Source organism: Lepus europaeus, chromosome 2 (genome assembly GCF_033115175.1).
Source record: "Lepus europaeus isolate LE1 chromosome 2, mLepTim1.pri, whole genome shotgun sequence".
NCBI lineage: Eukaryota > Metazoa > Chordata > Mammalia > Lagomorpha > Leporidae > Lepus > Lepus europaeus.
The window spans coordinates 88,140,551-88,284,729 of record NC_084828.1 but is presented as its reverse complement, the minus strand read 5'-3'; the positions used below and the strand labels follow the sequence as shown (position 1 = coordinate 88,284,729).

General features: G+C 38.6%; 2 protein-coding genes across 2 annotated transcripts in view; one reads left to right on the top strand and one right to left on the bottom strand.

Annotated features, from left to right (window-relative positions):
- UTS2B (urotensin 2B) overlaps positions 1-11,583 on the bottom strand; it is a 24,278-nt gene extending 12,695 nt beyond the window's left edge. Inside the window, exons 1-3 of the mRNA XM_062177420.1 lie at positions 11,481-11,583; positions 5,352-5,450; positions 4,121-4,158 (exon numbers count right to left, since the gene is read on the bottom strand). Of these exons, the coding sequence (XP_062033404.1) occupies positions 4,121-4,158; positions 5,352-5,450; positions 11,481-11,583 (240 nt within the window). The remainder of the gene's footprint in view (positions 1-4,120; positions 4,159-5,351; positions 5,451-11,480) is intronic.
- Positions 11,584-57,998: 46,415 nt separating this feature from the next.
- CCDC50 (coiled-coil domain containing 50) lies at positions 57,999-136,792 on the top strand. Its single transcript, XM_062210136.1, has 11 exons — positions 57,999-58,159; positions 87,160-87,222; positions 87,988-88,114; positions 93,481-93,571; positions 106,821-106,938; positions 117,203-117,318; positions 118,380-118,424; positions 118,542-118,646; positions 120,497-120,576; positions 128,584-128,690; positions 130,558-136,792. The coding sequence occupies exons 1-11, from the start codon at positions 58,111-58,113 to the stop codon at positions 130,575-130,577; spliced, it is 921 nt and encodes a 306-aa protein (XP_062066120.1). The 5' UTR covers positions 57,999-58,110; the 3' UTR covers positions 130,578-136,792.
- The last annotated feature ends 7,387 nt before the right edge of the window (positions 136,793-144,179 follow it).

Below are 144,179 nucleotides of genomic sequence, written 5' to 3'. Positions count from 1 at the left end.
GCGCGCTGCGGCCGGCGCACCGCGCTGTTCCGATGGCAGGAGCCAGGTGCTTCTCCTGGTCTCCCATGGGGTGCAGGACCCAAGGACTTGGGCCATCCTCCACTGCACTCCCTAGCCACAGCAGAGAGCTGGCCTGGAAGAGGGGCAACCGGGACAGGATCGGTGCCCCGACCGGGACTAGAACCCGGTGTGCCGGCGCCGCAAGGCGGAGGATTAGCCTAGTGAGCCGCGGCGCTGGCGAAATGGAAATTTTGAGGTTTGATAATTGTTACACCCTTTGTCTCTTTTGTTGAGGAACAGTGCTTTTTATTTTTCTTCATACTATTTGTTAAACTCCTTTACTAAGGGTAGGGTTCCCTGTATACTCACTAAGTAAATTGAAAGTAGATCTTTGTAGAAATTAAGAGTGGGAATGGGAGAGGGAGGAGGAAGAAGGGTTGGAGCATGGGCAGAAGGGAGGGTCTCGTGGGAAGTATCATTATGTTCCTAAATCTGATATATGAAATACATTAAAACTGTATAGCTCAAATAAAAATTTTTAAAAATAAAAAAAGTAAATTATAAAACATTGAGGAAATAAATAGAGGCCGGCACCATGGTATACTAGGTTAATCCTCTGCCTGTGACACCGGCATCCCATATGGGTGATATGGGTGCTAGTTCTAGTCCCGGTTGCTCCTCTTCCAGTCTAGCAATCTGCTGTGGCCTAGGAAAGCAGGAGAAGATGGCCCAAGTGCTTGGGCCCCTGCTTCCACATGAGAGACCTGTAAGAAGCTCCTGGCTCGTGGCTTCAGATAGGTGTAGCTCCGGCTGTTGTGGTCATTTGGGGAGTGAACCAGCAGATGGAAGACCTTTCTCTCTCTCTCCCTCACTGTCTGTAACTCTACTTGTCAAATAAATAAACAAAATCTTTTTTAAAAAGAAAGAAAAAAAAGACACAAAAAATAGAAAATTATTCCATGTTTATGGATTAAAAGAATTACTATCATCAAATATTCTTACTACCAAAAGAAAATTCCAGATTCAACGAGATCCCAATCAAAATACAAACAACATTCTACTCAGATCTAGAAAAACCATGCTAAAATTCATATGGAAACACAAGACACCCTGAATAGCAATCAAAAACAAAGCCAGAGTCATCACAATACCGTATTTCAAGATATACTCAAATGCAGTTATAATCAAAAAAGCCTGGTACTGGCACAGAAACAGGAGCAGAATAGAAACTGCAGATATCAAGCCACACATCTATAACCACATAATCTTTGACAAAGCAGCTGAAAGCAATCACTTGAGAAAGGACAGTCTCTTCAACAAATGGTGCTGGGTAAATTGGATCTCCACATGTGGACATATGGAACAAGATGCCTATCTTGTACCTTATACAAAAATCCACTCTAAATGGATCAAAGATCTAAATCTACACCTGCTGCCATCAAATTACTAGGGAAGAATATGTAGGGAACTGAAAGACATTAGCATAGGGAAAGACTTTTTGGAAAAGATCCCAGAAGCATAGATAATCAAAGCCAAAATGGACAAATGGGATTATATCAAGGTGAGAAGCTTCTGCACTACAAAGGAAACACTCAGCAAAGTTAAGAGGCAACCAACAGAAGGGGAGAAAATATTTTCAAACTATGCAACTGATAAAGTACTAATATCCAGAATCTATAAAGAACTCAAAAACTCAACAATGACAAAACAAACAATACAGGCAAGAAATGGGCAAAGGGGGACAGTGCTGTAGTGTAGAGGGTAAAGCTGCTACCTAGAGTGCTGGCATCCCATATGGGCGCTAATTCAAGATCTAGCTGCTCTACTTCCAATCTAGCTCCCTGCTACGGCCTGAAAAAGCAGTGGATGATGGCCCAAGTGCTTTGGACCCTGCATCCACATGGGAGACCTGGAAGAATCTCCAGGCTCCCGGTTTCTGGTCAGCTTGGCTGCTACAAGCATTTGGGAAGTGAACTAACAGATGGATGCTCTCTCTCTCTCTCTGTCTCTGTGTGTGTGTGTGTGTGTGCCTGTCTCTTTCTATCTCTCTGCCTCTGCCTCTTTGTAAATCTGCCTTTCAAATAAATAAATAAATCTAATAAAGCTTTTTTTTTGACAGGCAGAGTTAGACAGTGAGAGAGAGAGAGAGAGAGACAGAGAAAGAGTTATAGACAGTGAAAGAGAGACAGAGAGAAAGGTCTTCCTTCTGTTGGTTCACTCCCCTAATGGCTGCTATGGCTGGCGCTGTGCCAATCTGAAGCCAGGAGCCAGGTGGTTCCTCCCAGTCTCCCATGTGGGTGCAGGGACCCAAGTACTTGAGCTGGACTGAAAGAGAAGCAACCAGGACTAGTACCCAGCACTCCAACCAGGACTAGAACCCAGGTGCCAGTGCTGCACATGGAGGATTAGCCAATTGAGCCATGGAACCAGCCTAGTAAATATTTTTTTAAAAAAATATATGGGCAAAGGACTTGAAATGGCATTTTTAAAGAGAGGAAATTCAGATGGCCAACAGACACATGAAAAAAATGCTCAGAATCATTAGCCATCAGAGAAATGCAAATGAAAGCCACAATTAGGATCTACCACACCCCCGTAAGAATGGTTCTCATACAGAAATCAAAAAACAATTAATGTTGTCAAGGATGTGGGAAAAAAGGTACCCTAATTCACTGTTTGTGGGAATGTAAACTTGAATAGCCATTGTGGAAGACAGTATAGAGATATCTTTTACAAAACTGAATATAGACCTATCATATGATCCAGCCATCCCACTCTTGGGAATTTACCTAAACCAAAAGAAATCAGTTATCTATGCCTCCATGCTTATTGCAACTTGATTCACAATGGATAAGAGATGTTATCAACTCAGATGTCCATCAACTGATGACTGGAGAAAGAAATTATATGTTCATATAAATATACATACATACATACATGTAGAGAGAGAGAGTATGGAATGCTTCTCAGTCATTAAAAAATGAAATCCTGTTTTTTGCAACAAAAGGGATGCAATTAGAAACCACTGGACTTTGTGAAATGAACCAATCCACAAAAGCCAATACCATATGTTTTTCCTAATCGGTGGTAACTAATAGAATACCAAAAAGATTATCTATAGGAATGAAATTAACACTTTGAGATGTGATGATTGCTTATAGCCCTTTTCTCTACTGTTGAGGAACAGTGTTTTTTTTTCCTTCTTACTATTTGTTGAACTCTTTGTTTAGTGTACTGTTAATCTTATGAGTATAAAGTAAACAAAGTGGATCGTTGTAAAAGTTAAGAAGGAGAATAAGATATGAAAGAAGAGGCAGGTTAGAAGCACAGACAGGAGTGAGGGTAGGGTGGGAACTATCACTATGTTCCTAAGCCTACATATATGAAATACATGGGCCGGCGCCACGGATCAATAGGCTAATCCTCCGCCTGTGGTGCCAGCACACCAGATTCTAGTCCTAATCGGAGCACCGGATTCTGTCCCGGTTGCTCCTCTTCCAGTCCAGCTTTCTGCTGTGGCCCAGGAGTGCAGTGGAGGATGGGCCAAGTCCTTGGGCCCTGCACCCGCATGGGAGACCAGGATAAGCACCTGGCTCCTGGCTTCGGATTGGTGCAGTGCACTGGCCATGGCAGCCATTGAGGGGGGTGAACCAATGGAAGGAAGACCTTTCTCTCTGTCTCTCTCTCTCACTGTCCATTCTGCCTGTCAAAAAAAAAAATACATGCAATTTGTTTATTTCTAATCCAAAAAAACTTAAGGGAGAAAATGTAAACAATAACTCCAGGAAGCACCAATCTATTTCCACTGTCCCATGCTACACATGAGGAGATTTAGGTCCAGAGAATTTTAGATTTTCTGAGGTCTCATGGTTAGGTAATTGGAGATATTAGACTGGAATTTGGACTTCTAGACAATTCTGTACTAAAACTACTTCAGCTATAGTTTTGCGGCTTTATTATTTAGTATAATTTGATTATGTCTTTCCTACTTAATTACTTTGCACTTTCTCTAGCAGGAATAAGTTTTACACTAGTATTTATATTTTTAAAAATTATATCAGAAAGACATTACCTTATAATTTTTATTATAATTCAGCATTTAAATGCTTAATAGTCTTACCTGGTTAAGTTCTTCCAATTTGTTAGCCAATTCTATATCTGCAAGACATATTTGTCATGTGAAACATATACATTATAAGTGATATTTTATTAAATTCAAACCCAATTTTGAAATTTCATATGGAAAAGTGGCTTGCAAACAATTTGATAACCTATCCATTTCTAATCTAAAGCCTCTGAGATTATATATATATATATATGTATATATATACATACACATATATATCAATGTCTATGTATTGAAATGCAGCTAAGTCATCAGAGAGAACATAATTTCCAACAAGCATAAATTTTTGTAAAGTAAACTATATTTCTTACACAAAGCATTATTCAGAAACAAATTACTATATATTTTACTGACATGGGAGAATTCTCATGAAGTGCTATAAAATGAAAATAAAACTAAGACACAAATTCTATATATATATATTAATCAAGAAGAATTTTTCCCAAACTATTTTCATTATTCTCTTCAGGTTTTATAATTTGAGTCATTTTCTCCAGTGAAAATATCTTCTAACTATAAAACCTTGCATTTAAAAAAATTATTAAGGTATCCATTTAATCAATTTTTAAAATATAAATATTAAGAATGTTTGAGATATTGAATTAGAGGATACCACATTGTCATATTGTCATATTTGCTCTTCATCTGGACTTGCTAGCTTTCTGACAATAGCCTAGTAATTTCTTGGAAAGCTGCCAAAAATATATTTGTAAATCAGACTCGCTTGTTCTTCAAATGAAAATAGCTTAAATTCAAATGAAAACAGCTTAAATTCCACAATCATGATTGCTTTCAAAATGAAACCATTTGATTAAAAAAGTGCCTACTTAGCCACCAGAAAGTTCTGTTCATTTGTGAAATTTATAGTGGAAATTTAAAAATACAATACTCCTGAGACAGTTAGTAAAAGAAAATATTAATTGTACCACTAAAGAATTGCATAGATAAGAGTGAAATATGGGTAAATATAGTTATCTTTTAACTGGATGATTACCAACCTTATCAACTCCCTCTTATTGAACAAAATAGGCTTTCAATATTTTTTGTATTTCCATGGCTGTTAGCACAAATGTGAAACAAATAAAACAGATAAATAGTCAGTGCCGCATATGAGAAAGAAGTTATTTTATTTTATTTAAATTAACACTTAGAAAAACCAGATCAGAAGACAGGACGGATTCCATCATTAGTTAATAAATAAATCTTGACTTCATTATAAACTCACCAATGTTGGAAGCTCTTTGGAAATCAAAATGTTTATTCAGCAGAGCCAACAAGAGTTCTTCATTGTTTGTATCTTCTTTATCTGGAAACAAGTCCTTTCCTATAATGATCACAAATACCCATTTCCAATTTGACTGGCTGAAAATGTTTCTAATAAATAGGATTTAAAAGCAACTAACAATATGTATATTCAACAAAGAAACAGGAATAAAGAGATGTGTATAATCCAAAGAGATGGACTGCTTTAAAAATTATTGAATGTATATGAACATGCAGAGACAGACAGAATGTACTTGGAAGATTATACACTTCTGGGTAGTGGAACTGGAAGTGAATATTACTTTTTCTTTTGAATCTGTATTTTTGAATCTCTACTTATTGCCTTTAACAGAAAGATATGCTTTAAAGTTGTATTTAAAAGAAAAATAACTTTGATTTCTAAAAAATTTTGTTATGTAGGTTTAAATATGAGTTTATTTGCATTCTGAGATTAACTTTAACCCACTAAAAAAACCTCATGGAAGTTCTGGAATGCTGTCTACCTTTTCCATATTGACATCTTCCCATCATGTCAGTTTACCTCACAGCCACTCCTTTCTCACATATCAAATTGCTTCAGCATTATAAATGTCTTTTTTTCTGGAATGGAAATTAGGGATGACAAACTTCATTCAAGATATAAGGCATAAATATTGTTAATGATATATATTGATAAACAATGCAATTGAAATATTTACTAGTATTTTACAATGAACTTCTGTGAAGTGGCCTGAAAAATCAAGTTTATTAAATAATTTCTATAGGAAACATTTTTCCTCCCCCTGTCTCCTCATCTTAACTATTATACTGTAGGTAGAAGCTAAATCAATATGGTAGAAGTTTTGGAATAAAATTACTGTGGGTTCAGCAATAAAAATGATTCATAATTATTAGATTCTTTAAATCATCTGCTGTATCTACAAAATACCATTGATCAACTCAAGCAATTAATGGTTAATTACAGGAAGAAAATGATGATTTGAAACAGGTGATAGCACCAAAGTTTTCCATATTAACTAATTAATTATTGCCCATTTCTAAGTTTTATTTGTTTCAAAGACATATAAATTGTGAGACTCTGATTTCTACTGAGTATTAAAACATTAATATATCAGTGTAACTTTTGTTCAACATCAATTATACACAGGAACTCAAGATAAAATTTAAGAAAAAAAATTCTGCAAAATTTGTTCTCATCATTTATTACATTGTGTTTAAAATGTTTTTATTTTAAAAATAAGACATTTAGAATCAGATAATAATGACTATTTGTTTCAGGAAGAGAATTTTTAAAAGAGAAACTGACTCATCTCCTTTCTTAGAAAATATGTAAGACCAATAGAAAAGTAACTGAAAAATTATAAACCAAAAGCCGTTATTTGATGAATTACAGCCCATTTCTCTGTATATTTAAGTGGAACATTATTTGTAAAAACAAACATAATATTCCTGCCTGGCATTACTACATTCTAGTTTTGTTTCCAGTGATTGAACATTGAAAATTATTTGTCCTTGAAAATTCCTGTCAGCAACGATTTAAGACAACCATCTTTTTTTTAGAACTATACAGCTTTATAGTTACAAACAGCATATGCTTCATAATTACAACTTTAGGAACATGGGATTCTTCCCATCCTGCCCAACATCACACCATATTCCCAATCTCTCTTTGTGAATCTCTGAAGAAAACGTGTTTCAGAAACTTTTTTAAAGATTTATTTATATATTTGAAAGTCACAGTTACTCAGAGAGAGAAGGAGAGGCAGAGAGAGAAAGAGGTTTTCCATCTGCTAGTTCACTCCCCAATTGGTTGCAATGGCCAGAGCTGTGCAGATCCAAAGCCAGGAGCCAAAGGATGGACTTGGGCCATCCTCTACTGCTTTCCCAGGCCATAGCAGAGAGCTGGATCAGAAGTGGAGCAGCTGGGACTCAAACCTGTGCCCTTATGGGATGTTGGCACTTCAGGCAGCAGCTTTACCTGCCGTGCCACAGCGCCAGCCCCAGAAATTTTTTAAAGTTTGATTTTTTTTTTTTACAGGCAGAGTGGACAGTGAGAGAGAGAGAGAGAGAGAGACAGGGTGAAAGGTCTTCCTTTTTCTGTTGGTTCACCCACTAATGGCTGCTGCGGCCACGCACCGCATTGATCTGAAGCCAGGAGCCAGATGCTTCTCCTGGTCTCCCATGTGAGTGCAGGGCCGAAGCACTTGGGCCATCCTCCGCTGCACTCCCGGGTCACAGTAGAGAGCTCACTGGAAGAGGAGTAACCGGGACAGAATCCGGCGCTCCGACTGGGACTAGACCCTGGTGTGCTGGCACCGCAGGTGGAGGATTAGCCTATTGAGCCTTTGGCACTGGCCAAAGGTTGATTTCTAGTTAAATATGATGTTGGTTTAAAATCTGGAAATAACTTTTTTTGTTTCTTGTTTTCATTTTTAGTTTTAAAACAGAGACAAAAAAAAAAAAAAAGTGGGGCCAGCACTGTGGCATAGAGGGTTAAAGCCCTGGCCTGAAGCACCGGCATCCCATATGAGCGCTGGTTCGAGACCCGGCTGCTCCACTTCCATTCCAGTTCTCTGCTATGGCCTGGGAAACCAGTAGAAGATGGCCCAAATCCTTGGGCCTCTGCACCCATTTGGGAGACCCGGAAGAAGCTCCTGGCTCCTGGTTTCAGATCTGCACAACTCTAGCCATTGCAGCCAATTGGGGAGTGAACCATCAGATGGAAGACCTCTCTCTCTCTCTCGGCCTCTCCTCTCTCTGTATAACTCAGACTTTCAAATAAATAAATAAATCTTTAAAAAATAAAATAAAAAGTGTACTTTTAATATGTTCCTAATTCAAGGAATTAATATTAATAAACAAATGAATATAAAGTATCTGAGTATAGATGCACCTTGACACAATGCTTGCCAAAATTACTCTAATAGGAGATAGTGAATGGTTTTGCAAATACACCAGAAATTCTGATTCTTTACAATTTGAGATACTGAATCTCAAAAACTTGGTTGTTGGGGCCAGAGCTGTGGTGCAGTGGGTTAAAGCCCGGGCCTGAAGCACCGGCATCCCATATGGGTGCCGGTTCGAGACCCGGCTGCTCCTCTTCTGATCCAGCTCTCTGCTGTGGCCTGGGAAAGCAGTATAAGATGGTCCAAGCCCTTAGGCCCCTGTACCCATGTGGGAAACCCAGAGAAGGCTCCTGGATCCTGACTTCAGATCAGCACAGCTCCGGCCATTGCAGCCATCTGGGGATGGAAGATCTCTCTCTATCTCTACCTCTCTCTGTAACTCTGTCTTTCAAATAAATAAAATAAATCTTTAAAAACAAACAAACAAACAAACTTGGTTGTCTTCATGCTTTCCATTCATATGTGAAGCTTTTTATTGGATGCAGACAAAACATTTTAACAGGAAGATACCTGTAAATCCCCAAAATGATAAAAAAAAAAATATTTTATTTATTTATTTGACAGAGTTACAGACAGTGAGAAGGAAAGACCGAGAGAAAGGTCTTCCTTCTGTCGGTTCACTCCCCACATGGCTTCAATGGCCAGAGATACACCGATCTGAAGCCAGCAGCCAGGTGCCTCCTCCCACTCTCCCATATGGGTGCAGAGGCCCAAGGACTTGGGCCATCTTCCACTGCTTTGCCAGCTCACAGCAAAGAGCTGGATTGGAAGAGGAGCAGCTGGGACTAGAACCAGCACCCATATGGGATGCCGGCGCCACAGGCGGAGGATTAACCTACTGTGCCACGGCACTGGCCCCATGATAAAATATTTTTTAAAAAATTTCTGGAGCTGATGCTGTGGCATAGTGGGTAACAGCACCAGCATCCCAACAGGGCACCAGTTCAAGTCCTGGCTTCTCCATTTCCAATCCAGCTCCCTGCTAATCCACCTGGGAAAACAGCAGAGAACGGCCCGTTCATGGACCCCTGAACCCATGTGGGAGACCCAGAAGAAGCTCCTGGGTCCTGGCTTCAGATTGGCCCAGCTCTGGCTATTGTGGCCATTTGGGGAGTGAACCAGCAGATGGAAGACTTTTCTTGCTGTCTCTCCCCTCTCTGTAATTCTGCCTTTCAAACAAATAAATAAATATTTTAAAATAATAATAATTAATTTCCATAGTCTTCTGGGGAATAATATTTATTCCTCCAACACCTGTGATAGGAAATTTTATCTACTTCAGACATAGCCACTGCAGCATCTTTTACATGGCCTCCAAAACATGAAAGCTGGCCGGATTGTGCTATTTGTCTTAGATGTCATCTAACATAGAGAAAAGTCTGGCAACCATAATTCTGTAGCCTTTGTCGGCAGATAAATTTTTATCTTAAAAATATATTAAAAGACTAAAAAAAGTGATTATTTTTTGATTAAAAATGTATATATGAAGTTTATTCCAGTCTTGAACAATTCATATCAGAAAATGACCTTAATAATAATTTAATCATCCTCATTAATGTATTGTGGAACTGAGGCCAAGGAGGTTCAAAGAGAAATATTGATTCCGTCTTGTCAATGAAAAATGCCTATCACTGTGTGACTTTCTGAAGTCAGAGATATTACCAAATTGTACCCTAGCAACTGTTTCAGAGTTGGTTTTCCTATATTTCACATGCATATGTATATATATATATATGGGATATATATATATCTGTGGCGCCAGCATCCTATATGGGCACAAGTTCTAGTCCTGGCCACTCCTCTTCCTGGCTACTCCTACTTCCTCTTATACACACACACACACACACATACACATATATACACTACCTAACACTACCTTCCTATATATATATATATATATACTACCTTCCAATATATATATATATGCATACTACCTAACAAATTTTTCAAATTTTTCAAATTCCTCAGCAAAAGGTCACATTTTTCTTTAAACTGTGTCTGTATTATGTAAAGAAATACTGGAAATCTCACCATTTCATAGAAAGATCAATGGAGGCCTACCAAGTGCCATGATTTTGAGTGTCCAGGCAACTAAAAAATGTGAGTACCAAGAGCAAAATTCAGAAATTTTGATTCCAAAGTTTGCAGTTAGGTTGCTGGGATTATTTGTTTTTCAGTGAAAAATCTTTATAAATGAGTCACTGAGTTTATGCAATTTTTATTTCAACTCTGAAAGGAACTTTAAACTTTTATTGACTTTTAAACCACCCTTGAGGCAACAGTGTCTAGTAAAGTTGAATTACATCCAAAAGTGGGAAACTTGACCCCTTTTCTCAACTCAATGACACATAAACAATATTTATTACATTCTGTCTTGGTTCCCCCTGTGTAAGATAAGTATAAAATGATGTCTTCCTTCTACTGACACAGAGAGTTAGAGAAAAGAAAATCTAAGTGTCAAGCTGGAAGGGATATCAGAGAGGAGTATTCTAAGTCGATATTTATTTAAAACAAAGAAGCAGAAAATAGTTTCAATGAGGTTGTTGCCTAATAAGTCAGCACTAAATTAATTTTATTGATTCTTACATTAACAACTGTTTCTACTGTAGAATGCAGTTAATATTTTAAAGATGTATATGTTATAATATTATAAGAGCAGAAACTTGTTTTTGCCAATTTTATAATGGTCTGTATTTGTAGATGCCATAAATTAAAATGTTGCTGTCCCCATGCACTGTTACCCTCAAATCTCACAAAATTTTATCTCAATGTACTCTACTTTCCTGGATAGCTGACTGGCAATCTCTTAGGACAAAAATATCCTTTTTCTTACTCCAAGGTATACTTTTGAAATATGCATAAATTATGTGACTGACTGTGTTACTATTAATACATTCCCAATCTTTGGTAATGGAGTACAAGTGAGAAAAAAATGCTCCATTATTACAACAAAGTGTAGTTGAAGTTAATGTAGAAGAATATTGGATAAAGTTAATTTGGTCCAACCTAGTTAGGACAGATTACACAGATTAGATTTAATTCACAACACTGACTACTCAAGGGAAGTTTGGTGATAAATTACATCATCATTGTAAAATCTTCTTCAGTAATGGCAGGAAAATAAAAGTGAAACAAGATACGAATTATTTACCCACCTGTAGGATTTTAGAGTCACGGTCACATACCTTGGATTAGATATGGTCTTCCATGCACCAATTCTAAAAGGATCATTACAGATACGAAAGAAAGGAATCCAAAGCAAATTGGGCTTGAAAAGATCTTGTTCATGTTAAAAATCCTCTGCGCTATCCCAGTCAGGTCAGATATTTCAATGGCCGTTGAATGCAGCAGAGCTCACTTTTAAAAGGCAAGTGTGCTTCAATTACAAATGTTCAGGATGAAGAAAAAAGCTTATAAAATATACTGCATCCTGTCAACATGATTCACCACTTGGAGAAATGACAGATTTGTTACACAGCCAGTGTCAGGAAGAACCCAATCAATAACTTTCATACCTTCCCATTTCACTAAAAGCAGCCATTCCTATGCATGCTCACGCACTCAAGCACACGAGCAAGCAGAAAGCAAAAACCTGGAATGCAGAACCTTTCAGATATTTCATAATTTATTGTTTAGTTTCCTGATCCCAGGATTAATTAACATCAAATCCTATTAATACAAAGGCTGAAAGCATGGAAGGCAGGTGCAAATGGGAACAATGCCTTTCATTTCACTAATTTAGAGTCAGGAGGTGCCCTACTGATAGCAACATTATTTGCAACCATCACTTTCTTCTTAACCAACCAAATACATTACAGTTGGTAAGAACCCAAATTTCAAATGAATCATAATGAGATAACATTACTGTCACACTTTATTGAAGAAGGATCATTTCATTTTGCTACAACCAGCACTTTTAAAAATTAAGACTGAATTTCGTTAATTCAAAGCTGGCAAATGTCCCATCAATTACTCTCTTTAAAACTTGCTTTAATTATGATGGCTTTCTTTTTAAGTCTTTCAGGATATTTCCAATTCCAGTTTTATGGCTCCAGAGATGCTATAATGACCTCTAATCTTGGCATTTGCTTCTCCCAAGGTACTTAAAGTGCATGAGCTCTAATACTGACTCAGTTCCAAGTGCATTTACTACAGCACATGACAATGTTAAGTTTGGGCAGTGGCCAAATATTTCACTAACTCAATAGCTTTAAAAAATTTGCCTAAATAAGTTGTAAGCTATTAAGTTTGATATCCAGGCTTATACCCTTTTGAGTACATATCTTTGTGCATCAGCAACATTTGGACTCCTAATTCCTGAACAAATTTTGCACTTTCTTCACTTTAGTGCTCTACTGACTTATTTCTATCAACCCGGAACACTTTATCACACAACATGCTTGTGACTGAAGCTTCTGATCAGATGCCACCAGCTCTGTTTGACCTACTTCTCTCTCTCCCTATTCCAACCCTTTATTTCAGTCACAACATTGTTTCCTACTTTCTATTGCCATAATATTTTGCTTATGTGCATATTCTGACTACAGCTCAAAATTCACTCCTCTTTTCATTATAGTTCGGTAATTGTACTATTGTTCGGAAATGGTTTGAGTGTGTGCAATTTAATCCCCAGTGTAATATACTAAGAGGTGGAAACTTGATTGCACTATATGTTAATATGTAGGGCCTTTAGGAGGTGATTAGGATTAGATAAAGAAGTCAGGGTGGAACTCCTGTAACTGAATACCAGTGCTTTATAAGCAGAGGAAGAGAGACCCAAAAAGACATATATGTTGCTCCTTGTCACTCACCAAATGATGCTCAGTATAGCCCCGGGACTCTGCCAACAAGGAAAGTCATGCAAAGATGTGTACAGTCACAGTTGGACCAGGATTATTAGTCAAAATAAACCTCTTTTATTTATAAGATAGCCTGCCTCAGGTATTTTGTTACAGTAATCAAAAACAGACTAATATAGTTTGTGAGTCTGTCTCTATTTTCAAATTGTACCTTTTCTGAGAGAAATTACTGTCATAGCCATGTCTGTCCTGATTTACAAGTATTAATGTGATTGGAAGAAATATAAGTGAGACTAGTTTTATATGTGATAAATAATTTGGTATTAAAAGACAGAATTGGAATAATGACTTCAAATTTTACATTTTTACAAAGTTAAATAAATTGAAAGAATAATTGTAGGCTTTTAAGTATCATTTTTTAAATTTTTTTTAACTTTTATTTAATGAATATAAATTTCCAATGTACAGCTTATGGATTACAATGGCTTCCCCCTCCCATAACTTCCCTCCCACCCACAACCCTCCCCTCTCCCGCACCCTCTCCCCTTCCATTCACATCAAGATTCATTTTCAATTCTCTTTATATATGGAAGATCAATTTAGTATACATTAAGTAAAGATTTCAACAGTTTGCACCCACATAGAAACACAAAGTGAAACATACTGTTTGGGTACTAGTTATAGCATTCAATCAAAATGTACAGCACATTAAGGACAGGGATCCCACATGAGGAGCAAGTGCACAGTGACTCCTGTTGTTGACCCAACAAATTGACACTCTAGTTTATGGCGCCAGTAACCACCCTAAGCTGTCATCATGAGTTGCCAAGGCTATGGAAGCCTTCCAAGTTTGCCGACTCTGATCATATTTAGACAAGGTCATAAAAGACAGGGTGAGGATAGTAACCAATGATCCTAAGAGTGGCATTAACCAGGTCTGAACAATTATACAGCATTAAGTGGGGAAGAGGACCATCAGTACACACAGGTTGGGAGTAGAGCCATTGGTGGTAGAGTAGAGGTTATGATTACAAAGGAATGAGGCCCAAGTGCGCTAGACAGGGTCTAGAACAAAGGACAGAGTCATTATTAGAGGAGCTAAGAAAGGTGCTGTCTAAGCTACAATTAAGTTTTCTGATTGAGAGGCAAATGGAACCTGACAGAAGGGGCTTGATAATAATCTGTTGGGCTTTAGGCCTTGTAAGTTAAGAGGCCCAGACCTATCTATCTCTTCACATGGGGTACATCCTAAGGGAGGTGTGAACCTCCTAGGGGAAGGCACTCTGTTGACTTTCATTACTTGGCTGGCCTGGGAGGAGAGCTGGCCAGGTAAAAGCAGGTGGCATCTCTAACAAGAAATTTACAGTTCTGCCTGCAGTGTTGCTGACCCTACTTGGCCGTCCCCTCAGCTGCAGTGGTCACTTTGGAAGTATCATTTCTAAGTCTAAAAATGATAGAGTGAACATTGTCTTTTATGTTTTATCCTAAAACCTTATTATAACTTTCAAAACCTTCTGTCATTCAAGGATACTTTGGCAATATCTTTTGTAATTTATTTAGATAAGATTTTCAAACCCTATTTTTCAAAAATTACATACAAATGAAAAATAAAAAATCAGTATCAATTGATATAGAAATATATAAATATGATTAAATAATAGTATGATTACAAGTTAAAATAAAATTAAGGTTTAAAACATATTTGTAAAAAACGTAATAAAAACCTAAGTGGAAGATCTGAGAATAAGCTTCTCAGTAAAATGAGAAAGTTAAATGAGTCACTATTAAAGGCGTATTCAGCTAGTGCTGCCTTAATTTTAAAAATCCTTATACTTCATACATCTTTTTTAAAAGTTTTGATGTAAACTTCAAAAGAAGTCCCAATTCTCATAAATGTTTTCTTGAAAGTGGCAAAATAATTTAACTGTCTTATGATAAGATTGAATACTAATGAGTCATTTCTAAATTAAATGATCCTTATGCCTTTTGTTCTCTGCCCATTTTTTCCACAGAATCTTGTTTCATGAGATATGAGTTAATCTCCCAAATTTGTTCTCCTTTTATATGTGATGTTGGCAAATTCTTGAGAAATAAGTCCTGAACTATTTCTCAGAAATGAAGCAGAAAAAGGAGGAGGAGGAAAAAGAAGAAGGAAGAAGGAAGAGGCAAGAACAGCAGAGACAGACTTTCCAGAACAAAAAAGCTGAGGGAGTTCATCACGAACATAGTCTTAGAAAAATGTTGAAGGCAATTCTTCACATTAAAAAAAATGACTCTAACTGATAATGTGAAAACATAAATCTGTATGTATGAAATACATGAAACTGGTATAAATTAAATCATTTTTAAAAAGTAATCTAAAATTAAAAATATGAAAGTGTAAAAGTATAGAATTATAAAAATTATAAAATTAAAATGAAATATTAAATACATATAAAACGGCCGGCTCCGTGGCTCAACAGGCTAACCCTCCGCCTTGCGGCGCCGGCACACCAGGTTCTAGTCCCGGTTGGGGCGCTGGATTCTATCCCAGCTGCCCTTCTTCCAGGCCAGCTCTCTGCTATGGCCCGGGAAGGCAGTGAAGGATGGCCCAAGTCCTTGGGCCCTGCACCCGCATGGGAGACCAGGAGAAGCGCCTGGCTCCTGGCTTTGGATCAGCACAATGCGCCGGCCGCAGCAGCCATTGGAGGTTGAACCAGCGGCAAAGGAAGACCTTTCTCTCTGTCTCTCTCTCTCTCACTATCCACTCTGCCTGTCAAAAAAAAAAAAAAAAACCATATAAAACAATATAAACAATAACATTATAAATTATACAATTATATAACTAAGTGCAACATTAAATACACATTGAAACTCAGAATACCCTAATACTGTAATGGTAGTAGGCAAATCAATTAGATCTTTATATCTTTTGTAAGAAGGATGAAAGATAAAACTACTAGGGAGTAGGCTTTTAGCATACTGGTTAAGATGCCCACAGCTCATATAACAATGCCTGGGTCGAGTTCCTGACATGAGCTTCTCACCAATACAGACTGTTGAAGGCATCATCAACAACTCAAGAAACTGGGTTCCTGTAACTCTTATGGGAGAACTGGATTGCATTCTTATTTCCTGGCTCTGGCCTTGGCTCAGCATCGGCTACTGCAGGTATTTGGGAAATGAACCAGTGTATGGGAGTTCTCTCTGAATTAATCTCTCTCTCTTTCTCTCTCTCTTTCTCTCCCTCACAATCTCTCTATATGTCTCTCCCTCTCCTTCCCTCTGTCACTCTGCCTCTCAAATACCAATATTAAAAGACAAACTACTAAAGATAACGATAGCTACAGTAATTAGGTAAAGTATGCACAATATAAATACACATTGTGACATCAAAACACAAAATATGAAAAGGGGATGGATCAAAAGTCTTGAGATGTTTATGTAATCAAATTTAAGTTGTTGGGACCAGTGTGGTGGCACAGCAAATAAAGCTGCTGCCTGCGATGTCACTATCCCACATGGGCACCAATTTGATTCCTGGTTGTTCTACTTCTGATCCAGCTCCCTGCTAATGGCCTGAGAAAAGCAGCAAAGGATGGTCCAAGAACTTGGTCCCCTACCACCCATATGGGAGACCTGAAATAAGATCTTGGTTCCAGGTTTCAGCCTGGCTAGACCTGGCCATTGAAGCCATCTAAGGAGTGACCCAGCAGATGAAAGTTTTCTCTCTCTCTCTCTTTTTCCCCCTCTCTCTGTGCAGCTCTGACTTTCAAATAAATAACTAAATCTTAAAAAAAAATACAGTTAAGCTGTTGTTAGCTTAGCATATGCTGTTATAACTAAAAGATATCTTATATAGACTTCATAGTAACCACAAAGCATGAACATAAAGTAGACACACAGAAGACAAAAAGGAAGGAATCAAAACACAACACTAGACAGAATTTATAATCACAAAGGAAGAAACTAAGATAAGAAAAGAGAAGAAAAGCCCATAAAGCAACCAAAAATTAATTAATAGTGACAGTATTCTTTGCCTATCAATAATTACCTTAAAGGTAATGGATTAAATTCTATAATCAAAAAACATAAGTGAATGAACAAAAAATAAGACCAAGTATATGTTCCCTGAAAGAGGTTCATTTTAATTTTAAAGACATAAATGAATTAAAAGTTAAAGGATAGAAAACAATATGCCTGGGGCCAGCGCTGTGGCATAGCGGGTAAGGCCGTCGCCCGCAGTGCTAACATCCCATATGTGCACCAGTGCGAGACCTGGCTGCTCCACTTCTAATCCAGCTCTCTGCTATGGCCTGGGAAGGCAGTGGAAGATGGCTTGTGTCCTTGAGCCCCTGCACCCGCGTGGGAGACCTGGAAGAAGCTCCTGGCTCCCGGCTCCATATCAGCACAGCTCTGGCCATTGCAGCCAGTTGGGGAGTGAACCATAGGATGGAGGACCTCTCCCTTTCTCTCTCTCTCTCTCTCTCTCTCTCTCTCTCTGCCTCTCCTCTCTCTGTGTAACTCTGACTTTCAAATAAATAAATAAATCTTTGCCAAAAAAATCATTTATGATCAAGCATAATTTATTCCTGGGATGAAAGAATGGCTCACATATGCAAATCTATGAAAACCAAAACAGTATGATCATTCCAACAGATGCAAAACAGAAAAAAAAACTGACATAATTCAATGGCCTTTCATGACACAAAATCTCAACAAATTACTTATAGAACAAACATACCTCAACACCATAAAGGCTGAAAAACCCACAGCTAGCATTATACTCAATGATAAAAAGTTAACAGAATTTCCGTTAAGAATGAAAATATAAGGTACCCATTTTCATCATTTCTATTCAACATAGCACCAGGAGTCCTAGCAGAGAAATATGCTAGAAAAAGAAATAAATGATATACATTTTGGAAAAGAATAATTTAAATTGCCCCTGTTTGCAAACATAAACAATCATATATATGGAAAACCCAAATATTGTTAACAAAACCTTGTAAAACTATACACAAATTCAGTAATGTTGCAGGATATAAAATTAACATAAAAATCAAAAACCTTTCAACATTAACATGAACTACCCTAAAAAAGAAATTAAAAGGTATGTTGTATTTATAATAGCTATCAAAAATAAAATGTATTTAGTGAAATGTAATATGAATATGCTGAAAACTATAAAATATTGACAAAAGATATTAAAGAAGAAACAAATAAATGAAATTATAGCCTTGTTCATGGATTGGAAGAAATAATATTGTTTAAATGTTCATTCTCCTCAAAGCAATCTGCAGATTCAATGGGATCCTTGTCAAAATTACAATGACATTTTCCTCAGAAACAAAAAAAAATCATAAATTGTATGAAATTAGGAAAGATCCAAAACAGCCAAGGAAGTTATCAGTAAAAAGAACAATGCTGGAAGTTTCACATGATCTAACTTCACACTGTACCACACAGCTGCAGTACCAAAATAGCATGTTACTAGCATAAAAAGAGACAGACCACTGGAAGAGTATAACAAGTGCAGAAACAAATCCATGCATTTAAAATCAACTGAATTTCAATGAAGTTGCCAAAAAAAAAAAAAACACAGTTTGGAAAGGCTGGGCTCCTCAATAAATGATTTTTAGAAAACTGGATAACTACATTATGAAAAACCAAATTAGACTCATGTCAAAACATATACAAAAGTCAAATCAAAATTGATTAAAGATTTAATCATAATACCCAAAACTGTAAAAATACTACAAAAAATACATAGGGAAAGTACTCCATGACAGTGATCTGGGAAATCATATTTTTTCACAGTATTTTTATTTTAAAATATTTCAAATTATGCAGAAAATATAAAGAGTTCAAAGAGCACACATTGATTTAACAATTTGAACATTTTAAGTATTTTCATAGTAACTTCATATATAAACATTATACACATAGAAACTTTTTTAAAGCAAGGATAAATAAATAATAACATGATTCATAACAAAGATCATAAAATGCAGAGAGAAGAGTGTATTATAAGGGTTATAATCCCATTAAGTCAACCTATATAAAAGTCTATTTTACAAATAAAATTGCATCCAGACATTTTAAAATATATATGTAGATATGTATTTTTAAATGCACACACACACACTTCTACATATGAGAGAAAACATGGCATTTGTTTTTCTGTGTCTGGCTTATTAACAGCATGTAGATATCCAATCCCACTCATTTTGTTATAAATTTCAGGATTTTATTCTTTTTTTGTTATGACTGTGCAGTATCCCTTTGTGTCTATAAATCACATTTTCTTTATCAATTTATCAATATATAGATAGGTTCAACATACTTGCTATTGTGAATAATGCTCTAATAAACATGAAAATAAAAGTATCCTTTTCCCAGAAAATACATAAATGGGTCATATTGAAGATCTATCTTTAGTTTTCAAGGCATTTCCATATTACTTTCCATCATGGCTGAAATAATTGGCATTCTTACCAAAAAGAAGTATTAGGATTCTATTTTTCCCTCATTCTTACGTGCATTTGTTACTTTTTGACTTTTTGATAATAACCATTCCATCTGGACTGAAATGATGTACCTCATTGTGGACTTTACTTGCATTTCCTTGATGGCTACAGTTACTGAGCAGTTTTTCATGTATTTATTAGTGATTTGTATCTATTTTCTTAAAAAATGTATGTTCAGATTCTTTTCCCATTTCTTGATCATTCCAGATATTAATCTTTTATCAGATTAATGGCTTGCAAATGTTGATTGTTTCCTTTGCTGCATAGAATCTTTTTAGCTTAATGCAATCCCATTTAACTATTTTTGCTTTTAGTGCCTGTAATTTTAGGGTCTTATCCTAAAAATCATTGCCTATGCCACTGTTTTAGAATGTTTCTCTTTTGTGTTCCTTAATAGTTTCATAGCTATAGGTCTTACATTTAGATTTTTGATCCATTTTGTGCTAATTTTTGTATATGGTCTAAGGTAGAGGTCTTGTTTCAAATTTTTGCCCATGAAAATTCAGTTTTGATTCAGCATTATAGTCAGTTTTACTTGTAGGAAGAAATACACTTGTACACTCATACATACACGCACACACACACACACACTTTTACATTGATTTCTAGAATTCTGGCCTCATGAAGGCCCTTGGTGCTGACAATCCTTCTTATTCCTGATCAGTTCAGTTTTCCATTGTCTTAGACTATTATTTCTATATTTCTCTTCTTTCTTTTTTTTTCATTTTGGGAGACAAGTTACCTTACCTCTGATATTCATCTTCTCACTTTCAATTCATGTTCAAACACTATTACAACCCTACTTTCATTTTTAGACTCACTTTTGTTGGAGTCATCAATTTTCTCACCTTGTAAAATAACAACACATATTTTCTTTCCTCATCTTACTCATTGCCATTTCTTCTGTGTAAATATTTTAAACCTGGATTCCATATTTCCACAATCACCATTTTTTATTTTTAATAGCCATTTGGGGAGTGAAATAGTGGAGGAAGATCTCTGCCTCTGCCTTTCTGTAACTCCACCTTTCAAATAAATAAATAAATCTTTAAAAAAAAAAGTGTATAAGCCACTCAAACATCTCAACAGCAAGAAGACAAACTGACTTAAAAATAATGAAAGCCCTGAATAGACATTTCTAAAAAGAAGACATATAAATGGTCAACAAGTATATAAAGAAATGTTCATCATGGCAAATCATCAGGGAACTGTACATTAATCTACAATAAGATATCATCACATACTTGTTAGAATGGTTGTTATCGAAAATAAGAAAGAACAAGTGTTGGTGAGGATATGGAGAATAAAGAACCCTATACGCCACTGGTGAGAAAGTAAATTAGTATAATCATTACGAAAAAACAGTATGGAGACTCCTCAAAACTTTCAGAATACAGTTAGCATTTGATCCAGCAATACTACTCTTGGATATTTACCCAAAGGATTTGAAATCATATTGAAGGAATACAGGCATTTGCATGTGTATCGCAGCATTATTCACAATAGTCACAATATAAACTAATTTCAGTGACCATCAAAATTTGAATGAAAGATGGAATGTGGTATACATGCACAATGGAATAGTATCTAATACAAAAAAGGAAGGAAATTCTGTCATTTGAAAATGGTTAGGGGCCAGCCCTGTGGCATAGTGGGTAAAGCTGCAGCTTGCAGTGCCAGCATCCCATATGTGTACCAGTTCAAGTCCCTGCTGCTCCACAACTGACCCAACTCTCTGTTGTGGCCTGGGAAAGCAGTAGAAGATGGCCCAAATTCTTGGCCACTGCGCCCGCGTGGGAAACCCAGAAGAAGCTCCTGGCTCATGGCTTTGGATTGGCCCATATCCAGCCTTTGCAGCCATTTGGAGGGTGAACTAGCAGATGGAAGATCTCTCTCTCTCTCTCTCTCTCTCTCTCTCTTTCTCTCTGCCTTTGCTCCTCTGTAAATCTGCATTTTAAATGAATAAATACATCATAAAAAGAAGAAAATAGATGAACCTGGAAGACATTATGTTAAGTGATTTAAGCCAGGATAGGGATTAAAAAAAACACATGATCTTATACAAGGGTACTTGAAGGCATTTGTAAAAACAATAATAATAGAAAATGGCATTAAAATGGTGGAGTAGGGAGGGAGTTTTCTGTTCTAGTGTAGAAGATAGTTTAAAAAAAGTGGAGAGAGTGCAGTCTCAGGGAAGAGTTAGGGAGAAAATGGCAGAGGAAACCCAAATTAGAGGGACACAGCAGACATACATGGAAGGTGTGGACATGCACAAATCAGGATCCCAGCAGCTGAAACCCTTTGCACCAGCTTTGGAGAGAGGTGAGACTGCACCAGCCCAAACAACTTATAATAAAGCTGCTCCACGTGTTCCCTTAAAGCAGACATTCCATTAATTCACACAGACATAGTCCAAAGATAAAAGACATCACAGCAAAAAAAAAAAAAGAAAAGAAAAAAAAAAAAGGAGAAACCAATGAGTATCTCCACAAATGCTGAGTAAGAAATGCTCCAGTTAAAGAAACAAGAATAAGGAACACAACATGAAAAGAATATAAGACTTCAGTACTAGATTTTGAAAATGAAGAGTTTGAAGAAATGCCAGAAATGGAATTTGAAAAATCGATCATAAGATTATGTAGAAGTAATCAAAAGCAAATGCATGAATTAATGAAATTCGTACATGACATTAAAGAAAATTTTGCCCATGAAATTGAGATCTTAAAAAGAAAGCAAAATGAAATCTTGGAAATGAAGAATTCAATAGAACAAATTAAAAAATGCAGTGGAAAGCCTTAACAACAGAATCAGTGAAGCATAAGAAAGAATATCCAACTTAGAAAATGAACTGTAGGAAATTATACAGTCAGACAAAAAATAAGAAGAGGAAATTTAAAGACTAAAAAGCACTATTGGAAATATACAGAATATTATCAAACAACTCAGCATATGGGTTCTAGGAGTTACTGAAGGTGTTGAAAGAGAGAAAGTATTAGAAGGCCTTTTTAGGCCAGCGCAGTGGCTCAATAGGTTAATCCTCTGCCTTGCGGCGCCGACACACCAGGTTCTAGTCCCGGTCGGGGCGCCGGATTCTGTCCTGGTTGCCCCTCTTCCTGGCCAGCTCTCTGCTGTGGCCAGGGAGCGCAGAGGAGGATGGCCCAGGTGCTTGGGCCCTGCACCCACCCCATGGGAGACCAGGAGAAGCACCTGGCTCCTGCCTTCGGATCAGCACGATGCGCCGGCTGCAGTGGCCATTGGAGGGTGAACCAGCGGCAAAGGAAGACCTTTCTCTCTGTCTCTCTCTCTCAATGTCAACTCTGCCTGTCAAAAAAAAGAAGGCCTTTTTAGTGAAATAGTAACAGAAAACTTCCCTGTTTGGGGAAAGAAAGGGACATCCAAGTTTAGAAAGCACATAGAACTCCTAATAGACATGACCAAAATAGATCTTCACCATGACACATTGTAATCAAATTCTCCACAGTAAAACATAAAGAAAAGATTCTAAAATGTGCACAAGAGAAATGCCAGATTCCTTTCAGAGGATCTGCAATTGGAGTCGCAGTGGATTTCTCATTAGAAACCCTATAGGCTAGGAGAAAATGGTGAGATATATTCCAAATCTGAAGAGAAAAAGAAACTGTCAACCCAGAATACTATACAATGCAAAGCTCTCATTTATGAATGAAGGTGAAATAAAGACCTTCCATAATAAACAGAATTTGTTACCACCCATCCAGCCCTACAAAAGATGCTTAAGGATATGTTGCACACAGAAACACAGAAACATGGTCATCACTACAAAAGAAGGTAAAGGGAGAAAATCTCTCATTAAAAGTTCAAAGGAAATTCAAATAAAATATAGGAATTTTTGGGAAAATGGCAAGGCAAAGTAGTTATTTATCAATTGCCACCCTAAATGTAAATGGCCTCAGCCCTCCAGTTAAAAGACACAGACTGGCTGAATGGATTAAAAAACAAAACCCATCTATTTGCTGCCTACAAGAAACACATCTCACCAACAAAGATGCACGAAGACTGAAGTTGAAAGGATGGAAAAAGTTATTCCATGCCAACACTAACCAAAAACGAGCTGTTGTAGCCATCCTAATTTCAGACAAAATACACTTCAACACAAAAACTGTTAAAAGATACAAAGAAGGGTACTATGTAATGATTAAGGGATAAATTAAATAGGAATACATAACTATTAGACACGTATATGCATCTAATCACAGGGCACCTGGCTGTATAAAAGAAATGTTAAGGGGTTTAAAGGGAGACTTTCTTAGCTCCTCTAATAATGACTCTGTCCTTTGTTCTAGACCCTGTCTAGCGCACTTGGGCCTCATTCCTTTGTAATCATAACCTCTACTCTACCACCAATGGCTCTACTCCCAACCTGTGTGTACTGAGGGTCCTCTTCCCCACTTAATGCTGTATAATTGTTCAGACCTGGTTAATGCCACTCTTAGGATCATTGGTTACTATCCTCACCCTGTCTTTTATGACCTTGTCTAAATATGACCAGAGTTGGAGAACTCGGAAGTCTTCCATAGCCTTGGCAACTCATGATAGGAGCCTAGGGTGGTTACTGGCGCCATAAACTAGAGTGTCAATTTGTTGGGTCAACAACAGGAGTCACTGTGCACTTGCTCCTCATGTGGGATCCCTGTCCTTAACGTGCTGTACATTTTGATTGAATGCTATAACTAGTACTCAAACAGTATGTTTCACTTTGTGTTTCTATGTGGGTGCAAACTGTTGAAATCTTTACTTAATATATACTAAATCGATCTTCTGTATATAAAGAGAATTGAACATGAATCTTGATGTGAATGGAAGGGGAGAGGGTGCGGGAGAGGGGAGGGTTGCGAGTGGGAGGGAAGTTATGGGAGGGGGAAGCCATTGTAATTCATAAGCTGTACATTGGAAATTTATATTCATTAAATAAAAGTAAAAAAAAAAAAGGGAGACTTAGACTCCAGTACAATAGTAATGAGGAACTTCAAAACTCCACTTTCAGCAATGGACATATCAACCAGACAGAAAATCAACAAGGAAACAGCAGAGTTAATCAACAAATTAGACCAAACGGACCTAACAGATATCTACAGAACTTTTCATCCAACAGTTGCAGAATACTCATTCTTCTCAGCAGTACATGGAACTTTCTCTAGTATTGACCACATGCTAGGCCATAAAGCAAGTCTCAGCAAATTCAAAAACATCGAAGTCCTACCTTGCATCTTCTCAGACCACAATGGAATGAAGCTGGAAATCAGCAACTCAGGAATCTCTAGAATATATGCAAACACATGGAGTCTGAACAACATGCTCCTGAATGAACTGTGGGCATATCTACCCATATTTTTGTTCAGTCAAAATGGTCTGCTTCCAGCTCTTCAAAAACGTCGAGCTACTTTGTCCCACAAGGACTTTGCCCCTGCAAGGAGGCATACTCCCCTCTCTCTGCTTACACACACACACACACACACACAATTTTAAACCTCAAAGGTTTTAGTTCCTCAGAAGAAATCTCCTCCAATTTCTCCAAACTAAATGGGTAACTGTGGCATAACCTCTTACTGCACTGTGTCTATTTCCTAAATATCTCATGTTCCAACTCTAAATCTATTTGCTTTTGTATATTTTTGTGCAGTGACTATCTCCATTGCACTATAAGGTCCAATACGACAATTGCTTTGTTTATGAGTATATCTATAACCAATAATCAGAATTTCTGGCCCATAATTTTCACTCTAAAAACACTAGTATCTAAAAATTAAACTAAGAAATTGATCAAGAGACTATTTGTATTGGAATCCCCTGGCACATTTCTAACTCCACCATTTGGGGCAAGTCCGATTGAGCATGTCCCAACTTGTACATCTCCTCCCTCTCTTATTCCCACTCTTATATTTAACAGGGATCACTTTTCAGTTAAATTTAAACACCTAAGAATAATTGTGTGTTAATTACAGAATTCAACCAATAGTATTAACTAGAACAAAAAAATACTAAAAGGGATAAAGTATTAAATTGTACATTAACAGTCAGGACAAGGGCTGATCAAGTCACTCTTTCAGTGATCAATTTCAGTTCACAATTGATCACACTGATAGGTCTAAGAGCCAAAGGGATCACACAAACAAGACTAGTGTCTGCTAATACTAACTGATAGAATCAAAAAGGGAGAGAATGATCCAACATGGGAAGTGGGATACACAGCAGACTCATAGAACAGTAGATGTCCTAAACAGCACTCTGGCCTCTGAATCAGCCCTTAAGGCATTCAGATATGGCTGAAGAGCCCATGAGAGTATTTCAGGCAAGGAAAGCCAAGACATTTTGCAAAAATAAATAAATAAACAAACAAACACACACACACACACAAAAAAAAAAAACCACCTAAATGAAAGATCTCTGCGAGTGAGATTCCAGTGGAAAGAAAGGGGCCATCAAAGAAGGAGATACCTTTCTCTGAAGGGAAGAGAGAACTTCCACTTTGACTATGACCCTATCGGAATAAGATCGAAGTCAGTGAACTCAAAAGGCTTCCATAGCCTTGACAACTCATGACAAGAGCCTAGGGAGATTACTGACGCCATAAACAAGAGTGTCATATTGTTAATTCAACAACAGGAGTCACTGTGTACTTACTCCTCATGTGGGATATCTGTCCTTAATGTGTTGTCTAATGCGAATTAATGCTATAACTAGTACTGAAACAGTATTTTACACTTTATGTTCTTTGTGGGTGCAAACTGATGAGATCTTTACTTAATATATACTAAATCGATCTTCTGTATATAAAGATAATTGAAAATGAATCTTGATGTGAATGGAATGGGAGAGGGAGCGGGAGATGGGAGGGGTGCAAGTGGGAGGGAAGTTATGGGGGGGAAAGCCATTGTAATCCATAAACTGTACTTTGGAAATTTATATTTACTAAATATAAGTTTTTTAAAAAAGAGTCTATTTGTGGTTCTATTGCTTTGATAACTCACTAGTTTGGCTAATTCATACTCCACCATGCTACCAGGAGAAATTTCCTGGCTAATTGAAACACAGAATAGAGCCATCTCAAAGCAAGTGGAAAACTAAATATCTCTAAAACCAGGCAGAGTTGAGACTTTTAAATTCAGAGTCTTGGTGCTGGAAGAAAATAGAAAAAGAAATGGCAATGACTGGCATGTTTGCTTTTTTCTCCTAAGTAGAGGATATAGCTGGCATTGGGTAACTGAGGTGGAAATGAAAGTAACATGATTTTGATGAATTGGTAGGCAGGTTAACTAAATGTATGTGAACACTTTAATGAGTACATCAGTCAGGCAATTTATTGTAATGATACTTGTTGTGCTTGGTAAATAAAGTCAATATCATTGAGGAAGAACACTTGAAGCTGAGGAATGCCAAGTTGGAAAGTGGAGGGCTGCTGAAAATCCACTGAGGGTCTGAAGTCCAGGCTCTTTTCAGGGAAGCTAAGGTGCAAAAGCATTGTCTATGAGTGTGTCTTCAAGTGATATATCTCCTGTAACTTCTGCCCTTCTCTCCTTTCGTGTGCCTTTTGGATTTGGACTTCAGGTTAATTTAAAGGCTCTGTCCCTTGAAGGTTCATGGAGTAATGCATCTGTCCTAGACCATTTCACTGACTTTACGCTTGTTCAGAACCCATCTTTGGAGTCATGATTGCATTTCTCTGAAGCTGGCCTCAGGTTTTTCTTTCTTCTCACCCTGATAGCTGATTTAGGTCTTGTTTGACTGCTCAATGAAAATAAAAAAATTCTTTCAAGGCACCACTCCTTTGTTGACACAATTCTCCTATCTAAAATTCTAACAGAAAAACTCATCATTTAAAGCATCAGAGGCTCAAGATTTTATTTTCTACTCAAAATTCCTTGATCTTTTCCTTAGGGAAGGATTCTTTCATCTCTCATATTCTTGGAGCCTAATAAAATGTTTTATTTTATCTGTTGCATTACATTTGTTAGTGTTTAGGTCACCCACCAAATTCTGAGTTACTTAAGGATAAGGATAGTAATTTTTTTTTCTTTGTACTGAATATCTTCTAGTCTGTGGTGGGGATCAAAGGAGAAAACAGATGTAAAATATACAACATAGTCCTAGCACATACAATAGGATTTTACAAGTTGATTGCATTGTATAATTGTTCCATCACTGATTATCCCAACTTAAATAATCTCTATTTACTGATCAAATTAACTTTAAGACAACCTTATTTATAGAAAATTCTCTTTAAAAACATTTACTTTGTGGTTCAGCAGGATAAATGATTCCTAGTTACCTACCTTAAAAAATAATAACTTCTATTTCTGTCACATAACATTTGAATGTCCAAGTTCTGCCCTTCAACCTGTCATATGTGAGATGGTGGAATTAATTATACCTGAGATATTTTCCCTGTGAATATTCTGTGGCAATAGGTTCATGAAAAATTTCCCACCTCATATTGCACTCCAGTTGTAATATTTTTATTAGGTTTTTTTTTATGGGAAAAAAGTAATTTGTGCTTCTTCTCACATTTTAACATAGTAAAAGTGCAATCAATAATAGATTCACAGTAAAGTAACCTGGTGAAAAATTACTTATGAATTGAGTTACAAAAAAAATTTACTGCTCTGTTTGACTTGCTACAGTTACTTTTTTGTTTAAATCCATTTTTGTGTGCATTCCATTTTATTTCTTTCTTTCCATTTGTTTATAGGCATGAGTTATTGCCCTAACCTCAAAAGGTCACCTTTCTCTCTTGAACTGAGCTACTGCCTCTTCTTTAACTGGGTTACAGCCATATTTCTTATGCTCAGATTTAATAATTACAAAAGCTTTCATCAAACCATAAGAACAATTTGTCCCATTTTAGCTGGAGTTATGAATATGTGCATGGAAAGCAATAGGGCAGTTAAAATATCCTTGAATTTATAGAATGCCTTTTACTCAGTCCTGGTTGATTCATGATAGTACCTTACCTTCCACAAGTTTCACATTGTTTCTCACTAAAATATTTTCAAGATTTTATTGTGAAAAAATTCAATGTTATTGATACATTAAAATAGATTAATTTATATATTGAATGTTTCAGGTTATTTATATGAATTAAAGTATTGGTAGTATTAATACATTTACAGGGTTTCAGGGAATGATGCCATTATCACAATGAGATTATTTCTTTCTCTGACAGAAGCCATTAAGTAGAGTCAATATTTATGGAGCTTTTATGCTGACTAGTATAATTTGTGGCTCCTGCCTAGCTTTGACATTTCATCTCAGTTATTTGTAAGTCCATTAACTAATAAAACAGGATGAACTCAGATTTAGTGGCACTACCAGGTTCCTTGCTAAGAGACGGGGATGGAGATTAAAGGCAAAGGATTCCCTTGAAGTTTGAAGATTTAGAAACAACTGATTTTGCAGGTTGTTGAGGCTCGGTTCCACTTACAGCTTTGGTATGCAATATAGCCATCTGCATTTCTTTTTTTTTTTAACTTTTATTTAATGAATATAAATTTCCAGCTGCATTTCTTATGTCACTTAAACAGACATTCCCTCTAGGAAGGGATAACATAAGAAAGGAATTAAGGCAGTGTATCTAGGAATACATTCCCTTCTTAAAAAATCTCATGGTTAGGGGTAGATGTTTGCTATGGAGGGTAAGTCACCAGATACCTGCATCCCATATTGAAGTGCCTGGTCTACTTTCCTTCTAATCCAGCTTCTGATAATGTATACACTGGGAGGCAGCAGATGATGACTCAAGTACCTGGGTCCCTGTCACCCACCAGGAAGACCCAGATGGAGTTCTAAACTCCTAGCTTTGAGCTGGCTCAGCCCCAGCTGTTGCGCACATTGGGGAATGAACCAGAAGGAAGATCTCACTGTATGTTTCCCTGTACTGCTTTTCAAATAAATGAAAATAAGTAAACTTAAAAAAAAAATCTCACAGTTAATTCACAAGTATCTGTTTAGCCCAACCATTTGATCTCTATGGAATTATGTGCTATGAAAAGTAAGATCATTTAAAAACCTGTGTTTCGTATTGGAAAGAGCCCACTACCAGGACTCATAATGCCTACATTCAACCTATGATATACTGTGCATGAATTTGATTTATCTTCTTCCTTTTCTTTCAGTGTTATTCCTAGTAATTTAGGTTGATATTACAATGATCAGTTGTCTATGGAGTACCATATTTAAATTTTGATCCATGGTCATAACATTTGGGTATAGAGTTTTCTATGTAGCCAAACATAGAACAGAATTAGGCATACTTGTTTAGACCCAGCTTGGTATCAAACTTTTATTGGAGAAGGCTGTATTACAGAAGAGAGAGTTGGCTGATGACTTTAAAATGAAATCTAATGAAGTTCTGTTAAGCAGCCTTCATCCTATGAAAGATGAGGATTTGGAAAACAAGGATGCTGCCAACCTTAATCTTGATTGGGACAACTCCAAAATATGTTGCTACCTGAAGTTCCCTAAAAGGATCATTCCCCAATACTTACAGTACAACCTCCTAGAAAATATATTATGCTGGCTTGCTTTCCTTCCCGTGTGAACTTCTCTCCTCCTCTTCATTCTCCATTGGTATTTCCTCCCAAATAAACTACTTCTTCTTTGATCCTTGTCTGAGATTGTGTTTCTTTAAAAAGAAAATCAAGGCACCTCTAACACTTGTCCAATATGACATATAAATAAATATATGTCTAATATACATGCACTACTTTTTTTAACTTTACAACACCTCTGTAGAGGAATTCAGCAAACAATAAATGTTTTTATATTGGCTTTTCTCTTCCTTCACTAACCAATAAAGATAAAGGAAGATTATATTGCTTAAGACATTAAAAAGTACAAGAAAACTTCAGAGAGATATTTATCTGGCTCACTGATTACATCACATAAATTATACATAATGGTGATTGAATTCTAGCACACTTTACAATTTGCAAATAATCTACTTATCATCTATTTTTTTAGTTTATATCTTCCTTAATTTTACCACCCCTAAGTTTTAAGACAGAAACACATAATAACTGTTAATTTAGAAAAATGTGTATAAAGCAACATAGAGACATTGGGCATAGTAGAGAATACCTGCTTTGGGGTTTTTATGCTTCCTGAGCACTAAGCAGTCTCCTCTCTTAAGGAAGGGAATGGAAAGGAGGAAATTTTTCATGTTTCAGGATGCCACAGATTTTCTCATTAACTAATTCCATGTAGAACCCTTGATTTACCTCTGGCAGACCTCATTTGCCAGCACATTGAGAAATGGGTTATTGGCAGAAAGGAACGTGCAGTCTGCATAATTAAATGAAAGAGAGATCCATGGGAATTATGTGAAGAGAATGAATCAGCAATAATCACTCCCATGTTTAATTAACTAATGAATAACAGGACAAGCACTAGTCACTTTATTGATGGAGAGCTCTATTCCTACCATTCTGTGTGAATACAAAAATCACACATTTTGGAAGCTGAGCATATTTTGAACCTTAACTTGATATTGAAAATTCTCTATGATGTAGCCTCTATATACTTACACAATATCCGCACCAACCACATTCCTATATGCCTCCCATACTCTAGTGTACAACATTTTAACCTGAATCCTTTAGAAAAGAAAAACAGAGGCAAAGTTACACACTGACTTTTTTATAGGGTACAAAGGAGAACAAAAGGGAAAACAAAAGTGAAGTGTAAACAACAGAAAAGCAAATACAATGTGATACGTTTCTGTGAGGTCTCATATGATAACACAGTCAAGTGTTGAGTCCTGCAGGATGAATCTGGGCTGGCTGCAGAGAGGCACTTCACCTTGGAAAAGTGCTTGGAGTAAGTAGAAAGAACAATGGATTATCTGGTGCCCACATCTCATTGCTGTCTTTCTTTCTTTCTTTTATTTTTATTTTTTTTAATTTTATTTCATTTATTTATTTATTTATTTATTTTGGTGAGCAGGCATTTTAATTCAACATGAGGGGGAACCACTTTGGAAAGCGTACAGAAAAAGGTAGTCAACGTGGAATCGCTTAGAAAACGGAACCTCAGGGAGCCTAACAAAAATGCACCTGCAGTTTTGCTTTTCCCGTCGCTCGTCCGGACTTACCGTCCCAGTGCACGTGGAGCTGACAGCTGCCGCGAGGGGGCGCCGCCCGCGTCAGAGGGTCTGGGGGTTGTACTCGGGCAGCTCCCTCAGCTTCTCCTTCTCCGTCTCACCCTCCTCTCTCGCAATCACCAAGGAATGTGAGTAGCCCATGGCCACCTGTTCCGAGAAGATGCCGTCCAGAGTCTTCAGCCCGTCTTTGGTCTTCTCGATGAAGATGGCCACTCGCCCGGGGCACCAGCTCGCAGCCGTACTCGATCTGCTGCGCCCGGGGAATGAACTTCCCGTCCGAGTGGTGTCCAAGCTGACCGTATTCGGGGCACCTAAAGGAATACAGGCTTCCAGTCCGTAATCATGCTGAATTCGGCCCCGCAGGCCACCTTGGTGATCAGCTGGCTGTTGTACATTATCTGCCCTAGTGAGTGTTAAGTCTTTCTTCACTTTCAGGCTGTTACTCCTGAGGCATTTATTAGGATGCTGTAGCATCCTCAACTTCATTCCAACAATGAAGCACTTGCAATGGACTCTCTTTGTCATCGGGTAACTTATGTGGAGGCTCTTTCATTTGCGTGAGTGGGACAAGTAAAAATAGTTGGAGCTTTATTTCCATAGGAATGGTAAAATCTATGGACAAAATATCTACAGGGCAGGGCAGTGGATAGGGCCAGGGATAGAGGAAGAGCTGAACCACATGAATATGTCACAAGTGACAGGGCATCTCTCACTGCAATCAGATCTCTTATAAAACCTTCTTTTGTGCATGGCCATATGAAAAACATACAGATTTTAAATCTTTTTATTGCAAGGTTTAAAAGTAGTACTATGGGCAGGTATTGTGAGGCAACATGTTAAGCCACTGTTTGGCATCCCATATCAGAGTGCCTGTTCAAATCCCTGTTCTGCTTCCAACCCAGTTCCTTGCTAATGTGCCTAAGAAAGCAGCAGAAGATGGTTCAAGTACCTGTGCCCCTGCCACCTATGTGAATGTCCCAGATGCAGTTTTGAGTTCCTGGCTTGCACCCATTTAGGGAGTGAGCCAGTGGATGGAAGACTTCTGTTGTTTCTTCTCTCTCTCTCTCTCTCTCTCTCTCTCTCTCTCTCCCTCCCTCTCCCTTCTCTCCCCCTCTCTCTCCTCTTTCTCACTCTCTCGTCTCTGTCTCTTGCTGTCCCTTCCAGACAAATAATCTTTTAAAAATGGTACTGAACTCCACAACAACAAAGCAAACAACCTACTGAAAAGATGGGCCAAGGACCTCAATAGACATTTTTCAAAAGAGGAAATCCAAATGGCCAAAACACACATGACAAAATGTTTAGGATCACTAGCAATCAGGGAAATGCAAATCAAAACCACAATGAGGTTTCACCCTACCCCAGTTAGAATGGCTCACATACAGAAATCTACCAACAACAGATGCTGGCAAGGATGTGGGGAAAAAGGGCCACTAACCCACTGTTTGTGGGAATGCAAACTGGTTAAGCCACTATGGAAGTCAGTCTGGAGATTCCTCAGAAACCTGAACATAACCCTACCATACAACCCAGCCATCCCACTCCTTGGAATTTACCCAAAGGAAATTAATTTGGCAAATAAAAAAGCCATCTGCACATTAATGTTTATTGCAGCTCAATTCACAATAGCTAAGACCTGGAACCAACCCAAATGCCCATCAACAGTAGACTGGATAAAGAAATTATGGGACATGTACTCCATAGAATACTATACAGCAGTAAGAAACAACGAAACCCAGTCATTTGCAACAAGATGGAGCAATCTGGAAAACATCATGCTGAGTGAATTAAGCCAGTCCCAAAGAGACAAATATCATTTGTTTTCCCTGATCGGTGACAACTGAGCGCCAAAGGGGAAACCTGTTAAGTGAAATGGACACTATAAGCAACAATGAACTGATCAGCTCCTGTCCTGACTTTAGATGTACAATGTAATACTTTATCCTTTTTAGTATTTGTTGTTGTTGTTGTTGTTCTAGTACTATTGGTTGAACTCAGTAATTAACACACAATTATTCTTAGGTGTTTAAATGTTAACTGAAAAGTGATCCCTGTTAAATCTAAGAGTGGAAAAAGAGAGGGAGGAGATGAACAATTTGGAACATGCTCAATCGGACTGGCCGCAAATGGTGGAGTTAGAAATGTGCCAGGGGATTCCAACACAATCCCATCAAGATGGCATGTACCAATGCCATCTCACTAGTCCAAGTGATCAATTTCAGCTCACAATTGATAGCTCTGATAGGTCTAAGAGTCAAAGAGATCACACAAACAGACAAGTATCTGCTAATACTAACTGATAGAATCAAAAAGGGAGAGAAAGATCCAACATGGGAAGTGGGATACACAGCAGACTCATAGGATGGCAGATGTCCTAAACAACACTCTGGCCTCAGAATCAGCCCTCAAGACATTCGGATCTGGCGGAAGAGCCCATGAGAGTATAGCAGGTATGGAAAGCCAAGATATCATGGAAAAAAAAAAAAGACCTAAATGAATGATCTCTGTGAGTGAGATCCCAGTGGAAAGAACGGGGCCATCAAAGAAGGAGGTACCCTTCTCTGAAGGGAGGAGAGAACTTCCACTTTGACTATGACCCTATCGGAATAAGATCAAAGTCAGCGAACTCTAAAGGCTTCCATAGCCCTGGCAACTCATGACTAGAGCCTAGGGAGATTACTGACGCCATGAACAGGAGTGTCAAATTGTTAAATCAGCAACAGGAGTCACTGTGTACTTACACCCCATGTGGGATCTGGCCCTAATGTGTCGTCTAAAGCGAAGTGATGCTATAACTAGTACTGAAACAGTATTTTTATACTTTGCGTTTCTGTGTGGGCACAAACTGATGAGGTCTTTACTAATTATATACTGAAGTGATCTTCTGTATATAAAGAGAATTGGAAATGAAAAAAAAAAACAACCTGGTGTTAAAATGGAAATGGCATAGAAAATTAATTAATTTGAAAAAAAATTATGTAGGTTCTCTGTCTTTAATGTGCTGTACATTGCTATTTAATGCTGTAATTAGTAATCCAATGGTAGTTTTTTCACTTTATGTTGCTATATGGGCAAAATGTTGAAATCTTTACCTAATATATACTAAACTGATCTTCTGTATACAAAGAGAATTGAAAATGAATCTTTACATGAATGGAAGGGGAAAGGGAGCGGGAAAGGGGAGGGTTGCGGGCGGGAGGGAAGTTATGGGAGGGGGGAAGCCATTGTAACCCATAAGCTGTACTTTGGAAATTTATATTCATTAAATAAAAGTTTAATAAAAAAATAAAAATAAAAAAAAGAAAGAATTTGTGAACACTCTTGCAGTCTTTCAAAGTGCTACACACAGAAACACAGAAAGATAGTCATCATTTTGAAAGAATGTGAAGGCAGAAATACTCCCAGTAAAAGTACTAAAGGAAACCCAAAGTAATCAATAGGAATATCTATGGAAAAATGGCAGGGCCATATCATTACTTTATCAATAGTAATTTTGAATGTCAATAGACTAAAATTTGCAGGTGAAAGATATAAACTGTCTGAATGGATTAAAAAACAAGACGCATCTATTTGTTGCCTACAAGAAACACATCTCACCAACAAAGATACACACAGACTGAAAGTCATAGTATCAATTGTGATACTGATTTTTTTGGCCAGCATTGTGGCATAGCTGGTAAAACCACCTCCTGCCATGCTGGCATTCCCTACGGGCACCAGTTCAAGTTCCAGCTGCTCCACTTCCAATCCAGTTCCCTGCTAAAGGCCTGGGAAAAATCAGAAGATGGCCCAAGTACTTGAGTCTATGCCATCCACATGGGAGACCTGGATAAAGCTCTTGACTTCTGGTTTCAGCCTGGCTCAGCTCTGGCTTTTGTAGCCACTTGGGGAGTGAATCAGTGGCTGTAAGACCTCCCTGTGTCTCTCCCTGTCTATCTGTAACTCTGACTTTCAAATAAATAAATCTTTTAAAAAAGACTGATCTCCAAAATGTTTATCAGCTAGATGTTAACTATTAGTTAGGATCTCCACTGAATATGTTGGCTAGGGTCATTTTTCTTTTACATATAGTCTTTCCACATAGTTTGTCGACTGTTAGAAGATATTAAGGTAATATTAAGATAATCAGATTGTAAGGTAACTGACTTCTTTCAGAATGTAAAAACAGATTTCCTGGACCCTTTAATGCTTTTTTTTTAAAGACTTATTTATTTATTTGAAAGTCAGAGTTACACAGACAGAGGTCTTCCATCCACTGGTTCACTCCCCAGTTGGCCACAATGGAAGGAGCTGAGCCCATCTGAAGCCAGGAGCTTCTTCCAGGTCTCCCATGTGGGTACAGGGGCCTAAGGACTTGGGCCATCTTCTACTGCTTTCCCAGGCCATAGCAGAGAACTGGATCAGAAGTGGAGCAGCCAGGACTCGAACCAGCACCCATATGGGATGCCGGCACTGAAAGCAGCAGCTTTACCTGCTATACCACAGCGCCAGCCCCTAGGCTTTTTAATGTAAAGGCCTATAACTCTCAGAATGTAACTTCAACTGCATCTTTTTAGGTAAATGTAGCCACAGGTGAAGTCCATACTCAGGAGAGGGGAAATCAACTCCATATTTTAATTGAGGCTTAGAGTGTCATATTGCAGAACAGCATACATTACAGGACACTAATATTGTCATAATTTTCACAATAAAATCTTGACACACATTTTCCTACATCTTGTATTCCACCTCTTGCTATTCTGGTATAATCAATGTCTATACTTGTCACTTTAAATTTTTTTACTTTTATTTTCTCTAGCACTGAATGCCTTTTATAGTAAAGGATTTTCCATACAGGAACAAGCACACACAGGAAATCTCAGAAATGTGTTGTAAGGGCAAAGGAAATTTTCTTTCTCCCTCAGAAGGTTGAAGTCTGTGGAAGCAAACTATCAATAAGCATATCAATATGGAAAAATAATATGAATTTATTAATATGCATATGTATGGGAACCATACAAAATATGAAGCTCCAAGAACAATATGATGCTTGAAGCTTAAATATAAGGGAGATGGATGTGGAGGCTGAGTATAAGAGTAACAAGTGATTTCTGGAGGTGATGAATAGCTCCCCAAACAGCATCCTTGAACAAAGTTATTCTGTGCTCTAGGGGAGTTGTCGGAGTTTCAGTTTCTTCTTTGATATGAGTTAAATCTTCCATGGTTACTAAAATTTCAGGAAGATGACTGAGGTATTTGAATTCCATTTCAGTGGAACTATCTATTTTGTAAATAAAGAAATTTCGTAGAAACACCATTCTCTGTCCTTGAGAGAAGTGACAAGGGAAGGTCAGAGAGACCTTGGTCTTGAGGCAATTTCTTGGACTTTTGCTTTTTCCATAGTTCAAGTACTCAAAATGCCATACTTTGGTATGTCATTTTCTAAACCTCAACATTGGATAGGCATCCCCCTAGGTGTGGGAATACAAGATATTTGTATTCCAAAGGTTAGCCCACACCTCTGAAGAGTCTGCCATGATTATCACATTAGTGATAGTTCAAACACAGAACACTGTTAATTCTCTTCTCTCCATCTGAATTTGTAGCACATGCTACTATTTACAAGTGTCACAGAAAACTAATATGTAATGAGTTTCATTGCATACTGGTTTCAGTATTTTATCACTTGAAAATTTCCTTTTTTAAGAAATTAATTGAAAGAGGAGGAGGAGAGAGGGAGATTGAGAGAGGGAGAGGGAGATTGAGAGAGGGAGAGGGAGAGGGAGAGGGAGAGGGGGGGGGGGGGGAGAGAGAGAGAGAGAGAGCTATTTTTCAACCTGCAGGTTCATTCAGTAAAATACTCACAATAGCTGGGGATGGGTAAGGCTGAATCCAGGAGCCTAGAACTCCACTTGGGTCTCCCACATGGGTGATAGGGACTCTGGTACTTGAACCATCACTTGCAGCTTCCTAGGATGCATATTAACAGGAAGCAGGATCCGAAGTGGAGAAGCTAGAACTTGAACCAGGAATTTTATGGGAAGTGGGCATCTCAAGAAGCAGTTTAACCTGCTGTACAACAACATTTGCCCCCAGATCTCTTTTTCATTACCATCTCCTGTCATAAATATTTTTTTTTCTTTTTAATAACATCTAGTAGTAAAAATACATAGTTTGAAATCACATGAATTAGTAATACTCATAAATTTATATTTATGAATCACAATTGAATTGTGTTCATATAAAAATCTAAAATTTTTATGAGACATTTATAATTTATATAGTATGTAGAAAATTCTTCATGCACATATGAATTTGTGGAACTACTGATGACTCCAATATACAAGATATTTGCAGCTCAGAGATTAAGAATATTTTACCACAGCTCATCTGCCACTGAATCTTGCTGTATCTTGGATTAGCTAAGGTCCTCGTGTTATACTCCCTGCACTAATCAGTGCCTATGCCAGTATGCTTAATATTCCTGGATGTGAAAACTGCTGACATCCTATCCTAGACCCTGCCAAATCTCTTGACTGAGATTCCCACACCCTGATCATTTTCTTTATCATTGTCTCTTGACTACACTCTTGTGGCAACCATGGAAAATTTCTCAAGTGATAGCAGGTGTCAGTAATCTTTTTTACTTTTTCCTTATTTTTCAACTTTAAATTTATTGATTTGTAATAAATAAAAGATTATCAAACAAAAGTCAGACTTCAGAAAAACTGGATTTGCTATTGTGAAATATTAACCTTTTTCCTGGTATAATACTCCCAAAATTAGAGTGATGTGTCTTTTTGCATGCTACTTTATTGACTGATGTCTGGTGTTCCTAAATAGCTAAGACCAAGGCATGACTAGAGGGTTTGGACTCTTCAGTCTCACCTCCAACCTCTGGAAAGAGGAGAAGGACTGCAGGTTAATGGTCCAATGGTCAATGATGTCTTCAGTCATGCCTACCTAATTAAGCTCCCCTAAGTAAAGAATAGGTTCAGGGGACTTCCTGATAGCTGAACACAAGATAGGAAGATGCAACCACAGAGCTCTCTATCCCTTCTCCCATGCATCCTTCTGGTTGTTTATATCTTTTATAATATCATTTATAATAAATAAGTATATATTTCCCAGAGTTTGGTAGCCAGAATAGTGATTAATGAAACCCAAGGAGGGGATCATGGGCACCCTAATTTATACCCAGTTGATCAGAAGCAGAGGCTACAATCTGTGCTTCTTACTGAAATCTGAAGTAGGGGAAATTTTGAGAGATGGATCCCTTACCTTGTGGGATCTAACAATATAGACAGACAATGCCAGAATTTAACTGAACATCTAACTTGTCCACTAGAGAATCTGCTGTATAATTGTTTTATGTAGTTGGGGCACATGAACCATACACATATAGGGGTGATACAAATGTTTTGTATTTAAACATATAGTAGCAGAAACTGAGTTTTTCTTATATCCTTACAGTGGTATCAGCTAAAGTATCCTCTTGGCAAAGCCTGAGATAGCTTCTATTTTTAACTCAGTTGTTTCATTAAATATTTTAAACTATACCTATTAACTGTCTAGGTCCATATTCTTTTGTTAAAACTAACTTATTAAAAGCTCGGTTTTCTTATAAATTTACTTCCAAAGTATTATCAGCATAGTTACTTAATTCTTAACCAAACAGTTTATACAACATTTTATCCAAAACATATTTTATTAGCAGCTATTGTATACAAATACTGTTCTATGTATTCTGGATACAATAGCAATCCACTTAGACAAAGTCCAGTCCTCGTATTAGACTGGAAACATAAAAAATAAGCACATAAACATATAATATCTCCAGGAATGGTTGACACAGAGAAAAAAGAATGGAAAACATATAGAATGACAGCGATTGAATTACTGCTTTAGACAAGATAAGGAAAATGCTCTCCAAAAAGCTTACAATTGAGCAGAAATTAAGGAAGTACTAGGGTACTTGAAAAAGCTTATGGAAAAAATGTAATTGAAAGATAAACTAGTTTGTTGCAAAAAATTTTTGATATCCATGCATGGGTTTTTCATATCTATTTTCCATGAACTTTTGGAATACTATGTGTATAACCTGTAGTTACTGGTATGTTGGTGCCTTTCAAAGAATGAGTTGTGTGAAAAGGCAGCAATGGAAGAATACGCATGGCTATTCAAGAAGCATCAATGTTGTATTGTGACAGGATGGTAATGAATGGGAAAATGTGAGGAGGGATATTAGGTTGGAATAGTGGGGTTGACTCAAATTATGATAAGCATATGATCATGATTGCTCTGAGGAAGATGAGTTACCACTGAAGTTCATATACAAAGGAACTACATTGATAATTGAGAAATTCTGAGATGTCCTAATTTTAATTACAAGAACTGGAAGACAGAGAGAAAAGACAAAATCAGTTAAGAGTCAGAGATGATGGGGCCAGCACTATGGCGTAGTAGGCTAAGCCTCCACCTGTAACACCAGCATTCCAACTGGGAGACAGGTCATGTCCCGGCTGTTCCTCTTCTGATCAAGATCTCTGCTCATGGCCTGGGAAAGCAGTGAAGATGCCCCAAATGCTTGGGTCCCTGCATCCATCTGGGAGAACCAGAAGAAGCTTCTGGCTCCTGGCTTTGGATTGGCCCAGAGGCCATTTGGGGAATGAACCAGCGGATGGAAGACCATTCTCTCTGACTCTACCTCTCAAAAGAGTAGGAGGTGAAACCAATAAAAGACTATTTCACATTTGTGAATATATGTTAAAACCTTGACTTAAATCCCATCATAGCTCACAGCCACTATGTCCTGTTTACATATATAAACTTTCTGGACTTTTATTCCAACTGATTTAAAGGCAATGACTTCTACTTCTTATGGCCTATCATCTTATCCCAAAACTCCCCCTGCTTGACATTATTATAGCTCTCTTATCCAAAGCCAGTGTACATTTAATGCAAACAACTTATGCTTTTGTTTTACAAATTTTTGCTCTACAAATATTTTAAGTTCAAGGTCTAGTGAACATATTTGGAATTGCTAACTAGACTAGCTGTTGGTAGTTGCAGAAACATGTCCAAGACTTGGTCCAAATTCTGGCTAGTATGAGTAATGGCTATATAAATCTTTTTATAGAAGAAATTCCTCAGTCTTAAGGGCTTTGGTTAAACAACATGCTCTGACATATTACAAAACATAAGTCACTCTCGCTGCCATGTAGATAATAAACTCTAGGGCACAAGAAAGAAAAAGAAACTTGAAAATGAGGCTATGACAAAAGTCTAACTGAGTAATGAATATTGTTGTGGGACAATGGAGGCAATCTCAGTTCTTGTCTCACACCAAAGTATTTTTCACATGGACAGGGACAGTGAACAAAGCAAAGTTTATTGAAAGCAAGAAACCTCCTGCTGTACCAGTCAGGAGGGGGATTTCCAAGACAAGAAAGTTGCCAGGGGAGCCTGCAAGTGCTTGCTCTTTTATACACAAACTGGTACTATCTCTTTCTGATGAGTACAAATTTTAACCAATTAGCAGATTCTTCCTGCTGGATTCTTCAGGAGTAGCTCAGCTTTCATGTTACAGCTCTCTGCACTGCAGGTCTCTCCTGTATGCCATTCATACTCTTTTCTCTGCCAGGCTTATCAGCTACTGCCACTTTTTGGGTTGCTACTTCTCTTCTGTGCAAGGTTCTATCTCTTGACCACAGAGAATGAGTGGAGCTCTCTAGCATCTGGGAGGGCCTTCCCTGAAGGGCTGGTTGCCATGAAGGGCTGCCTGCTAGGAGCTATGAGCTCAAGACAGCCTGCCTCAAACTTTTATACATTTCTAAAGCAGGAAGTTGTTTCTGATTGGTCAATGTGTAGGCTAATGAGGCATGCTACATAAATCAGTCAGAGAACCAACACTGGAGTAGCTTGTGTTGCACAGTAGTGTGCAGAATTCTCAATCAGGTCAGAGAACCAACACTGGAGTAGCCTGTGTTGCACAGTAGTGTGCAGAATTCTCAATCAGGTCCGTTCAGCACACTCAACAACATCTGAAGATTACATTGTGTGCTTTCCTCCATATCCTGTCTCTCCCTTCCTTGGGACGACTGGAAAATTGTGTTTCTTTGCTATGTTTTCCTTTCCTTTTTTGGGCTTGTGGAATCTCTGTTCTGAGGTAGAATTAATCAGGGAATGGGATACAGTCACACTTTATGTATAATTTGAATCTCGAGTTAACTGAGTATGTTGATGGGATGTGAAAGAATGAGAAGTAGAACCTTGTTTGTGGAGGTGTTCTTTACAGAAATGAAGTACCTAGAAGAGCAGGAGGTATTGGAGAATGAAGAGATCAGATTTGGCCATTCATGCATAAAGGTCAGTTAAACATTCAAGTGCATATGAAATAGTAGTCAAATATGTGAGTATGGAAATCAGGAGTTTGGATTGAAAAATATAAATTCTGGAGCTGTTATTGTATTGTACTGACTGACATAAATTATCACTTTTTTCAGTCAAAATGCTTCCATATTGACATTTACCCTCAGAACTGGCAATTAAAAAAAATAGATTGAGGGGTTGACATTGGGGCAAAGCAAGTAAAGTTGTGGCTAGCATTCTGTATGCCTGCATTTGTATCCTGGATGCTCCACTTCTGATCCAGCTCCCCGCTAGTGATCCGAGAAAAGATAGGGAAGATGGCCCAAATGTTTGTGGCCCTGTCACCCACATGGGAGACTTAGAGGAAGTTCCTTGCTCTGTTGCACCCATCTGAAGAGTAAACCAGCAGATTGGAGATCTCTGTGTCTCTCATCTCTGTAATCTTTCAAATAAACAAATCTTTTTTAAAAAGAGAGATTGAATGAATTCTTCAGAGTAAGAATAATCAGTGGCCGGTGCCGTGGCTCAATAGGCTAATCCTCTGCCTGCGGCGCCAGCACACCGGGTTCTAGTCCCGGTCAGGGCGCCGGATTCTGTCCCGGTTGCTCCTCTTCTAGTCCAGCTCTCTGCTGTGGCCTGGGAGTGCAGTGGAGGATGGCCCAAGTGCTTGGACCCTGCACCCCATGGGAGACCAGGAGAAGCACCTGGCTCCTGGCTTCGGGTCAGCGCGGTGCGCCGGCTGCAGCGCATCAGCCACGGCAGCCATTGGAGGGTGAACCAACGGCAAAGGAAGACCTTTCTCTCTGTCTCTGTCTCTCACTGTCCTGTCCACTCTGCCTGTCAAAAAAAAAAAAAAAGAATAATCAGTAATCATAAGAAGTTTGAGGATTGGAATACTATTTGAAGCACTCCAACATTTAAAGGTACTAGAAATGAAGGAGAATCCTAAATTATGTGATATAGGGGTGTGTGTGTGTGGTTATTTTCAGGGGTCATTAGCATCCTAACCATGAAGACAAACTGCTGGTGTTATTATAACAGAATTTTACCAAAAGGCTACATTCTAAAGAAAGTTATAATAAGAGGTTAAATTATGTTTATAAAATCTTAGATCAGTACATTTTTACAGCATCATTTAAGTAATGTTAGAAATGGATTTTTCTCCTTATTTTCTTTTTTTTTTTTAAAGATTTTATTTTATTTGAGAGTTAGAGTTATAGACAGTGAGAGGGAGAGACAGAGAGAAAGGTCTTCCTTCCATTGTTTCACTCCCTAAATGGCCACAACGGCCGGGGCTGCGCCAATCTGAAGCCAGGAGCCAGGCACTTCTTCTTGGTCTCCCCCATGGGTGCAGGGGCCTAAGGACTTGGGCCATCTTCCACTGCCTTCCCAGGCCACAGCAGAGAGCTGGACTGGAGGTAGAGCAGCTGGGACTAGAACCGATGCCCATATGGGATGCCAGCACTGCAGGCGGAGAATCAACCTACTGCACCATGGCGCTGGCCCCAGAAATGGATTTTTAAATAGTAAATTGTTAAAATACTTGGAGATATGAGGATTAGCTGATTTTAACTCCACACTCTTGTTTGAATAGGGTATAAGATGGGAGCATTTCAGGTTTTTACTTGTTGCAATGGTGTTCAAGGCATGATTCCAAAATAATATTTGTTCTTATATATGTGTTTTGAATACTATCCAGTTGAATTGGGGATTTTAGCAAATTTTCAGATCAGGTTTCATGACTTCTTTTCACCTACTAGTTAATATATGTGTATGCGTGTGTGTGTGTGTGTGTACATATATAAATATTTTATAAACATGCATTTGTATATATGTATAAATATAACAACAACCTATAAATATCTATATGTACCTATATGTATATGTATTAGTCCATTTTTGGTACTATAATGAAATACTCAAGGCATGCTACTTTATAAACAAGAAGTTTATTTGGTTTCATGACTCTGGAAGTGCGAAGTCTAGGGATCTCATCTCATGATGGCCTTTTTGCTTAAAGAACCCCAAGCATCATGGAATGTCATACCACAAGAGACAATGAACACGTATGCTTGTCTATGTCTCTCTCCCTCTGCTTACAAAGCCACAAAGATTCAATCCTGGAGGCTCCACCTGAACCTTATCTAACCTTAATTAGTTCCCAAAGGCCCTACCTCCAAACAAGATGGGTAGATTAACTCTCCACCTCTGAATACCTCACAATGGGGAGTAACCTTCAACACATGAAGCCTTAAGGAACATGCAAATTAAATTTTCTTTGTACACACATATGTAAATGCATACATGAATGTTTTTTGAGAAGGTCTTGGGAATGGATATTTAAAAAGTCATCACTAAGCGTGGATTTCAAAACTTTTCTTCACCAAAGTAAATTCATACTAACTTTTTATACATATCAAAAAAGGATCTAGTCTGAGGCACTAAGAAGAACATGACATTCATTTAAAAAGAGTCTCTCTCAGAGTAATATGAATTTTCCTAGAATTGAGGCAAGAACAAACATCAAATTCATGCTGAAACTTGGGCGTAAGTGTAGTGAAATCATTGATGCCTTACAGAAATTTATAGGGACAATATCCTCACAGAAATGAGCAGTGTACAAATGAATAATTTAAGATGGGATGAGATTATGTTGAAGAGGAAGCCCATCCACATCTATTGGTAAGGAAAACTTAATTGTGTTTGTGCCCTAATTAAGAGGACTGAAAACCAACAGCAGTAGAAAAACAAAAACCAAAAAAAGTAAATATCTCAGACATCTCAATTGGCTAAGCTTACATAATTCTGATTGAAAAAAAAAGAGTACCAAAACTGATGTGTACCAAAACTATAGCATTCAAGTCAGCTGCAGCTAGGAGCACAGCTTTCAGTGGCAAGATCTAATGCATTTCTTCAATGAAGTATAACAGAATTCAGATATAGCTTTACTACTATGATCCTTAAGACACAGAACATCAAAGCAATGGCTACCAAGAGCTGGAAGTGGTGTGGTCAAAGTAAAAACGGACATAGTGAAGGACCTGGTAAGAGATTTCTGGGATGCTCAAGGCATTTTGTTTACTGCCTTTCTTGAGGGTGGACAAACAACAATATAGCCAAGATAGGAAAGTGCTTTGAGAAAGTTAACCAATACTTTAGCCAAAAAGTGCCCAGGAAAACTTTGCCAGAGAGTTCTTATTCACTGTGACAGGCTCTTGCTCATTCTTCTTACCAAACAAGGGCAATTCTGTTAGAATTTCCAGGGGAAATCATTGGTATCAATCCTAACATACTTATTTGGCTACTTCTCAGTAAGATAAAATATTTTTAAGCTACTTATCTGGCAAAGGATTGATGTCTAGAATATATCAGCAACACAAAACACACAATAATAACAAAAACATCCAGTTTAAGAAATGGGCAAGGGACAGGAATAGACAGTTCTCAAAAGAAGAAATGTAGGGGCCAGCACTGTGGGCTAAGCCTCTGACTGCAATGCTAGCATCCCACATGGGTGCCAGCTCACATCCCAGCTGCTCTGCTTCTGATCCAGCTCTCTGCTTATGGTCTGGGGAAGCAGTGGAAGATGGCCATGTGTTTGCCCTGCACCTATGTGGGAGACCCGGAAGAAGCTCCTGGCTCCTGGCTTTGAACTGGCAGAGCTCTGGCCATTAAAGTCATTTGGGGAGTGAACTAGCAGATGGAAGACTTTTTTTTCTGTCTCTTCCTCTCTGTGTCTGTAACACTTCCTCCCAAATAAAGTCTTTAAAAGAGGAAGAAATAGAAATGATTAACAAATATATGAAAAAAATACTCTACCACTAACCATCAGGGAAAGTGGAATCAAAATCACAATGAGCTATAACCTCACTTTTGTCAGAAGGGCTATTATCAAAGGAGAGAGAGTAACAAATACTGGTAAGGATATGGAGGAAGGGGGGCTCAAAAACTGTTGGTGGGAATGTAAATTATTGCAGCTAGTGTAGAAAACAGTATGGAGAGTTCTTTAAAAATTCTAACTGGAATTGGTATATGATCCAACAACCCTACGACTGAGCATATACACAAAGGATATGAACTTATTGTGGAACTCAGCCCCAATACAGGGCCTTGTATGCAGATACAAGATACCATAAGGCCCCTGTCTCCCAGCAGCCCTCTCTTGGGTGGTACAGCTAGCCATAAAAGACTGTAATCACCAGACTTACTAGGTCATTTGCTTCTCAAAAAGATAACAGGTTTGTCGCCAGTATTGTATTGAGGGTTTCCATTTAGAAGGATTCCAGGTCTGGGGCCGAAAATAATTTCCAACTGTGTGCAGCCCCCAGGCTAACTGAAGCCCACTTAGCCATCATACCAGCAGAGCATCTTGTTGACAGTTCAGGGCTGGATTGATGGTTTCCCACTCACCCATGTCCTAAGCTGCACATTGCCTTGTCTCCCTATTCTAAATTCTTTTGCAGACAACCAGAACATGAAACAGTGAAGGAATATACAGGCCTGGTGCCTGACCAGAGGCCAATACACAGCTGCTCAGACCCTTTGTTGCCCTTATTCCTGACTCAACCCCCTCCCCATAGTCTCTTTAAAAACGCACCTTCATTTAACAGAGTGATTGTCCTTCACAGCTGGAGGTCTGCCATCCTCTCATCTGTCAATAGATTAAATGTTCTCTCCCTTCACTCCAAAACTTTGTCCTTGGTATTTTGATTTGGTACTGGGGACAGACACAGAGCTCTTGGTAACAACCATATCAAAGGGATACCTGCTCCTCCATGCTTATACAAGTACTGCTCATAGAAGACAGAAAACAACCAAAGTGTCCATCACCAGATGAGTGGATAAAGAAAACATGAGATATGCACACATACAATGGATTACTATTCAGCTACAAAAATAATGAAATCCTGTCATTTGCAGAAAAAATGGATGGAATAAGAGGATGTTATGTTGAATGAGATAAGCCAGACACCAGAACACAAATACCTCATGTTCTCTCTTATACACGGGAGCTAAAATTTAAAAATATATATGTTCATTAATCTGAACATAGAATGTTGATCACTAGAGGTTGGGAGGTATTGGAGGGATAAAAGGAGTTCGGATTAAAAAAAAATGAAGGATAGGTGTGGTTCATTACTTATGACAGATGTTAATATGAATGTTACTAAGAGAAATGGGGGGATATATGAGAGATCTGTGTATTACTAATTCACAAGTCTTGTTTTATAAATTTAAAACTAAAATGTTAAAAAAATATTTAAAAGATAACTATTTTTCTTAGCTAATAATGTAAAAAGGAATGCATTGGGCTGGTGCCGCGGCTCAATAGGCTAATCCTCTGCCTGTGGCACCAGCACACCGGGTTCTAGTCCCGGTCAGGGTGCCGGATTCTGTCCCGGTTGCTCCTCTTCCAGGCCAGCTCTCTGCTGTGGTCCGGGAGTACGGTGGAGGATGGCCCAAGTGCTTGGGCTCTGCACCCACATGGGAGACCAGGAGGAAGCACCTGGCTCCTGGCTTCAGATCAGCATGATGCGCCGGCTGCAGCAGCCACTGGGGGTGAACCAACAGAACAGGAAGACCTTTCTCTCTATCTCCCTCTCTCACTGTCCACTCTGTCAAAGAAAAAAAAAAAAAGGAATGCATTGGCATGGTTGAATTCTGAGGACCTTCAATTCTCTAGGTATGAACTAAATGGCTGATATCATTTTTAGAGAAATATCATTGATAGAACCTACTTTGAGGTAAAAGTTATTTTTTATTTTTAAAAATTTTATTTACCCATAAGCTTTTTATTTTTAGTAGTATAAAGAATTCATGTAGTTCTAAGAATTCTAAGAATATAATAATATTTCCCTCCCTCCCTTTAATTTGTGAGAAATATTTAATTTACATGAACTTTTTAAAGTCCCATCATATATTACACACATGCACATGCATGACAGCCAACCACAGTAAGGCCATCTTGAATTTTATCTCTCCATTTTTGCAGCTCCCCAGAAAAAGAACAGTGACTATCTGCCAGACCAGGTGGCACTGATTTCTGGTCACAAAACTTAAGTGATGACAAGTCTTCCTGACAATGTTAGGAAGGTCAGCAGGATGTCTGAGAGGATTGCCTCTAAATCACACATTAAGGAATGCTGTGAGAAAATTTCCAACTCCATCTCCCTATTAAATTTGTAATGCATAAAAATCTTTCACCCATCTGCTGTGCTGCATGGAAAAAAATCTTGATATTGCTTCTGAATAGATCATCCATCTGTCCAAGTCTGGAATCTCATATGTAATTTGTCTGAATAAACTTTTTAAAAATTTTCTTTAGGGGCAAGCACTGTGACAGAAGGCTAAGCCTCTGCCTGTAGTACTGGCATACCATATGGGCACTGGTTCGTGCCCCAGCTGCTCCTGTTCTGATCCAGCTCTCTGCTTATGGCCTGGGAAAGCAGTGGAAGATGGCCCAAGTGCTTGGGCCCCTCTACCTGCATGGGAGACTGGAAGAAAAGCTCCTGGCTCTTTGCCTTGGATCAGCTCAGGACTGGCCATTGTGGCCATTTGGGGAATGAACCAGCAGATGGAAGACCTTTCTCTCTGCCTCTCCCTCTCTCTGTAACTCTACCTCTCAAATAAAATATTATGTTTTCTTTAAAGTTTTATTCTTTTTCCTTCTTTCTATTTTTAGGGCAGAGTGACTGAGAGAGATAGAGAGATAGAGAGAGAGATGGATGTTCCATTCAATGGTTCACTCCCCAAATGCCCAAAACTCTCAGGGCTGACCAGTCCAAAGCCAGAAGCCTAGAACTACATCATGGTCCCCCAAATAGAAACAGGGACCCAAGTACTTGAGCCATCACTTGCAGTCTCCCAGGATGTGCACTAGCAGGAAGCTGATTCAGAAATAGAATGAGGATTTGATCCGATAAACACTGATATGAGATGCAAATATCCCAATAGGTGTCTTAACCACTGTGCCTAATGCTCACCCCACCCTTTCATTCTTATATGGAGTTTCTTTTCCCTTTCTTTGATCTCAGGGTTTATTACCAGTTTAGAGGGAATCACACACTCTGTCAGCACTCAAAGCACATGTGCACACACACGCACACACACACACATGAGGGCTTAAAAAACTTGTCCAAAAATTGATAGGTATCGCTATCCAAAATACCCAAAACTTGAGCAGTCACTGGCTTTGGTCATTCTTCCATAGTTTGGCCAGTGATATAGTATAGAATCATCCTGGAAAATAAAATACATAAGAAAAATAAAATATAATAAAAGTAATAAAAAAAAAACCAAAAATGCTGCAGAATGAATCTGGAACTATTTCTTCTTTTTTTTTTTTTTCTTTAGCTCACAGCTCTGGAGGTGTGAAGGTCCAAGAACAGAGTGCCCGCATGTGATTGGCTTCTTGTGAGGGCCGTGTGCTGCATTACGATGCGGCAGAGAGGTGGAAGGGGAAGTGGCTTGTACAAAGATGCTAAAGCATCAGGGGTAACCTTGCTCTTGACCACCCACTCTCATGGTAACTCATCCCATCCCATGAGACCTAACATATTCCCACTGGACAGACGTTAATAATAATACTAATCCGAACACCTCCCTTTAGGTTCCACCTTGAAAAGCTCCCACCACCTCTCAACACTGTTACATGGGCATATGAACCCTTTGGAGACAAACCATATTTAAAATATAGCAAGGTCCAGGTACAAAGTGATACTACAGTTAAACCACACCTAGAATCAAGTTGAAGTGTATCAGTGGCTTCTGAGTTCTCACCACATCAGCTTGCATCCCTCCCACACTAACTTCAGAATATGCCATGTTCACTCCACCTTTGCCTAATTGTTCACCCTCCCATTGCTTGAAATTCTTTTTGCCTTTCAGTTCTTCTATATCCCTCAAGGTCCACCCCAAGTTCACCTCTTCTAGGACAAGCATTATAACTTGCCTGGGCTGCTTTGCTGCCTTATAGGACTTGGAATGTTTGCCACTTGTCAAGAGGGCTGGTGGAAGGCACCAGACTCCAACTATATGTGATGAGTAGTTCACATGTTAGCACTTAAATTACTTGCTAGCGCTATAACTAGTTATTATTCTTTATATCCTATATATTCTTTGTCCCCCCTGCTTAAGACTTTGAGGAATTTAGTAAGAAATAAATAAATTTATCCTGTGTATTGTTTTCCTTGGACTTGCTTCAGCTTTACCTCAATAATTCCATCTATTATTTCTTACCTCATCGCCAAGTTTGCTAGACACAACTTCATCTTCCTCTAGGAGTTTAACATCAGGCTCTCTGCCTCCCCACCTCTGAAATGTCTCACACCTGCTTCATCCTTGTTGAGTCCAGACCCTCCTAAGCCTCCCACCTCATCAGTTCCCAGCTGGTGGTAACTTCATGGGGCCCGTGTCTCTCTAGCTCATATGTATCTTGAAGCTCATAACTCAGTACTAAACATTTACGTCCAACCATCAAAAATCCTTCTCTCCTCATCTGCTTCCTTGCTCCTTCTTGATCTATTTTTTTAAGATTTATTTTATTTGAAAGACAGAGTTACAGAGAGAGGTAGAGACAGAGAAGTTGTCCATCTGCTGGTTCACTCCTCAGATGGCTGCAATGGCCCGAAGCTGCGCCATTCCGAAGCTAGGAGCCAGGTTCTTCCAGGTCTCCGCATGGGTGCAGGGGCCCAAGGACTTGGGTCATCTTCTACTGCTTTCCCAGGCCACAGCAGAGAGCTCCACCTGGGGCTGCTCCTCCTGTAGAGTTGGGCTGAATCCTGGCTCCAGAAGTCCCGTGGTTCAACCTCCCCCAAACAGGTCCAGTCGTGCTTCTGTGCCATGCTCCTTCAGTTCCTCAGCCTGAAATTCTCCTCCTTCTCCTGATGTGGAACACGACGAAGCATGAAAGTTTCTGCTCCAATGTTGTGTTCTTCTGAAAGCTTCACCTCATCCCTCCACGCTAGGTCCAACCCACAGTGGCGCCAGTGTTGGTCAGACTCGGAATAAACCTGGTGGACAGCAGTACACCCTCCCCTCCAGCCCCAGGCAGTGTCTCTTTGCTGTTCCGTCTTTCTACTCCTCCTCCAGGACTATTTCTGTTACATGGTGACAACAGGCTGGTAAGAGGAAGTCTAAGGCTTGACTTCTGGATTTAGCAGGCAGGTCACTGTTAATGCTAATAAAAATAGAGTTTTGTTATAGTAGGGGGTAAAATTATGATTGGAATGGGTTCAAAGAAGAATGAGAGTAGGAAGTGGGGATTATAAGAACAGACAAATGCTTCAAAAAATTTGCTATAAACAGAAATTGAAATATATAACAATAGCTGAAGGTGAATCTGGAGTCAAGATTTTGTTCATGTTGAGAAGTTACAGCATAGTGAATCCTTGTTGTAGAGTATCTGACAAAGAGGAATACAGTAGAGATAGAATACAATTTGTGGACAACATCCACAAGGGGATGGGGTCAAATTAGAGCTGAAATTCATGAGATATTCATAACTACAGTTTTAACTACCATAAAATATTAACACGTCATAGCTCATTTATGTGGTTATAAGAGAATGCCTGAGACAGAAATTTATAATGAATAGGAATTTATTGGCACACAGCTCTGAGGTTGGGAAATCCAATATCAAAGTGGCATCATTTGGCAAGGGCTTTCTTGTTCTGCCATTACTCCATGGTAGATTTATATGGCAGAAAGACAAAGAGGACCCACCCTCAAGAACCCTTTTAAAAAGTCTTTCAATTCATTCATGAGGGCAGAGCCTTCATGGCCTAATCATTTATTATTGGCTCCACTCTTCAATACTCTTACACTGACAATGAATTTATTTTTATTTATTTTTATTTTTTTTGACAGGCAGAGTTAGACAGTGAGAGAGAGAGAGACAGAGAGAAAGGTCTTCCTTTCGTTGGTTCACCCCCCAAATGGCCGCTACTGCTGGCACACTATGGCCGGTGCCTTGCGGCAGGCGCGCTGCGCCGATTTGAAGCCAGGAGCTGGGTGCTTCCTCCAGGTTTCCCATGCAGGTGCAGGGTCCAAGCACTTGGGCCATCCTCCACTGCCTTCCTGGGCCACAGCAGAGAGCTGGACTGGAAGAGGAGCAACCGGGACAGAATCCGGCACCCCAACCAGGACTAGAACCCAGTGTGCTGGTGCCACAGGTGGAGGATTGGCCAAGTGAGCCGTGGCGCCGGCCCTGACAATGAAATTTTAAGATGAGTTTTGGAAGAGATAACCATTTAAACCATAGGACATAATTTCACCCAATCCACCTGGAATACACGTTTTCCCTTGCGATTCTCTAGAATTCATCCAGAAACTCGAGGGTAGCAACTAGATAGCAGAAAGCTTCACAGCCCACTCTGGTGTCATCTTTTTATTTCTGTCATTCTCTTTGTCCAGTGTTGTGAATATCAAGGATCCAGTGTACAGGAAGAGATTTTAGTCTTAGAAGAACTAAACAGGCATGTTAACAGATTTGGAAAGGGTGAGCTTTTTAGTGCTTTCATTTTCAATGCTTTCTTTTCACAGTAATTGAAGGTATTAAGAGCAAAATGCGTTAAGGCTTCTTGTAAGTTTAAGTAAAAAAAGTTGTGCAATTAGTACCTCTTTGAATAGCAAACTAATTGATCAGGGAAGTATGTGTAATTTACAGTAGATTGCCCATGGTTGGGGTATTGGCATGCTAGATGGTATGAAAAATAAATGCAGGGGAACTAAGGGTATATAGTGGGATGTAATTAACAAAATGGGACAAGAAATTTAAACCAGTTAAGGGGAAGATGGGATACAGGTTCAAGTGAGAGTCAGTACCAATGTTGTTGAGTATATTATAAGTTCTGATGTGACTGTAGAATTTTAAGGATTGGGGTACTAGTAGGAGTTTGGGAGACAAAAGTGGTAGTTAGATAATGGGGTATTTGAGACTGATGAAGGATAATAGTTGTAATAATGAAAAATTCTAGGGAATGACCCTGGGAGTTTAAGGCTGAGATAGGGTGTTGTATAATCAGATCATCAGAAGTAAGGAAATCAAAGAAAGAGAGATCAGGTTACCAGGTCTGTGTTGATAATGAAATCACAGGGTTATGTGTGCATGGGTACAGCAAGAAAAATGTTTTTATCCTTATGAAATGAGAAGCTTCCAAGAAAATTAGGTAATTGACAAAAGGAGATATAGTGCAATAGAATATGAGACTCATAGAAGCTGGAAGAAGAAATACAATCTACAATGGAAGGCCACTCCGGGACCATAACGTACATAAGGTAAATGGTTAAGAAGAGGCTGGAAAAGTAATGTAAGGAAGACCAGTGAGGAAGACTGATGAACAACCCAAGGGGTAACAGGTAAGTGGGAAGACCTGTGAGGGTGTGCCCAGAGATGCACAGGCATGGGAGTATGGATCATAGTATAATGAAAAAGGGCCCTGGCCAAGGTTCATATCTGGAGTCAAAAGTCCAGGAGGATGAGGCTTGATGATCGATACCAGAAGGGCAAGGCAAGGGAGCCAAAGCCAGGCATCAGTGTCAGAGCACTAAGGTCAGGGAATTAAGGTCAGAATATATTCTGGGCTGGGTATGAACCTGGGGTGCGGAGTATAGAAGAAAGAGTCACTAATTTAGAGGGCTACTACAAAGGCAATACCCTCAGGTGAGAATTTTCAGTAGGCGAAAAAGCAAATAGGGCCATTCACAGAGGAGATATAAGGGGGTTTGTGGAATAATGTAAGGTTTGGAATCAGAGTACGGTTAGGGAATTCAGAGAGTATGTGGGTCTGGATGAAAATGCTTTGAGGACTAGCGTAAACAGGGATAAACAGTATAGCAGGATTGTTGTCCTGGTGCTTGTTAGTTATGCAACCTCCCCACTAAAAAAAGGGTTGAAACTCTAATTCCAAGTTCCCAAGTACTTCAGAATGTGACTGTATTTGGAGATAGGGCCTTTGAGGGGCATGTCAAGCTAATATAAGGACATTAGTGTAGGCCCTATCCCAAATCTGACTGATATCCTTATAAGAAGAAATTTTTGACATGCAGAGACATATTGGGTAAATGCACACATAGGAGAATTCACGTGAGGACCTAGGAAGAAGGCACACATATGCCAGCCAAAGAAAGATGCTTGAGAAGAAACCAAACCTGCTGACAATGTTTATCTTGAATTTCTTACATCCAGAACTGTGAAGAAATTAATTACTGCTATTTAAGGCATTCGGTGTATGGTACCTTGTTATGGCAGCCCTAGAAAACTAACAGAGCTTTCTTGATGTAGGTAGATAACAGTTTTAATTATAGCCTTCTTTTTGAAACTGCTTAGGTAGATGGTGTTGTTAGGTAAGAAGCATTGTGTGCCAAAGAAAGGCAGGGGTCTTCCCAGGGGTATGTGTAACTCCTTTTCATCTTGTCAAGATTCAGTGTCACTTATTCATTTGCCCATACTGCTTTCTTTCTGCCTTCTTTTAATTCCTGGATTCTTACGGATAATACAACTGGTTAACCATATTGATTATTCATTCATGTCTTCAAGTTGTTTATTGAGTGCTTATTATGTGCCAAATGTAATTCTAGGTATTAGGATAGTAGTTAATGAAACAGATAAAAATCTATCTCTTCAAAGGGCTTTTTCTTTACCAGTTCTGACTTAGGGTTGTGTCTGTCAAATTTTCTAGTCTTCTAATTGGAGTTCTTATAACAAACCCTCCCCATCCCAAATCAGTGTTTATTATTCCTAAATTAACCATACATAAAATATATATCTTTAAAAATCTAAAAAAATAAATTCATGGTTCTATATTGGCTTACAAATTAAAATTCTTATCTTTCATTATGGCATTCAAGTTTTGATGTGGGCCTGAATTACTTGTTTGTGACTTGCTCTGAATTAGATCTGAATCCTCTCTGGGAAGTCTATCCTTTGATTCATCATATTGCAAACCTGACAACTGAGGGCACTAAGAGGCATATATGCTTGTTAAGAAAGTCACCATAGGCCAGTGCTGTGGCTCACTTGGTTAATCATCCACCTGCAGCGCCAGCATCCCATATGGGCTCCTGGTTCTAGTCCTGGTTGCTCCTCTTCCAGTCCAGCTTTCTGCTGTGGCCTGGGAGGGCAGTGGAGGATGGCTCAAGTGCTTGGGCCCCTGCACCCGCATGGGAGACTAGGAAGAAGCACCTGGCTCCTGGCTTCAGATCGGCATAGCTCCGACCATAGCGGCCATTTAGGGGGTGAACCAGTGGAAGGAAGACCTTTCTCTCTGTCTCTCTCTCTCACTGTCTAACTCTTTAAAAAAAAAAAAAAAGTCACCATGTATACATTTGCTATTACATAAATTCTTTAAAAGATACTTGGCTAATTTTACCCCCTGTTGCTTTCAGCTTTCTGTGGGCCAAGTATCTGATCCAAGAACTCTAAGCTCTAATTAGTAGTTTGGTTGGGGGCAGAGTGGGTATGTAGTCAGAGAAGGAAAGCCTGGCTGTGCAGGGGATTTCCAGATCTGCTCCGGCAACTGGAAGGGGCTGCGGGTCCCTCTGCATGACATTTTCTGTGGATGGCAGCTGATTCCCCAAACAATGGGAATGACACTATATATGTATTCATTTTGCTTGAGACCAGAAATGTAGATTTTTTTTAAAAGGAAAACAAAGCAATAACCTTTGACATATCTTATTGTATCAGTCAGAATCTAGGCAGGAAACAGAAGTCATAATCAAAAAGGTTTAACTGAAAAGCATGTAAGGAAGGGAGTAGTCACAGGGGTGTTGGTAGGGCTAAGGGAAGTAGCAACAGTGGGAAATCATTCCTACCCTGGACTTGAGGGGTACTAGGAGGCAATGGTATTAGAGACCCATCTGAACCGAAGTGATGGGAATAAAGGGCCTTTAGACAGGCACTGCAGTCAAAGAAGGGACATGGTATGTCCAGAATTGTGGTTTAGCATAAAGGGAGGAGTAATTGATATTCTGTCTTCTCTTCTTTAAATATCTGGCAGTGCTTCTCATCAGTCAGACTCAACTAGAAGCCACAAGGCAAACAGACTCTGGGAATTTATCAGGCCTCTCAGGGCAGAGTCTGGTAGAAACTGGAAACAACAGATTTGGGGAAGGAAGCAGAGAATTCTGCTATTATAAATACTCTGTGATTTTAGGAAGCTCAAAATAATCAATAGATGTGAAGACAATCAAAAACCCACATACACCTACCTTTCTAGTATTGCCTACTTCTCATTCAGATATTTAACTTAGTGAGTGTTCTGGCCACCATGGTACTGTTTTAACCAAACTCTTTTAAATAAGAAATATGAGAGTAAATATTTTATACTTTTGGCAACTTTTGGGAACAAGTGGCAAAAATGGAAAATATGTTGTATTTATATAACCATGTAAAGGGCAATCATTTTAACACATAAAAACCAGTCATTCAAATTCAGTGTGCTGGATTTGGTCTGTGGGCCAGTTTACCAACCTCTGGGCTGGAAAGTCTCCTCCTAAATTTTTACCAGCCTAAGCCATATTTTTCAATGTCAAGTTCAAGTAAAACTGCCTCCATGTGGTCTTTCACACTGGGGTTGTGAGTGACAGAAAATCAAGTTTTAATAGCTTAACTGAAGCTGGGGAGAAGTTGAGAGGCTGCTAGGGTTGGATCTCAGAAGGCAGGAGCTGCAGAAGCCCTGGAAACTCAGGATATCAGGTTTGCTGTGTTAACACCAGGATATGCTCTCTTTCTCCTTTCTTTTATCTTTGCTTCTGACATCAGTTTGGCCTCACTGTCTACCAGAGAGAGCAGACCTTCCCCACAGGAAATACTTATCAGCCTTTCTACAGGGAGCCCAGGAGGGTATTTTGCTCGGTCTGTTTTGGTCAGACACCCACCTTTTGGTGAACGTTCCTGTGGGTGGAGAAGAGAGATCCCGGTGCTGGGCAGCTCTGCCGCTCTGCAATTCTGGGGGAGGATCCCACGCTGAGGAGGAAGAAAGGGAAACGTTTTCCTAAAGAGAGGGAGAATTCTGTCACCGGGAGATGAAACAGGAGAGGCTATTTTAGGGTGACAGAAAGTAGAGTCTAAGGCGTGACACTGCTGTAACGGAGTTAAGTCTGACACATGGCGTTACCAGCCCCCAGTCCCCGACATCACACTTGGTAGACATTCAAGTGCTCCTGATGAATGAATGACTCAGTACCCCCAGCTGGTGTGAAACTCTCTTCTCTAAACTGGCTCAGAACTTTTACCAGCTGCTCTTTATTCTGTTAGAGCGTTTACACGCCCTTATATTAGCTCCCCTATGATCTCAGGTGCAGAAGGTGTGCCCGCCAGCCAGACACGCAGGGGGCATCCTGTGGAAATCACAACCACAGCACAGAGTGCTGATCCCACGGTTGACAGGGATTCTTAGGTTCTGGGTGACCCGTCGTGGCCTAGTGGCCCAGGCCTTCAGGGCAAAACGCCTCTCCCCCCTCGAAAGGCAGGGCCGGCCGTCCACTGGGAAAGAGGCAAGGCTCCGGGGTGGGGGCGCGGGCCCGGCGGGGCCCTAGCCCCAGGCACGTCACCGAGCACAAAGGAGACAACAGGGAGGCGCGGCGGGGGCAGATCTTCCCTTGCCAGCCACTCGCAATTGCGGTTGCAGACCTGCAGCTCCCCTCCCCCGCCCCCAGCCAGGCCCGCCCGCCTCCCGCCGCCCGCCTGCAGGCCTTTCTGTCTCCTCTCTCCTTCCGTACTGGACGGCCCGGGTCCATTTCCGGGCTCGGGATATTTGGTACGGAACGGGGCTGGGGGCGCGGAGCAGGTGGCAGCTGCGGGGCAGCTGGGCTTCCCGCCTGGTCTGCCGGGGTCGTCTCCCGCCGCCTTTGTCAGCAGCCGCAGCCCGGGCCGGCCCGCTCCCTCCCCGGGAGCCCGCGCACGCCGCCGGCCGGACTGTGGCGCTGCGTCGGGCGCTGCCGCTGTGTGCTAGGGCCCGGCTCGGCGTCGGCTGTGCTCGGGGAGCAGACGGCGAGGGGCAGCGGGGACCCCGGGCCCAACATGGCTGAAGTCAGCATCGACCAGTCCAAGCTGCCGGGTGTCAAGGAAGGTAGGGGCCGGGGCGGGAGGCGCGCGGGGCCACTCCCCTCTCCCCAGCCCGCGTTCTCTGAGAGCAGGGGCGTCGGCGTTGCGCCCCCGCAGCCCTCGCAGGGCACCCGCCAAGTGGTGGGCTGGCCGGGACGTGGAGCGGATGAATGTAGGCTCTATGGTGGGGGAAGCCTTTAATGTGCCAAGCCTGTTTTAAACCTCTGCAAGGAACTGGGGGTGGGGGGGGGGGAGGGCAGCACCACCCTCAGCAACTGGTTGTGCAAATGTTTTCGTGGATGGCAAAGCCCTTTAGTGAATGCCAAGGAGTTGGGTAAAGCAGATTTATTGTTCTTAAAAATCTGGGCCCAGCCTTGCTGTCTGGAAGGCTGGGAAGTGGGGAGGGGTTGACAGTTCCTGGCCAAGCCTTTGTTTTGAAACATGATTCTTTCCCTACTTTTCATAGCCCTGAGTCTGGCTGGCCGACTCTCCCACCTTCCTGGAGGTTTAAAAGTTAGCATTGGCCTTGCTGCGCTCAGGAAGATGGGAACCCGCTCTGAGCATTTTCTTACCAAGTACAGTGAGCAAGGAGAGCAGGGGGACTATTTTTTTCAATGGCTCCCTATGTTGATGTTCAAGAAAATAAATATTGATTAGTATTGGCCTGGCTTAGCTAGGAGTAAGTAGCCCTTTGAGTTTCCTTCCGTGGGCTTCAATAGATGCTTTTTAAATTTTTTTTTAATTGAGATCATGGGTGCTGGATTACTTTCACCTTTAGTTGTCTTTGGTTCTTTAGTTTTAGGAAGCTGAAAAGTGCCAGAGTGCTATTTCAAGCCTATTGTTTCTGAAGGGTGTTGTAGCACCCTTAGGCCTGAGGTTTTAGCCTTGGTGTTTTCTCTACCTTTTGGTTGCTAGCCTGGCTTAGATGCACACTCAGGCTTTAACAAGTAGGTACAGTTTCCACATCACTGTCAAAACTAAGAAACCTGAGTGATAGGAAAGGCAAACCAGTGCTTTACATGGAGAGGCCTAATCTTCTAGATGGTCCCTTGCTTTTGAATAGGAGTTGTGTCTGAGACTTGGGTGTGTGTCTCTGAAATCAGTGATCCTCCTGTAATAGCTTGCTGTCTTGGAAGGTGATGCGTACAGTGAGAATCGGGGTTCAGTTCCTAAGTGGTGTGATTTTACTCAGCCCACTTTCCATTTCTGATAAAACTCTAAAAAATAAAGCCCTCACTTTATGAATATTACTCTTTGGCCTTTAGTTTCTTACCAAGCCATGAATGATTTATTCTTGCATGCAAGTATTATTTCTCGAGGAGTCCCACAGTATGTTCCACCAAAAAATAGAAGGTTTTTCCATCCCCAAACTGTAGAACTTAATATGTTCAATTTTGCTTTAATTTTGCATGATAGGGTGCTTGGCAATCCAGTTTATATAATCTGTTAAAGTGGGAATGTTTAGTGTGGTTCTTTCATTTGTCTTCATTAATGTAGAATTAAATACATTTTGATTTTGAAGGTACTCAGATTGTTGAGACGATCTTGGTAAGCATTTTTCTGGTTCCAACGTTGTCAAAAGGATCATAGATTGTATTAGGAGTGTCCTAGAGGTGGTGAAGTTTTTGATGTGGGAAGCATTCAAGTCTAATATCTTTCTTTAATATAACTCCTAATTATGGCTCAGTTGCTCCCTTACAGTGTCTTTATCCTAATTAATGAGAATAAACCTGGCATCATGAAAGGTAAAACATGCACAAATATTGAGACTTTTATCATACTGAAACTCCAATTAAATTTGAGAATGAGTTGAGTACTAATTTGTTTAATATTCTGGCATGGATTTTTGAATTCTGAAAAAGTGCTTCCTTTATTTTTCTTTTAAACTGTTGGTAGCTTTATATATAATCATATTTGGCATCATGGTGTAGATTCCAGTAGAAGAAATTGAGAATGATAATGCAGTTGATGTGTGCCTCTTTGACTGCCTTTTCTTTAGGAATGTGTGAGGTATCCTGTGACCTTTGTTGTGAGCAGAGGTCCTGGGTAACAGGTGACATCAGGGTAACGGGATGTGTGTACTACTTCTTTTTTGTGTTAGAATCCAGTGCTTGGACAGTCCTTTTTTAAACACACACACGCCCCCAAGCCCCCTCATACCCTTCCCCCCGCCCCCCCCCCCCCCCAGCCCAATGGTGCTGTTTATACCTTGGACAATCTCAAGCTGCAGACCAAGAGAGATGTTTAGGTGAACAGAATTAAGTCAACTAAATGTTAACACACATAATTTTCTGGTTAAAAGAGTATTTGAAACATCTGTATATTTTTTGTAATGCAAAACACTGTTGCCAATGTTTAGGAATATGGATTTATTTCTTTTGAAACATTTGAGGTTCTGTGAAACAAAATTTGAAATAATTCCCAACTTTTTTTTTTACATCAGTGGATGTGTAACTGAAACACAACATGCAATTTACAAACCTTAGGCAAAGGAATAGGCAGGTTCCAACAATATTGTGAAAGCTTCTTATTTTGGAATTCAGAGCTGAGAAAACATTTTTCTAAAAATGAGCATTTTTAATCAGTTCACAAAGTTAGCACTTTTAACCATGTATATCACATTTTCTGATGTCAATTTAGCTTCTTTACTGAATTGTTTCTGAAATAGCAGTCTACTCCCCACTTTTTCACTCTTTCCAGAGTCTCCTGACTTAATTTCAGTTGCCCACTTATCCATGTAATTTTGCCATTTTTCCCTAACAAAAAATTTATATTATCATAAAATCTGACCTGAGAGCTTCAGCCTGCCCAGCAAAGCCTGGCTAGGCCATTTTACATTTTAGCAACTTATTTGAAGTTTCTTAAGCATCACAGTTTTCACACCTTTAGCCACTTAGCAGTTGCATTCCAGTCTTCCCAGCTTCTTTAGTTTTTTCATCAGATTCCCAAATCTTTTTTATTTTGTTTTCTCTCTATTCTTTATGTGGAAAGTTCTATCTCCAGAGTTGGTGAACTCCAGGTGTGCCTGTGTAGTCCCGTGTTCTTGACATATAAAATGAGTGTACCGGCTGGCGCTGCGGCTCACTTGGCTAATCCTCCACCTGCGGCGCCATCACCCTGGGTTCTTGTCCTGGTTGGGGAGCCGGATTCTGTCCTAGTTGCTCCTCTTCCAGTTCAGCTCTCTGCTGTGGCCTGGGAAGGCAGTGGAGGATGGCCCAAGTGCTTGGGCCCTGCACCCGCATGGGAGACCAAGAGAAGCACCTGGCTCCTGGCTTCAGATGGGTGCAGCACGCCGGCCATAGTGGCCATTAGGGGAGTGAACCAACGGAAGGAAGACCTTTCTCTCTCTCTCTCTCTCACTCTCACTGTCTAACTTTGCCTGTTTAAAAAAAAAAAAAAATCAGTGTACCAAGGAGTGACTTATTTCTTGAAATACAGGTAGCTAGCAATTCAAGGAACAAATTCTTGTATCTTTAGTGAAAGATAAAATTGAATACATTTTTAGGAAAGCCTATGCAAGGAAACATACCTGCAAAGCTCTGATTCTTTTTAGGTCTACATTATGCTGGTAGCATAATGGAATAAATTCAACTAATGGCTTAAATCCAAAATTTCAAGGGGAAAAATGCAAAATTATATCTGGTACAATAAGTGAACCCAGTAGTCTCAGAGTTGAAAAGTTTATCAGATATACAATAGGCGTCTGTTGTGATGGCTGGCTGTAAGATGTACTTACTTTATCTGGCTCCAGGGCAAATTGGCTTTACCTTTGCTTCAAAATTCTGCAGCAGTTTTTCTTGTTGTTACTTTTTTTTTTTTTTTTTTTTTTTTGATGGCAGAGTGGACAGAGAGAGAGAGAAAGGTCTTCCTTTGCCATTGGTTCACCCTCCAATGGCCGCCGCGGTTGGCGCGCTGCAGCCGGCGCACCGCGCTGATCCGATGACAGGAGCCAAGTGCCTATCCTGGTCTCCCATGGGGTGCAGGGCCCAAGCACTTGAGCCATCCTCCACTGCACTCCCTGGCCACAGCAGAGAGCTGGCCTGGAAGAGGGGCAGCCGGGACAGAACCGGCGCCCTGACTGGGACTAGAACCCGGTGTGCCGGCGCCGCTAGGCGGAGGATTAGCCTAGTGAGCCGTGGCGCCGGCCCTTGTTGTTACTTTTTTAAAAACAATATTTTTGTTTAAGGACAGAGAGTCTGTTAGTTCCATCTATTAGCACATTCCCCATACTTTTTGAAAAAAAAATGCATTTTTATTTATTTTAAAGCAGAGATAGTTGGGGCTGGGTCAGAATAAATCCAGGAAAGGAACCCACATATATCTGGAAGGCACTCAAGTACTTGAGTCATCACCTGTTGCCTGGCACAGCACAGTGTGTGTGAATTAGCAAGAAGCTGAAACTGGAAGTGGAGCTGTGACCCAAACCTAGGCACTCCTATGTGGGCTGTGAGCTTCCTAACCAATGAGGGATGTTATCCTCCCCCCTCACCCCCCTTTTTTTGTAAAGAGACTCTGGCTGGATCTCTTTGAGCTGGGAGGTTTGTTATATATTATCTTCCTTTACCCTCCCATTCACATCTGTCACCTGATAAGCAGATGTTAAGTAAATATTGAATATGTGACATAATATAATATGTGACATAATATGTGGCATAATAATATAATATGTGGCATAATAATTTCATATTGCTTCTCAGAGATAAACTTTTAGAGGACAGAGATAATTATGCCTTTTAGCTGTGTAGATCACATATCAGTAATACCAGCATTAACTTTATAAAGACTTTGGATTTTTTTGTTTGTTTGTTTCAGTTTTTTTTGGGTGGAGTGTCTGTCTTGTAAATAGAATTCATCCAAGATAGATAGCATTAAAAATTGAAAAAGTTGTTTTTTCTTCTAGCTTTGGACACAATAGTCATTGAGTATAGGGCTCTACTAAAACATTATTTTTTTTTAATGTAAAGCAGCTGGATGGAATCTTAGATACATATATTAAAAAATAATAATTTGGGGCCAGTGTTGTGGCACAGCAGGCTAAGCCACCACATGCAATTCTGGCATTCCATATGAGCACCGATTCTTGTCCCTGATGCTCCATTTCTGATCCAGCTCTCTGCTAATGGGCCTGGGAAAGCAGCAGAAGACGGCCCAAGTGCTTGAGCCCTTGAACCCACATGGGAGATGAGGATGAAACTCCTGGCCTCCTGGTTTGGAAGTAAACTAGCCGCTGCAAGATCTCCACCCCAGTAACTCTGCCTTTCAAATAAATAAATAAATCTTTTTATTAAAAAAAAAGTTTATTTGCTAGGTGTCATGTATTGTGTGAGTGTAGTTTTACAATTAAAACAAAACAAAAAATGTCCTATGGTGTGTGGACTTGGTTTTTACCATTGTTTGCAATACATGAGATTTTTGTCAAGAGCCCTGGAAATTCAAGTATGTACCAAAACTGCCACTTGCTTAAGGGGAAAAAAAAAATTAAGTTTATTTCTATATGTTGGCAGGCAATACTTTCTTAAAGTAATATTTTTTTCAAATGCGTAACAATGTTATTTGTAATAAATGAAAGCTAGGAGGTGTTGAAAGGACCATTCCCATGTGGGACACTAGAGTTAATTGATAGTTTAAAAAGGGATCTCAGCAGAGAAAGCATTAAAAATCACTAATGTAGGCTAGCCTCCTCGTTTTCTAGATGAAAATCTGAGGGCAAGGGGGAGAGAGATTAGTTGTATAAAACCGCTGAGGCTGTGTAGTTTGGGAATTAGCACATTAGGGCTTAGAATTAGAGAAGTTTAGAACTGTGAATATTTACAGTCTTCACTTTTCTTTCCTCTCCTGCCTTCTTCCTTCCTCCCCCATTCTTTCTCCCATTTCTCCTCTTTCTTCTAAGTAGTTCCATAGAAATATAAGATTCATTCCTTATCTGTTATATTTAAATGGTAGAATGAATGTTATGAATGACAAGACCATTTCAGAGATTTTTCTGAGGTTAGTTACTTTAGGGTTTATCTTTAATGTGGATGCCAATCTGTTAACATGGGTGTTATTTTAATCTATTTTTATTCATTTGGATGACAGAAAGATCTCCCATCTACTGGTTCACTCCTCAAATGTCCACAACAGCTAGGAGGGACTCAATTTGGGCCTCCCACATAGGTGGAACCAAATTACATGTCATCTGCTGCTTCCTAAGGCGTACACTGGCAGGAAGCTGGAATAGGGAGCAGAGCTGGGCCTTGAACCCAGGCACTCTGATACAGGATGTGGGTGTCTCAACCAGTGTCTTAACCACTATCTGAAATGCCCACTGCTATTTTATTTTTTAATTAGAAGTATTTTAAATTTCTATTTTTGACTCAGCAAATGAATGAGTGAACTAGAAAATCACACTCCTGCCTTGGAGTTTTCTATTTGAAAAACCACGAAAAACCACACAAAATATTTATGTCTTATACTCTTCAGCTTGAAGGGACTAATGGTTAAAATTAAAATATATCAGGGAAATAAACTCAAAGCCATCATCTTCTTCCCTCAGTTCTTGTAAGAGAGATCATGAGAGAAAAAGTTAATTTTATTGATATAAATGAATTTCGCATCAAAAAGCAATTTAAATGGTAGCCATAGGAAATGTCATTGGGTTAATGTTTTAAACTGATGACCCATTTAAAGGTGTCCTATGCTTGAAAATGTAATATTAGGCCACCCTACATCTTGGTTGAGACCTACAAAGCATAATTGGTTTTTATATTCAGAAACACTTTGGGGATTAGACTTTTAAATCTAGAATGTTCCAGATGTTTGAGTTTAGAAACCAATGAAAAGAGTGATCAGTTACTCGTTTTAAAAACGGCATGTCAAACAAATAGACACACACACAAAAAAACAAGAACTATTTCGCTTTGCCATCAAAATAAAATATTTTCAAAGCACACAAATACAATAATAAATTTGCATGCATAAAATAGTTGATATCCATGCACAGTTGTAAAATAGTGAATTCTTTCTAATAAACCAGAGCCAGTGTGTAACCAGTCTTGTTTATGTATCAGTGGTTCGTTCTTTTTTCTTCTTAGTCAAGGTTATTGAAGAGTTATTTATATACTCTAAAAATCTAGTCTTGCTATTATATGGATCTGAGTTTTGACAAATGTATAGTCTTGCAACCATTGCAGCCATCAAGATACAGAAGAGTTCATAACCTAACTTCTCTACCCCCTTTCCTTCCTTTGCTACCACTGATTTGTTTTCTGCCCCTGTTTTTGCCTTGTCAAAAATATTATATGATAGGAATATGCAGTAAATAGCTTTTAGAGTCTGGCTTCTTTCTTTTAGCATAATGTATCTGACACAATATGTGTTCCAGTAATTCTGTTCCTTTTATGGCTTAGTAGTAATCCATTGTATGACAGTTTGTTTCTCCCTTCAGTTGAAGAACATTTGGGTTGTTTACAGTTTGGGTGGTTATAAAGAAAGTCACTCTAAACAAGCACATACAGTTTTGTATTTTTGGTGAGGATGATTTTTTTTTTTTCCAGTTACTTAGGCCCTTAGACTGGGGTTGCTAGGTCATAGGATCAGTGTGTGTTAGAATTGCCAAACCATTTTTCAATGTGTTCTGTCTTATATTCCCACTGAGAATGTCTATAATTTCCAATTGTTCTGCATCCTTGCTGGCACCTGAATTAGTAAGTTTTCTTTTTTTAATATTAGCCATTTAAACGATATGCACTGATACCTCATTGTGGCTTTATTTGCATTTCCCTAATAGCTAACAAGATGCAGCCTTTTTTCTTATGTTTATTTTCCATTCTTGTATAATTTGTTTGTTGAAGTATTTGTTCTAAACTTTTGCCCCCACCCCCTTCTTTTTGATAATAAGACTATTTTCTTATCATTGGATTTGGGGAGTTCTTTACATAATCTTGATATGTCTTATCAGATATATAATGTGCACGAATTTTTTAAATTTTAGTTCAGCATAAGAATGGTATAGGGAGCTTTGTTGTAAACCAATTCCAAACTTTACTTGATACTAGTTGTATCTCTTGGAGATGGTGCCAGGAATCTGTAGTTTTAATATACAGAGTATCCTTACATGCTTGCACTTTCATAGAGAAAATTTAGAAAACATAGCTGTAGGAGCTGGCATTGTAATGCAGTGGGCTAAGCCATGGCCTGCGATGTTGGCCTCCCATGTGTGTGCCTGTTCATGGCCCAGCTGCTCTACTTCCAATCCAGCTCCCTGCTGATGCGCCTGGGTAAGTAACAGAAGATAACCCAAGTGGGTGAGCTCCTGCCACCCACTTCTGAGACCCAAATGAAGTTCCTGGCTCCTGGTTTCAGCTTTGGTCAGCCCTGACCATTGCAGCCATATGGGGAATGAACCAGCCAATGGAAGATCTCTCTCCCTCTCTTTCTGTGTCTCTGACTCTGCCTTTCAAATAACTAAATCTTTCTTAAAAAAAAAAAAAAAATGCAGCTTAACAGTACTTTGATTGCCCCAATACAGGAACTTTCTCTATTCCAATCTCTTAAATTTCTGCAGTGACAGTTCATTTATCTGATAATATGGAAGAATGAGCAGTAATTCTTTCCAGTACCTGAAATTTGTTACATGAGCTTGCAAACCATAGTCCTTGAGCTGATCAGGCCCACTTTCTGCTTGTTTTCATGTAGCAGGTGAGCCAAGGATGATTTTCACATTTTTTAATGGTTCATGAAAGAGTGAATGTTTGTGATATGTGAAAGTCATATGAAACACAGATTTCATTGTTAGCCAAGTTTATTGGAACATAGCTGTGCTCACTCATTCACATGTTGTCTGTGGCTGCTTTCATGCTACAGAGGCAAGGATGAGTAGTTGTGAAAGACCATATGTATGATCCATAAAGCTTAAGATTTTTACTGTCTGATACTTTATAGAAAAAAAGTGTGTATGTTTTCTCATTACCAATAATTGCCTCTGTCCAAAACTTGTTACTGCTATTTGAATTATGTATTAATTTCCCTTAGAAACTTGTATCAGAGACTGATTTACCACCAGATTTTGAAGGCTTTCTGCGTGACGAGCATTTCCAGTCCTGCTACAGATCCTCAGTAACCAAACACCAAGGGATTCTCCACTGGACTTTTTGGCTTTTGCTTTTTGAATGAGTCATAAAGACTAAGTCAGTTTCCGTTAGCTTTATTCTAGGACTTGTAAATGCACGTGGTAAAAGTGTGAATGACTTATAAGGACATATTTGCCTGTTCATTGCCTCCTCATCAACAACATTTGTTTATTGGCTGTAGGGGAGTTCATGATTTATTTTAAGTATTACCCATACTAAATTTTGAGTACTGTTTTCCCACCGAGTAAAGTACAGATTTCCTCTTCTGTATTATGAAGTTCTGAATAAATATACAATGTTAGGTCTAGTAAGACTGTGAAAAACTCCTCATTATCTAGCTGGAAAGCTTGAAACAGAAAGAGAAAGGACTTGGGTTCTCATTCTCATCATCTCCACATCTCGACTTTATGTGAACATTGGGCCAGCTGCTACTTTGAAAAGGTCTGTTTACTTTCTACACTTGCGTTTACAAATCGTTTTCTACCTTTGCTTACTGAAGTTTCCCTGTCCTGTCAGTGAATGCTGGATTCTAAGTTGACATGTCTGCTTCTATTGTTTTTCCAGGCTTTTGTGTGGTGAGACCTCATTATTTTAAATTGGGCTTTAGTGTGTCCACAAATCATTTCTTTTTTTCTGTTGTTTTTGTGATTACCCATTGAATCTTCATGGAGTTGATTGTTGAAAGACCATTAGCTGAAGGGAATATTGCTGAATTACTACATCGAACTGTTTTTACTTAGCTTTCTTTCTGTTCTCAATATGTGAGTTTCCCTGTGTATTCCCCCAAAATGTTGGGAACAGATGTTGTACCAATTTGTGCAGTTGAAGGGAGGTAAGAAGTACACACATTTCTGATTCATACTTAACTGGCAGTGTGTTATGTAACTATTGTTTTCTTTTTCATTGTAAGTAGAAACATAGGAGGTGATTTTGTATTCTATACATTTCTGCTATGCTTCTTTTCAGGAATTGAGCTCATACTAGAGTTATTTTGCTGTTTGCTTTAGTTTACCCAAACTTTAAATAATTTATCTAAATTGAAATCTAGCTCAGCTGACTAACCTCTGTAAATGGAAGTATTTTGAAACTAGATTAGTAAAACTTGGTTTTACATCTCTTCTTAATCACTTATTACTCTAACAATTTGGAGAATACAGTATCTCTAAGTTCTAGTTTCCTTATCTGTTCATTGAAGATAATACTTACTATGCTTAATACAGAGGCTTCCATACCCTCTTCCCTAAAACTCAAGTCTGAATGCAGACTGGGCTCTTGGGTTCTTTATCTAGACACCCACCTGGTCTGTCAGGTGTACTCTTTTCATTACTTCTCTTTAAACTTGGCTAGCACACTTAATGCTAAAAACAAAACAAAAAAACGGGCTTGCTGTGAGAATTAACTGAAAAACTGGATATTTCTAAAATGGAGTGGTATACATTCAGTCTCTTCATCACTGGTCAAATTGTCCTGAAATTTGCTCTCTTTGAAACCATTGTTGCTGTGAGACTGTCTGCTTAGACTTTACTTCTCTGTTATACAAATACAGCTTATTTCTGTTCCCCACCACAACCTCTGCCTTGTCCCAGCTCAAATTCTGATTCTGTTAAGGTCATTCTCTTATCCAATGTGTCTCATCAACCCATTTTCAAGTATTTAATTTCTTAACCAATATGTGTCCTTCTCTCCATGGGTCCATTAGTTTTCTCAAGACAAGACTGATACTCACTGATCTCAGTATTTCTTAAGGTACCCTACACATAGGAGATACTCCAGAAAACTTGTCATAATGTCTGACTATTTATACTCAGGCAGACTGACCTGCACCTAATGAATTAATTCCCCACAATATGACCTGTGATCATTTGCATGAATTCATTGGGGGTAGGAATTGTATACTAGCAACTAGTCATTTTTATTTTTGTTGTTATTGTATCTTAAATTTTCTTTAAAGATTTATTTGAGTTACAAGGAGAGTGGGGAGATACACAGAGAGAGATCGTCCATCCACTGTTTAACTTCCCAGATGGCTACAGTGGCCAGGCTGAAGCTAGCTAGGAGTTTCTTCTAGATCTGCCACGTGTGTGGCAGGGGTCCAAACACTTGGGCCATCTTCCACTGCTTTTCCCAGACCATTAGCAGGGAGCTAGATGAGAAGTGAAGCAGCTGGGGCTGGAACCAGTGCCTCTACATGATGCCAGCATTGCTATATACACTGCAATGGCCCCTTTATCTTAAATTTCTCTAGGGAGCTAATTGGTATTGAGGTTAACCTAAGGCCTACACCTGGAGCAGTCTCCTCATCTAACTTGTCTAAAGATTAATTTTAGTTACATAAGAACTTGGTAATATCTGTACATTTTCTGTAAAGTGATGTGCCAGTTTTTGTTGTTGCTAGAGGATTCAGTTAGTTTCCTAGATGATGTTGACTTTCATTAAGAATTTTTTTTTTTGTCAGCTATTTGGTCTCAGTCTTAGATAAAGGGGAGAAGATTGTTAAAGAATTTTAACTAAATAGATTGAGCATCACATATATTTTTTCAAATTTGTAAAGTGTGGGATTAGAAACTAAAATGATACATGTGCAGATTGTAAATATGGAACAGTTTTTGATGAAAACGATCTGAGGAAGTATGAGCAGAAGAATAAACTTAGGAATTTTTCCTTTGGGGAGAGATGTTTAATTTGTACTTATTTTAGAATGATCTTTTTCATCTTCATATGATATATTACTGCTTGGGGCTGGCATTGTGGGTCAGTGGGTTAAAGTGCTGCTTATGACAGCGATATCCTACACTGAGCTCCAGTTCGAATCCTAACTACTCAGCTTCAAGTCCATTTTCCTGCTAATGCTCTTGGGAAGACAGCAAAAGATGGCCTGAGTAATTGGGCCTCTGCCAATCATGTGGGAGAGCAGGGTGGAATTCCTGGCTCCTGGCTTTGGCCTGAGTCAGACCTGTAGCCAGTTGAGGAGTGAACTTGCAGTTGGAGGATCTGTTTCTGTCTGTCTCCTTCTCTGTCACTATGCCTTTCAAACAAATAAGTAAATCTTAAAGACGTTAGCATTGTTCTAGAAGCATGCAGTGCTCCATCACATTTACAGTTCCAGAGAAATATATTAAATTCCCTAAACCATCTAAATAATTTTGATTCCTTAAACAAGTGAGGCAGGTGCAGGTGGATTCTCTATAGAAAAAGGTATTCAGACAGCTTACTTTTCTGTTCACAGATGCAGGCTTCCCCTGATTTTTTTTCATTTCCTCTACAAGGTTTTAAATAGTAACCAAGGGTACTATAGGGTGTGTTGAAGCCAGTGTGAATAGTAATAAATAGAGAAGTTTAGGGCATTTAGAACATATTCAAGATAATTTAAAACATTTTGTTATCCAGAAGCCTTTTAAATAGGAAGGTGTTAGCTTTCATACCTGTTTTCTGGTTATCTATCCCCAGGAAAACTTTTAGTAAATGGTACTGGCTGCATTTGTGTTCACTGGGCAGTTATTGATTGATAACATGGTCCTCTTTCACCTTGATGCTAAAGGCCCTATGGGACCTGCTGGTCAAAACAGGAAAAGCTTACCTTTTTATCAGGCAGCAAATTGAATGAGAGGTTATTTTAAGGTTTGCTGGTGGTTAAAGTTGCTCCAAAGATGAATAAAAGCAGGTGTTTTTCATTTTATATGCTTGAAATAGTGAAATCAACAGCAGCAATGAAGAAAGCAGTAATTGATGCAGATGAAAGTTAGCACATCAGTCATGGATAGGTTTCAGATCAGTTGCACTTTCACATTTGATTGACTTCACTTCCATTCAGGGTTCCACCTTCATACCACTGTTGGTAGTGATACTATGATGATTCTTCTATGAAAATAAACTTAGGAAATAGTTTACGTGGGATCCTTCTTTCTAATCCTGAGCATTCATCTGAAAAAGATTTGGAGTAGTTGAGCTTATTAAACATTCTACAAATTCTGGTTTCGCATTAGGTCAGGTCCATAAAATGTGTTGGGAATGTGTTCTTTTTTGTTAGATATATGACTTCAGAAAGAACAATAGGAATGAAATATACTGTTGGTTATATTTCTTGCCAGGAAACTTTTCTACAGATTGCTTTGAGCAAGTGGTACCTGCAGATTCCAGTGTAGATGCTATACTAGAAGAGCGACCAGATCCATGTTAATCAGTGACTTAGTGGGTCTTAACCTAGCTAAAATTCTTGATAGAAAAGAACTAATTAAAAGACTTTATTAATTTTGAACATGCCAGTAATAGGCTCTCTGTATTATGCTGCTTCATATTGAGTAGCCTGTAATTTCTTGGATCCTTCACGTACCTTACCTGATTTAGTCCTCACTACATTTATCCTTATTTTACAGATGAGGACCCTCTGAGGCTCAGAAAAGATTAAATAACTTGCCCAAGCTCTTTTAGGCTTTGAGTACGTAACATTTGAATCCTGATCTATATAGCTCCAAAGTTGATATTTCTTCTTCTGAAATACTTCTTAAGCACTCTGTTTACTTTCATATTACTGAAGAAATCTCAGCATTCTTCTTACTGGGCTCTGTCACTGTTGATCATCATCTTCGGTTTTTTCTGCTTTTCTCATAGTGCTAGCTAAGTTTCCAGGCTTTTGGAAACCATCTAATGTTCACATGTAGCAAAATGCCAGTCAGGTGAATGCAGATTTATTTTAAAAAAGCAAAAGTACCCCACTCCAGTGAAATAGCACAGAGTCAGAATTACTGCCTATAATCTGTTTTCATCTTGCTGTTATCTACGTAAAAATTACCTGAGTTTACTTTGAAATACAAGCTACCTTCTTTCAGTTTACTGTGAGACACCCCTAGATCTGAAAAGACTATATTTCTGGGGGAGGCAATCTGATTTTAGTATAAGTCTGCTTAAAATCAGAAAGCTATATCTGCAGTCTACAGAGACATAGCCAAGATTAGAATAAAACTGAAGCAATTCTAGGGCCGGCCCTGTGACATAGCTGGTAAAGCCACCACCTGCAACATTGGCAATACATATGGATATCGGTTGGAGTTCTGGCTGCTCCACTTCTAATCTAGCTTCCTGCTAATGCACCTGGGAAAGCAGCAAAAGTTGGCCCAAATGCTTGGGCCCCAGCGCCTATGTGGGAGACCTAGAGAAAGCTCCTGGCTCCTGTCTTTGGCCTGGCTTCTGTCATCCTGGACTGTTTTATCCATTTGGCGAGTGAACCAGCGGACGGAAGATCTGACTGTCTCTCCCTGTACCTCTTCTATAACTCTTTCAAATAAATAAAATAAATCTTAAAACAAACAAAAAACCTGAAGCAGTTCTAGAAAGGTACTTGTGATTTCAAGATACCTTTTAAACAGATACATTTCTGGTCAGTGAACATGACCAAGTTCTGAGTATATGCTGACATACCAGGAGAATTCCAGAAATATCAAAATTTGTTTAATTTTTTGTGTTTATAGTATTTATGTACATCAAGATTACTAGAAATGCTCATAGATTTCTACAAATGGTTATCAGAATGGAACTGGGAATTGTGGTTTGCTTTGTGGTTGTAAGAAACTAAGAGAACATTTTATCATGTCTGTGCATCCCATGATCTCTCAAGATAGTTGTTTGGAAATTTTTAATATTCTCATTTGCTTGAAATCAAAAATGGATTTACTAACCCTAGGAGGGGAAAAGTACTCACTAAAGTATCTGCTTGCAGAAGAGGAATCAGCAGTGGAAATATCTGACTCAAGGATAAGTAGAATCTGCAGTAGCTAGTACTTAGGGAACTCTTGTCATACGAAGCCAATAAACCAAAATGGTTTTTCTTTCCCTGGTGTAAACTTGTACTTAAGTTGGGTTGGATGTGATCTTTTGGGTTTTTATGGGCAACACTGGGTTTATACTACTGAGATTTAAGGAGATGGGTGGCTTTTCTTTCTAGGCTAAGGCAAACAGAGAATTGACTGCCAAACCATTTGAGGGCTTGCTTAAGTGCCAGGAAAAGTGCCATTCAAGTAGTGGAACAACAAAAGCTTGGAGTTTCTTTAGGGATAAGTAAAATCAAAATAAGTAAGTTCTTAAAATCCAGATATTTTTAGTGAAAAATTCCTTTGAAAAAATTCTGTCTGCTGCTGTTTCTTTAATGGTATTTACCTTTTTGAGGATGCCTTGGGGCATCTGTTTTCTATGTAGGTCTATCTAAGAATAATGTGTGAGTACCCTCTAAAAAAATTGCAGTGCTCAAGTACTTACCATAGTTATTGTTCCTCTAATTTTACATGTAAGCAAACATAAATGATGCTAGTTTAATATTCAGTTAATGATTAGAAGAGCCAAGATTGGAAAAGAGTACCCTGAGTTATACCATGTTGCATCCTTGCACTGAGCATTCGCTGAGTATCTCATGGAACCAATGTTCTGTTCAGTGTGCTACAGAAAAAACTATACACTTATCATTTGTTAATATTTAATTTTGATGGTTATTTTTTAGTTTAATCAGTGAAATTTTAAGAATTTGAAAAATTAACCATTTTAAAAACAATGCTTCCTTTTTACTCACGTTTATAGTATTAAAAATGTTTTTACTGGCTGTATAAGAGCAAATATTAATTCTAATGTAGAACACACATGTAAAATGTGATGGTTTTTTAAGAAGGCATGGAAGGTACTTATAAATCTTAATAGAACGCTTGTTCAGTTATCAGTTTAATTACCTCAGCCTTTAGATTTTTTTTTCCATTTACTTATTTCTATTTTTATTTGAATGGCAGAGAAAAAGAGAGTTCCCGTCCACTGCCTCATTGCCTGTGTGCCCTCAGCAGCCAGGACTGGGCAAGACTAAAGCAAAGACCTGGGAACTCCATCCAACTCTCTCCTGAGGGTTATAGGGATCCAAGTATTTGTGCCCTCATTTGCTGTTTCCCTGGGAGTATCCTAGCAGACAGTTGGAATTGGAAGCAGAGCCAGGACTCCAACCAGGCATTTAGATCCAGGATGTGAGCATCCTAAGGGGCATCTAACTGCTAGGACTAATATCTATGCAATGATCATTTTAATATTCAAAGCCAATTGAAATTCAAAAATATTGACATTTGCTAATAAGAATCCCAAGTCTTTCAGTAAGTGTTGATTAGTGGGACAAGAAGCAAAGGAGCTATTTCCATATACAAACTTTGAAGATAAGTTGGTTGCCAGCTTAAGACCAATAATATACCCAAGATATTTGATCGTCCATAATGGCAAAGTGAATTATAGCTGTTCCTTAAGATACACACACACAGTTTAAATTTTTTTTTTTTTTTTTTGACAGGCAGAGTGGACAGTGAGAGAGAGAGAGACAGAGAGAAAGGTCTTCCTTTTGCCGTTGGTTCACCCTCCAATGGCTGCCGCAGCTAGTGCGCTGTGGCCAGTGCGCTGTGGCAGGCACACCGCGCTGATCTGAAGCCAGGAGCCAGGTGCTTCTCCTGGTCTCCCATGGGGTGCAGGGCCCAAGCACTTGGGCCATCCTCCACTACACTCCCGGGCCACAGCAGAGAGCTGGCCTGGAAGAGGGGCAACCGGGACAGAATCTGGCGCCCTGACCGGGACTAGAACCTGGTGTGCCAGCGCTGCAAGGCGGAGGACTAGCCTATTGAGCCACGGCGCCAGCCAGTTGAAATGGTTTTAAATGCTGTGTAGCCTCATTCAGGTTCACTAAGTGATCTATACCATTATTCATATGTCACACTCTGATTATCACTTGACGGAGTGTTATGCAAGAAAACTATAGTGACAGTGTGTTTTCTGCACTGTCCAAAATAGTAGCCACCAGTTGTATATGGTTATTTAGCACTGAAAATGTGATTGTAAAGTTGAATTTTTAAAGTTTAATCTGAAATAGCTGTGTGTGACTAGTGGCTACCACGTACAGTGCTAAATTGTGATTTAATGCTATAACTAGTACTCCAACAGTATTTTTCACTTTGTGTTGCTATGTGGGTGCAAACTGTTGAAATCTTTACTCAATATATACTAAACTGATCTTCTGTATATAAAGAGAATTGAAAATGAATCTTGATGTGAATGGAAGGGGAGAGGGAGTGGGAGATGGGATGGTTGTGGGTGGGAGGGACGTTATGGAGGGGGAAGCCATTGTAATCCATAAGCTGTACTTTGGAAATTTATATTCATTAAATAAAAGTTTTTAAAAAAAAAAAAACTTGTGACCCTAGAAGATAAAATAGTGGTCAATGGATAGAGGCAGAAAGGAGAGAGAGGTCTTCCATCCGATGGTTCACTCTCCAGATGGCCGCAGTGGCTAGAGCTGTGCTGATCTGAAGCCAGGAGCCCAGATCTTCCAGATCTTCCAACTGGGTGCAGGGACCCAAGGACTTTGGCCATCTTCTACTGCTTTTCCAGGCCATTAGTAGGGAGCTTGATTGGAAGTGGAGCAGCCGGGACTCTAACACTGCAGGCACTAAAACTGCCAGTCTTGCAGGCAGAGGCTTTACCCACTGTGCAGTAGCAAGGACCCAAGGAAATTTTAAAGTATCTTTTCTGATACTGTTATATCCAATGTTAAGTCATGTACAGTTCACAACAAATGAGGCTTTGAAGGATGTCTTATTGACCTCTTTTTGGGAGTATGAAGATGGAACCCAGTAATTGGATGGGGACTTAGATTAAATGATCTCCTGTTGAGGCTCGTTTTGGGATTGTAGGATATTTGTTGAGACAGAATGAAGTTCAACTTGAGTGTTTTGTGTTAATATCTGAATGTCCGTTTTCTGAGGATAAACAAGGTCTGAGTCATAAGTTTTCTTGGATTTTGGCTTCAGAACACCAGTCCTTAAAGATTATGCCTACAGTACAGGAAGCTTGTAAGGTTGTTTGTACCATTTTTTAAAAAAATCATTTGTAGAAATTTGAATCAGTTTCTTATGAAGTGTTATCCTTATCCATCAATTCTATCAGTGTTAGTAAAAATTGCTGTTCCACCCTACTACCTTTTCTCTTTTGGCACTGTTCATCTCATTCCTAATCATTTATCCTGTCAGATGGAAATTTTTGACTCAGCCATTTTCTTTTTCCCAGTAAGTTACCCAGTTACTTTGTGGTCTCTGATAATGATGTAGATGGTCTGTGATATTAAAGCAGTACATCTGATTCGATGACTTATATTATCTCAGCATTTTCAAAACCCACTTGCCTGCAATCTGGTTTGTCTGTGGTTAGCTACAATAAATGTACTTGCCAAACAAGTGGTTTAGGTTATGTGGGTTTTCATTTAACTTTGAATTTGGGGTATTAGAAAAAAACAATTCAGGAACATACTACAATAAATTGCATCAGAGTGAAATGTTGAGATGAATTAAATTGTTTTTCTTTTTAAAATGGCTCATTACTGTTCAGTCTTATGTGTTTGTTGAGAGTATGTGTATATTGTGTAGGTGCAATGTTTAAAACTCATGCATATTACTCTTTCCTATAAAACTGTTGATATTCATTATATAATTGAATGCTTTGGTATTAATCAGCTTTTCATTACTTTAGCAAAAATACCTGAGAGGAGCTTCTTGGGAAGGAAAACGTTTATGGTTATGGCTTATGGTTTAGATGTTGGAAGTCTAAGATGGGGTGGCCCATCTAGTGAGGCCAAAGGAAGACCAAGGGACAATCATATGTACAGCTAAGGAGCTGAGAGGCACAGTTAACACACTCTTCCCCCTTCTATGTGATCTCTCCTTATAATGCCATCATGATTTGATCATTGGCTCCACCCTAGCAAACAAATCCAATCCAGTCACATCCCAAAGGTTCCACCTTATCTAATTACCACTCTAATCCATCAACCATTAAAATTAATCTACTGCTAACATAGCACTTTGGGATTTAAATATCCCCGTGAAGGGGTGAGTGTTTGGCATACCAGTCAAGAGTGCACTTTGGCTTCCTGCATTGTGTAACAGAGTGCCCCAGTTTGAGTTGCAGCTCCCCTCTCCATTCCAGGTGATAGCTCATGTGGGAGACTTCTTGCTTCAGCCTGGACCAGCACCAACAGTTCTGGGCTTTTGGTCAGTGAATCACCATATGGGATATGTATTTGTATGCATGTCTCTTTCTGTCAGTCTCTGTCTTTCAAGTCAATAAAGTAAATCATTTTTTAAAGATTTATTTATTTATTTCAAAGAGTTACACAGAGAGAGGAAAGGCGGTGGGGGGGCGGGGTAGGTCTGCTAGTTCACTCCCCAATTGGCTGCAACGGCCAGACCTATGCCGATCTGAAGGATCTGAAGTCAGGCGCTAGGAACCTCTTCCATGTCTCCCACATGGGTGCAGGGGCGCAAGGACTTGGGCCATCTTCCACTGCTTTCCCAGGTCATAGCAGGGAGCTGGATCAGAAGTGGAACAGCCAGTACTTGAAGCAGAACCCATATGGGATGCCAGTACTGCAGGTGTTGGTTTTACCCACTATGCCACAGTGGAAGCCCCAGTAAACATTTTTAAACACATCTTCATGAGTTTTGAATGCTAAGTCATATTCAATCTTTAGCAACTTCCTATTTAAGTTCCAACATAACTGAATTTAGTTTCATATTTGGTACTAAAAATAAACCATTTCTTTTCAGTGAAGAGCCAGCATTATTTTTAATTATTTTAATTATTTCTCCATTGTGATAATGAGAACTGAACAGCTTTTGATATTTCCCTTCAAACTTTGGTGCTCAGAAATATTTTAGCCAAACTTAGTGCTTTGTGTAGGCTTTGTTTTTGCTAGGCTGCTTTCTTATTTTTCCATAAGAAAACAACAGAACTTTCATTCTGAAGCCTTAATGGAACAGTATGAATTGAATCATACTGCTGCAGCTGATTTTTTTGTATTAAATAGTTGTTGCATCTCTGTTTAATGCTCACATTGGAATAAAAACTTACATCTCTTCTTTTTATTTCAATGTTTTGAAAACAATTACAAGAATCTTCTTAATAGAAAACAAATTGGAAAATACACAAAAATGCTTAAAGAAAAGTAAGCTACAAGTTAGGATTTTGATATTTATTCTTTCTGGTACTTTTTCTAGGTGAAAAGTCAGGTGTTTTAACTGTAGTCTGAGTTCAGTATAGGGAGGCTTGCAAGGTTGACCCTGGGCGCTGGCCCTAACATAGAGACTATTATTAGGACTTTTGCATCTCAAGAATGAATATAGGCTGATATCTATTCTTGAGACATAGTCACAGGAGACTGGGTCACATTTTCTTTGGAACCTGGAGCATGCTTTTTGAATACTTTTTTTTTGCTTTCACTAAAATGTAATTTTATCACTGTTTTCAAAACAACCCAAAGCAATTTTTTTTATTTTAATGTAGATTTAATAGCATTCTTTTATGACTTACTGAAATGCATACACATTTCACCTGTAGATCTTTTTGAACAGAAATATTTGGGCCTAGAAGACACGGTTTGATTTCCAATTTATTTGTTTATGGGGTGATCTTTCTCAGGCCACTTTTGTGATCTTTAGTTTCCTCCTAATTAAAATAAGGATACTGATAAAACCTTTATCTTCAGGTAGGTAAAAATTGTATTGTAATCTACAAAATGCTGAGTGTCAGTTGTGATTGTCCTTAACAAACTTTCTCTAGAGAAATTGTGTCTCTGAACTGTCTTCCTTGTACATGAGTGTTTTCACATGCATAGAACAATGGAAAGCAAGCATAATCCCTATTTCCAAAGCAGTTACTGTGTAGTTCATCTGCCCCTAATAGCATGTATATGAAAACAGGATAACTCACAAAATGCTGCTATTCCATAAAAGGGAAAACAGTTACAGTTGAAAGAAATAGCCTCTGGTGGAAGTATTAATCCACACATTTTTATGTGGGTGGAAGTTTGTAAAGACTGAGTCATAGGAACTGTCCTTTCAGAAAGTATTAGAGTGTGGACCAGAGAAGGACAGAAGAGAATGACGTGGGAGGATGACTTCTTTCCCAGTTTGTATGTAGTTAACTGGGGAAGAATGTTAAGTGTTGCAAGTTAGAGAGGTATGAGAGTGATCCGTAAGCCATTCCTTGAAGCAGACAATTCTGGACTTAGTTGCGATGGGATGATTAGATGATGTGTACTCATTCTGCACATTTAGAGTGAAAGTTGTTCTTGCTAACAGGAGTACAATTTAATTCTTGTTTAGTACTTTTAAACTTTTGAGCAGATTAGCTCAACAAAATGTCTCTACAAATTTTGTTTTTCTGTTTCTAATATAAATACAGGTTAAGTGCTCATTTTTGGCTAAAATTTGAGAATATGTGCATTTACTATAATACTAAAGAAAATTCCCACTATCCTTAGTGTTGTGTGTGTGCATTTGGGTGCATTGTTTTGTAGTCGGGAGGGGACACTTTTGTTTGTCCATTTTTTTAAAAATTTTATTTAATGAATATAAATTTCCAGTGTACAGCTTATGGATTACAATGGCTTCCCCCTCCCATAACTTCCCTCCCACCCACAACCCTCCCCTCTCCCACTCCCTCTCCCCTTCCATTTGCATCAAGATTCATTTTCAATTCTCTTTATATACAGAAGATCAATTTAGTTTGCACCCACATAGAAACACAAAGTGAAACATACTGTTTGAGTACTAGTTATAGCATTAAATCAAAATGTACAGCACATTAAGGACAGGGATCCCACATGAGGAGCAAGTGCACAGTGGCTCCTGTTGTTGACCCAACAAATTGACACTCTAGTTTATGGCACCAGTAACCACCCTAGGCTGTCGTCATGAGTTGCAAAGGCTATGGCAGCCTTCCAAGTTTGCCGACTCTGATCATATTTAGACAAGGTCATAAAAGACAGAGTGAGGATAGTAACCAGTGATCCTAAGAGTGGCATTTACCAGGTTTGAACAATTATACAGCATTAAGAGGGGAAGAGGACCATCAGTACACACAGGTTGGGAGTAGAGCCATTGGTGGTAGAGTAGAGGTTATGATTACAAAGGAATGAGGCCCAAGTACGCTAGCCAGGGTCTAGAACAAAGGACAGAGTCATTATTAGATGTGCTAAGAAAGGTGCTGTCTAAGCTACAATGAAGTTTTCTGATTGAGAGGCAAATAGAACCTGATAGAAGGGGCTTGATAATAATCTGGTGGGCTTTAGGCCTTGCAAGTTAAGAGGCCCAGACCTATCTATCTCTTCACATGGGGTATATCCTAAGGGAGGTGTGAACCTCCTAGGGGAAGGCACTCTGTTGACTTTCATTACTTGGCTGACCTGGGAGGAGAGCTGGCCAGGTAAAGGCAGGTGGCATCTCTAACAAGAAATTGACAGTTCTGCCTGCAATGTTGCTGACCCTACTTGACCATCCCCTCAGCTGCAGTGGTTCCTTTGGAAGTTGGGCTGAGTGAAGGGCTTTTCAGCTTAGAGCCAATAAGATCTGTGGCTCTGACCTGGGCATCCTTCGACTCTAGGGCAGGTCCATTTCCAGTGATCCAACTCTTGGCAGAGCTGCCAGGGCTCTTCACAAGCTGACTTCTGCTGAAGCCCAGGCTTACCACATTGAAAGCCACTGCAGTGGACTGGCCTGTTGGGTCTCCTTGAGGGCAGATCACTGTACAGATCAGCCATTAATAGGCCTGCCACCCATTGCTTCTGATGCCTAGCTTTCTTTTCCTCCTGGTTTGTGTTAAAGCAGACCAGAGGATGCAAGTCAAGGGAGTGCCCGTATCCCATCTCTAATCTTCGGTGGCCTGAACTACAAGTCTATAGTCACAGGCATGTTCTGTAGTAGTTTTTCTAAGGTAGACATGCCCATGAGGAAAATTATATTCTCACTTTAAAACTTTCTTTCCCTTGGGTCTGAAAGGGAGATTTTTTTCTACTTACTGTATACTTCGCTGATGGCGAAGTGAATCTAGCTATGAGATTATTATTCTTATTTTGGCTATGCTATTACAGAAAAATGTTAGCCATTTTAAAAATGTTTGTCCATTTTAAAGACATTTTATCCCATCACTTCTAAATATGAATCTAAATATGAATCACTTTTCTGGAACAAATTATGAAGAGAATATTTTGTTTCTGAATGAAGAAGAAAAACTGAATGAGCTTTCTAAATAATGTTAAATTTGTTTTATATATAAAATACAGTCATTTACTTTTTCCTGATATGGATACAAACCTGAGGAGATACAAATCTGATATTATTAATGACTAAGAAAAAGACTTAAAATACCATTTTAAGATTTCATATTTGTTATTGGACTGGAATTTTAGGGAACATTTAAATTTGTGATGTTTTCTTTTAAAATGTTGATTATTAAAGAAATTGAGTTTTTGTTTTCCTGCTAACTGCCACGGGGAGACAGATGAGGTGTTCTATGTAAAAGAAGCACCTCTGTAACTACGTATATGGAAAGTACCCACCATCATTTATAGGTGAAATTGGGGAGCAGGCTGTATCTGGACCTAGGGTAAAATTAGCAAGAAGGTGTACCTGAACGAAAGTGTCCTAGGAGAAATAATAAAAAAACAAAAAGAGGACAAACTTGGGGAACAAATCTAAGAAGAGGAAAAGTGTGAAAGGGAGCTTTTGGGTAGTTTGAGGTAGAGTGTGATTGTAAGGATCAGATTTTTCTTTGGTGCTTGCCAGGGATGCAGTGTACTTGGAGTGCTATGGAATAGCCGCAAGCTCAGCCCACAGGGCCATTCTGTCCTCTGCTGCTTTGTGTCTTCTGTGCTTCTAGCACACAAAACTCTAAGTCATCCTGTGCATTTTTGTCTTTGGAGCTTTTTTTCATGATTGATTCTCTGCTGTAAGTATTTACTGCTTCTGTCCATAGGATTTGTAACCTTCCATTGAGATCCATTCTGGATGTTAACTTATACTTTAAGGCTTTCCTAAATATTCTGTTTGTCTCTCCTATTCCTTACACCTAGCCCAAATTCACAACTTTCATAACTGATCCAGTATTTATGCCTTCAAAGAATTTACTGCAGTTCATTAATGTAACATTTATTGTTATACCTACTTGCCTTTAAAATTTTTTATTTAATTAACATAAAATTATATTTATGAAGTATTTTGTGGCATTTCATTTTATTGCGTGTCTGCTTTGTGCAGTGTGTAGTCAAATATATCTACCTCCTCAGACATTCAACATTTCTTTATGGTGAAAATATCCAAAAGCATGTCTTCTAGAATTTTTTCTATAGAAAGATATACAGAGGGGCCAGTGCTGTGACTCACTTGGTTAATCCTCTGCCTATGGTGCAGGTATCCCATATGGGCGCCAGGTTCTAGTCCCGGATGCTCCTCTTCCAGTCCAGCTCTCTGCTGTGGACTGGGAGGGCAGTGGAGGATGGCCCAAGTGCTTGGGCTCCTGCACCCGTATGGGAGACCAGGAAGAAGCACCTGGCTTTGGATCGGCACAGTGCCAGCCATGGCGGCCGTTTGGGGAGTGAACCAATGGAAGGAAGACCTTTCTATCTCTCTCACTATGACTCTACTTGTCAAATAAAACAAATTAAAAATAAGAAAGATATACAGCACATTATCTGTAGTCATATATCTGTGCAGTAGAGCACCAGAACTTCTTACTCCTCTCTGGCACTTAGTACCCATTAGCCTTTTTTTTTTTTTTTTAACCCATCTTTCCTCTTATTTACCATTCTGCCATTCCCATCTCTTTACTATTTTGGGAGTGACATATTCATTCTGAAATAGAGTTCAGCACATGCTTGTTGAATAAATGAGTGTTTATGAGACTATAACATATGTGTGTTTAGGGAAAATCCAGAACTGAATGAGAATCTTACTCTCTAAAAGGAAAATAGATTGGGATATATTTGTATATGTATTAGGTCTGTCAGTCCCCTCTTAATTTCTGAGACTGATTCTGTTTAATGTAAACTAATTCACTGAATATTTATATGTATGTATTTGGGTTAAAAATCATTGAAACTCCTTTAATAGGAATGATAGAGGGTCCTAATTTTCCTGTTACAATAGTATCAATACATGATTAGTTTATTTAAGTCAAGGGTGGGAAACCTTCTGCCAAGGGCCTTTTGGATCCTATAATATCATTTGTGGATCATACAAAGTTATCAACCTAAAAAGTAGCCTTCTGTAGATTTACTAAGTTTTGAGTCCTGCTTGCCATTGTCTTGGCAGAACTAAACCAAATGACTTCCCAAGCCTTATCTGGCCTGCAGGCTGGAGGTTCCCTACCCCTGACTTTAATGGTAGTTGACAAATTTTACAAGTCTGTGATGCTTTCAGATGGCAGAGCTTAATTCTGTTCATGATGTTGTTCACTTGCTTTATGGAACTCTTACTGTTCTTTGCCTTTTTGACCAGTTTCTCCTCATTCTTTTTTGTTTTGTTTTGTTTCCATTAATGAGCATTTTCTGAAGTCTCAACATGCTACATCCAGTGCTAATTGTAAGGTGAGATTACAATTTCTAAATGGATGGTGAGACAGCTGTATGCTCTAGTTCAGAAACCAAGTACATTTCTTTTTATTAATGCTTTTCTAAACAAGGAAGTGGTGTTCCAGGATTTTAATGTTTAAAAGATATTTAGCCACTATGCTGGAAAGTGTCAAGTTACAGAGGAGGCCACAGGACCATTTAGGTCAGGGTAGAAATAAAGCAAATGAGTTGGAAAATTGGAAAATGAATTGGAAAAAAAGACACTCATGTTAGTATCAGGTTAGGAATAGTAGACGATGATGAGGTTGATTTATGGAAAGAAGACAAAAAACAACCGTGGGTTTGGAGTGAGTGAAAGTGAACATGGCTGGGAAGGTGTTTGAGAAGTGGAGCGAAAGACTAGGTTCCAGAAATCCACTTTAAATGTGGCTGAAGGTAAAATTGGTGAATGGAGCTCATGGCTGTTTATTATCAGCATACTATTTATACTGTTTACAACCAAGCAGAGTAGGTTAGAGAAAGAGCAAAGTTCTAGGCAGGCTCTTAGCCTGGCCTGTCTGTGAAATGTTTTCTGACATACCCAGTCCAGTTACTGATTTACAAAGGTGACTAAATGTTTGACTGTTCCCAGGTTGCCATAGAGTAATTATGTAGGGTTTACACAGGCAGATCTTGAAAGAAGTAGAGTAAATGCAGAAGAAATTATAGATTGAACAAATAATATTTCAGAATAAATGAGTTGTACTTAGAAGCATTTAATAAATTCTGAGGTCCTACATCATTGTATTTGACACTACTACTCTGTATATACTCATAATCCATGCACTTCCTTATAGCCATTAAGATCTTCTAATTTAGGCTGTGTCATACCCAGTTAGTACCATTTCTGCCTCTGCAGAAAAAGAGTTAGCGTCAACTTAGAAAAATTGAATTTGTAAATCAATCTTGCTCTTTAGATATTAAGAAATCATTAAGAAGAGGCCTTGTTATTGTAATCAGGAATTCACAAATTCCTTACCTCTATTAGGTCAGACTACATGTTTGTGATTTAACAATATATGCTGTTGATGAAATGAAGGAACTTCTAGGAATTTACATTTAATTATAGAATTTAAAATGTAAAAACATTACTAAAAACAAACACAACAACCTAGTAATCTACCATCAAAATTAAATAGATGTTAATATTTTGCCTTAACTGACTGCTTCAATCTTCTCTTTTTGTAAAGCTGTAGAGTGACTTGTATAGCTGAGGCAGTCCTGCCGCTTTTTCTGTTTTCAGAGACAATTGCTATTTTAAATTCAGGTTGTCAGTGCCATATATTTATTCATTCAAAGATGTATTTATTTGAAAGACAGAATGAAACAAAATGTTCACTCCCCAAATGGCCAAAATAGCCAGGTCTGGAAAGGGCTAACCTAGGAACTAGGAATTCCACATGAGTGTCACAGACTCAAGCTTTTAGGACTCATTAGCAGGAAGCCAGACTGGGGACTCAAATCAGCACTTTGAAATGAGATGTCAGCATTGCATCCCCAAGGTCTCCATATTTAAATATTAAATTGTTTGTGGCACAGCTGGTTGAACTACCACTTGTGTTGCCAACAATCTATATTTTAGTAATGATTTGAGTCCTGTCTGGCTATTCTGTTTTGGATCCAGCTCCTTGCTAATGTGCCTGGGAAGGCAATGAATTATGATTCTGCGCAGGGTCCCCTGGCAGCATGATGGAGATGTATATGGAATTCCTGGCTTCTGGCCTTGGCCTTGCTCAGTCTTGACTGTTGCAGCCATTTGAGAAGTGAACCAACATATGAAATATATCTCTCTATATTCTCTTTCTCTCCCTGTCTCTCTCCCTCTACCCACCTCCCACTCTTCCTTTCAAATAAATATTTTTTTTAAGATTTATTTATTATTTATTTGAAAGTCAAAGTTACACAGAAGGAGACACACACACACACACACACACAGAGTTGGGGGAGGAGGGAGGGAGGTCTTCCATCCGCTGGTTCACTCTTCAGTCTGCTGTGACAGCCGGAGCTGCGCCCATCCAAAGCCACAAGCTAGAAGCTTCTTTCCAGTCTCCCACTTGGGTCCAGAGGCCCAAGGACTTGGGCCATCTTCTGCTTTCCCAGGCCATAGCAGAGAGCTGGATCAGAAATGGAGCAGCCGGGACTCGAACCAGCACTCATATGGGATGCCAGCACTGCAGGTAGTGGCTTTACCTGCTACGCCACAGCACCGGCCCCTCAGATAAATCTTTAAAAAATAAAATTTTGATTTCCATGTAGTACTTGTACATTTTAATGGGGTACAGCATAGTATTTCAACACACAAATGTAACATAAATGGTTTAAATCAGCCAGTTAGCTTTTCAGTTTCCTTTTGTTTGTAGCCTATCAGCTCTTTTCTTCATTTTCTTTATGGAGTAAATAATACATTATTGCCAACTCTAGTCACTCCAGTGTGCTATGGGGCACTAGAAGAACATTACTTCTATCTAAATGTGTTTTTGTCTCTCAATGAGGGACAAGACAATGTGTGAATATATATGTGAACATAAGTGAACACAAGGCAGTGTTGTTCATCTTTTTAAACGTCCTCAGAGATAAATCCAAACCTGCAGAAAGAAATCTGTGACCTTCTATAAGTCCCAGGGAGTAGTTTCATGAGTCTTACACATTGTAGTAGTCTGATGCTTTGGGGAATTTTCCTTCTATAACATTAGTTACGTATTTGGACTAGAGTAAGAACATAGCATCTAAACTACACATCCTTAAAACAGCACTTTTCGTGATGGGTTCTTCATGTTTTGGTTTGCATATTCCTTTTAATAAGCAGGAATTTAAATTGTAATTTGGAGTTAAATGGATCTGGAAGAACAGCAGGTAGTCTTGCTGGGATCTCCTAAGGGAGGCAAAGTTAGGGATAGCTTTCCAATTTCTTCCATTTTTGTTTGTTTGTAAATTATTTAGGGTTTAGAGAGACCCAGGACCCTGGAAATGAATCCATTGAAGCACATGCTTTTTCTTAAAGTGGAGATTTGTTCCTACCTGAGGGACTAATGATGGTGTGGTTTTCCTTAAGGACACTAGGAGAGCTGTAAATCTCTGAGTTTGTCTCCTGAGAACCACAGAGGCCAATTCATAGACTAGGTTTCTTCTAACTTCCCTGACCCATGCAAGCAAGAACTCGACTCTCAGTAACAATCTGACTGTTATTTCAGCAGTGTTCCCTCTCCCCATTAGAGGTGGATTACAATTTCTGTTGCGGTGGTTAATGTCATCACTTTAGGTAACACCCAACCGTGGTGCACTGAGCAGGCACTGTATGGATTTTTGTGAATGAAGATTACATGTTTAACTAGGCACTGTTTCATGCATTGGAGATTATAAAGTTGATCATCTTGAAATATTATAGTTGGTATTTTGAATGAAACAAAGTTCTTTTTATGTTGGAGTACTACTAATGAGTCTTTGTGTCTGTTCTTCCCTCATTCTCACCAGTATGCAGAGATTTTGCTGTCCTGGAGGACCACACCTTGGCTCACAGTCTGCAGGAACAAGAGAGTGAGTAATGGCTTTCATGAGCCTTCAGTTTCTTAGGGTGAGGTAGCTAGAGAACACAGCCACATGGCCAGACTGTCTATTACCCATCATGTAGAATTTGTCTAGACAAGTGATGTCTGGATGAATGATGAATAGTTGGGTGTTTTCAAGCAGGGCAGACTGTCAAGAATTAGAAAACTGCAGGGTATATAGGAAGAAAAGAGGAACTTTTACCTTTCCCTCTGCTTTAGGAGGAGCTGCCATAAGAATCTAGTCCTGCTTCTAGAACAGGGTGTGAACATATTAGGTTACACTGATGTTTTCTGAATATTTGTGCAGTGTACTGGTGGGAAGTAAATCTAGGTTATGTGTGCATTTGTGAATATGTGATTTGTGAACAACTCATTTATAAGTATACCCATTAAGTATTGAAAATGCATTAATAGATTGTTAGTGTGATAACAGGTAAAGTACTGGCTCTGGCTTTAGAATGTTTGTGTAGAATCCTTACATCACCATATATATATATATATATATATATATATATATATATATATATATATATATATTTTGGCCAAAGGCAAATTACTTATCTTGTTGATCCTCTCTTTTTGCTAAAGAGAAAAATAGAGATAATAATTTCTGTGCTACTATTTACACAGTGTTGTTGAGAGTATGAAATGAAGTGATGGATGTGAAGCACTTTTGAGTTTTTGTTAAGTGCGTTAATAAAGATTGGTACTAACAGCCCAATGCATTGTCATTGCTCTTCTCTTTCTGTTCCAGTTGAGCATCACTTGGCATCGAACGTTCAGAGGAGCCGTTTGGTCCAGCATGATCTGCAGGTCGCTAAGCAGCTCCAAGAGGAAGATCTGAAAGCCCAGGCTCAGCTCCAGAAGCGCTACAAAGACCTGTGAGGATCTGGGAGTTGGGAGGGTGTAATGTCAGCAGTGGTTTTCTCTGTGGAGCCAACAGCCATGGCAGGGCAGAAGGAGACTCCTCTAGTCCCTGTTATACTACAAATCCTACTGTGATTATCCAATAGTTTTCTTTGTTTTGAAAACTTCCCCTTTCTGCTGTAACCCTTGACTACATTTTGGGATACAGGATTATGGTGTGAATTTCACCATTTTTAGTTGTGTAACTTTGAGTCAACCTATCGACCTGTGTGAATTACCCACAAAACTGGAAAATTAATCTTTGTCTCTGCTCATGGTTGGTTTGATAAAGTGAAATAATTGGCATCAAAGAATTTTATGAGTTGTATTGGGTTCCTTTTCTATTTCCTAGTTGTGTTTGCTGCTCTTACTTTCCTTGGTCCTCTCACTTTCCAAGAAAATCATAGAATGTTGCAGAAAGTTATGAATTGTCCTCTCAGTTGTTTTCATCACTTCAATATCTGAAGAAAGTTCTCTCTTAGTCTTGACCCTTAATGGAAATGATCAGTCCAAAAATCATAATCCTTTCAGCAACATTACTTTTTACTCTTTCTCAGTGTTTTAAAGTTCATGGGATCCAATTTTTCTCTGAGACTGGCTTTTACAACTCTGTAGATGTGACCCCATGAGAGTGTTGAGGAGGAAGGAGAAAAGGCAGAAATGAAGGACCCCTTAATTTATTCTAGCTTTATGTGTTTGCCCTTCCACTTCTTATTTGTAGGGAGGACTCTATTCATCATTTTGCTAAACTTCCTTATTTTGTAAATAAATACTTTTATTGACTTTTAAACTGGGTGCCTTGAAAGGCATAGGAGGCCAGAGGGAAGAAGACATAATAACTATTGCTTTTTTTTTTTTTTTTTAAAGATGTGTTTATTTGAGAGGCAGAGTTACAGCAAAAGGGAGAGAAACAGAGTTCTTCCATCTGCTGGTTCACTCCCCAAGTAGCCACAATGATCAGAGCTGGGCTGATCCAGAGGCAGGAGTCTCCTCTGGGTCTCCCATGTGGATGCAGGGGCCCAAGCACTTGGGCCATCCTCCACTGCTTTCCCAGGCCATAAGCAGAGAGCTGGATCAGAAGAGGAGCGGCCGGAACAAGAATTGGCACCCATATGGGATGACAGTGCCATGGGTGGAGGTGTAACCTACTATACCGTGTTGCTGGGCCATGTAGCTATTGCCTTTAAGAGCTTCAGGAAAACACCCTGCATATTGTATGTCTAGAAATACAGGCAAGATTCACAGAGAATTGAATTGTAAATTTCATGCCTATGAAGAGAAAATGAGATGGGAAACCCTCCACAGAACAGGTGCTATATTTAATCTGAAACTTGATGGCTAATTAGGAATTTATAGGATAATTGGAGAAAGCCATTTTTATCAGAAAGAATAGCAAGTATAAGGGCAGTAGCCAAAAAGACCAGGAATCTCTTGGTAGCTGCAAGAAGTTGAGAATTGCCTGGGGCATAATATAATTAGGATAGCGTTAAGTAGGAGATGCAACCTGAAAAGTAGGCAAAAACTGGACTATAAAAGGTCACATAATTTAAGGAATTTAGGTACATTTAAAAAATTAAATGTGTTTTTTTTTTAATTTTTATTTTCATTTTATTTGAAAGGCAGAGAGACAAGGGGATAGACACAGATCTTTCATTCGCTAGTTTACTCTGCATCTGCCCACAACATCCAGGACTGGGCCATGCTGAAGCCAGGGACCTGGCACTCTGGGTTGCCTATATGCACAGTAGTGACCCAAGTACATGAGCTATTATCTCATTTGATGCTGCCCAGGCTGTGCATTAGCAGTAAGCTTGATCAGAAGCAGGAGAACCTAGACTTGAACTAGGCACTCTGATATAGGATGTGGGTGTTTTAAGTGGCATCTTAACCACTGTACCAAGTACATGCCCCTAGATTTTATGTTACAAGGAATAGGCAACCACTGAAAAGAGTTACAGGTTATGTTTGGGACCTTCTGTGGGGACTGGGTTGGTAAAGGCTTGAAGGGTAAAATTGAAAGTAGCTATTGAGCAGTGGACAAATGAGATGAGGAAACTGGTTAGACAATGGTGGTAGAGAAAATCGAGAAGATAATGAGGCCTGAATTAAGGATAATGGTAATTGAGATATAAAGAGGAATAGACTGATTTGGGATGTTCTGAAGCTGTGTCACAGTTGTAGTGAAGATCTTGAGAGCCAACTAAAGACTGTTCTAGAGTTCTAGGTTATTGCCCTTTATAGTATTGATTCTTATCTATTAGGAAGGATTGTTCTGAGATTGATCCAGAAGTCTAAGGTTCAAAATTAGGATAATGTTAGTGATTTATAAAATAAAGTACTGTGAAATACAAATCAGGAATTGGAGAGTAGTGGTTTATAGATCCCAGATGAGAGAACCAGGGAGGATGTTCTTGCCTGGAAGGAAGTCTTTCATTTTTATTCTCTGGCAGTTTTGACAACTGGATGTTGTGGGGTGGGTGAAATGCTAGAGATTTTAACAGAAGTGGAACGATTCACTCAGCTTTGGTTCTGGGGCCATCATCCAAAGTAAGACTTCCTGACGATTTTGTACTCCTTTCTCATTTGGTTTTGCTTCCTCAGGATTCTGTATAATTCACTGATGTAACTAGAAATGATTCTTCTTGGAAATACAGTTTGAAATAACTGAGCTCAACTAAATCTTTACATCTTTCTCTGCTGTACCAGTAAATATATCTTCTGTGTCATTTGTGACCCTCAGTATTTCATTTGGATTTGCTTTCTTTGCTGTGCTACTGCTTTCTGCCCATTTATTACTACCTTGCCTATAGTAGTCACTTGGAGCTGTATAGATCTTACATTTGTTTGGGAAGTGCAGGTAGAGAACTCCTTAAACTAAAGCCATGACTTTGTGTATAATTCTAAATTATTCTAAGTTAAATGAAAAGAGCAAATCTAAATAGAAATTGCTATGGGTAGATTTTTGTTTATTTCCATTTCTTTTATTTGAACATATAAAAATCCTAGAATATTAGACTTTTAACATAAGGTCATTCAGGCTAGATGTTTTTATAGTTGATAAAATGGCATGAGAAGGCATAATCATTAGTGATAGAAGCAAGGCCACAAGCCAGGGCTTCAGATTTCTAGTCTAGTAATTTTCCTACTGATTACAAAAAAGAAAAGTCTTACTATTTCTGGCTTGTGCTTGCTGTATTGTGTATTCTTTTGCTCTCCTTCTTCCATGGTGGGTGCATACACACTAGCATGTATATGTACACATCTACTTTTTACCTATATCTACCTATTTCCAAACATGTTCAAAATGAAGATTTCCTCATGTAAATGAGAATCATTTCTTACTCTGTTTTGTTAGAATAGAATATTTGAATTTCAGTTCCTCTAGAAAAGTTAGGTTTTTATTCTATCCCCACTTCTCAACTCTTTTACAATTATAAAAGACTGCTATTAAACATAGAATATGCCACGAACACTGAGACTTATGAGTATTGTAAGTTCGATTGGCAGGAGATAAATGAGGGAATATATTTGTTTAGCAAATGAACTACATATAAAAATTGGAATTTTATTGCATCATCTTTTTAGATTGTCAGCTCTTTTTTTTCCACTTTTCGTGACTAACAATGTTTTTTTTGTTGTTTTTTTTTTTTGTTTGTTTGTTTGTTTTGACAGGCAGAGTGGACAGTGAGAGAGAGAGACAGAGAGAAAGGTCTTCCTTTGCCGTTGGTTCACCCTCCCATGGCCGCCACGGCTGGCGCACTGCGGCCGGCGCACCGCGCTGATCCAATGGCAGGAGCCAGGTGCTTCTCCTGGTCTCCCATGGGGTGCAGGACCCAAGTACTTGGGCCATCCTCCACTGCACTCCCTGGCCATAGCAGAGAGCTGGCCTGGAAGAGGGGCAACCGGGACAGAATCCGGTGCCCCGACCGGGACTAGAACCCCGTGTGCCGGTGCTGCTAGGTGGAGGATTAGCCTATTGAGCCGCAGCGCCGGTGCAATGTTTTTTAAAAGATTGGCTCCCCATAGCTATCACATTCCAGAGTTCTAAGCTTGAAACTAGAAGACTTGTGTACCTGGGACCAAATTTTGTAACCATTTTTGAGAAGACCAAACTCCATTTTCTGTGGGAACTGCTTCTTTATTTTATTTAAAAGATTTATTTATTTATCTTGAAAATCAGAATTATAGAGAGAGGGAGAGAAAGGGGGAGAGAGAGAGATCTGCCATCCACTGGTTCACCCTTTAGATGGCTGCAAAGGCCAGCGCCAGGCCAGGCCAAAGCCAGAAGCCGGTAGCTTCATCTGGTTTGGCAAGTGCCTGAATACTTGGGCCCTTTTTGCTGCTTTTTCCAGGCCATTAGCAGGGAGCTGTATCAGAAATGGAGCACCTGGACTCAAACAAGTATGCATATGGGATGCTGGCGTTGCAGGCAGCTGCTTTACCTGCCACAACCCAGTGCCAGCCCTGGGAACTATTTCTTTAAAGGATCTCTTTCCCCTAACAATGATTTCCCTGGTTTCTCCCACTAGAATATAGTATTATGAGCTTTTGAATGTATAATAAAGAATTATTTATTTTTATATCCTCAGTGTTAAATGTAGATGCTGTTTAAGTTTGGTTGAATGCATGAATGCAAAAAACCACTGAATTAACCAGTCAAAAAACCAATCAAACAACAAAGCATAAGATAGCATAAGCATTCAGTGTTTGACTTAGTGGCCAGAGTGTTAAGAAAACTGGTATTAGCCACAACAGCTTCTACAGGTAACCAAAGCTGAGTAACTTACACTGTTTCTGTCCTTTTTCTGAAGCATAATTTCTTAGTTATGTTTGCGATTAAAAATGAAAGAAATGATAAAACATTTATAAAGTTATTTTAAAGTTATATTGCTGTGGTCAACTAAAGATAGTAGTATGACATTTTAGTGAGCTCTCGCACAAACTTTCTGTACACTATTGAGTATTTTTGGACGTTATTTGTACAGTCTGCACCAACTTTGTAGAATCTCAGGAAAACATACCTTTCTATAGAGTGGCCTCAGTAGAGTGAAGTGATATGAGCTCTAGGAGAAACTGGACATTCCATAGTCGTGTCTGGGAATCAGATTCTGGTTTGGCCGCATATTTCTTTCTGATCTTGGGGAAGTGGTGTTAACATCTCTGGGTCTCAACTTTTCTCATCTGTACGATGCGACAGTTTCAACCTCTGTGCTCATTGTGTTGATGACTAAGTGAGGTATAAATCTGCACTGGCTCATAGTGAGTGCTCAATAATTTGTGCTTTATTTTTCGGAACAATTATCCATTATATTCCTTATTCATGTTGTTTTTTGTTTTTTAGTGAACAGCAAGACTGTGAAATTGCTCAGGAAATTCAGGAGAAGCTGACTATTGAGGCAGAGAGACGACGCATTCAGGAGAAGAAGGATGAGGTACAACTTAGTTAATGTCCTCCACCCAGTGGAGGAAAGGGTGCTCAGATCTAGAGCAAAATCCTTTTTGGTATTCATGGGTTCTGTGTAGGTGTGCTGGATGTTCAGCAGAACTCTCATTTGGGAAGCAGTAGTACAAGTATTGTCCTGCGTGGATCATTATTTTCTCATGATCAGTTGTGGAACGGCTGAAGTCTTGAGAGATGATAATGGATATGCATAAACGTGTATTTGTTTCTTGCTGCTGCTAAAAAAGATCACCGCAAATTTGGTGGTTTAAGGCAACACATGATTTTTTCACAATTTTGAAGATTAGCAGTGTAAAATCAAGATGCTACCTATTTTTGTTAAATTTATTCATTTATTTGAAAGAGTTACAAAGAGAGAAGGAGAGGCAGAGAGAGAGAGAGAGAGAGGTCTTCCATCTGCTTGTTCACTCCCCAATTGGCCGCCGTGGCTGGAACTGCACCAGTCTGAAGCCATGAACCAGGAGCTGCTTCTGGGTCTCCTACACAGGTGCATGGGCCCAAAGACTTGGGCCATCTACTACTGTTTTCCTAGGTCATAGCAGAGAGCTGCATCAGAAGTAGAGCAGCCAGGACTTGAACTGGCACTCATATGGGATGCCAGCAATGCAGGCAGCAGCTTAACCTGCTACGCCACAGTGCCAGTGCCAAGATGCTACCTCTTTTTCTTTTCTTTTCTTTTTTTTTTTTTTAAGATTTATTTCTTTGAAAGTCAGTGTTACAGAGAGAAGGAGAGGCAGAGAGAAGGAGAGGCAAAGACAGAGAGTTGTTCCATCCGTTGGTTCACTCCCCAACTAACCGCAACAGCTGGAACTGTGCCAGGAGCCAGGAGCTTCTTCAGATCTCCCACATGGGTGCAGGGTCCCAAGGACTTGGCCTATCTTCCACTGCTTTCCCAGGCCATAGCAGAGAGCTGCATCAGAAGTAGAGCTACCTCTTGAAAAGGATCATTCATTCCTTCCTACTGCCTATTGGTGATTCTTGCCAATTTTAACATTCCTTGACTTGCTGCTGCATCACTTCAACCTGTGCCTTTGTTGTCAGACAACCCACTTTCCTCTGTTTATCTTTGTGCTCTCTCATCATCTTATAAGGACACCAGTCATTAAAGAGCTACACTAATTTAGTATCAATTACATCGTTAAGATTCTATATCCAGATAGGGTCACATTTTGAGATACTGGTCGAAAGTGAATTTTGAGGGCATTTTTCAGCTTATAAGATATCTATGTCTGGGTTATTTTTGCAACTTCTTTTTTTTTTTTTTTTTTGACAGGCAGAGTGGATAGTGAGAGAGAGACAGAGAGAAAGGTCTTCCTTTTTGCCGTTGGTTCACCCTCCAATGGCCGCTGCGGCCAGCTCATCTCGCTGATCCGAAGCCAGGAGCCAGGTGCTTCTCCTGATGCGGGTGCAGGGCCCAAGCGCTTGGGCCATCCTCCACTGCCTTCCCGGGCCATAGCAGAGAGCTGGCCTGGAAGAGGGGCAACCGGGATAGAATCCGGCGCCCCAACCGGGACTAGAACCCGGTGTGCCGGCGCCGCAAGGCTGAGGATTAGCCTGTTAAGCCACGGCGCCGGCCTATTTTTGCAACTTCTAAGAGGAGAGATCCCACATGGTGCCTGGAGTAGAGTCAGGGAGTAAATACTCCTGTGTGAGGCTGTGACAGGGTATTTCTCTCTCTCTCTCACCTTCCTTTTTTATTTATGATGTTTTGACTTGGAGAGCTAATCTGTTTGATTCTGTATGCATTTTTAAATTACATTTTTTAAACCTGAGTAACTACAATTAGTGATAATGATTAGCTTGTGAGAAGACTAGCATTTACAGTAAATGTTAATTTGCTCCTGTGTTTATATTCTCAACCCTTCTTTACAGTTAGTTCATTTCAGTTTACATCAATTCAGTCAGCCTTCCTTCATACCTGTCATGCTAGTGTCATGGCCACTCTCTTGGTTTGTAAAAGGGAAGAAAATGATTTGTCATTTTAAATTGCAGGATGTATATTCTGTTAATGCCACCCCAGGTAGACCTTGGAATGCTGAAAAGTGGGTGCTAGTAATAATTACATAAACTGGGGCTATTCTGGGCAGACTGGTGTATATTCAGTAGGTGTATCCTATCCAGAAGGCATGATCAGGGTCATGAGTAAGCTGTCCTGCATGTGTTTCCATCCCACAGAACCACCCTTGTTTCTCTAAGACTTCTTGTTCAGAACCGTAAAAAGGAGAGACACCTGGTATGAGTGTATTTAGTTCCTTCTTTTAAACATAGACCTTAGTGATGTGGAAATCAGAATTGTACATAAGAATTAGGGATTTTTAGATCCCTCATGTTCTCAACACAGGAGGCTCTTTCTTAGTACAACATGAGTTGCCTTTCATTGATAAAGAGTTTGCTTTGGGGAGGAAATGTGAACTGAAAGAAGTGATTATCTTTTGTAGACAGGAAAACTTCTATTTAAAAAATAACAGAGTGAAGTTGCCTTCTTTATAAATGCTACTTGTGTCATGTGATTTTCCCCCCATTCAGGGGGACACAGAATAGGAAGAGAAACGTAAACACTTTATTTTAGACATATGGACTTTAAATAGTAATCATAATAAGTAATCTCATGATAAAGTAAGCCAGAGTAGTGATTAGCTCCATTTATCAGATGAGGAAATGAAGTCTTAAAGAAATTTCTGACTAGACCCAAGTTATGAAAAGATGCCAGAGAAATGTCTGATTCGGGTCTCCTGACTGTTTCTGATTTAGTCCTTCTGTGACACAACATAAACATGTGAGCTTTGCGATCAGACTGACCTGGTTTTAAATTTTAGTTCATTAATTTATATCTAGTGGCATCTATTTAAAAATATTTTTAATTTACGTATTTATTTGGTAGATAAAGCTAAAGAAAGAAAGGGAGAGAGAGAGAAAGGAAGAGAGAGAAATATCTTCTATCCTCTGAGTCACTCCCAAATGGCTGCAACAGCTGGAGATGGCCATGTTGGAACCAGGAACTTTGTACTCTGTAGAGGTCCCCGAAATAGGTAGCAGGGAGCCAAGCATGTGGGTCATAATCCCTGGCACATTAGCAGGTAGCTTGTCCAAAGCAAGGTAGCTGGGATTCAAGCCGTACATTGATATGGGCTGCTGGTATCACAAGCGGGGGTTTAACCTGTAGTTTCATAAAGCCAACCAAAAGTAAATTCTTGAGGTGACATCTCACTTAACCATGCAGAACCTGAGGTTGCAAAGTGAGTAAATTATAATAGTTGCACATATCCTAAAGGGTTGCTGTGAGGTTTAAATGAAATCATGTATAAAAGGCTTTTTTTCCTTTTGGCTTTCTTGCTGCCACTGCCACCTCCGCCCCAAACAATCCTGCTTTTTAGAACAGCCCTGATCTCGTATTTAGAGATATGTGTTAAATTAGAAAGGGGAGAACGTAATAGGCTTCTGTGTATTCCACTGTGGTATATTTGAGGGATCTTAAGTATTTATATGCCTTTCTAGGCCTCCCACTATTTTGTACTCTACTACTTTTGACCTATTACAGTGGTTTCTCCCTTCCTAGTAGAGTGAAAATGTTAAATGAGAAATCCACTTATGGAGGTTTAATGATGAAGACCTTCATTCAGACTTTTTGACTTTTTTTAACTCATACCTTAGAAGATGGCTTTTGTGCCAAATGTTCTTTTATAGTGGGAAATGTGACTCTTTGCTGACTAGTATGTTGTTAATAATAATAATAAATGAAAAAAAATTGTTAGTAAAGTTTTTCATCGAAGGATATGTGACAGCTCTTGTTCATTTTTGTCCATGGGAAACTGGATACCTCAGAGACAGAGAAGACAAAGACTGAGACAGTAGTGCAGATTCCAAATTCTTCTGGCTAATTTTTGAGGGAGCATTTCCTGTTATTCATTAACTGTCCTACTTCTTTTATTTTTCCTCTCTATGCTCATCTCACTATTCTGTGGAGTCTGCTCAGTTAATAATTTCTTATTCAGTAACAGGGTTGTGGAAAATTCCTCTCCAGATTTTCATCTGTATCTCCTTCAGAGACTTTTGGGGTCAAATCACCCAGATAGTTTGGGATCCCCCAAAATAAAAAGATGGAGGCTAAGGCCTTTTTCTTCCTGGGACGTATTTTTGTTCTAAACAGCACTGTTCTTGAGAAGCAGTGGAGCTATACAACTTTGTGTGGTTGAATTAGCACATATTTCCAGTTCTGTTACAGTATAATTTTATTGTTTATTAATAGAGCACTTATGTAAGAAAAGTAGTATTCCCATTCAGGGAGACAGATGTGGAAAAGTTTAAGAAGTTTTTTTGTCTTCTTACTAACATGGAGTCTGTCTTTCCATCTCCTTTTTCCTTTTGTCTCTGTCTCGTCCTCTCTCCCTTTCCTGCCCCCTCCTCCTGTTTGTTGTTTTATTTTTTTTTTTTATTTATTTATTTTAAAGTCAGAGTTACACAGAGGCAGAGAGGCAGAGAGGCAGAGAGGCAGAGAGGCAGAGAGGCAGAGAGGCAGAGACAGAGACAGAGACAGAGACAGAGAAAGAGAAAGAGAAAGAGAGGTCTTCCATCCACTGGTTTACTCCCCAACTGTCCATAACGGCTGGAGCTGTGCAATCCAAAGCCAGGAGCCAGGAGCTTCTTCCACGTCTCCCACCCAAGTGCAGGGGCCCAAGAACCCGGGCCATCCTCTACTGCTCTCCCGGGCCACAGGAGAGAGCTGGATCGGAAATGGAGTAGCCAAGTCTCCAACTGGCACCCATATGGGATGCCAGCACTGCAGGCGGCAACTTTAACTGCTATGTCACAGCGCCAGCCCCTGTCTGTCTTTTTAAAAGACTCTTTTAAGCAGTGTCTTGATTGTATAGTTGAATTTCTTGCTAGCCATCTCTTGAGGAGGCTTGTAGTCTTTGGGTGTACTAACTGTATCAGCTTGTGGTTAATAAAAGTGAATAATTCCATTGGGATCCTTCTTTTCATTCACAGCCTAAGCATTTTCGATTGTTATTTAATGAAATCAAGGAGTGTGTGGTTGATTTAATAACTTATTAGAACTGTGTGTAATTATTATGTGTATCTGTATAAAAGTGTGTTTGACTCCTTGTGGACATATATATGTGTTTTTTTTAAAGATCTATTTATTCATTTGAAAGGCAGAGTTAGAGAGAAGCAGAGGCAGTGGTAGAGAGAGAGAGATCTTCCATCTGCTCGTTCACTCCCTAAATGGCTGCAATGGCCAGAGCTGGGCCCATCCAAACCCAAGGAGCCAGGAGATTCTTCCGGGTCTCCCACGTGAGTTCAGGGGTCAAACACTTGGGCCATCATCTACTGCTTTCTCAGGCCATAGAGAGCTGGATCAGAAGTGGAGCAACCAGGTCTCGAACCAGTGTCCATATGGGATACTGGCACTGCAGGGGTGGCTTTACCCGCTATGCCACAGCACCAGCCCCATAGTGTTTGAACCTAGATTCAATATGTGGTAATGTTTAGCTATTTTATAAAAACAAAATTTTTTTTTGGCTTAAGTAAATATTAGCCTGGCCAAACATCATGAAAAGTTTATGACACTTGTACAACAATTTGAAACCATTTTAATAGAGTGAACTGTTTAGGGATAAACTTAGTAACCAGTTTACAGTAAAAAGTGATTCTAATATGGGCTTACTTACTAATAGTACTCGAGGTGATTGTAATTTCATCTTCTAATATTTATACAAATTTATAATATTCAGAGACTAGCTCAAATAGGAATACACTGAAGTTATTGAACATTTTCCTGTGCTTGGGAAATTTGAAAATAGGTTTGTATATATGTTACCAAAAAGGAAGGTGGGAGGGAGGCTTCTAACTGAGAAAATTATTCCTCTCTGTTCTTTAGTTATGTTGATGTTTTTGTTCCCATAAAATGGATAGTATAATGTTTTCCTGGTTTTATAGGATAACCCTTTTGGGATTATATTTCCCTTGAGATCCCCATTGAGTTAGATGAATATGCTAATTGCTAATTAATAAGGATTAGCAATCTAATGGATTGGCTTTCTTGTTTACCCCTTCTGATGGTTTATTTGGTAATCATATTGGTTGTTTTAAACTCAGGAAATCTTTTTTTTTTATGATTTATTTATTTGCAAGAGAGATGGAGAGGGGAGAGAGAAAGAAATAGAGGTGTGAGAAAAGAGAAGTGTGAGAGACAGTGAGGCCTTCCAGCTGCTGGTTCATTCCCCAAGTAGCCACAATGGCTAGGACTGAGCCAGGCTGAAGCCGGGAGTTAGGAGCCTCATCTGGGGCTCCCACATGAGTGGCAGGGGCGCAAGTACTTGGGCCATCTTGCACTGGCTTTCCCAGGCCATCATCAGGGAACTGGATTCGAAGTGGAACACCTGGCACATGAACGAACACCCTTATGGAATGCTGGTGGCTTTATCCTCTATACCACAATGCTGACCCCAAGATTTCCTAGTTCTGAAATCCACTGCCTTTGTAGGGTAGAGGTGAAGATTTTAAGGGAGAAGTAACCCTGATACAAATTCTATAAATCAAGGGCGGGACACTTTTTTTCTGCCAAGGGCCATTTTTGTATTTAGAACATCATTTGTGGAAAGGGTTCCATGGAACCTTGTTTATATTAACACCTGTCTCTCTTAGGGCATCAGTCTTTGCATGCTTACATTGCTTACATTACACTAATCAGTTTGCTTTTGAAAAAAAAAAAAAAAAACTTTATTTATTTGACAGGTAGAGTTACAGACAGAGAGAGAGACAGAGAGAAAAGTCTTCCTTCCGTAAGTCTTCCTTCCATTGGTTCACTCCCCAATTGGCCGCAACAGCCAGAGCTGTGCCGAACCAAGGCCAGGAGCCAGGCGCTTCTTCCTGGTCTCCCTTGCGGGTGTAGGGGCCCAAGCACTTGGGCCATCTTCTGCTGCTTTCCCAGGCCACAGCAGGGAGCTGGATCGGAAGAGGAGCAGCCAGCACTGGAACTGGTGCCCATATGGGATGCCGGTGCTGCAGATGGAGGATTAACCTACTGCGCCACGGTGCCATCCCCTCAGTTTGCTTTTAATGCTTGATAGATGGGAACTTAAAGGTTATTGACTGTGTATCCCAAGTCTCTACTGGGCAGCTAGATGTTTTGCCCATTGAAGGGAATCAATAAATCCATGTTTTCATTAAAACAACTCTCTAGCTTTCTAGAGATCTTTTAACTGTGCCCTTTTTTATGGTTATAGTTCAATTTTTCTCTAGTTGGATGAGCTTGGGTAACAGAAAAAGAGGTGAAATACAGTAGTACATTCCCTTTCTAATAAGTTTATTTTATTAGGCAATCATCTGTGGGCCAGTTATTTCTACATATTGACCGAAAGTAAGCCTACCTGATTAATTAAAAACTAAATGAAAAGGGCTTTTAAAAGAAAATAAGAGGACTTTTAGGTTTTTTTTTTCTGTTTTCTGTAATAAAATGGTTTTTATTTTACATTATAAAAGCAATGTTTGCTATTTAGAAAATGTTAAAACAATCATATAACATACATAAAAAATCTACCTTCATGCTTACATTTCTAGCTTCATGCTTATATCCTTTGCAAGTCACATTAACAAGTTCAGATGTGCCTTCTTCAGATTTTGTTTTGCGTTCTATATAAAAAATAGTATCTCTTCCATTATTTTCAAGTTCTCTGACTATAGCTGTGTTACAGTTTATTATTGTAATGATTGATGATTAGTTTTGTCTAATTGTTTGAAAGAATTAATTCCTAAACACACGTTACATACAACATTGGTTCCCTAAGGTTTATATTTTTTTTTATGGTTAAAAAAAAAGTATTCTACCAGTAAATTTGGAAATCCTTGGTTTCAGGAGGAAAATAGGTTCTTGGGACTAGTTTTATGATTTAACAGGTAAAGCTCTGCTTGGGATGCTTTCTTCCCATATATGAGTGCCTGATTCAAGTATTGGATATTCCATTTTCCTTCCAGGTTCTTGTTTATGCACCTGGAAAGCAAATAATGACCTAGTACTTGTGTCCCTGACACCTACCTGGGAGACCTGGATGGAGTTCTGGCTCCTGACTTTGGCCTGGCGCAACCCAGGTTGTTGTGGTGATTTGGGAAGTGAACCACTAGGTGGAAGAATCTCTATCTTTAAAAGTTTTTAAATACACTAATGCACATTTTAAAGAGTTAGATATACTACATGCTTCTTTTGACTGCTTTGTGGGTTTTTTTTTCGGGGAGGAGAGGGCGGCAGTTACAGGGTAGAACTTTTTGAGATCAATGTTTTCTGAAACAGAGCTCAGGAAATGCCATTCTAGATTAACCTTTAGCAGGAAGGAAGCTGAGGTCCAAAGAGGTTGTTTTTATTAACGATGATGAGGCTGATTAACTGTGTTCCAACACTGTGACTAACAACTGACATTTTTAGCTGGTTTCAGAGGAAATTACTGCTACACCATAATGTTGGAAAGTAGGGAGATCTGACCAGTTCTAAACATGTATAATATAGTGACAGGTTTCTATTGAATTATGTGTCCTTTCCTTCCTGTAGTCTAACATACCTTTTCTTCTCATCTAGGTAGATACTACTTAAAACTGAGGGATGAGCATTTGATCTAGCAATTAAGATACCTACATCCCTTGTGGTGGACCTTTGGCACAGTGGTGCAGTGGTTACGCCACAGCTTGAGAGATCCGCATCCCAAATGAGAATGCCTTGATTCAATCCCAGTTCTGCTCCCAAGTCCAGCTTGCTGCAAATGCACACCCTGGGAGACAATGGGTGATAGCCTTAAGTCTTTAAGTCTCTTGCCAGCAATGTGAACTCATGGTTTCCTCCTGACCCAAACCCTGGTTCTCAAGGGCATCTGCAAAGTGAACTCGGGGGTAGAAAATCTCTCTGTCTCTTTCTGTTACTTTACCTTTCAAATAATAAATTTGAAAAATTAAAAATTTATGTAATAGTTACTGATGACAAAATGGGGTCTCTTATAATATAGGTAGAGTACTCATCTCCAGGTTCTGATTCCAGCTTCCTGCTAATGTGTATCTTGTGAGGCAGCAGTGATGATTCAATAATTGGTTTCTGTTACACATGTGGGAGAAAGACCTAGATTGAGTTCCCTATTCTACCTTTGGCCTTGGCACAGCCCCTAGCTGTAGTAGTTATTGGGGAGTGAACCAATGAATGGGAGCTAACTCTCTCTCTCTCTCACTCTCACAGGTGCGCTCTCGCCTTCACCCTCACCCTCCCTCTCATTGTCTCCCTCTCTCCCCTTCTCCTCCCTCCTCTCTCTCTCTCCCTCTCTCTCTCTCTCTCTCTCTGTCTCTGTCACACACACACACTCATTCTTTGACTTTTTGCCACTCAAAAGAAAGGAGAAAGAGGAGGAGAAGGAAAAAAATAGCTGAAAACTTAGAACAAAAAAGGATTGGGTGCTAAGTTACATGACACCTATGAGGATTATTTTTGCACTTGATTAAAAGCACTTTCTTTGACGACTAATGCGTTATAAAGAGGAAGCATAATTCTTGTTTCTTTCCTAGTTCTTCATACTGGGAGAGTGGCTTATTATAACTCTGTATTTATTAGGACTAAATTCAGTAGCAGGAAAGCAATTATAAGGTCCCTGGAGTATAGTTTAATAATTTATGCTGGCAGTTGGGCAGAAATTATTTTCCTCTTTGTATTTTCCTCAGTTACAGCAGGAGAAATTTTTTGTTTATCATAAAATAAACCACTTAGGAAAAAGAGCTGTTGAATGCTTAGTAAACATGACAGCTCAAGGAAGTGTTAGCATTTGTTCCCACTTCTTCAGTAAACACTATACAAATTTGGTGAATTCTATAGCATATAATAACTTCAGAGGGAGCAAGCCATCTGTTCAACCCCATCTCTCTTCCTCAGTTGATCAAAGTATTTCTTTGTAAGACATCAAAAGTAATAAATATGGTCCAGTATTTGGCACCTGGTAAACACAGGTTTATTAAAGGGATACATTAAAGTGTTGCACATTAAAAGGATACATTAAAGTGTTGACTTTAAGATTCAATATGGGATGGGGCCAGCGTCGTAACATAGTGAGTTAAGCCACGGCCTGTGATGCCAGCATCCCATATGGACACCAGTTCAAGTCCTGTCTGCTCTACTTCCAGTGCAGCTCCCTACTAATGTGCCTGGGTAAGCATCAGAGAATGGCTCAAGTGCTTAGGCCCCTCTACTCTCCTGGAAGACTCGATGAAGGTACTAGCTCCTGGTTTTGGCTTGACCCAGCCCTGGTTGTTGTGGCCATTTGCAAGTGAGCTGGTAGATGGAAGATCTCTTTCTATCTTTCCCTCTCTGTAATTGTTGCTGCCTTTCAAATAAATTAAATATATATATATATATAAAAAGATTGAATAGGGTGGGTGTTGTAGTATAGCAGGTTAACTCATAGCTTGGGGCACTGATATCCCATATCAGAGTGCCTGCTTTGAGCCCCTGCCATTCCCCACTTCCCATCCAGCTTCCTGCTAATGCTCTCAGGTGTCAAAGGATGATAACCCAACTACTTGTGTTTTTGCCACCCATGTGGGGGACCCCCATGGAATTCCTGGCTCCTGACTTTGGTCTGGCCTAACCTGTAGTCTGGTACTGGAATAGCTGTCAGACTCCCTCTGTTCTTCTTTCCTCTCCGCACTTCTTCCTCTCCCCCTCTCTTCCTCTTCCTACCTCTTTTTCTGTCATTTTGCCATTCAAATAAATATATAAGTAAAATGTGAGTAGTTCTATCTTTTTATTATGCAGATGAAGAACTTAAACCTAAATAAATTCTTATCAGTAGTTACTATGTCTCTCCTGGTGTCACTTATATGGTAGTTTTTCCATCAAAGTATTAAGAATTTAGAATTGTTTATGTGAAAAATATACTCTGTTAAGTAGGATTTTATCATTTACCTCTCATCTATAGTTGCATCATTTTGTGCATTTAACACTACAGTGCAGGGTGGACTTTTAACTGCGTTATGTATCCAACTATGCACGTGCATGCACACGTGTGTGTGTGTCAGTTAAAATCAATAGTATGTTTTATGCTTGAATTTAGGCCCATATTTAATACAGTCACATTTGGGAGAGTATTTTGAAAACAGCTGAGGTTATGGATAATTAATGCTAATTTATGTAGCCTCAGTATCCAGAGTGTTTCTCCATAACTAAAAAAAATGAGTCACTCAGAATGAATTTTTTGAAGTTGCTTTGCCATCTTACTGTATTTTTTTGTTTCGTCTGAGGAAGTTTCAAAAGGAAGAATACTACTTTTTGCTGTAAATTTATCAGTTTCTAAGTATTTCATGTGTTCCTTATGCATATGAAAAAGTGAATATCTCAAATTACCTATGATTGTTATGATTGTTAGTAGCATTTGTACCAGTGAAGATTGTTGACATATTTGTGTGAACCTTTGAGATTTTGATGAAAGCTATGGAACTTCTCTCCAGAAAAGTATAACTGAACATAAAAATTTATATATTTTATGGGACTTTGTGAATCTCCAGATTCAGAACATTTTAGCTTTATAATTCAAAACCTTTAGTAATCCTTCACCCCTACATTGTAGACTCCAGACCTAAGATTATCTGTAAGGTGTTGTGGTGCAGTGGGTTAAGCTGCCACTTGGGACACCTGTATCCCATATCAGAGCATTGATTTGTCTTGGTGGCTCTGTGTTACTAATCCAGCTTACTGTTGATGACCTAAGAGGCAGCAGAGGATGTCTCAATACTTGGGGTTCCTGCCATGTAGGAAATCTGGATGGAGTTGCTGGCTCTTGGCTTCAGCCTGGTTCAGTGCTGACAAGGCATCTGGGGAATGAACAAACAGCTGGAAAATCTCTTTGTATCTCTCCTCTTCTCTGTATTGCTCTGCCTTTCAAATAAAGTAAATAATTCTTTAAGAAAATTATTACCTAAAGGACTATCTTTGATCTGGTGTTACTGACTTTCTGGCCCCACTGTTCTTTATACTCCACGTACCCAAATGTTCCAGTTGGCCATTTCGCAGGTTGGTGGCCATTAAAATGTTCACAGCTTTGCTGATGTTCTCTTTCCCTTTTTGGCCTATTGGACTTCAATTTTTGGTTCAAAGCCTAACACAGCACAAAGTCTTGTGCTAATTTCTTCAAGAAGAAAATTATATTCCCTCTTTTATACCCATACAGACATTTCTAGCCCTTTTTGAGCACTTATAATTTAATTTTCTTGTATTTATTCGTATGCGCTTTAGTTTCGATAAAGGATGGTGATCTTTGAAGGCATGGTGTTAGAAAGCTGTCTGTCACTGTCACTTGTAGGCTCTGAACATAGTAACTGTTAAACTTTGCTTGTGTTGAAGAAAGAGCAGGAAGATTTCTTTTCTCCTTTTTAGTTCAGACAGTGTTACTGTAATGCAAGTTAAATCAGAACCATTGGAGGAATTCTTTTTAAGCATTTTGAAATTATTTATAAATATATAGTTTTATAGGTTTCTCCCTATATAGATTTAATGCATCCTCAGTTTGGAAGAGAAGCCAACAAATAGTTATTTATGAATCTTGTTGTACAGCCAGCTTTGCAAGTACTGCCATTGATTGTCTTTCAGTTGAGTTAGATTTAAATTTCAATTTAGAAAAAAAAGAGAAAGTCTGTCTGTCTCATCTAGCTCTTGTGCCTCTCCTGTTGAGCAATCATCCATGGCATAAGGAGAGCATAAGATTAATGCCAGAGGCCGGCGCCATGGCTCAACAGGCTAATCCTCTGCCTTGCGGCGCCGGCACACTGGATTCTAGTCCTGGTCGGGGCGCCGGATTCTGTCCCAGTTGCCCCTCTTCCAGGCCAGCTCTCTGCTGTGGACAGGGAGTGCAGTCGTAGATGGCCCAAGTGCTTGGGCCCTGCACCCCATGGGAGACCAGGAGAAGCACCTGGCTCCTGGCTTCGGATCAGCGTGGTGCGCCGGCCGCAGCGCGCCAGCTGCAGCGGCCATTGGAGGGTGAACCAACGGCAAAGGAAGACCTTTCTCTCTGTCTCTCTCTATCTCTCTCTCACTGTCCACTCTGCTTGTCAAAAAATAAAAAATAAATAAAAAATAAAAAAAAGATTAATGCCAGAAAATGTAGAGCGTCATGGGCAGAGCCCATAAAAACTTGGCTATGGAATGTCAAATACCACATTCATTCTCTGATGGTACTTACTTCTATTCCTTCTTGTCCTTGCAGGACATAGCTCGCCTTTTGCAAGAAAAAGAGTTACAGGAAGAGAAAAGGCGAAAGAAACACATTCCAGAGTTCTCTGGAGCCAATGAATATGGAGATGGTTACTATTATGAAGATGGAGGTAACAATGATGCAGCATAACCCACTCTATCCTTAGACTGGACCATAAGACTCCCTTTTAGTTTTGTCCCTAAAGTGACCTTAGGGAACCTTAGTGACCTTAGTGAACCTAAAGTGACCTTGGGGACCTAGGAAAGTTTTTCTTATCCCCAGACACTTGAGCACATTTAGATTTGTGGCAGGATTCTGTGAATCTAATGAATTCATCTGCTTGTCCTCTAGTTGGACAAGCAGAGACATTTTTATAACTGTTAAAACTTGAGTAGTGTTGCCATGCATTCCTGTGGGTTGTAGCTGCTTGGAATGCTGTATTAAATTCAAAGCACATAAAATGGGGTATGGAAAATGGTGAGTGAATATCTCTTACCTTTCTCAAGGAAGTCTGGGCAGTACTTTTAATCAGCAAGGTGGTATGATGTATGAATAAAGGAATTGCACCACTGGTTACTGGGTAACAAAGCTTTTTCCGTGCTTTCTTGTCTTTAATCGTATGCCAATGATTTAGCTTGCTGGTGGCAGTAATTTAACAAATAACAGTGTTTTAAGGTTTGCTTTTCATTTTTTGCCTTTGGTGCTTTCTTTGCTATTTGATTACCAAGTAGAATAATTTCTGAGGGAGAGCAGTTCCTTTGGAGTTTCGCTTCTTTGGTGTCTGCTTTTGCAGTGGAGTGATGACATGGTAGTGGTAGTTGTGACGGTGACCCTTTATCTTGACAGTGTGTTGGGAAATGAGTATTTGCAAGTATCCTTTGGTTCTTTTCACAGATTGTCTAAAGACATTTTCTATAGCTTCAAGTATAAGTATTATTGGAGTTCAGCTTAGAGACCAATTGTAGAGTAACGAGTGTATACAACCTAAAGACAATTTTGAGAGTAATGATTTTTAAGGTCAGTGCTCCTACAGGGGCTTGAAAACTAATTGTTAACTGCTTTTATATAATTCAGTTGCATAAACTGAGTAAGTACGTGTTTATCTTTGATAAATAGAATGAAAAGATTGCATATGTAGATGGTAACATTGTTGGAGTTCAAGTATAATCTTTCCCAGTCGCCATTTTTTGCTTTAAGTTTACTGTCCATAGAGCTCAGCTCTATCGTGGCCTATTTTGTAAGAAGATTAATTTTCTCTTTATGCATTTTTCTTCTTTATGTGAAACGCTTATCTCTTGTTTGATAGCAATTTTCTGAATGTGTTTTTCTGATAAAATTAAATATGTAATTTAAAAAGGATTATTGACATATTTTTCCTTACTGCAGAGCAGAAAGAGATAACTTCTCACCTGAAATCTTAGAAATAATTTCTAAATTTTTCATTTGTTTTTATTTTCATTTCTGCTTTTCTTTCTAAAAGTAACTTTTAAACTTCTAAATCGTACAAATATTAGGATGGCAGTAATTGAGCACATTGAATTACTACTTTTATTGAAGCCTAATAGTAACTTGAATTGAGACTCAGACTTCTTTGTTATCATCCTGGTTGATATTTCTAGAGTAGGAGACTATGTTAAGGTTTTATTATTTTTTTAGGGCCAGTTTAAAGTTATGAAAATGGTCTATTTAACCGCTTTTGTAAAGCAGTGGAGAGTGGCATATGTGATTGTTTATGAGGAACTGAAGATTATTGAACATGTATGTGTAAATATCCCAGTTTTTCTTGCCTCAGCTGTGATGTGGTTGGGCAGTTATGCATTTTTCAGCATATGATACTCATTTGTGTGCCTTCCAGTGAGCCCAAGTTGAGTTCCACAGCTCATATTTGCAAAGTGATTCTTGTATTCATTTGCAGTGATCCTTTCCCAACACATCTAGAATATTCTTTAATTGTACTTCTCTATCTTTATGTATAACTTGATTTTTTTCCTGACTTAAATAATCATAATTTATTATTGCATAAATATTGGCTGTTTTAGCTTATATCTTATATGTGCAATAATCTTTCAATAATTATCATTTGTGGATTGTCTATCATTTGAAATTATCTAAAATATTTCTCAAATTTATATCAATTGTGAAATGGTATATATACTTCATTGTGAATCCATGTTTTTCTTTCAAAACCATTGTCCTGAATTGTTATAATTTTTGTTTTCAATGTTATAGTCTTTGAAGTCATAAGACTGGTTCAAGTTTTGTTCCTTTCTTAAAACCATTTTAATTTTAACAAAATTATCAACTATAACTTCTGTAAGCCTTTTTTTTCCTCATCTGTAGAATGGAATTCTAAAACACATTCTTCACATAGGTATTGAAAAGATCAAATAATGTAATTTTGGTAAAGGTCTTCTAACTCTAAAAGCATTATTGTTTATACACATATCAATGTTATGTGTGTATAATATGGTATGTTGTATACCTTAACAAAATTCAAACTGTTTTGAAAGACAAATATGGAAGCACACATATAAAATGTAGATACATGTATACTTATGTATCCATCTATCTTTCTTGATATAAATATTTGAATATATTGGCAATGAGAGATTAATTATATTTGCCAAATAACTTGGTCTCAAGAAACATGAAGATCTCAGTTCTTAACTAGAAGGGATATTAAAGGATTCATACAGATTCCTCACTTCTGTCTTTTTTTTCTTTCCCAGATTAAAAGATATCACAGCAGGTAAACTAGAGAATAAACAGTTCCGGTAAAGTTTGTGAAAGCTCTTCAATACTTGTAACACATTTCCCTAAAGTAAAACTAGTGTCAGGTAACTGTTTAGAAAAAATATAAAAAATAACAATCAAATCTCACAAATGTATGCCAAAAAAAGAAAAACCCTTCATTTTGGGGTGCTTATTCAGCTCCCTGGACATGTTGGTATTAACATTGTAAACCATGTCCTCTGGCTGTGATTGTCATTAAAGTAGCTGGTAACTGTTACCTTAATTCACTGTAGTAGTCAACTGATTCTTAGTTGTCAAAGTAGACTTAATGATTTGGTTAAAAGACCAGGTACTTTGTGTTTAATAATCAGCAGTTGTTCTATTTCACTTTTTAATTTATGCCAAATTTAAAATATAAAGAAAAAAGCTTTTAATTTACAGACTGGTTAGAAAGCAGATTTTTTTTTTAATTTTTTTTTTGTTTTTTTTGTATTTTTTTTTTTTTGACAGGCAGAGTGGACAGTGAGAGAGAGAGACAGAGAGAAAGGTCTTCCTTTTGCCATTGGTTCACCCTCCAATGGCCACCGCGGTAGCGCGCTGCGTCTAGCGCACTGCACTGATCCGATGGCAGGAGCCAGGTGCTTCTCCTGGTCTCCCATGGGGTGCAGGGCCCAAGAACTTGGGCCATCCTCCACTGCACTCCCGGGCCACAGCAGAGAGCTGGCCTGGAAGAGGGGCAACCGGGACAGGATCGGTGCCCCGACCGGGACTAGAACCCGGTGTGCCGGCGCCGCAAGGCGGAGGATTAGCCTTGTGAGCCGCGGCGCCGGCCTTTTTTTTTTTTAATTTAAGATGTATTTGAGAGGTAGAGAAGGAGAGGGAGAGGAAAAGGACTGACAGAGCAAATTCCTAGCCACTGGGAGCTGGGAATGCAATCCAAATCTCCCATGTGGGTGCAGGAAACCAATTACTTGAGCCATCACCATTGCTGCACTGGCAGGAAGATGGAGTCAGGATCCAGAACCAGAAATTGAATCCCAAGACTCTGGTATAAGAAGCAGGCTTCTTAACTGCTGGATTAAATGCCTCTTCTGCAGAAGACAGATTTCAGTCTAATTTATCTTTGAAGCAGTTCCCCCCCCCCCCCCCTGGAAAGCAAAAGAAAGAATTTGAGGCTTTTTAGTGGAAATTTATGATATCAGTGGTGTGCTTAATATATTTCTCCCTCTTGCTCTCTACCCTAATCAGATTACCAGTATCAAATCAACTAAAGTTTTTTAAGAAACCCAAAAACTAAGAAAAACTTATAGTTCTTTATTTTGTCTATATCTTATCAAATTATGGTATTATTTCAAATACAATTCAGGAATTGCTAATTCCAACAGAGAACATATCTTAGCAGTTTTATCAATTATCCATGGAAGTAGGATTTCCTTTTTTTTAAGGATTTTTGCTTATTTATTTGAGAGGAAGAATTACAAACAGTGAGAGGGAGAGACAGAGAGAAAGGTCTTTCATCCGCTGGTTCACCCTCCAAATGGCTGCAGTGGTCCGAGCTGGGCTGATCTGAAGCCAGGAGCCAGGAGTTTCTTCCAGGTCTCTCATGGTCTCTCATGTAGGTGCAGGGGCCCAAATACTTACGCCGTCTTCCACTGCTTTCCCAGGCAATAGCAGAGAGCTGGATTGGAAGAGGAACAGCCAGGACTAGAACCAGCACCTAGATGGGATGCCGGCACTGCAGGCGGAGGCTTTTGCCCACTATGCCACAGTGCTGGCCCCAAGATTTCCTTTTATGATTTCCAAAATATTGTAAAAGTTTCAGAAAAATCTTAAAGATCTGTATTTTCTTGAAAAGTACGTATTAATTTGCTTCTTTTGTTTTCACTACATATTAATTGAAAATCATGACAAAAGTACTTACCTGTGTGCTGGTTTTGTTGTTGTTGTTGTTGTTAGATTAAACTTGGGAACTTGTGTATTTAGAATTTACATACTTAGAATTCTTTGTGAAACAATACAATTTTATAAAGGTTTCTTAGGTACATTTATGAAATCACCACTCCTTTTTTGTTTTCAATTGTAGCATCTCCTTTAAATTTTTTCTTTGTTAAGTCTCTGCTAATCTTGAGAAAAGAATTAGCTAGAGATAACAGGGTCATTTACTTACTTCAGATTTTCCTGTACTACCTCCTTTCCCAAATTGAGCTGCAGTGTAGTTCTCTGAAGTGACTGGGATGTTTACAGGTCTCTGTGAGTGAGTGTGCGGATCGAGGAATACTAAAATCTCTGCATAACTCTTGGAACTAAGTGGAAACTAGCAACTTGCTACTAAAGTTGTATCGTCGTTTCCAATAAGAAATTCAAAAGCCTCTGAAATCAAAAGCTTACTTTTTCCTTTTACTAGTTCCAGTCTTATTTTATAAATAGAATGTAATGTTATTGGCTATAATTTTGTTATTGGCAAATATTGAACTACTCTCTCAGTTCTACCTAATCATAATCAAATTCTTATTTCAGTTTTAAATTGTTTTCACTTAATTATTAGTTTTCTTTTATCTTTGTGGCTCTGTACCCAGAATCCCTCATGAGTGCATGGACCATTCTAGTAAATATTTGTCTCCTCTCTTGAATTTGAGTTTTTTAAAAAAGCAGTTTTCTCCATTTTTAAAGTATGTTAAGCTTGGGCCCTGACTTGCCATGTGTAATGAGTTCATACTCTCATTAAGTTAATCTGCATTTTCATTTTTCACATCCCTCCACCTCCACTCAGACCAGCCAAGGTCAAGGAGGGCCAGAGAATTGGGTTCTGGATACTCAAGGTCTCATAGACTCCAAGGTGATGGAAAGACTGTGAAGCAAAGGAAGAAGAAACCAGATCCTCCACTGGAGCCCTTGGAAGATCAGGATGAGCGTTGTTCGTCACAGAGATCCCTGTCGTCCTCCAGCTGGGGTGAAGGGAGGGATGATCCTCACGGTAACAGGGAGCAGCATGAAAGGAAGTGGTCTGGTCAAGAGAGGCACCGGAGACCTCCGCTCCCCAAGATCAGTGGTGAGGTGTTTTTGACCACTGTGTCTGATGACTGGGAGGCTAACAATGGCCATCGAACTCGGAATTTGGGAAAACGGTCCCGACACCAAGACCGACTTTCACCTGTGTCCTCACAGAAAGCAGGGCTTCACTGCAAGGAATCAGTATGTGGGAGGGACCGTGGGCAAGGTGAGCACAGAGAAAGGAGACACAGGCCCAGGTCTCCTCCCTTCTCAGAGAGTGAGGAGCGGCTTCACCTCCATGACACAGGTAATGAAGGACACTGTCATTGGAAATCTTGACATCACGTTTGTGTACATACAGACCAGTGCATTTCCTAAGCATTTAAGCAATCTTTCTTCCTCTACATTTTGTGCTCATGGCTTTGAAATAAATCCTGGAGTAAAATATAAAGGATGGTTTATTCAGCATCAGATCTGTAGGAAAAAGGGAAATGTGTGTACTTTTCTGCATCTGTAAGAAAACATCGATTCCTTGTAGTGGAGGTGGACATTCCAGATAGCTTCCTCGTTTGCTGAGCCCATAACTCAGATTCTAATACCAAGTCAAAGCTTCTAATTTTCTGGTTTACTTCAGTGGATCCAGAAGACCTATTGATACTGCCTGCATGGAGGGCTGGATGTAATAGATTTTTTAAACCTTGACATTCACCTCTGTAAAATTAGGGGTTAGATAGGCGATCTTTTAAGACAGTGTTTTTTAAATTATGGACCTCAGTCCATTTTTGTCAGAATCAGCTACACTGTTTCCCAAAATTGCAAATTCCTGAGTTTCACATCTATTTTCATCTCCGGAGTGAGGCCTGATAATTTGGGCCCTGTTTCGGACCTGGAGGTGATTCTTATGAAATTAAAGTTTAAAAATCATTGCCTTGAGTTATTTTTTACCCTCTAACTTTCTCCAGCTCTAACTCTACAGTTGGTGCTCTAACATGCTGATATAGGTAAGTTCCTGGTTCCAGTGTAGGAATTAGGTGAATCTTAGAGGTAAGCCTAAAATTCCTGAGGCTTAACTCTGAAGACCATCATTGACACAGTAGTGACTGTCTTGTCTGGAAAATGCTAAGGTGACATTTCACATGTGGCTATCGCCCTAGAAGTCATAGCCCCACACTTTCTGGTGTTTTATGAGGCATTTTACTGTTACTGATGTTGTACAGAGTTTGAAGGGTTTTTGGAAAAGGAGTACCAAAGAGGCACCTTTTCTTATTTTCTTCTTTATTGTGCTCTAGTCAACTTCTTGTCATCAGGAAATTTATTTCTGTCACAGATTCAGGTTAATTTAGTTGGTTTGTCCTATCGTGTACTTCTTATTAAATGACTTGATTGTAAAGAGAATCAAAATTCAGTTGAACAGTCATATTCACTGTGTGCCATAAATATTCTTGCCTTAGGCTTTATACTTGGATCTGAAAGAAGGTGGATATATTAACAAACACTTCTGAGTTAGATACTTTGTTAGGTAGACCTGAAAACACAGGTGGTCAAAGAGGGGTGGGGAGCGGTGAGGGAGGAATAAAGTAATCTTGGAGTTGTGAGGCAATTATTTCCAAGCTTGGAAAGACAAGTTGGAGTTCCAGAGAAAGGGAGAGCACTGTGAAGGAGGAATGGTGTTCATGCCTCTCCAATTCTGAGCCTGTGAATCTGACCTTATAAATGTATTCTGAGGGAGGTTAACTGTTAAGGCATTTAATCATGCTCCAGGGTGTTTTAAATAGGTTTAGGAAGCATGAATCAAAACAGTGACTCACAGACTGCCCTACTGGTGTTGCAGTCACATGTTTTGTTTCTTTTACGTTGCCAGCAAAGGGTTTATTAAAAAAAAGTGTGGCTAGACAGGTATTAAAATGGTTACAACAAGAGCTGCCTACTGTTAGTTCATCTTTCTAGCACCATGTAGGCATGTGATTTTGCAACTCCCTTGGAATAGGTCAGAAGATTACATTAAAATATGAATGCTAGGTACTGGCATTTATTCTTGGTGTTGAAAAAGCCTAATTTGGGAAAGTTTTTAACATACATCAAATTTTTATTTAACTTGATGAAGAAAGTAGCAAGATAACAAACAGGTGGTACTAATAGCATTTTTGGAGGCAGTTGAGAAGTAATACAAAATAAAATTGTTAACTATAAGATTAGTTATCTTTCAACAGAAGAATGAAGCCTTTGATAATAACTTCTCTGGACTACAGATTCATTAACAGTTTCTCTTATTTTGCAAATTGGGTTCTAACATCTTAGCATAAAATATATGCATTGTTCTACTATAAATTTTTAGTGAAATACTGTGATATTCCATGGTGCCAAACTGACTTATTACAAGATAATCTGTCAGTCAGCATTTTATCTTGTTTAACCAAGCTTGGAACAAATTTGTTTTCAATGCTAGAATCTTAGCAGTGTTATCTAATTAAGGCTTTAAGAGGCGGCACCAAGTTTGTTAATTTTGGGAAGTCTTTGTTTTCTCATGCTGGAGAGTGATGAACAGAAAAAAGACAAGGAAAAATGAGATTTAGAAATGCTTGGAACATTTGAAAATATGATTCACTTCATTGTTTGCAGATTCTGTTTAGGTTATCAAGTTGGGGACTCCTATTTTGTTAATTTCCTTCAATTAACCATTTTTTTTTTTTAAATTTCTAGACATCTCTGTTTTCTGTTTTGAAATATCCTTACACTGTACCATCTGTGATTGTTGCTCATACAGACTCACATTAATAAGTGGCAGGCCTGCCAGTCCAGAAATTCAGTATTCCCGACAGTGGGCTTTTGTGTTTAATGAGACTTGCAAATTCCAGTGATATGACCAGGGTTTAAATAACTCTTTCCCCTGTGAATATTTGGGACACAGATAGATATTACCTCAAATTGTAACTCTTCTGAGTATTGATCAAGTTACTCTTTTTTGACTGCCAGATGTTAGTTTTATCATCCTGTCATCTAACACTGTTCATGTGAATATGTCTGTCATAGAATTTAAAATAAAACGTTTTCACAGTTAATTCTGTGGTTGTGAGTAAAAGGAGTAATAATGAAGAAAGTCTGTCTTGAAATCTGAATTTTTGCTACTTTATGATTTCATTGCCTAGCAATTGGAGGAGCTAAGCATGTTCTGTTATTCTTAACTAGACCTTGGTCTGCTTGTACGTGCATCATTTTTGTATAGATTGCAATATGGCAGCCTATTTTGAATTTACCACAAAGTTAGGTTGAAAATTCTACAAAGATAGGTTTCACAGGATAACAAATTTTCTTTATTCAGGATTTAGTTGTATTTTCTTATTTCATTGTTTTTGTTAATAGGAATGAAATCAACTGTGGTAAGACACTTTGATTAAAAAATATCATTTTATGTATTATTTTGATGGACTTATTTTTACTAAACTATTCCAAAGCTAACTACAAATAAGGATCAACTTATAGATATCCCTAGGCTTACTGTGGTAAGATATTTACAATAGCCAAGATATGGTATCAACCTCAATATCCATCAGTGGATGGATGGGTAAAGAAAAAGGATCCATGGAGAATACATAGAACAATCAAATACATCAATTGAAGGTCAAGACTCATTCAAGCTACTTAATTAGAATTTCTGTTGGTTAGGACAAATATTTTTGTATTTACAAGTATTTTAAGCACCCCCAAGTAATTCTAATATGTAGCTGTCATTAACAACCACTAGTCTAAGGAGATACACAATTAGGAAGAGATTTTCTTTCTCTCTTCAGTAATTTACTAAAAGTATTTTCAGTATTTGAAAAGTCACCATTCCAGATGGCTAATTTTGCTCATTACATTCAAATTTTTCATTATTTCTGGATGCAATATATTCATATTGCTGGGTAATTGCAATTTATGGAAGGGCACAGAAGAGAAATATCCATATTTTTATAATAACCATTAGCATTTATCTTATGTAAAAGTTGCAGAAGGCATATGGGTTGACTATAGCGTTTCAAAGTAAAAGGCCAATGTTGCCTACCTGTCTTCCATGTTCCTTTCTCCCCATAGGGGTAGAACTCTAAGGTCATTGTGTCCTCTGATGTTTCCCTCATTTGTAGCAGTAACATTAAACTGATCAAAGCTGTAGGAAAGGTCTAAAGTAACTTGGTTGGTTTCCCATAAGAGCAGAAGCCATGGAAGACTCGCTGGTTGAATAATAGGTATTGTCACATAACTTCTAGGAGATGCAATTTCTGTTCTGTTTAGAGTAAGGTGCGCAGACTGAGGTAAATGGAAACCTCTCCTTCTAGTCTTAAGTCTGACTTGATAACTTTTTTCTCTAAATTCTTCTTTATTTTCAGTGACTTTTTAACTTTGTTTATTATTTTGTTATTTTGTCAGTGACATTTTGTAAAGGGCTCACTTGCAGTTCTTTACAGATTTTCTGCTGTTGAAGAAACTGAGAGAGGAGTTTTAAAAGCCAGGCAGTTTGTGTAGATAACTTTATTTAAATGTATGCATTATCTACATCACCACTTCCATGCATAGGGGAAAAATTTGCTACATTCTGTATATACATTATCTTGAATTCCAGAGTAAAGTGTTAGATAGGAAAGAAAAGTTTTAAAAGATTTTTCTGTTGCCTTACTACATTGAGTTTTTTCTAGGAATGAAGCCACGAGTGATGAAAGATGCTATGTCTACTCCATCACGAGTAACCCACAGGGATCAGGAATGGTATGATGCTGAAATAGCCAGAAAACTGCAAGAAGAAGAACTTCTGGTGAGCGCATTTTAAGGCAAAAGTCTAGGTGAATCAGTAAGTTATAGATCTCATGTCAGTTGAGAAACATACATTTTTGAAGGGTGAAAAATTAGTTAACACAACAGGAATAAAATACAATAATTTCCCTTTATATGCAGTTTTCTTTTCTATGATTTCAGTCATCTGTGGTCAAATACAGCCCAACAATATTACATAGAAAATTCTAGAAGCCGGCGCCGCGGCTCACTAGGCTAATCCTCCACCTTGCGGCACTGGCACACCGGGGTCTAGTCCCGGTTGGGGCGCCGGATTCTGTCCCGGTTGCCCCTCTTCCAGGCCAGCTCTCTGCTGTGGCCAGGGAGTGCAGTGGAGAATGGCCCAAGTGGTTGGGTCCTGCACCCCATGGGAGACCAGGATAAGTACCTGGCTCCTGCCATCGGATCAGCGCGGTGCGCTGGTTGCAGCGTGCCAGCCGCGGCGGCCATTGGAGGGTGAACCAACGGCAAAGGAAGACCTTTCTCTCTGTCTCTCTCTCACTGTCCACTCTGCCTGTCAAAAAAAATAAATAAAAATTAAAAAAGAAAGAAAATTCTAGAAATAATTGCAACTTTTATTACAGCATGTTACTATAATTATTCTATTTTATTATTATTGTTCATGTCTTACCATGCCTACTTTATAAGTTAAACTTTCTCATAGGTACGTGTACATGTAGGAAAAAATATAGGAAGTGTTTGTACCAACGTGGTTTCAAGTATTCACTGGGGGTCTTGGAACATGTACTCATGAATAAGGGACACAACCCAGTCTTTCACTTACTGATTGAGCAGTAGCAACAGAACTGTATCCCTATCTCTGCATTATAAAGTTGTGATATTTCTCTAAGAATTTGCTATATGTAGTATTTGAATAAAAGAGCCCCTTTTTATGTCTGCTAAAAGTGTACCAACTGATTACCAGCTTCAGGGATGTTAATCATAATTGGCTTCAATTATCAATTTATTTTTTTGTAAGAGTTTTTTTAAAATGAACAACATGTATTCCAGCTAAATTTTTCTTCTTTGTTTTCTATACCACAGGCTACCCAAGTAGACATGAGAGCAGCTCAGGTCGCCCAGGATGAAGTAAGTCCATTTTAGTTAATGAATTTAACTCATTTTTTTGGCGGCGGTGGAGGGGTAATATCCTGATAATTTTCCATACCGAAGATCTGCAACTAATGTTGACTGGATTTTGTTTAGGAAATTGCTCGACTCCTAATGGCTGAAGAAAAGAAAGCTTACAAGAAAGCCAGGGAACGGGAAAAATCATCTTTGGAAAAAAGAAAGCATGATCCGGAATGGAAGGTAGGGTGTGTTATTTGCTTTTGTCTTCTAGTTAGAAATAAAATGAGAAATGAAAAGAACTCCACTTTCGTGGTAGAATTATTATGCTTGTATTGAAAGGAATGTAGCCAGTTCTGCTTTTAAATTTTTTAGTGACTTTCTCTTCCTCTCTTTTTTTATGTACTTTCATTGTCATCCCTGTTACATATCTGTTTTCATCCCTTTGACATAACTTGATCTGTGAAAGACTGACAGATATGATTGTACACCTGCCACCAGAAATTATTGATTATGTTGCAGTGCAAGAAGTATTTAGCATGAAGTTGGACTAAAACTTTCCCCATGTTAATCAGAAATAGTTGACAAAACGGGCAGTGACTACAATTCATTCTATTGTAAAGTAGTGTGATTATTTTATATGGTGATTTCAAGTTCAGTTTAACAGACTTTATTCATCAATGACTGGGTGCCAGGTACCATGCTTGACCTACAGGGAAAGATAATAAGAATAATGTATAACATAGAGAGGATGACAAATTGTAGACAGCTAACAAATAGAAGACCCAGTTAGATGGAAAACAACAGAGGAAAAAGGAGGAATGCATAAAACAAAGACTTTTTAGGAGAGATTTTGCACTAGGCCTATAAGAATGCAACCTAGGATGAGTTTCCATGATGCATATTGTTCTCTTTTGAACAAATTCCTCCCTTAGGTCTCTGGTGCTGTCTCATAGTCTCAACACTTTTTGTGAGGAAAAGGAAGACATTTGAAACATGCTAATAGTATTGCTTTCACATTTTTGGTTGCTCAGTTACCTAGCTGTCAGTCTAAAAGTATTATTTCTATGTTAGTTACATATATTTAACTCCCCCTTTCACCCAGTTAGTAATTCAGGATTTTTTATAATGTGTTTCTTTTTTGACAGGGATTGCCAAGTGCTTTTACTAGTATACTTCTACTGTAATACAACTGCCATAAATAACTGTTTAGGAGTTACTTATATTCTTTAATAACTCCACTAGAGAAAAGTAGATATTTTAAGAGTTTTAAGTCAGCAAAATCAGGAAGACAATGTTCACATAAAGTATCTTCTGCCATTTCCAGATTCTGTAACCAGTGCTGGTACAGTTTCTCTGTTGGAAATGTTTTCATAAATGTGCCTTTGTTTCCTGTATAGACCATCATCATCCCTAAACCAAGTATACAGAAGTAGATTTGTGAACACTTAACTAGATTATGTTGACTGTCCAACAGTTCTTGTCAGTGGCTATCCAGTTGTTAGATTAATACTCATTGGCCAAGCACACCTGATTGCAGTGTGTTTAGGTGTATTTAGCCCACTCATAAGGCTGCCCTGATAGCCTTTAGCAATTCTCAAGTGGCTATTATTTTTTTAATTTTAACCTCTGAGTGGCTGTATGTAAAAATATTTGGGAGCAGATATTTTGCCTGGCAGTTGTGACACTGCTTGGGATGCCTGCATCCCATAACAGAGTGTTGTGGTTTTTGTCTCTGGCTCTGTTCCCTATTCCTGCTGCATGTTAATGTGCATCCTGGAGGCAGGAGATGATGACTGAAAAAGAAGCTGGATCTTTGGGAGACTTGGGCTCCTGACTTCAGCCTGGCTCAGCCCTGGCTATTGTGGGCATTTGGGGAGTGAACCAGCAGATGGGAGATCTCTTTTCTTTCTGTCTCTCTTTTTCCCTGTCTCTCTGCTTCTCAGATAAATTTAAAAAAAAAAAATGTTGCTTGACTAAGTAACTTGAAATTACTAAAGGAGAGATTGGCATAATATGCATATTTTCTAAACCTTATTTTTCCCTTTGTTTAATGTTTGTGTGTGTATATTTTGTCTGTTTTCTGTCCATAGCTAAAATCGGCTAAATCAGTGCATCCAAAGTCAAAAGAGAGTGATGAACCTCACCGTTCTAAGAATGACAGGCCAGCACGGTAAGATGACACCGGAGAAGGAGAATGAGGAAGGTGACTAAGGAGATGTCAGTTGCCTAAGAATAGTTTTTGTTCTTTGGAGAGGAGAGCCGAAGCTCTGCAAACTTGTGGTGGTATCAGATCTGCCAAGGTTATTCTTAAACTTTATTTCCAGTGTTAAACTGGATGTAGAAGTAAAATCAGGGCTGTTCTACAGAAGCTGAGGTATAGAAGGAAAGATGTACTTGTTAGGAACAGTTCTTATCTCTGCATTCACTAAATTTATGCCCTCAATTTCAGAGGGATGAGATTAACCATTTTCCTAAATGAAATTTCAGGTTTTAAATTTTTAGGGTTTCATGGTCACAGTGATAACATGGATGACATTTAAACATGTCAAAACTCATTTCTGTTTGAGTATAAATGTCCTCGGCAAATACTTTAGTCACTGTTAAGTCACCTAAATCCCACTAGATCAAATAGCTCTGGCTTCAGAATGGATGCTTTTTTGTCCTCTCTCAAGCAGTCTTGAGTCAAAGTTAGGGAGGAACTGCTGTATCCTCAATATTATACTGTCAATATTTATGTCTCCGGAGAAGCAGTCTGTTTTTTCTTTATTGCTTTTGGTTACCTTTCAAAAGAAAATGTGATTGGATTTCGAAGAGAAATATCAAGAGACAAAAGTACCAGCAAATCTTAACACTTTTAAAGCTAAATTATTAAAACCTTCAATTTGGTCCTATTAATACTAATAGTTTGGAAAGCCTAAGTTTTGTAAAATATACACTATTGTTTCCACTCTTTGCCCACAGTTAAGCTGCTAGACTTGTTTCCTTCATGTGAACATATTTAGTGCTCTTAAGAAGCCATCCTCTATTTTTAATGTCATATGCTTTCAGAAGATAAATACCCTTCTGAAAATTGTATCAGGTTTGTATTGCTTAGAGGACAATAATAGTAGAGTCCATCTAATTATATAAAATCTGTTCCTCATAAAGCTTTTGGTTGCGCACATGCTGAATGTTTTTGTGAGTCGCATTTAAGATCACTACAGTCGAGTATATATATCCTCACAGTGTCCAAGTAAAGTAAGCAGCTAATCTTTTCTGAGGGTAAATATGTCTGGATTAGTGTCCTTATTTTTAGTCACATGAATTCAAGTCAACTTTAGGTTATTTCGCAATTTTCAAAGTCCTTGGCCTCGTAAAAATTCAAATAACTTTGATAATAGATATGATAAAACAGTCTGGAATATTTATTTTTAAAGGTTTATTAAAGTTGAAATGTTTCTGAAATGTAGATACTCTAAAATACTTGAAATATAGAGAGTAAATAATCAAATGATCCTATTTTTTTTTTTAAGATTTTACTTATTTGAAAGAGTTACACAAGGCAGAAAGAGAGAGAGAGAGAGAGAGAGAGAGAGAGAGACTTCCATCTGCTGGTTCACTCCCCAAATAGCCACAATAGTCAGAAATAGGCTGATCAAGAGTCAGGAGCTTCTTCTGGGTTTCCCACATGGGTGCAGGGGCCCAAGCACTTGGGCATCTTCTGCTGCTTTCCCAGGCACATTAGCAGGGAGTTGGATCAGAAGTGGAGTAGTATTCGAACCATTATCCATATGGGATGCTGGCATAACAGGCACTGCTTTATGCACAGTGCTATGACACCAGCCCCCAAATTTTCCTATACTGAAGATGACTGTTAAAAGGGTGGGTGTTTGGTGGGTGCTGCCTGAGATCCTGACACCCCATATCAGAGTGCCTGGGTTTGAGTCCCAGCCCCACTCTAAATTCCAGCTTCGTGCTTTAATGTGCACCTTGGGAAGCAGCAGATGATGACTCTTAGTTAAGTCCCTATCATCATAATGGGTGGATCAGATTGTATTCCCAGTTGCTGGGCATTTGGAAAGTAAGTCAGCAGATGGGAGATCTTTGTCTGTCTGTCTGCTTCGTAGAGTCTGCCTTTCAAATGACTGCTATTAATTACTGAAAAATTACTTATGGCTAATAGAATTGAAATCTTTTTTACCTGAGATGAATAGTTGTCTTTAATACCATTTATAGAATGTATATATAGGGAAAGTAACATTTACTCAGAACCTTTTAAAACATATTCAATTAAAAATTAGAATGTCTATAATTTGGATGTATAGTTATTTTGTACAACTATTATCAGAATGTATAATTTCTGGTTAGAATCTATGGTTTCCTTTTGCACATTTAGAAAAACCTTCCTGTCTGTACAGAAAGAGTGTGTTTTATGGACTGAAAAACAGAGATCTTCCTAGATCAAGATAGTAGTAGTAGAGGAGAAAGAAGGTTGCATGGAGAGCTTGTAAGATTAAGGTGAAAGATTTAATTTCTTTTACCATTACAAGATTTTATATTGTCTTTAAAGAATTAGAAAACCAGTTTATATTGTCTTTAAAGAATTAGAAAACCAGTTAGCAATCTGTATTAATTCTAACTTCTTTTTTACTGGAAAAAGTTAAAAGCCAAGTCCTCAGTTGTTTCAACTACAGGATTTCTGCTGGTAACACTACTTGCTATTTCACTTACATTTTTTCCCTTGGAAAAACTTAAAGAAATTATAAATCACACTTAATTCCTCATACATTATGAATGTGAATCACATTTATCTCCAGTTACTCATTTATCAAATATTTACTAAGAATCCCAATAATTACTTAGAACTGAGGTAAGCAACAATGAGCAGGGATAACCTGTTTTGTAATTTCATGAATTTTAAGTAATGCAAATAATTATTATTACTGTGTTAAGTGCTGTGGTTGAAAAATACACAGTTCCATACAAGCAAAGGGACAACTGTTTTGTGTGTCGAGGATGGTTTATTGAAGAAGTGTTTTTCAGAGTGAATTGTGAGGAGTATCTTTATACAACGAAAACTGTTAAATATTGGTTAATAGATTTTTCTAGCTTTGCATTTAAATATTGTCTCTCGCAACAAATTAATTTTGACTCAGAAAGCAATAAATCTAGATTGGTTGGTTGTTTTTTCTGTATAACCAGAAGCTAAACAGAACAGCATAAGATAACTGAGGACATTCTCTAGATTGCTTTGTCTATCCTTACATGGCAATCCTAGAGAATTTCTTGGAGTCCTGTGCTGTTTTAAGATTTTAGAATCCTTTTGCTTGGTGATGAGTTGAGGGTAGAGCAATAATCACATTTTTTTTTTTTTTTTGTATGTTCCACTCGGCTTTTGTCTTTCTGGCTTTCAGTCACCTAGTAGCATTAATAATAAAAGAGTTAAAAGTGACTGATAATAAGCTGCTGAGGTTACTGAAAGAGTAAAGAATAAACTGTGCTACCTTCATTACCGATTCTGTTTTCTTGGGCCTCAGTTACTTCGTTAGCCACCTGCTTTGTGAAACTGAGTTTCTTAATTCTAAAGTCATATTGTTTTGTGTCAACTCTTCCTCCAAGTCTTCTGTAACTTTTTTTTTTTAACTTTTATTTAATGAATATAAATTTCCAAAGTACAGCTTATGGATTACAATGGCTTCTCCCCCCCCATAACTTTCCTCCCACCTGCAACCCTCCCTGTTCTCGCTTCCTCTCCCCTTCCATTCACATCAAGATTCATTTTCAATTCTCTTTATATACAGAAGATCAGTTTAGTATATATTAAGTAAAGATTTCAACAGTTTGCCCCCACATAGCAACACAAAGTGAAAAAATACTGTTTGAGTACTAGTTATAGCATTAAATAACAGTGTACAGCACATTAAAGACAGAGATCCTACATGATATTTTTTAAAAATTGATTAATTTTGTATGCAATTTCCAATTTAACACCAGGTTTTTTTTTTTTCATTTTCAATTGTCTTTATATACAGATCGATTCAGTATATGCTAAGTAAAGATTTCATCAGTTTGCACCCACACAGACACACAAAGTGTAAAAATGCTGTTTTAGTACTAGTTACAGCATCACTTCACATTGGACAACACATTAAGGACAGATCCCACATGAGACATAAGTACACAGTGACTCCTGTTGTTGACTTAACAATTTGACACTCTTGTTTATGGTGTCAGTAATCTCCCTAGGCTCTAGTCATGAGTTGCCAAGGCTATGGAAGCCTTTAGGGTTTGCTGACTTTGATCTTATTCCGATAGGGTCATAGTCAAAGTAGAAGTTCTCTACTCCCTTCAGAGAAAAGTACCTCCTTCTTTGATGGCCCCGTTCTTTCCACTGGGATCTCACTTGCTCGAAATGTTAGTCAATAATGGGAATAACACAAGGAAAGCACTGTTTATTGGATTTCTAATATTTGTAAGCAAATGGCTAAGAGAAAAACAAAAATGACACATTTTGTACTCTGCTCACATTAATATAACTACTGTTGATGGAGATAAAATAGGGTCTATGGAAAGATTAATAAAAGGCTTATTCAGGGCAGAATATGAGTGCCCTAGATGTGGGAAGGAGAAGCCTGTTTACTTTGGGGGTGTTCCATAGTAGTCAGATTCTAGTCAGAATTTATGTATTCCATGATGGTAAGTGTTCATTAGCCATTATACAATAAACATACATTTGCTTGGCCTGAAAAGTTGGCCTTTAGGTAAGCAGGGGTGAATTTCTCACAGGTAGAGATCACTTTATTTAGAACAATTGATTACAAACATCTCAGAAAAAGAGACTACTGAAAAGACTACTGATTAAGTTTTTAAGATGTATTTATTTTACTAAAAGGCAGAATGCCAGGCAGGCTCGCTCACTCACTCTCTCTCTCTCTCTATCTCTCTCTCTCTCTCACACACACACACACACACACACATACACACACACACAGGATAGACACTGGTCTTATGGGTGACAGGAGCCCAAGAACTTTGAGCTATCATCTCCTGTCTCCTATTTGAATCCATGGCAAGCTGGATCAGAAGCATGGAGCAGCCTGAACTAAAACCCGTAATCTTTATGGGATACTGGCATCCCAAAAGGCAGCTTAACTTGCTGGGCTACAATACCTGCTTCTACTGGATTAATTTTAAGAAGAACATTTCTGAGAATAGATATGAATGCATAGATAAGAACAAAGGATACTCAGGGTTGCTCTTAGATGCCTAAGACAACAGATCTTATTGCACATCATCCAAGTCAAATTCACCTGGTAATAAGATTAATAGCTTTGTCCAGCTACTACTAAGACAAGTACCAGTAGGTGTTTCTCTTAAATGTTTTGCAGACTTTTTAGGAGCACATTGTTTTTAGTTCAAAGGGTACTTCAAACAATTTGTGGAAAATAGAGTTAAAGGATAAGTTTATTTTGGTGTAAAACATTTTTTGTGATCATGCATAATTTTTTTCACAGTATGCTTCTTCCATGAGCTCTTTGAAGATGCCTCATATGTCTGGATTTAAAAAAAAAATTCACACCAAAATAAATTTTGCTATTAATTCCATTTTTCACAAAGTATTTAAAATTCTCTCATTTATAACAAAAACACAGAAAATATATGCATATGTTAAAATGTATCTTTTTTCCAAGATTTTTGAATGTGTAAGACAAAGATACATATGAAAACCTAAGACACACACCCACACATACACTCCTGTATGCAGATGCTGCTACTGCTCATTAAAAATCTGTACCTGTGTAGCATAGTGTAGTATAGAAGTTAAAGCATTGGTTTGGTGGTCTAGTTGAATTTCAGCTCCAGCTCTGCCACCTGACAGCAATGTGAACTTGACTAGATCTTTAACTCTAAAACACGTATACAGTAGCCACTGTGCAGAGTCGTCCCACAAGTTAATTGAAATATAGAACCACTGGCACAGCCCTCAGTATATATACAAATTTATGTACACATCTCATGCTGACTTCTTCTAAATGCTGAGTACTTAAGGGAGAGACTTAGTGCTTGGGGACAGGATAAGAAATTTGAAAACACCTGTCTTCTTTTTATACGATAGAGCCCATTATACCAAAAGAAGTATGACTTTCTAAACCTCAAAATGTGAATGGCTTACAGATTTTATGTATAATAATATAAAACATTCTACAACATGTTTAAATATTGATATGGGTCCATGCTTTAATACAAAATTTGAGCACATCTTTACTAAACAAAAACTTGAAAGGTTTTGTTTTTCATCAATGCCCAGTTGTTGCAAAAATCTGTGTTAAATAATTAAGGTAAAACAGTTTAGTAACAATTTTCTAATCTTTTTTTTAAATTTTGTTTTCTTTGTCATAAAAATTGCAAATCTATTCCATAGAAAGATGCATTTATGTTAAGATCTACTTTGCCACCTAGTGGATAAAGAAACTTTGCTCATGAGATGTTCTCAAAATGCCTTCCTTCAATACCTCCTATCGTTTCTTTAATCCTTCCTCTCTTCTTTCTTCCTCAACTTTTGTACTTTCTTCTCTTTATTTTTTCTTGGAAAATGGAACAAACAAAAAAAATGTGTCTCATGCGCACTCGGACTTACCTCCAATGGTGGAACTAAGAAATGTGCCAGGGGATTTCAAATCAATCTTACTAAGGAGGCAGGTACCAATGCCAGCACACTTGGTAAAGTGATAAGTATAAATACACAACCGATCAAAAAGATAGGGTATGTGTTGAAGAGATTTCACAAATAAGACCAGTGTAAGCAAATAACGAAGGATAGAATTAAAAGGGAGAGAATGATCCTGTGGGGGAAGCAGGACACACAGCAGACTCATAGGATGGCAAACACCCTAAACAACACTCCTGCCTCAGAATCCACCCTTGAGACATTCAGATCTGGCTAAAAGGTCCATGAGAGTCTCAGTGGCATGGAAAGCCATGACACGGTGGCAAAAAACAATCTAAATGAAAGACCCTGGTGAACAAGACCCCAGCAGAAGGAACAGGCCATCAAGGAGAGAGGTGCCTTTCTCTGAAGGGAGGAAGGAACCTCCACTGTGACACGGCCTTGACTAAACAAGTTCAGAGTTGGTGAACTCAAGGGACTTCCATAGCCTAGACAGCTCATAGCAAGAGTCTCAGGTGATTGCTGACGTCACAAATAAGAGTGCCAATTGTTAAATCAACAACAGGAGTCACTGGGTACATGCTCCCCACGTAGGATCTCTGTCCTTAATGTGTTTTACTATGAAACTTAAAAACACTACTAGTCGAACAATACCCTATACCTTGTGCAGTTGTGTGAATGCAGCCTGTTGAAATCCTTGCTTAGTATATACTAAGTTGATCCTCAGTATATGAAGGTAATTGAAAATGAAACTTGATAAAGGGCGGGATGGGAGAGGGAGAGGGGAGGGCCACGGGAGGGAGGGAGGTTGTGGGGGAACCCACAACAATACAAAAGTTGCACTTTGTAAATTCACATTTATGAAATTAAAAAAAAAATGTGTCTTATTAACAGCAACAGTCACACCTTATCTATTTTTAGCAGAGTGCCTCATGCAGTTTAGGTGTTGAGAAAATACATTTGTTTTTATTTGATTACATGCATCAAAACAAAGGAGCAACAACAAAACCTGAAGGAAAATTAAGATAAAGTAGTTTATTGAAGGTCATATAACTATCCGTCACTGCGGCTGAATAGACTAATCCTCCGCCTGTGGCACCGGCACACTGGGTTCTAGTCCAGGTCGGAGTGCCGGATTCTGTCCCGGTTGCCCCTCTTCCAGGCCAGCTCTCTGCTGTGGCCCGGGAGTGCAGTGGAGGATGGCCCAAGTGCTTGGGCCCTGCACCCCATGGGAGACCAGGAGAAGCACCTGGCTCTTGGCTTCGGATCAGCGCGGTGCACCAGCCGCAGCGCAGCGGCCATTGGAGGGTGAACCAATGGTAAAGGAAGACCTTTTCTCTGTCTCTCTCTCTCTCACTGTTCACTCTGCCTGTCAAAAAAAAAAAAAAAAAAAAAAAGAAAAAAAAAAATCATTCTACAGGATTTGACCTTTTTATTTCTACAAAAAATGTTTTTGTGGTATAATCCAATGAGAAGTGGCATGTACTAACCAATATGTAGAATATCTTTTAACTTCTGGCTTCCCTTCAGACCACCACCACCTGCCACGACAGAAGCTGAGGATACGGAGTATACTCATTTTACAAAGCAGCACAGTTCCACCCGTCATTTCTCAAAAGCAGAGTCCTCTCATAAAGGTAGGAAGAGTGTATATGGGCAAGTTTAGAATTTTTACTTTTAGCTTTATCTTTTATAAATATATATTTAAAATATATATATTTTACTTTTAAACCTTACAGTGGGAAGTCAAATGCTGTCTACAGATAACTAGAGTGGAAAAATAAGGTAGCTTTTTTCAGCAAATAATGACAGTATTTTAACACAGACCAAAAGAAAAACTTTAAATTTAATGCAAGCTTTTCTGTATATTTGCTTTTTCCTGCGGAGGAAACCATAGCTTTCATCAGACTCTTAAAGGTTGATTGTGACTTTGATTTATATCTGTTAAACTGCTTTTTCTATACAGAGTGATCATTCCAAATACGGAAATCTGAAATTCTCTGACATCTAAAACATTTTGAGTGTTGACATGTTCAAAAAGTTTCAGATCCTGGAGCAGTTCAAATTCAGCAAAGTTTATGCAAATATTCCCAAATCCAGAAAACTCTTATGTTTTAAACACTTCTGGTCTCAGAAATTTTGGGCAAGAAATGTTCAACCTTTGCTTGCTATTTTTATCTACCCATGACACTAGTAATTAAAATATGTATGTACACACAAACACATAAAGCCTTGTGAAAAAGGTTGTTACAAAGAAAATGAAGAAAGATAATGGATGTCTAAATTTAGCAACCTTTCAAATGGAAGGACTGTTGAGTGTTTTTGCTGTTTTGAGGATATGTGTTCACTTATATGTAACTCATGAGAGTTATATATAACTCATGAGAGTAATAAAATAAAAAGTAATTTCTTTTATTAATTTCCTTACCTGCTAAATGGAAGCAGTCTAAATGGAAAATGTCACAGTTGCCAGGGTAAAATATGTGAGTAAAGTTTGCAGATTGCCATAGACTTTACAGATATTAGACCTTATTAATTGATGAAGTTTTTATTTTTTGTTACCAGTTGTTAAAGATTTCTTAGGTGACTTTTTTTTTTTAATATTCTTCCAAATCTAATGACAAATTTCCCAGATTTTTTTAAAACTTTTATGCTGCCTTTAAAAACTACCATTGTGTGAGAGTGAAGAATAATTAAATCTGAATCTCTAGATGGGAGGTGTCGGACATTTGTTGTTTTAAAAAAATCATCCCGTCGTCCGGTGCCGCGGCTCACTTGGCTAATCTTCCGCCTGCAGTGCCGGCACCTCGGGTTCTAGTCCTGGTTGGGGCGCCAGATTCTGTCCCGGTTGCTCCTCTTCCAATCCAGCTCTCTGCTGTGGCCCAGGAAGGCAGTGGAGGATGGCCCAAGTGCTTGGGCCCTGCACCTACATGGGAGTCCAAGAGGAAGCACCTGGCTCCTGGCTTCAGATCAGTGCAACACGCCAGCCATAGCAGCCATTTGTGGGGTGAACCAACAGAAAAGGAAGACCTTTCTCTCTGTCTGTCTCTCTCTCACTGTCTATCTCTGCCTGTCAAAAAAAAAATTTTTTTTAAAAATCATCCCTTCTCTCATTCTGACATTCATCCAGTTTTTGTAATAAAACAAATGGCACTATTTAATAGAGCTGGCTATCTATACTGAAACAACCCACACATCACAGTTTCCATCAGTTGGGGGCATTTTCATTATCTTCGATTTAAATGAAATAACTTAAGTTTTTCTTTGTCTGACTATTCTTGCATCATTTGTTGAGGTGTTCCTTAGTTCCTTAGTCCTTTACATACATTTGATACATTGTTAAAATAACATATTGATTCTGCATGTAAATATTTTTAAAAAAAAGAACAAAGAAACCATTTGAAATACATAGAACTAATGGTTTTTCTTGAATGTGGAGAAAAGCTGTCTTGAGTTTCAATTAATTTTTCTTAATTGTGTTTCCTTTGTTCCTCTTCTTTTTAGGTTTCCATTACAAGCAGTAAAAAAACAGGAATCTGCCTTGAAAATGGACTCACTGTAGCAGATATTGCTGGATGATACAGAATGCATTCCACACTTTTTTCCCTCCATTGTTTGCAGTCCTGGGATTTATCTCAGGCTTTTGTCTGACCATATTTTTAATTCATTTCAAATGCTTTGGTTACTCCTGATCACTTGGGCAGTGTAAGAAAATGTAGCTTCTGACTAATGGCAACCTCTATGCTGCATATCCTTCCTGGGATATAGTATCCAAGAGCACTGTAAAATGCCCTTTTGTTAAGTATGGAATATTGGTCTCTAGGGACTAGACTTTGTTTAGCAATTAGAATTATATGGAGATGAATGGGATAAAGTAAAGTATGTTTGGATGCAGTAAGGATAAAAGAATGAAGAAGTAGCTTTTTTTTGGTGTATTAGTTTATCATATTTTGAAGGACAGAGCCTTGGCTTTTTGTACTCAACAGGAAGAGAATAAAAAAAAAAAAAGTATGAAAAAAGGAAATTCACCCAACAGTTGAAGTCTAAATACCTGGACTGTGGAGGTTTTGGATATCCTTACAGGAGTAAATTGGCCAGATACTCTGTTGCTTCCTCAGTCCCAAGGCTTTCTGAAGCTGCTGGCCGATGGACCTTGTGTCAGTTTCTGTGAGAAAAACTTAATTCTCTGAAATGTTAGCTCAGCTCCATGCAAATTCAACTGAAAATATTGTTTCTCTCCTTTCTTTTGTTTTGCTTGTGGAGCCAAAGGAAATGGAAAGCAATTGTATAAGTGATAATGCTGTCAGTCTTTCTGACTGTAGATTGAAGGTTTTATTCCTGCTTACAAAAACAAATATTTGTTGGCAGCCTCTCAGTGTTGTTTTGTTTACCTGTCAATAAGATTAATTCAACATAAAGTTTGATTAAGTAATTCTTTTTCCAAGATTCTACTTATTTGTTAATGACCTTTATATTCCTTTGTATAAGACCTTTAAAGCCTCCCTTCAGGAAATTTAGTCTTGGTTGTTAACCTCATAGAAATGCTTATTTTCCTATATTACTTAGTTAACACAAATGGTAGCCGAAGTGTGCGTTTGTATTAACATATATACACTCTCACACACATGCACATATGTATGTATATGTACATATATGCATATTTATACATTATACATATATATATGTCAGCTTGGCTTAATATTCTTTTTCACTGTATGAAATTGACATTTTTGGAATTTTGACATAGGGTTTGTTTAGGAAAGAAATATATACATGGCTAGGAAAAAAAAAATCTTAATTTGTTTCCTAGTGAGAACTGCCTTCTCTTTGCCTTATTTTTTCCAGGTAGTCTTAAAAATAAGGCAGTGTTCAGGAAGCTGTTTAGGAATGTTTTTTGGAGTAGATTTGGAACTGTCATTTTGAGAAAGATGTTTGATTTCATATTTTGTAGTATAGGAGGTTGAATGAGTGATGTCATCTGAGAGTTAAGTTTTGCGCAAATGAAAACCTAGAAATATAATAAAGGATATTGTCATTTTAAAGAAATGGAGGAGAGAGTAAATAATAGGACTTTGGATGGCTGTAATGAAATTAATATAGAAAAATAGTCATTTAGATAGGAAAGTGGAGACAATGTGGAGGTTCTGGCCTTAAGTCAAATCCAGATAGTGATTTCAATAGTCAAAAGCTAGACCTTGTTGACTTACACTAATGCTATATTTTTCTTTATCTGCCCTGTGATTTTTATTCATATTTTTAAAAGTTTTTTATGGTAACTTTAAAGAAAAAAATACAGTAGTATTTTTATTTGATAATGAGGCAAATGAACATCATCATTTGCCATATTTTTATTTTATAAATGTTTATTTTTCTATCATACAACAATCAGTTTTATTTCAAAACTTCTGCATTTTCTTGCCTCTCATGTACTTTGTTCATTCATATTTATTATTGTAAAATACTAACAGGAGATACTCCATTCAAAAAGATGTCAGGCCACTTAACCAGACTGTTAGTGTTTTAACTGTCTTAATGAGTGACCAAAGGTGGTAATTCCCTTGTGCTATCCAATTCAACATATGTATTGAAAATGTGTTACTTTTTTTAGGTTTTTAAAAAATTAAAAATTTTATCTTTATTTTATTTTTTGTAAAGCAGACACTTTTTAAAGAATATCAGAGTAATTATTTCCCTATTAATAAGAAGGTAGAAATCTAATTCTACTGATTAAATAGTCCTTCTCTTTCAAATAATTATCTTTGAGACAATAGAAGCAACTGGTAACTGTACTTTAATGAATTGCTAGACACTCTTCCCTGTGTTCTCTGTTTTATACTTTGTCATTTAATATAAATATGGAAATATTTTGTTCCTGATTCTGCTGCTAGAACACATACCATTTAATTTTTAGAGTCACAGTGTATTATGCTTTAATATTGTGATATAAACTAATGCTTCTGGCCTTGGAAAAGCCTCCATTAATAGCAGTATTGCCGAATGAGCACAATGTGTTACGGAGATGTATCGAAGACTACTTACATGTATGTCTTCTTTCCTCCACCTAACTTTTTGCAAAGTATTGCCTGGAAGGGAGGTTATAGAGTCAGGCTAAAGGTCCTAACTTAAAAAAACAAACAAAACCCTTGACTAGTGTTCAAACCACTGTTAGACCCAGTTATTTTTCAGGAGACTGGACATATGGTTTGCCTGCTTTAAAGGAGGATTAGACAATGACTTTGCATACCGTTTATTACTGCTTCTCAAGTGACTTCACAACAACCAGCAGCATACTGATGAACTGCAAAAAGTGCCATATGGTTTTTGATCATAGAGAAACATCTAAATTAGAAAAGAGCTGAATAGATGCTCCTAGGAGGAAAAATTCAAAATGACAATGGACACTTGGATCCAGGTCAACATATTGTACGTTCGGTCTTGGGCTCCATTGAACTCACTCTAAAAAACCACAAGCCTGACTCATTTCCCTCTTTTCATCTCTGCTGTGACTTGAAACTGAACTGAATGATGAATACATTCTTTTCTGATAGTCGTCTATTCCTTTTCCTTAAAGCCAGAATATTTCATTATAAAAGTGAAGAGCTTTTAACTGATAATTATTTTTATTAAGTATGATTGAGTCTTCTCCAAACTTGTGTTGTGCCAAATTGGAAATAACCTAATTATAACATGGTGCATTCAGTATACCACACAAGTGGTTAACATTTTACAGCCTTGATTTTCAATATCTGTGGCCATTGTATAAAAATCATTTTGGTCAATGGATATCAAAATGATTCATTATTTAGTGATGATTCTGTTGAAAGACAACTGTAGTGATTGACTATAAAACTTTGTACCCTAGTAAAAACTAGCAGCTTTCTGAAGGGCAGAGAACTGAATATAGCTTGCAGTTAAAGGCGTTTTCCCCTCTTCCGTTTTTGAAAGACAGTATTAGTGTAGGAAGCATTAACATTGTAAGGGAATGCTGGTCAGGTCAATTTCACTGTATATACTGTGCCATAGTCTGATAATTTAGGCTTTTTAGAAACAATTATAAATCATACCTGATTGATCAGCAAAAGTGAAAAGATTTGTAAGGATGTACTTTGTCCATTGTTACTCATATTCAGAGAAATCGCTGTATGAAATGGTCCTATTTTCTCCTCATATCTCGTGGTGCCTGTGTGTCTTAAGAAGCCATATCTGCTTATCTTACTGTTGATAGAAAGCTCTTTTCTTCTTAGCCCATGATAGGCAATATGGGCCACGAGAAGCAAACTTGGTACTTTCCTGTAAATGCTGCAAGGGGCACCATGTTATCTAAGCTCTTGGTGGAAGAATCTCTTTTGTCCTGTGGTATGTGATACTGTTAAAGGAAAGAGTCGGAGTTGTTGTTGCTCCTGGCATTTAACAACTGTAATTAGAAATGCTGAAATTTACTTGTAGAAAAGTCAAGAAGGAGATGATAAACTGGGAAAATGTCATTGTCACAGAGTCCCATTCCTGTTGAGACCTGCACTTTATGCTAACACTGTCTATAGGGAGTAGTATTGCCTTAAGTTAATCTGTCTCCAACCCAGGTCAGTGTACTTCGCTTCCTGTGTGTCAATTGCCATCAAGTCTCCATTGAGATGTAACATTCATAGATGATTCACAAGCGTCCTTGTCATCAGTAGCTTTGAATCTCCTCTCCCCTGAGCTGTTCCTGACATGTAACACTGTTGGATACATTATTCGACCTTGTTTGTCAATCTCTGAATGAGCAGTGACATGACAAAAAAATTTCCTGGTTGTGTATATCTTTCACACCAGTTGATCACTTTCTGAATAATTGAGAGTTGACCGTCCTCCTTTTCTATGGTGACTATTCCAAAGGTTCTTTTGTACAGTGAAGATGGTCATATTATCTATTTATAAGAAGTTCTCCAATACTCTGTTTATTGAAATGCTTACCATTAACAGCAAAAGGGAGAAAACCAAAGCAGAGACATTTAGTGGAAATGAGACATTTGCTGATATGAAGAGTGTGTCTATTTTAAGAGGAAATTGGGAAAACTTTTGCTATGGTAGGGAAGACACCGGCATGTTTTTTAAAGGTTCTATTAAATGCTATAAAGTAACATGATCATATGACTAGTGATGTTGATTTGTGGAATTATCTGACTGTAAAATCCATTCTGTTTCTATTAATGTGTGTGTGAACACTGCTTACTAACATGTTCCTGATGGATTTAATATGCTTTTCTCTGCAAAAGAAATATGTGTATTCTCTGCAAACTAGAATATGTTTTTCTCTTTTTGAGTGACTTTGAGAACATAGGAAATCAGCACTGTACTAAACTGGTTTCAGCATTTCAGATGAGAGCAGAATTAATTACCTGACTCACTCTGCCCCATGGTTCATTGCTGAGGTTCACGTAAAGAGCAAAAGAAGTGAAAGACAGGGTTTGAGTAACATTTCCTTCACAAAAGATCAAAGATTAGGAACAATGGAAAGAAGATAATTGAGAGGAGAAACCATGTCCGGTCATATACTTAAGATATCATTTTATTGCACTGGATTTCAGACCATAATTGCTAAAACAGTTTCTAGTTGTTAAATTTGGTGAGAGAGGTTTTGACGTCAGAATTTTTGTACTTATGATTAAATTATCCCCTGAAATCCCCATAGGCTGTAACTTCAGCTCCTACTATAAACTTGAAAGTCAAATTCCCTTTCTCAGAAATAACGATATTTTTCACCTGCCTTGTACTGATAGCCTAGTATTCATTTCATGAAGTGTTGTAAATAATGAGAACAGTGGGGAGATAGAGTATAAAAATGATGTTCCAAAATGAGAATTCTCTGTAATGGAATTTCCCCTAACAAGAATCCATCCCAGCACTATACTTATATTCTGGAAAGGTGCTGAATTAAAAATCACAGAAGTTTGCTCATATAAATCAAGTTGCTCAGGAAATTTGAGGTGATGCTATTATTTATCTTACAGTTTGGGAAAGTAGTCTCTTGAGGCAGACTAAAAAAATTCAGGCACTTTCAGATTTTTTGGAGCCCCTCTGAAAATTTGGAATATGGATATGCTTATAAAGAGAAGTGAATATCCCAAGTGCTTATGAATTTATAGCCAACCCCAAAGGCAGCTTTGAAAGAACTATCTCATGGGAACTAAGATAAACTTGATGGAGAATAGTTGCCTGTCTGAGGGCAAAAAACAGGTCACTTTGAACCACATGCCTAATTAGAGATTAAATGAAACTGTGAGGGACATTTTGTGGGTGCCTTAAAGGTGACTGGTGGTGGGTACTGGTATATGCACCCATCTGGACTAGACTGAGGGAAACAGTCTATTTCAATTCACCTTCATACAGCACAAGTTGTTCCTGCTTATCACCTCCCTGAGGAAAATGAGTAACATGGTGCTGGTGATTTCCATGTGTCTTGAGAGGTAGAGCAGGTCAGCTTCATCTAAGGCACTCTCCGGTGCTCAAGCCTCCCTTAAATGCCAACTGTACATCCGCATTAATTCATCTATGCAAGCTTGTGTTTTCATGATTTGTTTTTACACAAGGTGTCCCATTTGGTTCTTTAAACATCAGGTTTAATACAGATATTATGAATAATTTTTAAACCAAAGTATTGTATAAGTCTCTGTGCTTTGTTCTCCTGGATGGTTTAACTGAGGTAAACACCAATCTTGTCTTTCTCTCTTAATAAAGTCATCATTTGTTAAGTCAGTGATCTCTGTCTCCTGTTTTCTTCACTAGATTCAAGGACTTTGGGAAGTTCTTCAGAGTATTATTTTTTCTTCTGCTTTAAATCATCACTTTTAAAATTCCAGTTCCATCTAATATATATATATATATATATATATATATATATTATATAGCATAACAATGATACATGGTACACTGAGATTCTTAAATACTCCCAAGTGTAAGTCAGATGTGGCCTTGTTTTGTGTGTAATATTAGCTCGCTTGTTGATGTATTTAACAGGAAAACCAGGTAGGTGGATGTTCACACAGTAATTTAGTGGCTAAAGACTCCATGTACAACTCAGTCTGTACTACACCTTACCACTTGTAGACAAATGAATTTTTAAAAACGATATTGCAGATGACATTGTGGTATAGTGAGTAAGTTGTAGCCAGTGACACTGGCATCCCATATGGTTACTGATTTGAGTCCTGGCTGCTCTACTTCCAATTCAGCTCCCTGCTAATGGCCTGGGAAAAGCAGCAGAAAGTGGCTCAAGAGCTCAGAACCCCTGCCACCCATGTGTCGGGCCTGGAAGAAGCTCCTGGCTAATGGTTTCAACCTGGCCCAGCCATTTTGGGAGTGAACTAGCAGATCTCTAACTCTTTCAAATAAACCTTAAAATAAGTTTATATTAATAATTACCATTTAATATTTTACCTTCATTAGGCTTGTTCCTTCATTTTGGTTTGCTTTTGTGGCCATGATGGCAGATATCTTAAAAATTAGAATTATTTTCAGTAATTTTTATATTTATTTTAAGAAGGTCACTATTTTAGTTGCCTGTAACAGATTCTGAAGGCCTGACTCTTCTTTAGCAAACCTAATAGGAAATCTAAATGATCTCTCTGGTTATTATCAGATCCTAAGGAGCTAGTGTTGTACAGATGATATACTATCTAGTTGAGAAAGTTGATTTCAGCCTTTGCTCTCTTAAAAAATTACTAGATGAAGTTGCCAGTGAAAAAAGTTCAAACATCTGGAAGCCAACTTAAAAAAAAATGAATATGTAAGTAAGGTAGCTCCTTTTAATCTGAAGGGTGGTTCTGTGGGATATTTATGGGCTGTCAGGCTATGGCTGCATGGTAATACCTTAGAAAGTTATCCTTAAGAACAGCCAGGAAAATGCTACCCACCAATCACAGCTTAGAGATTTGGAGAAATCTTAAAAAAAAAAAAAAAGTCTATAGACTACTGCAAATCCTAGGGTTGGGATTTCCAGACAATTTTACCTCCACTATAAGGGACAGAAAGGTCAGTTTTCTCCCATATATGTAGGTAACATGCTTTAACAGGCACATCTTATGTTTTTATTTCCTTATGTATGTATGTTATATTTTCTTGATGGTTACCATTGAGATTACACTTAACATCCTAGTGATACCAACTTCAAAAGCATACAAAAACTTGCAGATGATGCAAATGTATTTTGTACCCAGTAACAGAGTTATAATGAACATTTATATGCTTGTCTTTTAATTCATGTGGGACATAAAAAAATGGAGCTACAAAATCAAGAATACAATAATGCTTTTTTTTTTTTTTTTTTTTTTTTTTTTGACAGGCAGAGTGGATAGTGAGAGAGAGAGACAGAGAGAAAGGTCTTCCTTTTTGCCGTTGGTTCACCCTCCAATGGCCGCTGCAGCTGGCACATCGTGCTGATCCGAAGCAAGGAGCCAGGTGCTTCTCCTGGTCTCCCATGCGGGTGCAGGGCCCAAGCACAGGCCATCCTCCACTGCCTTTCTGGGCCATAGCAGAGAGCTGGCCTGGAAGAGGGGCAACCGAGATAGAATCCGGCGCCCCAACCGGAACTAGAACCCGGTGTGCTGGCGCCGCAAGGCTGAGCATTAGCCTGTTAAGCCACGGCACCGGCCTAATGCTATCTTTTATTTATTTTTTGGACTTTAATTTACCGGAGCCCTTTATTTTCTTCACTTTGACCTAGGACCTGATGTCTTGTTTAGCCTTTAGTCTTTCTTTTAGGTCTAATGGTAAGAGATTCCTTGGGCTTTTGTTTTTCTTTTAATGTTTTAATTTCTTCACCATTCTTGGAAAATTTAGAAATCTCCACTGATAGTCTTTTTCTCTGAGCATTTTAGGGTTGCCATGGCTTCTGGTGAGAAATGAGGCTTCTTTGTACCTGATGAACTGTCTCTGTCTTCCTCATTCAATATTCTTTGATTTTCACCAGTTTGATTATTAAATCTAGGTGTAGATCTGTTATACTTGGAATTTATTGAACTTATTAGATATGTAGGCTCATGTCTTCCAACACAAGAGTGAACATCAAAAGCTTTAAGGAAAAATGTAATTAAAAGATGCTTGTCTTTGTGCAAAGCATTTTGAAATCCATGCGTAATTCTTTCATAATGCAGATCTTCCATGAAGTTTTTGAAGTCCCGTCAAACTTGAAACAGTTCTTTTAAATAATGTAGTAAATCCAACTTCTGGACTCCTCACTGATGGCATTTAGTTTATTCCTTTGGAGGAGCCATATTTGACTCTTCATGTCTTGGAATGTTTTGGTTGAAAACTGGACATTGGAGTATTATAACTCTGAAAATCAGATTCTCACCCTTCCACAGGGTTGTTTGTTTTGATTGTGGAAGGTTGTAAAAGTCCATTTATAGAGTAACTTTTTTTACCTGTTTTCTGGAGATTTTGTCACATGTGGTCTGTAACCACAAGTTCTGTAACTTGTGTTTATCCAATTTTTTGCAGACGTAGCCATGAATACCACAAGTTAAGGGAAGAAAACACAAAAGAACCTCACCTACTTTTCGGAGCTTTGTGCAGCTCAGCTGTGGGATCCTGTTCTCAATAGTTCAGCTGCCTTGAAATCAATCCACCATGAAAGCCTAAGTTCTTCCAAGGTCTTTCCAGAGAATGCTACTACTTGCACTGGCATGTACATGCAGTGCTTTTGATTGATTTTTCAAATGCTCTTCTCCATTTCTCTTAGTTCTTCGGCTGTCCGCTTTCTGACTTACGTAATCTCTGAGGCGTCGGTCGGTTCATCCACATTGCAATGTTTTCAGGATCCACTGTTTCTCTAGCCTCAGTGAGTTCCAAGTTGGATTAAACAAAGATAAGCACTTTAAGCCACTTCTTCAGTTAGCTCCCAGTCAGGTGAGGACAGAACTCCATCATTGCAAATGAGATCTGTGCTTCCTCCGAGCGCAGGTCTCACATCAGCAGTGTGGTCTGCTGTCCTCAAGACTGCAGCTGAGCCAGGGAGATGGCGGGACAAGGGCAAGGAAGATGCGGCTGCTTCTCTACCATTTCTGAATGCTCTCTTACATTTCGAGTGTTCACTAGGTTGCTGTAAGTTCAGTTGTCCAGGTTTTTTTTTTTTTTTTTTTTTTCCCACTGTCTGACAGAACATGGTTCTGAAAGTTTCTGCTTTCTATAAAAGGTTTCTTTGTGTGTTGCCTGCTTGGCCCTGCTGCTCATGACACTTGGCAATTAAAAGGGAAATTGTGTCATTTTATGGATTAATGCTAAGAAAATTGGCCCCAGTACTCTTCATAAAAAAAAAAAAAAAGTATGAATACACTGTAGAGTACTATTTAGCTGGCAAAAGAAATGCAGAAGATTTCAGTGACAGAGTGGTCTACAGGATATATTTTAAATGAGAAAACCAAGATGTAGAGGACCTGAGGATTTCCCACCATGTATCTGGTCAAGGAGAGTGGGAAGATCATTGCTATTTTGCCTGCAAATTTGCTTATGCTAAGAAAAATGGAACATAGGGCTGGCATCGTGGCACACCGGATTAAGCCACCACTTGAGTTGTCAGCATTGCATAGTGGAGTGCCTGTTTGAGTCCTGGCTAGTCCTCTTTTGTTCCAGCTCTCTGCTACTGTGCCTGGGAAAGGGCCTGATGATGGCCCAAGTTTTCAGAGTCCTGCAATTGTATGTGGGAGACCAGGATGGAGTTGCTGTCTCCTGGCTTCAACCTGAGCTAGCCATGATTGTTGTAGCCATTTGAGGAGTAAACCAGCAGATGGAAGACCCCTCTCAGTCTCTTTGTCACTCTGTTTTCAAATGAACAAATCTGTTAAAAAAAAAAAAGAAAATAAAAAGAAAAATGGAATCATAAAATATTTGAGTTAGCTATACGGAGAAAGGAAATACATGTTTGTGGGAGATAAAATGGGAAATATTGCTTATTTTGTAGACTCAATGTTAGAAGTAGATACTCAAAATACAAAATAAAATTCTGTAAATTAAGTCAAAGTAAAATGAAACAAATTAATTGTGTACAGTTGGTGTAGAATCATGTAGAAAGGAAATACATCAAATGACTATGTAATTATTTCATCTCCATACACAGACACTTATTTTTGAAAACAATCACCCCTAGCCACTGAAAAGTCCTAGAAAAAATGTGCACCTCAGGAACAGAGAACATCCTACAAACTCAAATTGTGGTCTTGTCAATATCCTTATCATCAGAAGAAACTAAACCTTTACGGAGAAATGGATCATTTTAGGTTGAACTTGAAACACACAAGAAAATCCTGGAAATTGCTCTATGACTAATAGCAACAATGCTATTAAATGAAGCTACTGGGTTCATGTAAAAACTCTCCCTAACTTGAACTAGTTTGCTACCAACTAGAGATAATTTGTATCAATAAAGATAACAACTATAACGCATACAAACATATTAAGTGTTAAAGTCCATGGATTTGTGATGATCTTTTCCCCCTCAATATAGTTTTTATTGCCTACCTATAGATGTTGTGGACTGACTCATTATTTTAAAAACTGGCAAATAAGGGGGAAAATTGAGTATCCTGCCATTAAAAAAATGAATAGTTGATGAGGGTTAATTTCCCTTAATATAAGTATTTTAACTAATGTTAAATTAAAAATCATAGAATGAGACTATGATCAATTTAGTGAATAGTTGATAGAAAAGGAGGAGGGATGCGACCTAGACCTCCAAATGGAAGTAATGGGATGCACATTTTAAGATTTATTTACCAATACATATAGGGAATATAGGGAGTAGAATATTTTAAATAGAAACATTGCAATCTGCAAAATCTATGGGAAACTATAAAACAAATGTTAAAAAATCTTAAAAATATGCTGTCAGGAAAATGGGATAAGAAGGAGAGACATAAGTAGTGCTTGAATGTGAAACTGCAAATCCATAAGGTGATTTAGGAAAATTGGAAATATTTCATAGTTGATGATGTTAAGGATTTAGTGTTGACCTTTTAAGTGCAATAATGAATGATATTTGGGTTAGCTTATAACCCAAAAACAAAGAGTCCTTGTATTTCAGAGACACACTGAAGTATTTATGGGTGAATGAATGCTGTCACTGAGCATGCAGTGAATGAAGTAAAGAAGACTTTGGAATGACTGGTAATGGGTAAATAAAATTCATGCTATTGTCTCAACACTTGTATTATCTTTGGAAAATGTACATAATGGATTTTTTTAAAATGATGGGAATATTTTTCCAAACAAAAATTGCAAAAGCACATTAAATAGGTATGTGTGTTCTTCAGGCAAAGGGAAAAAATGGTCCTGGGTGAAAGACTAGAAATACAGAAAGAAAAGTATTTTTTGGTTAATATAAATGAATGTTGACTGTTTAAACAAGAATGTCTTGTAGACAAAAAGTAAAAATACATGAAATTACATGTAAATTATCAGGGTATATGGAGTTAAAATTCTAAACTCATCTCAAAATTTTTCATATGTTTGTCATCTGGAGATGTTAAGTTGTACATTCTTATAGAAAGGTCTGAAATAGAGCTAGAAATTTTGTACCTTTAGCAAGCTCCAAGTTGGTTTTTATGCTAAGGACACATGGGGGTAGCAAGGGAAAGTTTCATCATTATCTTGGAAGACACAACAATAAGGGGCCGGTGTAGTTGCACAATGAGTTAAGTTGTTGCTTCCAATGCTGGTATCCCATGGAATGTAGTTTGCAGTCCCAGCTACTCCACTTCTGATCCAGCTTTCTGCTAATGCACCTGAAAGTCTGCAGAAGATGGCCTAAGTCCTTGGGCTTTGCCACTCAAAAGTGAGATCAGGATGAAGTTCCTGGCTCCTGCCTTTGGCCTCACCCAGCCCCAATTGTGGCCATTTGAGGAGTGAACTACTGGATGGATGATTTCACTCCCCTCTCCCTCTCCCTTCCTCCTTCTTCTTTCCCTCTGCCCCAGCCCATTCTGTCTCTCTGCCTTTCAAATCCATAAATGAATTTTTAAGGAGGTAAACATGAGATGTTGATACATAATGATTACTGTAATCACAATAAGTACAAAAAGAATATTTACAAATGTAAAATTACCTGTGAAGCAAGTTCACTGTGTCCTGGTTACCTGTTGAGGTGGATTCGTTCTGAGAGGAGGAGCACGGTGGGGACAAGAGGCACAGAGTCACCACACAGACCCCAGGAGTCAGGTGAAAGCAGGCCAGAGGCAAGCAGCACACAGACTCATTTATTTCAGTTGGTACAGCAGCTTATATAGCCAAGGCAGCCAATCCGGTCAAGGGACATTCTAAGCCCTAATCAATCACAGCCTGTTGCCAGGCAGCTTCCAAAGCCATCCAATCACAGCCTGATGCCAGGCAGTTTCCGTTGCCAGTGGCCATCTTGGCATGGCCTTCACATTCCACCACATTTCCCCCTTTTTGTTTATTTTTGAGCAACGGGAGGCATGATTCTTGGCCATACCATTGTTGACCCTATTTCCATGTGGTCTCCGTACACGGCTGTGCCTGTCTTAGGTTGTCCCCCAGGGGATCTTACCTGTTGTTGACTAACCAGTGCTCAAAATGGGAGACTACAGGAGTGCTAGCTCAGATGAGGGTAGGAATGAGGAACAATGGTAATCAGGAATGGCATGACTGCACAGAGGCTGTGGGCTGTTTGAGTGGCTGACCAGAGCAAGTAGGGTATAAAAGAGTAGTGGATGTGGCTGTGGGCAGTTTCTCAGGGTAGGATGATAGGGCAGGTTCATGTGCTAACTAGGCAGGCTCTCAGTGTTGTTCAGTTGGTTCTGGTTGACTGTCAGTTGCAGGTTTGATGTTTCTGGCTGGTACCCAAATGGGCTGTCCTGCATTCTCTGGAAAGACACAAGCATATCCTCGACCCTTGGTTACCAGAAGCCTTTTTATGGGCATTGGAATCCAGGGCCTGAATTCTGCGTCCGCTTCTACATTAACAGCAAACATACTGGTGGGATGCGGTCTAGCAGCTGCCCTGAGAGCCTGGGGTGCCTGAGGACTGCCACAAATGTGGGGATCCTCACTGGGTATGGATGGGATGACCTTGCATGGGTTATAGCCTGGAGGTCGTCTAAGTTCATCCCACGGGTATTTGGGGGGTGGCTGACTAG

Coding starts and splice junctions, on each gene's coding strand:
- CCDC50 (XM_062210136.1), top strand. CDS start 58,111: ATGGCTGAAGTCAGCATCGACCAGTCCAAGCTGCCGGGTGTCAAGGAA. Junction 87,223..87,987: donor CAGTCTGCAGGAACAAGAGA/GTGAGTAATGGC, acceptor TTTCTGTTCCAG/TTGAGCATCACTTGGCATCG. Junction 120,577..128,583: donor AAGAATGACAGGCCAGCACG/GTAAGATGACAC, acceptor GCTTCCCTTCAG/ACCACCACCACCTGCCACGA.